The sequence below is a fragment of the Anas acuta genome, chromosome 9 (genome assembly GCF_963932015.1).
Source record: "Anas acuta chromosome 9, bAnaAcu1.1, whole genome shotgun sequence".
NCBI classification, from domain to species: Eukaryota; Metazoa; Chordata; class Aves; order Anseriformes; family Anatidae; genus Anas; species Anas acuta.
In genome coordinates this window covers 1915767-2037662 of record NC_088987.1, presented here as the reverse complement: position 1 = coordinate 2037662, position 121896 = coordinate 1915767, and the positions used below count along the sequence as shown (strand labels likewise).

The following is a 121896-nucleotide window of genomic DNA, read 5'->3' as shown; positions in this document are numbered from 1 at the left end:
TCAAAGGCAGCTCCTTTTCTCTCTTGCTGCTCTCAGATTCACAACGCCAGCCCTATAGACATGAGACACTGCTCTCCATAATAATGCTCCCTTCCCTTTTATGCCTATCTTTGTAAACACAAGGCATTGCTTGTTAGGATTGCACTTGCTTAAATAACTTGATATTCCCCTTCACCTCTGCTGTCTTCTCATCACTTCTACATGTGTAAAATGTGCTTCTGTAACCAGTTTCAGCATACGCCTGAGGAAAGTCACTGACTTCAGTTAGACGAGGAAATTCAGAATGATTTTTGGTTACTAATGTGGAACTCTAATTATGTCCATGTATTTATTAATGCACTACAGCGTACCCTCCTATTTATTTTTGAGCAGGATACAAGGGCAGGATTGGTGTGTATTGCTTAAGCAGATGGAAGGAACAGAACAGAAAAGACTCCACAGAAAAAACAATTAGGGGGAAAGCATCAGCTGAGGGTCACCATTTCAATCAAGAGGGAGAACTTGTGGTGAAAGGACTATTTAGTTCCTGTGCTATAGTTAAATTAAGATAGAAAACATTGAGTTTCACACAGAGGGAGGACGTAGCATGGGGTTACTGCACAGCTGTAGAAAACAGAGAATGAGGTAGGGAATAACAGAAAGGGAGGAAAAACGGGAGGTGGAGGAATGAGGTGTGGCTAAGAAAAGCAGTTACTTTCTGTAAATGTGGAAGAAAGTCCCAAAGACCAGATTTGATTAACCTGGCCTCCTTGTTGCACCATCTCCAGTCAGTTATTAGAGCAGAGCTTCAAAGCCTCCAAGGGACCCTAAGCTCAGGGGCCTGCACTGACCTATCTAGTAAGAGCTACAAAGCTCCATGATTTGTGTCGTCATGTCAGGGAACAAGTCCTGCATTGGAGCAGTAATTAAAATTCAGGAAGACACTAAGGAGCAGGATAACACAGCCACAGCTGTGCTGGACAACTAGGGGAGTCAGCGACAGAGCTGAGAGGACCATTCAGTTTGTGCAACATCTGTTAAGGCTTTTGTGCAAGCACATGGTGGCATCTGGGTTTGCCACTTCCCCCTTTTAAACTACTGTTTTAACTACAGTATGTTGCAAATTCCTTTCAGACGGGGTATAGCAGGACACATGCAAGTCTGCAACACACAGAAATATTTTTAGTTTCCAAAATGAGTGAAACGAACACTCAAGCAATCCACACTATAAATGGGAGCAATGAGACAATCTGTCTACAGGCCAGAGGGTCCAAACCCCATCAGAAAGTTCAGGGTAGAAATATCACTACTGCAAGTCCTTTCTTTTAAATCTCAAAAGCACTATTTTGATCGAAGGCAGCTTTCTTTTGAAAATGTCTTGTTTAAAATTATGTCAGACAGGATGATGTACGATTTTCCGTCAGCGTGAGAAAAAAGCATGAATTCATGAACTGAAATAATCTCTTCAATCTTGTATGTTAAATTCCAGAAGGATTTTGGTTTAAATATATATGCAATTTTAATGTAAAAAGATCCCAACATCCATCTTCCAGATACAGGCCCTGGGGGCTGGACTCTGGCTACGTTAAGTCAAGAGGAGTTTTAAGGCTGCTGCAAGTGGAGGCTAGGTTTTACTCTAGACCTTTTTCTTGCTTCTAAATAGCACTGCATTGCAGTATACAAAGCCAAGATCACTTTAGCTAAAGGTGACACGATTTATAAATCACGATTTATAAATATATGATGTTATAAATTGTTCAGGACACTTTTTTCCTAAGCCACAAGGGCGTCAACTTCTAAAAGAGTAAATTAAATTTGAAAACGCATGGCACTGTGCAAGACTTTTTTCTTTTTTCTTTCTATAAAACTTCATATTTCTGAACTCTCAGGCTACGCTGCAATCCCAGATCACCAGAGGTAACCAGTACTAAAACAAGGGAATATATATAATCCAAGTGAGACTCAGGTTTTAAACATGGCATGATAAAATAGCTAAAATAATAGGCTGATAAAATAGCTAAAAGGGAAGTTAACTGCTATTAAAGAGTTAAATAATTTTCAGTGATCAGCATGTGGTAACAGTCTAGCTGTTTTGTTTTTTCCTTTGTTCCATCTACAGAAGTTTGGAAGTTATGAAGAAAATGTTCTGAACTGCTGAATTTCTGGAGAGATACCCGCCCACACATTGTGAGTACTTGCACATTGTAAATTTTATGATTTAATGAAAAATAGTCTCTTAAATTCTGCCCACAGTAAGTAGTTACAGATTTTACTAGTAAATCTGCACAAAAAGTTTACTATTCCAAGTCTGTAGTATAGAAAATGATGTACGCACAAGATAAGTGGTAGAACCTAGCAAATCTGCACGTACACCAGTATTAAAATGATATTAACAAACTTTTATAGAGAAATCAAACACCTGTGTCTTTTTATTTTACAAACGATCCCTTACTCCTCCAATAGTAGGCTTAATAAATTATCTGCTAATTCTTACTAAGTGGAAATGTTTTTTTTTTTTTTTTTTATTACAGCCCAAATTCCCAAAGCTACAAGATAAGAAATTCAGACAGATAAGAAACTTAATTATGAATAAAATGAGTTGCAAACATTTGTTTGCAGTTGTATTATCTTTGATTCAATATTAGTCTGACTATTTCATTCCCATTATCTAACTGGCTCAGAATAGCTGAGGTTGGAAGGCACCTCTGTAAGTCACCTGGTCCCTCCCCACACTCAAACAGGGCTATGTGGGGCAGGTAGCCCAGGACCATGTCAGATGGTGTTTGAATATCTATACGATATGAATATATAAGACATGTGGATTTGTTTTATGTTGCATTTGCAGCTACTCTGGGGGGAGGGAGAAAAACCTTGGAAATTACTATCTGTGACTTCAACCTGTGGAGAAAGCCTAGAAAAATAATCATATGGTCACATTTGGAAAAGCAAGTTTCACGTGCTTATACCTCTAAGACAATTTCGTAATACACAGCAGCCTACAAAAGCACTGTGCTCTGGTAAGAAATAACCATTCTACAGAATCTATAATTTCCATCCTCGGGAATGTCTTTAGGAACGTGGCATGGGAGGGCGAGCTCGGGGATGGAAGGGACGGGGCCGCTGTCCGTGGTGCTGAGTGAAGAATTAAGAAAAAAAATCTTCATCTCACAGCAACTCCCTAAGAAGTCCCAAAGAATTAAGAAAAAAATCTTCATCTCACAGCAACCCCCTAAGAAGTCTGGATGCAGGTATGTCTCACACCAGCTTTCACTCGTCTGTTGAGGATTATCAGGTTTTCTGTGGCTTTCACAGATTATGTCTTTGAGACCGTAGCGTTTGAAGAGACACGATGATATCACAAAAACAGATCATAACCACAGCCACATGCTCATGGAGACATATCTGGCATCATCATTTTTTCTTAGTAACTATATATACAGTTTATTTTTGTGGGGAAAAAAGCAGAAACATAGCCACACACCACACAGGAAGGTAAGTTTTGCTTCCTTTCTACACAGTAATAAGAAATAAAGAAATAAAGAACATTATTTTCAAATCTATTAGTTTTGTTACTTCTATTTATTTTATTAAAAATAAAATGCAAAAGGGAAACAGAAGCAACTAAGATTGTACAGTTACTTCTTTTGTACTCCTGATACAATAATCTAACAAGTGATTGACAACAGATCTTTTCCAACAGTAAGAAAACTGCCTGCACTGTTTGCCATACACATCGTTGGCAAATCCCTTCTTTGTGGCCTACAAAGCAGGAGCCTAACAGGAAAAGTGTTTCCCTTCTCACCGCTCAAGCTGTGTCCTTTCTCTGTCATTCTGCCCATTATATCTGTTCTCTGCTGGGCGGCAGGCCCAAGGGAACACCGTGTACCACAGCACAAACACTCTGAGTTGGCCTCATCACTTTTTTTCCCCAATGTCAGGAATGATTTATCCATTTGTACACAGAAAGCATGACCCATTACCTGATAATTTGATCTACCTGAAAGGTTCTTGTATTAAGAGGTTAGTAAGCATTCTGGCAGGAGTCTAGGGAGCTAACAGTGCTTTCACTGAGCACATGAACATGTTTTAAGACAGTGACGGCCTTTGCAATAGTCCTGCTGTGGCTGGCCAATGTAGTTTATGACAAAGGAGCAAGCCAAATGGAAAGAAAAAAAAAAAGAGAGAGAGAGAGAGATCTGTTCTTGTATCAGGTAGGACTTTACTAATATATAATTGGTATAAATTATGGGTGAAATCAGCAGAGTCAAAGCCACATAAGAGCAGGTTAGCAGACACTTAGGTAATTTGGCCTGACATTTAAAAAGAGAATCAATTTATGTGAAACATGAGATGAAATCACACAGTGAATGCTCACAGATCTTTATCCTCTTAGGTTTATCTCCAAAATACTAAAAAGTGAAATTCTAGACTTCATAAACTCTACAATGGCTATAAAAATGTTGTAGTGGCAGTTATAAGCAATGACACAGAAGGCATTCGTTTGTCTTTCAGTGGTTTATGGTAGCTTGCATGACCAAATAGTAGAAAATTGTCTATGCTTTGATATTTAAGTTCACCATTTCCTGCCCAGTCTCAGCCACACGTAAGTACTGATACTTTTGGGTTAGAATCATTTTACCAGTTGTAGGTTTGATCACTAAGTACACTGTTTTATTCTTTTTTCTACATATCTGATAGGGGATTGTTACTGCCTTTCATTGTGCCCTGTTTTATTATGTCTTGCATTATGTCCCTGAGTCATGGCAGATGAACGCATGTTAAATTTTAACAGACATACGTGTAGACTGGATTTGAGTCTCAAAGAAAAATTATTTTAGTGACAAATTATTAGATCATATCTAGTGTACTTAAGCTAAAAAAATGACATATATATATACTGCCAAAGTAATTTTTCATAATAGTAATCATTCATTTTGCTCTTTCAGTCACTACATCCCAGAAAAGTAGTACTAATCTTCCTGTTTCTTAAACTATTTCATCTGTAAATACGTTTACTGCACTTGTGGAGGCAGCTAGCTGAACCAAAACAAGTTCAAGCACATCAATTCAATGATATCATAATTAATGATTTATCAAGCTTCTGAATCTTAGATACACACAATTAGGTTGTCTGCCTGGGCTGAAATGTGGTAACCACAGCCAGCAGGGCTAAGCTACAACTTTTTGAAGCCACATACATTAGCGATTGATGAATCAGTCCATACATAATGGATTGATTACAGGGCTGGCAACTCACAGTGGCAAGAGACAAAGCCCACTTGCCAGCTATTTCCCATCATATGAAAACTGTTAACATGGAAGGTGTGGTATATCACAGAGTTTTAATGATTATAAATGCTCAGGCCAGCGTTGCAAGTTCTACCTCGCCACAACTTCTGGTCCCACGTTCTGATACAAACAGACATTTGGCGTGCACAGCTTTGATACCCACCCTGCTGCAGTAATTTGCATTTGTTAGCCCATAGGATAACAATTTCTTATTTTATGGACACGAGATCCTTCCTGGCTTTCATTATTCAAGTAGATGACTACTTTTTTTGCCATTGAAAATACAGCTGAGGACCCAGCAAACAGAGCACTGGGAGGCTTGTGGTGAGAATAGAAATGGAAAACCAGGATTAGATTTCAGCTGAATTAAGTGGCTCTGTTGTGACAGTGGTTTCTCAAAATACTTCATAAATTTCTCTCTCCCATCTGTATAACTGCTTATTGCTAACATATTTTGGCATGTTAGTTTTGGCATAGTTGCTTTCTGCCTTTCTAGAAAAGAGAAGGAAAACCTCCCCAGAGGGTCCAGGTTTCATGTAGACTTTCTACCTCCTCCCAATATTTGCTTAGGAGACTCCATACTGCTCAGCACAGTGCACTTTTACACAAAAAAACTAACCATAAGAATATTTCTTAGTGCACCAGCAACACTGCTTATGCAAAAGAAATGGAGCCGTAATGAGTTTGCCCCATTTCTCAAAGTCCTGGTTCTGGAATGTAGGCCAAATTGAGGACTTGGCAAATGGATTGGTAATTTCCTCACTCTGCTCACCTGCTTCCAGCTTGGATTTTCTAAACATGAAACTTCAAGAGAGTGCAGAATTACAGATGGGTCCAGCAGTGTTTTTTCTGCTCAGAAGTTTCTTTCTCCTTCCTCGGTTTACCTTATGCTAGAGCAGAAAACATAGCTCACAGTCCAAATGGAGCATTTAATTCAGGCCAAGTCTTTTTATTTGGGTAAGACAATCAATTACTCTCCCATCCACATTTCAACAGCTCAAGGTTAGTTGTCCCTGCTTTGTTCTGGCCTTATGCCTGCCCTGCCCGAAACCTGACAGTGTCAATACCTGGGCTGACAAAAAGCCTCGGGAATTACAATAGCCAAGGACACGCTAAATGGACTGGGTTTCCTTGGCCTTCAGCAATGGTCCCTGATTTTTCAAAGGTTATTGGCACTCAGTGCTGGAAAAGTGTAAAACAATATCGCCGTCTTCCTTTGCATTGAGCGGGTGTGATGCAGTGATGGTAGTGTTCCAGCTGCGTTTTTCAGACAAATATCTAACTTCCTGATGTACTCATTTTCCTGAAAGATCCCAAAGCATCGAAAACGCAGCTCGCCAAAGGCGGCTGCGGATGGAGAAACCCTGAAAGCTTCCACGAGGCTCCTGCGCTGGGTTTGAGGGACCTCTTGTGGTGGCCGAGCCGCTCCAGCAGCAGATAAAAGCAAAACCCACATCTATTTCTCTCATTGCAGCAGCTCAGCCCGCTTAATACAAGAGACATCAGCGCGTAGCCCAATATTGAGACATAGTTCATCATCCCCGCCTCCAGCTATGAACACGAGGCATCTAAAAATAAAGCAATGCTCAGTAAGATTTCAGTAAATATTTTCAAATCCAGCGCAGCCCACCCAACTGCGGCATCACGAAAACAACGGCAGCTGGAAACAGTTCGCCTAGCTTCAGTTTTAAACTGGGAAACTCAGAAAGTGGAGGCAGAGTTAAACTACCAATGACCACCTCCTTGTGCAGAGGCTTCGGCTTCTCTCAGAACCCCGCTAGCAATGGTTTCTAGACTTTTTGTGAATTTGGAAGCCACCAAGCACTGCCCTGTGACTGCCAACAAAGCTTCACGTAACTGACCGCCACGCACTCGTAGCAAGGACCCAAAGCACCCCCGCTCACATCCATCCTGCACAGCCTGTCCAAATGGTGCCATCTATCTTCGTTTATTTATTTGTCTAACACACACCGCGGCGAATTTTATCTCCGGTGTTTTTATGAAATTATTGAATTATTTTCTGCACTCTGGTCCACAGCTTCCTCAAAACTGATGTATTCTGTCTCAAAGCTGAAAGCAACATTTATAGAGTCTGTATCTCTCTGCTGATTTATTGACTTGAAAATCCCCCTCCTGGGACAGTCACAAAGCCACATAATATGTTCAAAAATTGGCTTTATATTTTTATTTCCAGTTTAGAGTCGCTGTAATAAGAGAACTACAGCCTGCAGCCAGTTGCCACCCAATATGCTAGGTGGTGTATTTCTTCCAAAAACAAGGTTAATTTTTAACCCCTAGAGCAACTTCTCTACATCTCTTTTAGTAAAAACAAAACAATGTCAGAAACTATGTTGATCTGCTGGAAAAACATCACAACTTGCCACATATTGCTGAGATCTATCTCCCAGTTACACAAGCCCAAAGCATGGTCACAAATTCAACTGTGCCTGAAAGAGTCACATCACCTGCACGTTCATTTGAGACACTACTATTGCTGTAAAGGTCCCTTCTTAATGCTTAGCCAACAATTCAGCTTTCATTTACCCAAAGCCCAGGAGCCCAGGAAAAAGGAGCAAATAGGAAGACGTGCCCAGACGCGGCACTCACCGGTGTGCTGCTGTCGGAAAAGGTGTTCATGCTGATGGACCTGCTCATCTTGTCCGAGGACAGGGAGGGCGGCGAGGGGCTGCGCTTGTCCAGCTGCTCGTGGTGCAGGTCCTGGCGCTGCAGGTATTCACGCCATGCTCGCTGGATGCTGGGGCGAGCACCAAGCACAGCGTTAGGGGGGACGCAGCAGCGAGATCAATTTAAAATACATATTCTCAACCCAAGAGGTGGTTTTGTTTTTGTGCACTTTGTTTTCGTATTTGGGAAATTATGACACACAGCTGCCCTTTGTTAGCCACTACTAGCAGATCTTGAGATACTCGTTAAGTGGAAGCAAGTCTTTATTTCAAATCCTTAAACTCACAGAAGTGATTTGAATCTGAGTCTATGCTTAGCTCAGCAATTCTCTTACACCTTGCAAACAAAGAAAAAGGAAACGATTTGCTTAAAAGAGTGAACAGCTTTCAGAATCTTTTATTTACACCAGCTTTCAGCACTGCAACACAGACCTGGTTGGAACTTCAGCATCCTTCACAACCCACTCCCTCCTGCTGGAGCTGGGGACCCCAAACCTGCCCCGTTCACTGCCCTGGCCACCTTCTGAATGCCTGGGCCAGCGGGGAGCCGCAGCCAGGCTCAGCAGGTGGCAGTGCGGGATCACAGAATCACATCCACAGCGTCATTAGGGTTGGAAAAGCCCTCCAGGATCATCTGGTCCAACCGTCCCCCTACCACCAATGTCTCCCACTAAACCCTGTCCCCAAGCACCACGTCCAGCCTCTCCTTGAACACCCCAAGGGACTGTTACTCTACCACCTCCCTGGGCAACCAGCCAAAGCTTTTTAAAGAAACCACATCTCCACACCTCAAGCATTTATACTTTGCATTGTCTCAGCTCCATGTTCCACTGCAAAATATAATCAAGTAGTATTTACGTGCACTTTCCATTTTAAAGCATGAGAATAAGGTGTAGCTACCCCTCCCAAAAGCTCTTTGAAAATCTGTTCTTTCATCAACCTTAAAATTTGCATGACTAAAAGACACTGGCTGGATTTTAATTTGAAACTCCTTGTCCTTTAAATATTTTAACACAACATTAATATTTTAACCACCTTTACAGCGAGTTAGCTGTAGTTTTCAACTGGAAGTGAATTTCGGCATGCGCTGCAGCAAGGCGTGCAGCTCTGTGCAGCACTACACCTGGGCCTGATGTCTCAGGATTTTGCCACAATACTTTGGGGTTTCAGCATAAAGGCATTCATATTTTTGAGGCAAGTGCAGCCTGGTTTCCAGCTTTCTGCTGGGAAGACCAGCAGCAGAAGCAGAGAGCTCTGATGAATACCTGGGTACGTGCTAATTTATATCCCTGGTATTGCCACCTGTCCTGACCCAGCACAGACAAGCCTTTTAGAATAACTGACCCTATGATAAACTATCAAAAATTCAGGGAATGTTTTACAGAGGATAAAATGATGGCACTTGGGAAGCTGGAGGAGTTTCTTAGTGCCAGGTGTGTGCCATGGCTGAGTGCTAGCTGCTGCCTTGCTTTACTGGCAGGAGCTCAACCACCTTCCTGAACTGATGCTTTTATATACTTAGATTTACACAGAAATCTGGGATGGACACAGTCTGGGTTCTGAGGTTTAGGAATCTGACAAACCCAGCTGCATTTAAATGCAGAAACCCCACTCTTGGTCACTTACATTTTCACTTTTGATTCCAAGGGCTGTAAGTTGATGTGATACTTTTCAATATTATTTTCTTCATCCATGGCAAGCTGATGGCTATGAAAAAGAAAAGAAAATGGGTTTAATGCATCTCAGCATGACACTTTTGCAATCACTGTGAATTAATTCAGAAAATTTGACAAGCCCATACAAGAGCTGCTTATTTTAAAGTGTTGCTGTCTTTGGGGAAAGGCATCTGGGTCCCCAAGTCCAGCTCCACTTGGTTATTAACAAAAAGTAGGAATTTGGACCCACTTTCCAGACTGAAGCCTCCCTGAGTCCTTGCAGATTCAACTAAACCCTCCAGATGCCAGCTCCAGAGACAGGCACACCCAGCAAAGAAGCTGCTGCAAATAAAAACACTGGCAAATATAGTAGATATTCTTGCTAAATTAACTTGTATCCCTTGGGCTACATTCAGAAAGCTGGAGAGTAAAATGGAAGGTAACAATGGTAACGCTGGTAGCAAATGAATTACATCAGCAAAAGCCATACAAGAATATGAAGAAAAAATTCTTTGTAATAAATGATGACCAAGGAATCGGTGCTGCGAACTGATTGTTTTGAGAAAGCAATTTTAAAATGCTAGGAGATAAAAATCAAACACCTTGGGGCGCTGCTTTGGATGGGACTGGCAACATGAATGAAAGGCCTCTGCATGGAAATTTGTAAGATTAGACCCCAACCTGTGGAGTGTTTTTGAGACTTTACTGGACACTTAATTACATCACTCAATCAGCAACAGTTTTCAGAAATTATCCTCCTGTAACTAAAAATAAGAATTGTTTATGGAATAGATGCAAAATCTTGAATATTCAGTATATTACCTAGTGAAAAATAATTACAGCAAACAGACCTCAGAGAGGGCGTGTTGCCTTATGGAAATCATTTCACTTTACCACATGCGAGGTATGGCAGAAATCACACAGTTACCTTTGAAGCAAGTATTTGCCATCGTTGACCTGTTCCAGGGTGTTCTGGAGCCTTTTGAGTTCTTCCTACAAGAAGAGAAAAAAAGGTTTCAATGTGCCTGTGGGGTGCCCTTGGCTGACACCAGAGATTCTCCCACGGCCGTGTTCCCTCAGGTGATGTCTGCAGGGCGAGCTCCCCAAGCCACGCATCCAAACCAGCTACGCAGAAACCAAGGCATTTATCAGCACATCCAGCACTAACTTTGAAAGAAAATATCAGACCTAAAAAGACAGCAGGCAGGGAGAAAGAGGAAAGTGTTCTTCCACGTGTTAGGTGTGTGGCTGCTCTGATTTGGGAGGAGATGGTCTTGGTACGAGGCAAGCAAGCACCAGCTTACTGACAGGCACTTCTCTTTGTTCTGCAATCAAACTGGATTCAATTGCATAATTAAGAGTGTCACCAGCTGAGATTTACAGCCTGATATCTTTACCAGGCTATTTGCATCAGATCCTGTTTCTACGGAAGAGCTGCCACTGACTGAGCTGCATAGCTGGGGTTCCCTGCGTCCAGGCTGTGGGGCCAGCACAAATCCCCACATGAATTTCAGCACAGATGTAGGGCTCAACAAACTAAGTTGTGTCTGTCTGGCAGGGCTTTGCTGTTCAGAAGGGGTAGGAGTTGAGGGGTGGGGGAGATCTGTAATTGACCTAAAATTGAAAAAAATTTGGTAATTACTGATGAAATGCAATAAAAATAATTACAAATAAATAACAATGTTTTTTAAAGAAAGCAGGCACAAATACAGAATTCTAAAAGCAGACTCTATTCCATATTAAATTGTTTTCCTGTTACTGAAACACACCTGTGGGCCACCAAGGTGGCTCATAGCAGGACGGGGAATGCCAGGCCACGTGGCAGAGCTGCTTTCTTGGCTCGCCCCCAAAGCCACCGGTGGAGGGGGCTGCCTGCTCCATTCCCACCCAATTCACTCATAAAGGTGCATCTCTGCCCTGATCATAATACATAAAAGAAATGTATCGCTCAAGAATTTCCAAGGGACAGCACTGTGGTTTTTTAGCTGTGTTAAAATGATGCCAGGAGACCAACAGCTTGCAGGCAGAAGTGGGATTCTTAGGGAGGCTGGGTGTATGAAAAGGAAAAAAATGAGCGTATTTTCACCTTGTATAGCTCATCTGACCCGGGGATGAATCCAACATTTTTGCTTCCAATGAGACCATCGCTGTCTCTAGGGGCCCAGCAGATCAGCCAGCACTACTGCCTGCTTTCTCAAATACAGCTGATTTTGTGAAACAGAGAAATTTTACCTGGTGCTTTTTAATCTTGTACAAGGTTCTGCGCCATTCGACATGAAACGAGATCACAGTTGGTAGCTGATTTACTCCTAATGCAACTTTCATTCCCTCAGCCTTGGACGGGCTATTACTGCAAAATATGTTTTATGCATAACCTAGATTTGTCAAGCTGACAAGTCGGATTTCTCCTCCGTCTTTGCCCCAGTCTTTGGCCCTCTGGGCCTCTAATTGCAGCGCCGTCCTGTTGACACGCCGAAGCTGATAAAGCACCACGCGTGGTTCAGGGGGCCTGGCTGCTTCCCGATAATCCACCACTGGAAATGATCCAGATGTGAAACTTTTTATTTTTGCCTTCCTTTTTTTTAAAAAATATATATATATATATTTTTTTTTTTGCCTGCTCTGAGGAACTTCCTCTTCTGACATATTAAAAATAAACAACTTCCAAAATTATTTTCTTTGACGCAGAGTTCAGTTCAGAAGATAACCTTTTACTCTCCCTTATTATTCCACTGGTCATTTTTTTCAGTGTATCCCAGAGCTATGGAAGGTAATTTAGAATGTGAAAACAATTTGCAATTGACTTTATATATAGCCCTGGGTGACGAAACCTGCACGACTTACATAAATCATTTCTTGTGTTTGACATCATTTTCTATTAACCTAAGGGTGAAGACTGAACAAAAAAAGTAAAAACTAAAATTGGTTGTGACATTTTTGACTATTCAGCCTTTCAATTAAACATCACCAGACAGTCTGTATAAAAGCCGTAGCATAAGGCAGCGACAAAAGAGGCACGGTAGCGTTTGCATAATTGGGAAGAGAAGGAGACATAAAATCCATACTAATTTCAGTTTTGCGTCATTAAACACGAAGTATTGATTATTGCTCCTCGCAGCCAAGTTTACCAAGCCAGTCCGCACAGAGCGGGGCCAGTGCCGTGCCCTGGGGCCCGGTGTGGCACCCGGTGGCTGTGGGGATGGCGGCTGCTGCTGGGGGCTCCTCACAGCCCCGAATTGGCACCGCACACGTTTCGCCAGGAGCGACCCAGCTGCAAGCTCGGACTTCGGAAAATTGAACTGGAAGAGATCCATACTGCTGTTGGAGCACGCCATGAATTACAGTGCCTCTATAAAACTTGTTAAAATGTAAACATACTGTAAAATTTACTGCGGCTTTCGTTTTCCCACTCCGGTTGGATGCAGACATTAGTGGCACTCGGGGAGCTGCAGACAGACGTGGGCACCTCAGGAGGAGAAAGCAGTGAAAGCCCGAAGTGCAAAGCTGGTTTGGAGAGCAAACTAAAACAGCTCTGCCACACTTTGCTCCTTGTCGAGCTTCACACGGTGAAGTCATCCCACGTTTGACTGGCCATGGAGACAGTGGATGCGGGGTGCTTGGGGCCAGACCAGATGCCAAGGAGCACAAAAGTGGGTTTGGGAGGTGCTGAACCCATAAAGCCCAGGAGCCCACAGACAACAGGTACCACGGAGGCCCCCCAGTGCTGGCAGTTTGCAAATCCTGCTGCTGCCGTGCTCGGGGCTCCCCTTTCCTGCTCGGCCGAGGCAAAGAGCGGTGACTGGTGCGCAGGGCCGCCGAGGAAGGAACGCGTTTCCTGGATGTTTCTAGGCCACGGGCTCCTTTGGGAAATAAATATTCAAACAATCTAAATGCACCAGTCCCTAAATTCCTTTTGGAGAAGTATGCTTCACAAAAGCTGTTATGTTAGCGTAACGTCTAAGGAAATAAATGTGCAGACGTTAAATCACGCCTGGATACATATTTACCTCGAACAGCAGGCAACGAGGCTTTGTTGTTGCTGTGCCCCCAAAATATCCATTCAGATCAGTGGAGCTATTTATACTCATGGGTTTATACTAGCGCAGAGAAATCAGGGCAGAGGCCACATATTAAAAATTAATTTTCAAAATCCTTTTTGGACACGCGTGCTATCGTTTGCCTAAGAGGTCTGCCCATCGTTGCCGAGCCAAGGTGCAGTGGTGCTTCCCGAGAGGTCAGAGAGATGGAGATTGGAGCAGAAAGCTCCCATTTTAGTAGAACCACAGCCCAAAAATAGCAGCAGAAAAGGTTTGTTTTTCCTTTTTATAATTAAGGGCAAGTACAGCAATTATTCAAACATGTCAGCTTTGCGTAGCTCTCTATTTCACTGATGTGCTTCCAAATTTTAATTGAAATTTCATCCAATGGTTATTTTAGACTGAGGTTATTCAGACACATTCCCCAGGAGGCACAGTACCCACCAGGCACAGCCCAACCAGGACCACAAAGGAGAACGTGTCACCAGCCTGCCTCGCTACGCAGAGACCTTAATTCACAAATACCAGCGAGGAGCATCAGTGCTCTCACGGCTGCTCCTGCCAGCGAGCTCAGCACCCCATCCCATTGCTCCACAGCATTTTAAAGCACGTCTGTGACTTCCCCACAGCACTCACCCACTGGTAGTTCCTCTCCCAGCACGACAAGGCTGGTAGGAGAGAGCTAAATGCTGGCAGGTGCCAACACCAGAAGCTGGGCAGCATCTGTCCCCCGAGCAAGGCCACCTGGTGCCCCTTCCCCTCACCTATCAGGAAGCCAGTTTATAGGTTTAAATACTGTCACCTCCTGCCATTTCCCTCTCCCGTGGTCATCAGAGGCAGGTACAGAACAAAGAAATCCCCTCTGCTGCTGCCCCTCACCCTGGCATGGGGAGCTGGGAGCCAAGGCAGCCGCTCCACCTGCTCCTGCATCCCAGGAGCATCCCTGGCTCTCTGCTCCTTTCTCTCCATGAAATACCCATGTGCTGCTCATCTGTGCTGCTCCCCATGCTCAGGTGAGAAGCTGGGTTAGACCTGAGCTAATAGCCAAAAAGAAAAACCCACATGTTATTTGCTTCCTTCCTGCAGAATCTCCATACAACCTCACCAAAGCTGTGCTCAGCACCAGCTCCGATCCCTTTGCTGTTCACAGCCCAGCCCAGCCCAGAAGCAGCAGCCTCAGCTGCTTCTCTAACACCCCAGAAAAAAAAATCCAGAAATATGTTTTGTGTTTTGCTCACTTTTCCCGTGGAAGATGATGACCCCTGCTTTAAATGATGCGGACTCCATGTTTCAGTCTGACAGGGTCTGTCAAACAGCATCTTAATTAAGCCTCTAAGCCTGATACAAGTGTAAAGAGGACAGGAAGATCAGGATCCTTTGTGGTGAAGGCTTTTACTCAACTTTTCTCTGGGCTGGTGTGGAGGAGCTGCTCCCACGGGAAATGTGCTGGATTTCATGAGCAGCCACCTAAAGCTGCTGCTGCCTCTCAGCACACATCGGGGTGCTTGTCCCCAAAGCAGCATCTCTGGTGGCACCCATGTGCCAGAGTGGGGCTGTATCAGAGGCACAAAGAGCCCCCGTTTGGGCACACACCAGAGATCTGCGTTAATGCCCACGTTTCGGGGACATGTGGAGCCTTCTGCATCCCATCTAGAGGCTGGAGCATAAAAGCTAATGCAATGCCCTGAGTACGCTGAGCATCTGGTGAAGTCAGTAATTAAATGTCAGATGGTGGCAACAGCTCCATACCTCAGAACAAAAGACACATCAGATGATAGGGGCTTTTGTATGGCGGGGCTGGGAGGGGGAAACCCTACTAGGCAACCTAATAGGGACCTTGAACATTTTAGCTATGAATATGCAAGAAAAGTACATTAACTGCACGAGATTAACATAGCTACAGGGGCCCTGCGATCCACAGCTGTCAGAGCAATTTACCAGACCCCATTAAAAAAATCATGCCATTAACAGAGTTACCTAAACCCACTTAAACAAGTTGTGCATTCAGATTTTGAAAGAAAATGTGAATTAGCCTTGCTGAAGTGGGTTAGCTGGTACAGAGAGCTGCAGCATGGGTGACCAGGTCGGATCCCATACCCTCGCCATCATATATATGATGTCTCCACACATACAGCAGTGGGGCATTGCCTACAATGCCGGTACCGAGAAACCTTCTGCCTCAGGGACTTCTTGTCCGAGGACTCTGCAAGCACCATGCTGATCTGAGCTGCTCCCAGACCGGCTTCTGAGGTTACCCACAGGGCTTCAGGATGGAGCTAGGGGTGCAAGTCTGGGATCCTTTCAATTAGGAATTCTTGTAAGACTGTCCCACAGAGAAAAATATAAAATCACAACCAAAATTCCCCACCATTTCTGATTATTCCCAGACTGCTCCTTACAGGATTTCACTGAAAACCCAACGAGGCAGAGTTGGAAAAGTTTTACCTTTGGCAGAACGGTAACCTGGCTGCTCCAGTAAGCTCCACACTGCATCATTTGTCAGTTTTACTCGTTGCTGTTTAGAGTTCCCATGGGATGTGATTGCCTCATATTCCACAGGACACTTCCATCACATAATACACGAATCAGTGATATTTTCATTTTCTTCATGCAACCCCTCTTCCTCCTTTTTACACCCCATGGGCATGCTACCTAATTGTTTCTCTTCCCTGTCTTGTAAGTCACGATGCTCTCTCCTCACTGTCATCTAATCAAGATAGGGCTTGAAAGGAAACTGCATCAACTAAATGTAAACCCAGCACAGAGAACAAACTGCTGAAAGTCTTGGCCTTCAGACATTTGAACTAAGCTGGTGCCTAGTCCTTTTGCTATGATCCTGGCTGTACAAGGATGCCCAGGCCAGCTGATAAATTAATTCCTCTGATGGTAAAAGGCCAGAAGGGAAACGCAGTGAAGCTGGTGATATGTCCCAGGGGACAGGAGCACTCACAGGATGACCTGTGGAGCTCTTCTCCACTTTCTGCGATATCAATAAATTGTTGTGTGTTTTTTTTTTTTTTATTATTATTTTTTTTTCCCTCCTTCAGATCTGCCCTCAGGAAGAGTAATCTATTGAATCATGGCTACAGAGCATTATTTCATAGTTGCAGCAGCTCTGGAAACCTTGCACAGGGATGAACACCATTAAGAAGCCAGGTTAGATTCCTTTTAAAAAAGCCTCTTCTTTCTGATGCAGTCACTGTGGTCAAGGCTTTCAACGGCACCACTTCTGCCTCAAAATACACAAGCTTTTAACTTTTGCAGGCAGAACCACCTAACGAGAAGGAAGCCTCTTGACATCCTGGCTTTTCTGCAGCCGCAGCGCTTCTGAAACTGCAGCCAGGCTGAAGAGCGAGGGAAACGTCGGGAACAACACGACTGCTACAGGAGACCCTGCAAGGAAGGCATCTGAGAGGCCATGTGTCAAGCCAAAAATATAAGTATATATAATATATATGTATTATATACATGCACACAAATATACACGCTGGGATTCCAGTTGCATGGTGACAAAGCTGATTTCTTACTCAAGTCCAGAAAGCTTTGGACTCAGACATGGCAGCCGCCCTGCCAGCAGCAGCATGCACTGCATCGTTCATTTGTGGAAGGAGGAGATGCTATATCCCCTTCTGGGATTTTAATCCCATTTTAGGAGACCTGATGTGGCAGTGCAAAGCCTCATCAGCTGCAGTTATTCTTAAGCAAATAACCTGTGCATATGTTGTCCACTATTCTTCGCCTTTGCTACCGTGACAACCTCCACGGAGCTGGAGCTGGTCAAGACAGCAAGTGGTGTGCTATAGGAAGGGGATTTTTCAAAGTGAGTTACTTTACAAATGAAGAACACCAATCTGCAGCCCACCCCCTGGAAGAAGTCCCCACCATCCAGCACCCTGTCACCTGTGAAGATTTTCATCACAAGCTACAGCTGGTCCAGCCTAATTTTGAGAGACGTGTGATGAGACTGCAAGCAGGGCGGGGTGGATTTGAGCATGCCAGGAAGGGGAAGGCAGGGGGAAAATCTGACATGACAGATCCATCTCCCGAACTCCCAGCGGAGGTTTCGTTTCCCCCAGAAAAAGCAAGCAGCTCTTTTTATAGCTCGTGAGCCTATTACTTCTAATGACAACAACAGATGACTGTTTTAAAACTGAGGGGAAAGATATTAATCCAATTTTCAGCTTTTCAGCATGTGGTTCTGTCTACTAATTTCCACAAAAGTGAAGACTGATGAACTAGGTTAGCAATCAGGAGGTTGCTGTGCAAAAACCACATGTCTATTGCTGAAATGCCTTTTTACACTACTCACAGCTCTGAAAGTCTCGTTTAGGCCAAGCAGGATGCATTTGGTCCATAACCAAAGGCGATGCTTTTAGGAAAGGGCGCGCCGATACCTGTGACACTGCGCTGTGGCAGCACCTACCAATGGCCCCCACACCACCACCCTCACAGCCTGTGCTTGTAGGACATGTCTGTGGGGTTTCACATATAGGGTTTAATGCCAGGAAGCTTTTCCCTGTGACATGGCACACATAGGGACACACATCCCTGGCCAGGAGGAGGCCACCTGAAGCCTCTAATTGAGGACCCAGAGAAGAGCAGCTGGAGCTACAGATTTTAGGTTCACAGAGGACCCTGTGCACCCACAGAAACACTATGTCCTCCCCCATGATGAACTACAGAGCAAGCAGTTTTGATGAGGGTCTTAATCTTTATGTGTATTGTAATTTCCACCACACACACTCCTGTTTGTCTTCAACATGAGAAATAGCTTTTCCACGCTGATAATAATGAAACTACTCACTCATTCTGATGCTTATAACTCTGCAAACGTGCTAAGAAGGCAGCAATGCACGTATTAATTTGCCAGCTGAGCTGTGCTCGCTAGAGGCAGCAGACACAAGTTATGTCAGCCTCCATCCCTGCACTACCCTCCTGTCCATTCCCAGCACCTCTGGATCATACAAGACAGTATTTTCTATCACAAGTAGAAAGTGTTTTATATTTAATATCCAGAAACTGCTCAGGCGTAAAGATCATCACAACTTCAACAGGAAAGAAGTCCTCCAAAGGCAAATATCTCCAGCAGGACAGCACCCACATCAGCCCAACCATCCCCCAGACCTTACATCCCAGCAGACAGGCGGTAACAAAGATCCACGTTTTTCTGAGCAGATCTAACTGCAAGTTCCTTAAAGCTTTCTCAGCGCTCTCAAGAAGTAAATCCGCACCATATTCATTTTTAAGGATGGGCGTAATTATGCTAAGAGAGATGCACAGGTCAATTAAATCAGGAAGAAGATTAGCAAAAGGGCTGTCTGGGCTAACACGAACCCCGTGGTCCTTCTTGGATCCCAGCACTAACAGCATTTTAGAGTTGAGCTAAAAGCCAACTTCTCAAACTGATCATGTTGATTTAGCAGAGATTATATTTCTCCCCTTTTGCATCCAGCTTGCTGTATGCCGTACATTTTGCTCTGGGTGGCAAATTCATCAAGGTAGGAGCCCCACTCTGATAAAACAGTCACCACCTGTACGAGGCTTCATGTACACAGAGCACCTTGCTAAGTGATTCTTTTAAGCTCCTCCAAAAGATTTTTTATTTTTCATGCCCCAGCATTTCACCCCAGCGTGCCTGAAATGGCCGCACTGCGATTTCAGAAAGGGATGGCAGCAGAAATCCCTCTAACTTTTGCAGCACTACTGGGAGCCACTGTAAAATGGTACCAAGCTAATTAGACAAGTAATAAAGATGCTCCCCTGGCAGTCTCACAGGTGAAATAATCTAATCTTCTACACCCTGCCTTCCCAGTTAATCACTTGATAAGAGTCATTAACACAATTGTTCAGTCTACTGTAGTCCCCTTACAAAGTGCATATAATTTACAATCCCATTAAAAAGATAGCCACAGAGAAGTCTCAGAGGCAAATTACAGAACTCCTCAGCTGTGTTTTCAGCACGCTGGCTATAGCTAAATGAATCCTGAAAAAAGTCACTGAACATAGCAGGTTTCAGAGCAAGGATACCCATCAAAATCAGCCTGATTTCCTGCAATTATGTTTAATTTATATTTACATTTAATTTTTATTATGTTAAATATAGCTGCAAATTGTGGGGTACTCTGGTCAGCAGCTGAGAAAACCACAGGGCCCTTTTTCTTCTCTGAATAGCAACACAGAACAAGTACCAAGAGCAGGCAAAAGGTGTATAAACTTCATTCATTTAAAAAGCTGGGATTTAGTTACTTCACTGCTTATGCTAAATTTCTTCTGCTATGAAGCATTCAAATTATATTCTGTCATGGTGCAGGATGATTGCAAGCATTTGGTGTTTCAAAATAATGGAAAAGGTGAAAGCACTGGACCTTGTAAACATATAATGAAACAAATGTGTGCCTGTTTCTGTACTTAGGCTTCCTAGTATCAGTCTCTAAAATCCAGCATGCAGAAGCATGAAACATCAGCTCCTTTTTGGAGACTGCTTTAACCCAGGTATCACACAAACACCGTGAAACATTTCCCACAACAGTCCCACGGTCCTGCCTGGGATCTTCAGGCAGCTCAGGTAAGATTTTCATGGGCTACAAGAAAAAACACTCAGATCCTGTTAGCTTTCAAAACAATTTAGGTATCTGAGCATTTTGGAGATCAGAAAACTGGACTTCCAGAGTTTACAATTGTTGAGTTTCCCCATGTAAAAGGCCTCTCGCCCTTGTGTTTCCCCCCCTCCTCACCATGCAGCAGCACATCACCTTCCCAAGTGCTTTCCATTGTTTTGTCTTCCACAAACAAGAAACCAGCTGGGGAATTTCAGCCACCACAAAAGCAGGCAGCAAGTGTCCCTAGCTTGTAACAGAAACCCTCTCGTATTTCTGCTCCAGCTTTAGGGAGGCACACTAAAACTGCCAGGGCTTCCCAACAAATGGCCAAGTGCTGCTTTTAGGAGGAAGCCCCAGGAGTCTGTGGCCTGCAGGAGGCTGTGATTCCAAGATTTTAGGTGAAGGGATGTATCAGCGAATGCTGGAGCACCAAAGCAGCCTGTCTGTGTGAGTTTGTCATCATTTGGCTGTGACAATACATCACATTCCCACTGCGGCACAGGAGGTGTCAGGGAGCCTGGCAGCTCCAGCCCTGACCCACAGCAATGGGCTCCACGTGGGAGCAGCTCGCACAAACACCTGTCAAAATCCAGGCTTGAATCTGTTTTTAAAAGTTCATCTATTCAGAGCCTATTTAAAATGAGCACTCTTGGATTTGAGCCCTGCTTTGAGGTTGGGGATGAGCCTGCTGATAGCCATGCTCCCCAGGACAAAACAAGTCCTAAAGTTAGAGGTTGGCTCCAGCACCTCTCCCTCTTCAGAGCCATCTGATTTTAGACAGGTGCCTGCAACTCTGAAAATACTTAATGATAAGTATGTGCAGGAGCCACACTGTTAGCCTGGGGATAAATAAAATACTCCCAAGCTCTGCATTATTGGTGATATAACAGCCACCGCCGGCGTAAAGGAGGAGGGATCCATGACAGTTCCTTCTAGGTTCAGGGGTTGTTCCTGCCTGAGCTCCTGAGGAGTTAAATCTAATTTCTTGTATACTGCAGATATCTACAAAGATGTTTTAATTGAAGGCAGTTGCTTAGCAACTGCATCCCGTGTGCTGCAGCAATGCCTTTCACCTGGAGCAGATAAACATCAGGATGGCACTTTACAAATCTGATTAGTGGCAATGAAATAGCTGGCTACCATAAACTGCAAGTGCTTTTGCAGAAGTTATGCTTCTAACCTGATACCCATCAACAGGGAGAAGCCAATGAAACTCATTCTCAGGTTAGAGGAGCCCCCTTCTCTTCCCGCCCAGCAAAATGCTTCCCTCTGCTTCTTACAACTGGAGCTTATCGAGAGGGAGATAGCATCGGCAGGATTTTTCTCACTCCAAAGATTTTATTGCAGTTACACGCAATGATAAAATACTTGAGTAGTTGCAATCATGCACAGATGTTTTTCTCAACAGGCCTATGATTCTTTGAAAAGCATCAAAAAAGGGCATTTCCTAGAACCGAGAGAAGAAGATTTCCTCATAACTTTTGTAACCGGACATTACTGTTTAAAGACTTTGCTATACTCGCATTTACAAGCTGTTTAAGAGCTGGTTGTTGTGCTGCTGCTGTGTTTCTAACAAAGGATATTAAGCCCTTGGATAGTTCACTTCCAACATCCTTGCGTCATGATGTTAGGATAAATGTCAACATTTTATCTTGACTCAGCTGTGTTCAGTGATTTGTTATACTGGGGTCCAGTGCACGGTGACCAATTAATCCTCTGAGGTTCAGAAAAGGATTCATGTGCTTTTTCCCCATCCACTACAAGCCAGGTACGTGTCCCAGCCACGACAAGAATGTCACTTATAACAGCACTCCAAAGTAGCAAGCCCAGGACATCCCTACCAGCTCAGCAGCAGTTTGAGCTGTTTGCTGAGGTCCACCTTCTAGAGGATGCTGCTGTAACATGTACCTGTCAGCCTGGACCACAGAGATTTTGTCCGAGATGCAGTCTTCACCTGCAGGGTGAATTGTGGCTGTACACCACATGAATCCAACTATAGGCAAGAGTTTTCTTTTTCTCATTTATTCTTCTGAGATCTCTTAGAGATGGTAACACCTTATCCTTTGTTATTATTCCTTGGTTTATTTTTCCATTCTCATCTCAACAACTGGCAGAGTTTGCAGACAGTTGAAAATTGAAAGGCAGGACAGATTTCTGTGCGCCTGACACCAGGCAAGTGAAGTGCAGATGAGTAGCTTCAGCTTGCTGCCAGTTTTGAATACTTCTCGTCTCATGACAATAAGGCCGTAATGCTTCACACAGGATGCTATTTGATGGTTAATGGGAAGTTAAAGAAGCATTTGGAAAACTCTTTTTTTTGAACTACTGATGATAAAAGAGAATCAAAGGCAATTTTTTCCCTTCTGAAAAATAACACCCCATAGATCAGCCTTGTTTTTGACCTGACCAGCAAGATATTCGGACACCGAAATTTTCAGTTTTATTAGAACAAGGAGAAGAAAGCCTTCCACCTAAGATGCAGGAAGAAAAATGTACAGCTTTGTATAGTCATCTAGACCAGACAGCTACCTCCAAAGTATGCCATTCTAATTACGAAGAGAGCAATCAGCACCTGTATTTCAGGATCTAAGGAGCTCTGATAGGTCCAGAAAGACATTCCTTTCCCTCTTTGCAACCCTCAGACTTGATTAGCTGCGTGCAGGGGTAGGAAAGTTAAAGCCCTGCATCCCTGTAGTGTCAATCTAATGCCCGTTTAGCCCTATGTAGGTCTATGGCATCGAGATGCAGAAGATTTGTAAAGTCAACACAGCATTTGGAACAAAAATAATAAATACTTTTTTCTTGGTGGTAGCAGTCCAAAGTCAAAGCAGAACTATGGCATCGGTTATTATTATTTCCATTATAATAATTTCCATTGGTTATTATTATTATCCATTATTTCCAAGGTTTATTAGCTCTTCAGTTATTACATTCCCTTGTTTCCTTGGCTCACCCTCCCACCAGATGCCTTATTTGCTGTGTGAAACCCTCAGTATTAACCACAATGCAGGCTCTTAATGTTTAATGCGTGGCTGATAGAATCCTGCAGCATCCAGCAGAGCCTTTGTATAAAGGGCACCCTATAAAAAACTTAAATGCAAACAAAAAAGCAGCATGTGAAACCATATGATAGAAGCCAGTCGCATTCAATCTCTGAAAGCAAAGAGCCACAGTTTATATGAATAATTCAAAAACAGCCTCAGACAAATGATCCCAGGTCTATGAGGAAATAGTAAAACCTCTGGAGTCTGCAGCTCTTTTTATTACAGCCTGGTTCATGCTGAATACTGTTTTCTCTGGGGTTATTTTTCACTCTTTTTTTGTATAAACGAACAGTCAGATAGGATGTTCAGATAACATATACAGCAGACCCCAGAGAAATAGTTTAATTTTATATTCATTTCTGATTTGTAAATTATTCATTAACATGGATCATGCAATTGGGTAAAAATTAAAAATTGGCAAATTAGTTTTCATTTGTTTATGTTAATTATTTAGTGTTCTTCCTTTTTATTAGAAAAAAAAACACAGAGTGAGATTAGTCTTGTTCTGACGATCTGTGTTTGCTCCCTAGACAACCCACAAATTAGCATTGCTATGGCTACTTTTATGTAATGTCTATAGAAATAGGATTCTACTGCCCAGATCCGTTGCCGAGACATTGTGGCATATGCTGGGTTTCTAAATTGCAGATACGCCTTTGGATATTTTTCAGCTATGCTTTGGAAAAGAGGCTGTTGAGTCTTTATTTACAGATGAAGTCAAGGATCATTTCCATACCCCTTCTAGAATTCAGCTGCTGCTCCCCAGTGCTGCTGTGCCCAGACTGCTGCCCTTAACCTCCCGAGGAACTTCCAGCCTGCGGGACTTTTACCTCCAAATTAAGACAGTCGTTCCTCTTTGATGCTAGGTTTCACAGACAGCAGATCTCCTCCATTTTAATATCTGTTGTTGGATTTAGCCACATAGAGAAAAACCTAAGCACTAAGTGTCACCACGTTACCCAGAGCAAGAACCCACACTGCACAGCAAGAACCACTGTGGGTTTCCTAGGCAATGCTCAATATTCACATACTCGGGACCCTTTATCTATTATGACTTTTAAATGTTTGTTACATTTTTCTGCAAGCTCTCTCTCTTTGGGGAACAAGACCTGTGCCTCACCCTCCACACCAGCACAGCAGGACCAAGGTTTTACAGCTAGCTGTGGGCCTGGCACTACCCAGCTCCCACACCACCACAGCCTGGGCACCCAGCTTTATTCAGCCCTGCTGCACTTGCTGCCAGCCCCAGATCCTGGGAAGGAGAACCAAATGCACTCATCAAGTAATTTTTCCACGATACATCATTTACTTGCAATAAAACCAATATTCACCTGGTTCTAGGGGGTTTGGGTAGGCATCAACCAGTGACAGCCCATTCTGTGGGTGCTGAGGTTGTGTGTCACATCAGCACATGTTGGAAACGGAGGGACATGCCCTTCATGGTCAGTCTTCAGCTATGCTGTTTGATTAGCTATACAGCCAATTTTTAAACACAATAAGAGATGAGAATCAAGCAAAAATGGGCTAGATAGGCTGCCCTTGATAGGAAAGCAAGTAACCATGAACTTAGTGCAATTCCGGTACCTAAAAGGTCATCTTAGGTTAGAAAAATAAATCCACAACATTCCCCCCCACATTCCTAATTACTTTGGATGTAAAAATCAGTGCTATGGACTACATGACAGCTACAGAGGGCTGCAGATAATTAATGATATCAGCAAATTAAGAAGAAAAATAATACATGGAAACCATAACCACGTTTGTAATGCCAGTCCCTCTTTTCCCAAATATTTAAAGCTGTTTGCAAGATAGCGTCTCCTAAGGTGTGAGGACAAGAACAAAGAAAGAAAACCCCAAAGGCCAACACACCACAGAGAAAGTTACATCAAAAAGAATTTCTGGCATTTAATTTGAATGTGACACATAAGGATATTGTGTTTTTTTGTTGTTTTTGTTTTTGTTTTTTTTCCCCTGAGTCTCTGACATTGGTACCAGCACCAAATTTTGAGGTTGATCCTCAAAATAAACAACACCAGTACTGCTTTTCAAAAGAAATGCCACATGTTCCTTCCTCCAGGTGCACTAGATAGGCTGGGTTTGGAGAAATAAAGAGCAGCAAGGGCTACCTGAGTCCTTCCAGCAGCTGGTACCACCCACACACGTGGCTGCCCGGGAGGAGATGGCACCCTGCTGCAGGCACAAGGGTGCTGAGCAGCCAGGGAGGTTTGCTGGAGCTGGCAGCAGAATTGGCCCTTGCATTAAGAGTACTTACAAGACAGCAAGGCAGCCTAATTTCATCCATTTATCTGCGTTCATTTTGCCGCATAATAAGTATTAATATAAATAGCCCTCCAAAATACACTGCAATTCTGAATTAAAATTTAGTTCATGGCAGAAAGCAGAAGCCCTTTTTTATTAAGCAGTTCATTAAAAGCACGTTTCCTCCCTTGACCTGTGCTTTACGCAAATACAGCAGATTAAAATCATCATCAGAAATAACACCCAAGTGTGAGCTTAAACCAATGATTCATGCTCCATGTTACACAGTGCTATGCCTCTCCGTGGGACCCCCAGGGCCCTGCTGGTTGGGTAGAAAAAAAACAGGGCTGCTCACAAGTAAATCCTGAACTTCACATTATGTCTATTGTGACAAATTGCATGTCCTCCTCTGAACCTTAATAAAACAAAAAGAGAGGAAAGGAAAGGAAAAGATTATACCCACGTATTTTCAAGCGCAGTTTGGTAGCCAGGGCATGTGCACCTGTATATGTAGAAAATCTTGTATTGAAAAAACATATGAAAAACAACTGTTGAACAATAATTTTTTGTTGCTGCTTTTTTTTTTTTTTTTTTTTTAAGGGAGTATCACTGCTATAATGACCACACTGTCTGTGTTCATGCACCTGTGCATCAGTCCAGTCCACAGCCCTATAACTCCTGAACCCATTGGCCAAACACCAAATGATGGACTTGGATATCAAGCACTCTGGCCACTTTGGCCATGAGCTGAAGAGCCCACAAATGTCCTTCTGGCTGGAAACCCAGCCCATCTCTGTCCACTTTTAAATAATGAAACTAATCAAGGTCCAAAGCGCTTCTAATGGAAAAGAGGATTTCTCTCATATGGCAAAAATAGACCCAAGAACATTTAAGGCCAGCACATGGTAAAGGTTGTAAAAGCAGATTGGAAAAAGAATTTTTCCTCCCCCCTCTTCTTTTGCAACTTAATGAGGAAGGAGAGCTTCCATCTAACTAGAAATATCTTCATACAAATTAAGTTTTGTGTTAATTTAGACTTTGCCACCAGGAAGCAGATGCATTCAGAAGACAGAAGTAATTTATGAACTCTAGCAGCCTTCATTGCAAAGTGAAAAAAATACAGATTTAAATAGTTCCAAGCATTGTTCTGGCATCACATGGACTGCTTGCCCTTTGGACTTGTGTGAATACAGTACCTTAAAGAAATTTAATGTGGACCAAGTGTGCTCATAAACAAGAATCCCAAATGCAGGTAACTATTAAATAGAATTTCACCTTTAGAAAGACCAGTTATCAAGGTCTGCTCTCTAACACCATGGAAAAAGAAGGATACCAATTTACTCACTTTGTGTTTCTCAGATCAGATCTTTGGGAAAAAATAATAATAATAAAAAAAAAATATTAATTTTGATAACAATTTACCCTGTTAAAAGTGGCACTTGGTCAGTGTTAGCAGAAACCCTTCGCTTCTCTTGGCTGGCGTAACTGGTACTGTGTAAGGACAAGACACAAATAACCAGCATCAGAATTCTGTAGAAGTTATTTACATATTTGGGCCCCAAACTGAAATTATAATAACCAACACTAATTCCCAAAATGAATTCACAGTTTCTTGTAACTCTAGAAACTGGGTTGTCATGGTGAATATTTATGAGGTTGATAAATCTGAACAACCTTATGGGATGTGTTCTCATTCAGATGCGTATGATGTGCAATAGGAATTTCTGATTTTTCGTACAAAAGGGTCTGTTAAAAAGGAAGGTTTCCATAGCCCATCAGTTCCCGCACAGCTCCACATCCTCTGTGTGCCCACAAAAACAATTTGCAATGGTTTAAGGTATTCTTTTCTGGGACTTGCTGCTTATCTTAGAGGTCGGATCTTCAGGAGGGCAGAGGATGGGGGCCATAGGTAGCCTCTACTTCTGCTAAGCTGCCTAACACAATGGGGGCAGCTCAGTGGCCAGGCCACATTAGGACTCCACTAAACCAAACAATACTTCCCAACAGTTAAATTCACAAACTGGGATGAGTACCATAGAGGTGATGGTTGCTTGTGCCATGGCTTGTGAACTTGAAGATCCTTGGCTTCAAGAGTTTGGTTGACTTGCCTTTGCTTCTACACATGCCTGAGACAGCTTGACTGCACTGAAGGATGTTTTGCAAGGGGAGTTTCCCTAGCACACTAGTGTAACTCCAAACACCGATTCCTTGTTTTCAAATGGGAATTTTAATAATTTATCATTTGGATTACCAGAGCCGCCTTATCTCCACTTCCCTATTAATAAGTCTTAATGCTGAGCAAACTGACACCGCACAAATCATCCAAACAATTTCATTCTTCATATTTACAGTTATAATTGCTAACAGGAAAAACTTGTTCTCTGAATGTTTTATTGACTGATTTCATTTAAATAAAGTAACACCTTCACATGGGCCCAGAATGTCTCACCTCCAAAAATCTGAACCTTCATCGGTGCCCAGAAAGAGTCAGGCTCTGAGCTATGGAGCTGACTGCCTCCTTTTGGGGATTTCTGGGGAAAGTGTGACTGGCACACACATGGTTATCTTTGGTCAAAAGTTATTCTTTATTAATTTGGAGGAAGATGAATGTATTCACAATGGGATCGTGTTTGCTGCCTTCTTCTAAAGTGTTTCTGGTTCTGCCCTGTCCTGTTGGGACACGGGCACCACTGCATACATCAACATCACGACATCATGTTTTCTCCTCTGTTATTTTCCTAATAATTACTAGTATTAGCTTTGCCTTTCTTGCTCCTCCCAAGCATTGAGTTAACATTTCAGAGAGCTATCTACTACAACACTAGTGTCGTTTCACTAATCATTTTATTCACTAATCTTAGTGCTAAACATTTCATATGTGAAGTAGATTTTCCCCCAAGGCATGCAGCTATCTACATTCTCCATAACAGACTTTGTCTGCAAATTTAATGCCCAGCCAGTCAGGTTCACAGAGTCATTTGGCCACTCCTCACAATCAAACACATTTACTAACCTGAATAACACAGCACCCTTGGGAACCTTTGTCACCTCTTTTTTTTTCAGAAAGTCATGGAAAGATGTTAAAAGTTCAGGTAAAATAGGTAGTGCATTGACAGGTGATAAGGCAGTAAATAAATTTTCAGATAACAGCAACTTATTTTTCAAAGCTTATTGTCACTTTATCACCCAATGCTGAAACTTCAAAGTGGTAATTAGGCCTACTTATTGACCTAATCTTGAAGTAAAAGCCCATTTCTCAGGACAGACTTGCAGAGAAATTAGATTCCAATTAGACATGTACATTTTTATGAAAGAGGTTCAAAGGAAAGAAGAATATCTAGTTTGTCACCTAGTACCATTTAATACGCTGATACTTCCTAATTGCAGGTTTACAAAAAGATAATCATGCTTATTTTAATTCAGAACTCCAAAGGGAGATAGGCTATCTTGCTTCATTATTCATCATTCATTGATCTGAGTATCTGTTCCACTCAGCATTTAAGAGAAATGTTTGAAGAATAACAGAAATGTAGACTTCAAACACCTGGGTAAAAGTATTTCTTAATCATTTGGACCTTAAATAGTAAGCATATTCCAGTTTTATATATTACACTTCAAGCCTGGGCAAAAAAAAAAAAAAAAAACAACACAAACCCCAAAACTCTCCATTTTTAAAAGGAGAATGAATTTGATTTTGCCTATGAAAATGGAAATTCTATGCAGTCAGAAGATGAGAGGTATGCACAGCAAACAGAAAGGAAAGCTACACTTGAGATCCCAGTATCATAACTCAAGATTCAAGACCAGGCTAAGCATGATAGGAAAACACATCCTGTCACTTATCACCAAATCGATATCAACCTGGTTGATCCACTATCACAACAACTTTTTACTAGTGTTATCACATCGTATTGCAGGGTTATTTTCCCCCCCTCAGAGAGGGAAAGAGCCTGGTAAGAAACGTCCTGTTATTGTCTTTCAGTTTCTGGATTTTATGCCCAAATATAACACACATTTGTACCATATCTGTGCATGTGTTTGTACCGTACATAATATCCAGACCTGCACCTAGATCTGTAAGCGCAAGCCAAAATTCTTACTGAAAAGCTCTTGTTCTGGTCTGAATCCCCTCTCCTCCCCCCTCACCCTCCCCAAATTATTATTCTTCATATTGCAATAAACTGTTCTAGAAACTTATAATGTTGTCTAAGGATTTGTACTTTTCCTACAGTTCTAACATCAGGAAACAGACTTGTACCTACAGAACAGCCCCAAAAGAAACTAAAAACCAATATTTAAAAACAAGTTTTGAGCTTAATCTTGCAGCTTGCTTGAGGCAGGAGTTGAAGTGCACTTGGAAGTTGTTGATATCTTGCAACGCAATTCTTCATTTTGGTGTTGATATTTTATCCTGACTTAGAGCAAAAACGATTTTTTTGTTTTGACTTCTAATATCCTGTTTTGCTTCAGTGCTTACTGAGAAACATGTACTGATAATATTGCAATGTTTTGCCTGTCCCCAGAGAAAAGGAGCCCAAGCTCTGAGGGACGAGCAGCTGCAGAGGGAAGCAGCAAGAAGCACCATGGGTCTGCAGGAGGCCCTGGGGCAGAGGGAGGCACGGAGAGAAAAACCTCAGGGCACAACGGGGAGAGGCTGAGTCTAGACATGAACCGGCTCAACTGCTCGGTCATGTTGGAGGATAAATTACACCCAAAAGGGGCTGCAGATCTTGTCAGCCTCTGGGCTCAGAGAAAAATCCACAGGCCATGAGGAAGCATACAGACTTTCTTTCCCCTGGAGATGTCTTCCTTTTGTACGTTCCTACACACCACCCTGGACAAGAGTATCGGGGTTTTAATAATCTAAGACCCTGCACTGCTAAGTCAGGGTCACGGCACGCAGTTTGTGCCATATCAAACTGCAACATGCTATAATGCACCATTTGTCATCACACATTTGGAAACAATATCAAAATAGAGCAGTGGCTCGAGAAGGACTGCTATTTGTGCTGCAATTATTTTCCTAGCTACGTAGGTGTACAGTACTAAGAAGATTCCAGCGAATCTTTTAACACATCTTGTATAAATCAGCATGCTTAGCAGATTAGCCAGCACCCAGTGTGTGTGCGTGTGTGTAAGCAATAATAAAAAATCAACTCTTCTGTGGCCTTCTTGAAATAAATCCACCCATCCAGACCTCATTTTAGGTGAGAGCAGCAGGGAGAGGAGGGGGGTGGAAATAAACCCTCCGGCACAAAGCAAGTCTTTAGGCCATCATTTGGCTGGCGTAAGGGTTAGCACCCCTGCAGTGCTGAAATGCAGCTTGGGGCCTGAAAAGCACCTACTGGAAAGCAGCAGGTGATGGAGCTGTAGATATTTATGGCTTTAGACAATGTCAATCTGATAGAGCCACAGGGGTTTTGTTCGTTTTGCTCTGCTTGATTAAAAAGAAAAAAATCACTTGGCTTTCTGTTGCACGTTGTACAAAGATTTTTTTTCCATTTCAGCTCAGTTTCCAGTCAAAAAAGGAAAAAAAAAAAAAAAAAAAAAAAAGGAAGAAAAACTCATAACAGCAAGACACTGAATCCTTTCTCCAAAGCCCTGATTCACCATGGGGCTCCAGCCACCCAACCCATTCCCCAGCACCCAGGGCTGGTGCAGGGCTTCCTGCAGCAGCGCAGCTCCTTTTGGACTTTTCTGTCCATGTTGTTTTTTGAGGTAGGATTCACTAAGATTTTGAAATGACAGGGCCAGAGGCACTGTGAATTGTCTGGATTTAAGAAAACTCCAGAACAACTTGTCTAACATCACCCCAGTCCTGGTATTAGCATGAAGCAGCTTCCTTCCTGTACAGATCCCTAAGCCTTGGCCACACGTGTTAAGAATTCATACCAACCCTTAATTGTTCATGTGTTTTCAAGTAATACAAAAACATGTACTGATGTTTAATGGGATGTTGAAATAGGATTGTCTTCATAGCAATTTTGTTTTGACTTTGCAGACTTATCACTCTGAAGAACAAGAGTGAGGTTAAACAGGTCACGATCACTGGAGGCAGACTAAAATAGTCTTCTCTTCAAAAGTCTCTAGGCCCCCTAACCCTGCTCCTCAGCTTGTAGGAGTTTTATCTATCTTCACTTGGACTGACCCAGAGCTGGCAGGAATACTCCTTCAGCATCTCATTAAATTTATATAGCTGCTCCATCCTCAGGAAAAGCTCTTCCTCAAGGTCTTTCTACCCTGACAAGCACAGAGCTTGGAGCCTCGATGTTGTATTTCTGTACAAGTGCATCAATGAAACCTGTCTGGGGCTCTCTTGTGCCCCTGCCCTAGCCAGAAGTTGCAATGCCAGCAGAGCTACAAAAGCCTGCCTTTGTGGGAGTCCCCAGCACAACGAGTTTATAACTGCTTCAAGTTTTTAAGCAGGTGAAAGCTCTCCCTGAGAGATAAAACTGCCCTTGCTGCTGCTTGGCCAAGAAGCTAATAGCAAATAATCCCAGCTGAGACATACCAGGGAACTTTGGTTCTGCAGTTGCAGAGCAAAAAGCCTGTCCTTCAGGCCTGCTGCCTCAGTATCCCATCTTGGTCCACTGAATTTACTTAGTGGGGAATCCAAAGGTGACTTCATGACCTGCAGTACCTTCAGCTAATTCAGGAAAATGTGGTCAGTCTATACTGACCCCATTATACAATATTATCTTGATTTAATTAGTTGATTCTGCACTCCTTATTTGAGGGCTTGCATTTTTTTGTGGCTGCATTTTTGCAGCTGGAATGTACATAAGGGCCCTTCTCATACTCTCAGTTTTCTGCAAACATACATTCCCAGGAAGCTTTGGAATGCAGATTAAGCAGGACAGGAAATTAATAACCCATCTCTCAAACATCGCTAAATCAGATTAAAAGAAGGAGAAAAAAAAAAAAAAAAGGAGGGAAAAAATCAAATCACAGTGTTAACAAACAAAAAACTACACATATTAAACAGCCCCAGAGGGCATCAGCTAGGAAAGGTAAGAACAGCCCATCCATTTTAACATTGAATTTAACATTAATATTGCAGGGAAGAGAATTGACACCTAAGCCATAGGTCTGTTACAGCCCCAAGAAAAAGGCACGGGAGCTGTTCTGAGACTAAAACTGCCCTGAGACTAAAACTCAAGCACCTTCTGGAGCTGCTGGTGGGCATCCAGGCCTTCCTCATCCTTCCCCAGGCCCCACCGCTGCTCCGAGCAACACTTCCCTCATGGCAAGCAGAAGACCACAGTGAACATACTTTCTGAGAAAGTGCAAAGACAAAAAGAAACATGCCCCAATTTAATATCCTTGTAAATACTTTCCATCTCTTTCACTAAGTGATGAGCATCAGCAGAAAGACACCTGAGCATCATTAGCATGTCAGGCAGGCAGGACACGTAGTCTCCATTTCCACTAATGAGCCTATTAATTTGTACTCTAAAAGAAGCCTAGGTGGTCAATGAGAAGAAGAGAGACTGGAGTCTTTGATGCGGCGTGCAAAGCCAGATAGTCCAGGGGACATTCATAAGGGTTTGCTTTGAGACACTGTGCAGCTGGGACTGCCATTTCACTCTGCTGTGAAAGACGCAATACAGCTGCAGCTTGCACACTGCGATAACGGTAATTTCAGGTTTTGGATGGCTTCAAAAAAAAAAAAAAGCCAACAAAAACAACCCTACAAACCTCCAAAAATACCTCCTCACCTCTCTTCTCTCACTGAAAACCCCCAGGGACAGTATCACCAGTGCTAGCTCTTACTTAGCTGTATTGGAAAATACCAGTGTCGCCTTGCTCCAGAGCCACCCTTTCTCCAAACCAAACAAATGTGCTGCAATAATTCTTCCAGGTGAAAGAAAAGCCAAATACTTACTGACAACACAGAAATCTGTTTGCCCACTTTCCAGCATCGCTGCACAGGTCTCTGCCAGGTAGGACATGGTAGCCTCTGCTTTGGGTTCCCAGTAGCAGAACTGCATGACTGAACTTCAGCCAGGCAGAGCACAGCAAGAAACTTTGCTTTTAAATGCCTGCACCTTTCCCCCAGCTAAGTGACAGAAAGGACAAAAAATCAATTCACCAGAAGTTTGAAATTTCCTGTCATCAGAAAGCAAGATAGAGCCCTTCAGTTCACACATGAAAGAACCCGCCTGATTATATATCTTCTTTTCAAGGTGCTTTTATACTGCCTCCAATTTTTGAAGTTAGCCTATTACACCAAAGATCTTTCACAGCTGAACCTACAAGTGAAATGTCCCATTTGCGCCAAGTTTAATGCTACGAGGCTGTAAGAAATACCACTATCATAACAAAGAACCACTGCCAAGCTACAATAAGGTCACAGAAGTGAACTTTATTGACTCAAAAGCTGCAGAAAAGTTCAAACGGTCAGGAGGAGTTGCATCCCTCCAGATTCAGCCTGTGCATGTGTGAGTATGGTGGGGTGAGGGTGGAAGCTATAGTGAAATGTTATATAAATGTTAAGTTGAAGATGCTGCCTTAATGCTACGGTTATCTCTCTGGAAACTGCGGTATTAACAGGATATATCTGTCAAAACTGGGAGATTCAGGTTTTAAAAAAAGCAAATGTTGGCACTGGGTGTTCATCTGCTCCATTTATCGTGGATTGTGGAAAGCGGTAAAGGTCAAATCACTACTTCTGCAGAAAACTCCTTACAAGTGGATAAACTTTTGCGATGGGAAAGAAAGGTCAGATCAATAATGCCATGTAATCTCTCAGAGCCAGCCAATGCTCACCATCTGAAAGGCTGCAAACATTGCTTCGGTGCTGGGGCAGTTCTGCACATACAAGGGGACCGGCTGCGCAAAGGATGCCACCCCTGCTGAGCTCTTGGTGTGAAAGGGATAAACACCAGGTGAATTTTAAACATGTAGGTCTCCATCAGGCTCTTTGGTAAAGCATTACAGGCAACCGCAAGCCAGAAAACCTAAGCCTAGGACTTAAGGAGAGCTGTATCAAATGGCTCTCAGAGCTAAGGGTTCCCTGGATCTTAGAGCACTCCCTTGGTAGGCAATCCATCTTTATAGGCAGAGGAAGGCAACATCCAAAATACAACTGTGACCCCAAAGCTGAACAAACGCAACCCAAATAAATTCAGCCAAGCCTTGCCAGCACCCTCCAGGGCTGGGAAGGTAACAGGGAGATGCTCCCACCCCAACCCCTCCCGAGGAGCCAGGAACAGCCCCTGAGCCAGCCTGATGCTCCCTTACAAGGGGGCTCTTGGCCTCCTAAGGGCTAAATAAAAACTGCTGTGCTCATCTATGAGCAGAGCCAAGCCCTTTTCTGCCCCAAAAGGGCCAACCGCAATGGAGAAGAGGAGATTTACTTAGTGGTGCAATTACATTTTAAGTGTGAAATGCCAAAAGGAAGCCTGGCTGCCATCAGTCAAGGTTCCTGTCCAAATCAGTATGGATCCCTTATAATTTAAAGAATTCTGCTTTCAGGGCAGAATACAAAGAGCTATACAAATATTTGAATTTGCATTATAAATATTACATCCAAAATAATGTTGGGTACTTAGAAGAAAATGAAGCTTTTCTTGCCTACTTGAGAAATCTAAGGCTTCAAAAAATAAAAAGAAGAGGTTTCACTCGGATCATATATTCCAGACTCTAGTCCCCATACTGCAGAATAACATGAACTATTGCCTGTTACAGTGCTACGCGGTGCTGAGAAACACTTGTGCTTCAGCAGAAGAACTGACCACTGGGAAAGAGCTACCAGGAGAAGGAAGTGCGTTGTTACAAGCACAGAGAACTTAATTATCACTAAATTTAGCACAGAGGCAGTAAAACCTATTGAGAAAGTAAATGGATTTCTATTTAAATCTTATGTTTTCCTTTTCTAATTTCACCAGACAGAGAAGCAGTGTGATATATTTAATCAATACTTATTGTATCTACGGTAGAGCCATCACTTTCCTTGCCATCATAATTCGGCTGTTGCACATTTTCAGAACCTGAAGGTTTGTAGCACAGGCGCTGTGCGACACCCTGGAGTGACAGCCCTGCCCACGGTGCAGATGGAGGAGCTTTCTGCTGGCCCTGATTCTTCCCACCGGTAGAACAAGCTTTTCTACCCTTATATTTAAATAGAAGGACCTGGTGGGATAAGGCTGGAAAATGCATTCATAAATCCAGCAAAGCACCTCTGAGACCCTCGCCTGGCTAGGATCCAGACGCTGACCCAGCTGGAAGAACAGGCTGCTGGGTCTTACACCAAATCACCAGGTTTATTTTGATTGTTTATTTTCATCTCCTATTTGGCAGAACATACAGAAATGACATTTCCAGGTCGGCAGTGGAGAACACAACCCCTTAAAGAAGCCACTGGTAGGATGGCACCAAAGCTTAACGAGGTGGCTCCAAGACTGAGAGGACCCACCGCATCCATCCATCCAGCTCTGGACACTGGTTATCCTTACAGCTCTCATTATTTTGACCTCGTTTTCTATTTCATTGACCTCCAGCAGCTGTGATAGGAGTGTCTGGGTGAGCCACCCCAATGGGGAGAGCAGAGCTATGAGCGGGGTGGTGTGCCCTGCGAGGGGGATGCGCTGCAGCAGCCCTCCCAGCCGGGCTCTCCCAAATGGGAGATCAGGTGCAGGCACAGCCAGCCTCCTTCTAGGGCTGCCTGCAAGGACTACGAACCTCCCTGCATGGAGTTGTTGGGATGGGATCCAGTAGGGAATGCCCCATTGTAAGCACAAAACGCACGGTGGAGAGTAATTAGCAGCAGAGTGTGCTGCTGCTGCTCTCTTCAAAGGATCAGAGATGAACCAGGGAATCCAAGCCACATTATCAGCCAGGCCACCTCCCCACAAGACTGATTTATCCTTCCAGTCCTTCCCTGTCCAGCTACGCCGTGCCCAGGATCTGGAGGAGCTGGGAGTGACTCTCAGCATGCGGCACAGGGCGACGCGTGCCCTCCCTTCTTATCCCTGCCACTGTCGCTCTGCCGACACGCTCTTCAAAGCCCTCCTCACAGTGCTGGCCTCAGAAGACAGACCCAACTTTGCCAGTCCATTAGCTCGGCAGCATACAAGCTAATCCTCAAAGAAGTGAGCCTGCTAAAGCACCGAGCTGCCACAGCCCTCCTCCGAGCTTTGAAGCCCTCAATTTAACCCAGCATCACTGCCTGAAAAGTGCTGCTGCTGCTCGGCCGTCCGCAGCTATCAACACAGACTTGGCAGCCCAAGGTAAAAGCTCGATGTCTCACAAATATCGCTGACCCATTTCATTAAAAAGCAGTTTAATAAACGGCAATGGGACGAAGCAAAGCGCTCAGTGCTGCTCTGCAAGTTTGAGAGCGGTAAGCAAAAAACAGCGCTAGGAAGCATTTATCCCTTCATCTTCCAAATAATTAGAAATACATGAGATCGCGTTATGCTTTTTAAATAGGCTGTGGTAATGGCTTGTGGGAATACAACCCAATGACAATAGTTTATCATGGTAAAGCCAGCTCTGTAGGGTTACGGTATGCCAAGTCTAAATGGGAACCATTTGTTTCCCTTCTGCATTGCAGCAGAAGCTGGCGCACTTTTTATGGGCGCATCGCTGACAGCCTCCAACTGTTATTTTTTTAAATTAAACGCCGTGCCTACCGAGCTAACAGGCGTGCAGCCACGGAGGAGCCTCTCTAAGTTCCTGTAACCGTGCACACCGCACTTTGTAGTAGAAGATAATAAAATTTGACAAAGCATCCTGTAATTACTGCTCTGCTTTACGGAATATTACTAATACACGTGCTGTGCTGCTCTTGTAATGAATGACACATCACCGAGAGCCTGCTGCTGCCTCACACTGAAGTCACACAAAAGTAGCCCGGTTGAAACGTATTAGTGGGTTTGCTGAGAAAAACAAGAGGCTTTGCTATTTGTGCCTATGTTAAGAACAAAAACTCTCCCTCAGCAGGCGGCCTTACAAGTCCTTATTCCCCCACCAGCACTGATTTCTGTGACATGCTCTCATACCTGGGACCATGCTCTTACCCTGGGACCTGCTGGGAGCGAAGATAAGGCAATAACTGCTCATAAAGGGATGTATTGCCCAGAAAACGTATTACATATGCCACTGGGTGATGCAAGCCCATGATGCATGCTCCTCCAGCTCATTGGAGCTCTTGTGACTGGATTCTTCTGACCCAAAGCATCTGCTCTCACTTTCCAGATACCAGGATGGCTGATGTACCTGGAGAAAACAAATGCTGCAGCCTTCTATCCCTGTAATTCTATTTTATTTTATTTTAGGGAATTGTTATGCACAGAATGGCCACAGAACCCACCCTCAGCCTCATGCCCTCCCCCCAAATTTTTAAGCCAGCCCTCATTGCCCCAGCTATGCTATCAGCCCTCCTGGTACTGACCAGCCCTGTGCACCCCCAGCTCCAGCTACACCAGCTCGGCCCCTGCTGCTCTTTTGCATGCTAACCATCATCGCTCTGGTCCTGATAACAAGGAGGTCTTCAAACTGCAAAGTAGGTTTAAACAATCGTTTCAGTCCCACTAAATTAAACAGGCTATTACAGAAGAATAGCTTTACCACTGGACTGTAGCAGGTGAATAAATTTTCCTGGAGCAGGTTGGTTTTGTTTCATCAAACCCTCTCCCTTCCCAATGATACTCTGTCCCTTGCGTTGCCCCGACAGATTTTTGTATGCATAACTTTTTCCAGATGGCAGATTCAGTGCAGACAGTAATTTACATAATTTAAATCTGCTTACTAGCATAAATTACATGACAACACACCACAGGTTTTCCTTCCAGCTCCCCATGCTGCTCTCCCCGAGGTCTCGGCGGTGCCCAGGCGTGGGGATGGATCGCAGGTGGCCTCGGGGAGCACACAGGGCAGCTCTGCAGGCGGAGGAGCTGAATCAGAAGGAGATCTCTTGGTGGCCATAATTCACATCCAAATGTGCTCCAAGCAGCAACGTTACGTGTTAAAGTGAACTCCATTAGCAGACATAGCTGCACGGCTGCTTGGGTGCAAGAAGGTCAAGGAGATCCTCTGGTTACACAGTTGGATTTCCTCCCAAGCAAAAATACAAACTAGGTAATGTTCCAAGCAGGCTGAAAAGAATACAGTTTAACACTGGTTATTTTCTTCCCTTCTATCCCAACCCAAAACGTAATTAATTCTTCATTATTTAAACAGCTTTACCATTTAGAGCTCTGTTTATTGGCTTTCAAGAAAATGCAATATACCTCCCTGTAAATATTTTGTCATTGAAACCTGTTTGTGGAAGGTTTTGAATAGCACTTCAGTCTTTATTTGGAAAATCATGCTCCTGCAGCTCCAAATAAACTAAGAAAAATCTCAGAGAGCCATTAGGATCTTCAGGAGGTCAGACTCCCATTGCAGATGGGGTTTGAAAGGAGATCTGTGTCAGGATCAACGTGTTTGCTCAGACTTGTGCAATGCACCCATGGGCACAGGTATGAAAATGTCCCTGTGACTGACAAGTCAAAACTCACAATGGTTTAGGTGCAAAATAAGTAAAAACAGAAATGTTTTGTCGAACACTAAAGGCAACTGGCTGCAAGAAAGCCCAATTGCTCACTCTGCAAGAAATTGTGGACAAAGTTATTGCAATTATTCCCACTGAGCCTAAAATGAGCAAAAAGGAAGTGCTAAACACATGATTCCAGACTTTTAGTAGGACAACTTAAGCTGCACAAAAGTGACATTAAAGCAGTGTAGAGCAAAGTGGCGACACTCTCATGTGGGTCTCCTTTTCTGAGCCCAGGGGCAGGGAGAAGTAGGAACCACTTCCCCATAGCAGAGGCAGGTCTATTTGGAAGAAATTACAAATATCCAGAGATATTTTTAATTAACTAGCAGAGATGTGACTTGCACACCTCCCTGGAAAACTGGGATAAGTTGAAAGTTCTCAGACCTTATACATACAGCACAAAACTGATGCCAGGCTAAATGTCAGAATTAAAAGGTATTGAAATTAAATGCCTGAATCTAAGTAGCCTAACCCAAATGCTCAGCCCCCTCACACATTCCTGATTTAAAAAAAAAAAACAACAAACAACAACAACAACAAAAAAAAAAACAAAAACAAAACAAACCACAAAACAAAAACACAAAACTACACAACAGAACCCAGTTCTTCCTCCCCACCCTATTTCATAGGATGGAGTCATTGAAAATAGGAAGTATTCCACAAAAAAAAAGAAGAAAAGAAGTTGTTTTGTTCCATTACAGACAAAACTATTCCACAGCTTGTTTTCTCCTCATTATTTGGTGAGGGAACCAACATCTTTGAACACACAGTTCAAACCTCGCTCTGAATCATTTCTCTTCTTTCTGATCTTTCCTATATGCTCATCGCAATATCATCAGTGCATTTCATTACCCATTCTGGGGAAGAAATTGCCTTTTCTCAGAGTCATTCAAAGGTGAGAGCAAGAGCAAAGTTTTCCCTTCATTTATGGTAAGCCATCTGTGTTGGGGAGGGAAGGAGGGAGAACTGGAGAACATTCAGGTGTACCTGTGGATTTCAGACTTGAGATGCAACTGGGAGTCCTCAGACCCCTGGGTCATGAACCGAGCATCCAGAAAAACACACATCACACTGGGATTTCCAAAACACACGACTGGAGTGACCTTCATACAAGTGCTGTCATTGAGACAAACTCGGAAGGCAAAATTCCCCTGGAGCATTCAGGTCCATTAGCTAGGATATTGCTCTTCATCTGTCTGCAGACCCTTGTCTCGCCTACACACTTTCCAAGATCTGCAACAAGTGAAATAGGGCCGTGCCAGCCGTAACCTCCAGCATATTATAGCCCTGTTTTATCTGCAGGACTTGTTCGTACTCTGCTTCCCCCATCAGCAGAAGCCAGACTGAGATCAGGGCAATCTCCTCTTTATAATTCAAAGCAACACATTGATCAGAAAAATGTGTGTCTGCATGGCCAGTTGGGATGAAATCACTCAAAACAGGAACTTACTGCCAAATATGAAGTTATTCACCTTCTAGAGAGCTCCGGTTTATAGAGAACATAAGTTTCTGTCCCGAAATATACCCAGTAGCAACTGAAACATGAAAGCACTCAAAACAGAAATGTGCTGGCAAACATGAAATGCAAAAGTACTCATTGCCAAAGAGCCCCACTATGTGCAGAACATAAGTCTGAATCCCAAAATAATACCCAGTACCAACTGAAACACACACATTTCCCCACATCTTGTCTTGCTTCCTTCAATTTAGCAGCACAATGAAGCAATTTCCATAGTTAACATATGCACTATACTAAGGGTAGCCAAGATTTAACATTCTTTTGTTAATTTGGCAGAGGGGAAAGACACAATAGGAGAGAGCCCTACAATTTGCAGCCATCTGTGATACTGAAAACAGTAATAAACTTGAAAAGTGCTGTTATTATACATGTTATCACTCCTAGGAAGCCAATGTCTTCAAACATTTATACTTTTTATGTCTAAATTAATGCTTCTTAATTTCTGTAGGAAGGAAGTGTTTTCAGACGTCTCTTCCCATTATATGACCATTAATCTTGTCCACTGGTTTGAGCTCCTGTAGTACAATACCATTTACACTGTCAGAGATCACTGGCTAAGTCATACTCAATTATAAATGTAAGATGCTAAATTACTTAATGCTGTTATTTTTGGGGTTGTGACAGGCTCCACTAGCACTCAGTGTCTTAGGCCACTTCATCTTCCCGCAGAGAACACCTCCCAGCCTGACGGGGCACATCTATCACTGAACTCACCGCTTCGCTTATGAAGTGAACCTGAAGTTTCACGACTGACAATAAAACCAATATTTTAAATTAAAATGTGTGTAAGAATATTCATAGGCTTCTTAGAGTGACAGGTCAATACGCGATTGCATCCCCCACCCCCGCCTGGATATGTTTGCTGTCCTGATGATGAATCTCCCATTTACCTTCTGCTGGGAAAAAAATCACACAGACTTCTCAGCGTGCAAGCGCCGCGGGTCACATCCATCATCCTCAGGCCTCTGTTTTACTTTTAATTACACCGCTCCACTCAGGAACACTACTTCACATCATAAACGTAAGGAGAATGTAGCTTTTAATTTGCAGAACAGCCATTAAATTCCCTGCTTCAGTGACATCAATTTGCTGGTGCTCCTCGTACTAAGCAAGAGATGATGTTACCTTTCTTTCAGGCTTCACAAGAGGATAAGTTTGCCCAAAGTCACAATCACTTTACAATTAGTCGTATCTCATGTCCACATGCTTCCTGCGATGCTGCATTTAACTCAGGCCTCCACAGAGAATCGTTTCCAATTAGCAGCAGGCAAAGTGATGGCTGCATGTTTTTAAACGGATAATTTAAGACCGATTGTTATGCCTGAGCCAGACATTTCAATTTGGACATCCCAGTTTAACATTACCCAGTGCGGCTTTTTGTTTACGTGTGCAGGCAGACCCCATTTTCCTGGGATCAGAGGGATGAGGAGTTTGACACCAAGCTAAAAGTTTGCTGAAACACAAACCAAAAAGTGGTCAGAGCAACGTCGTACTGGCTTCTCCTGAGCAGAAGCAGAATTTGAGGCCTCAGTGTTGCTCCCCTCATGATCCTGATGCCAGATAGGGCTTCTGCTACCCACCCATCCCCATGAGCAAGTCTCCAGTCTGGCTTTGGGGGCACACGCATCCCCCTCAAGGAGTGAAGGTGGTAAACAAGCAGTAACAAAGGCACCGTGGGCCATCCAAAAGCCTTTCTGAGCCAGACACAGCAACACAAGAGGATGGTTGGCTTCAGCTATTTGGGTTACATTTGAAAATCACCAACTTTGAAAATCACTTAAGCAGCAAAATCCCGCTGTCTACACAGGCAGCAAGGCTGACTTCCATCTCTGGGAGAGGAGCCGACCCGCATGGCCTGCCTTCAGCCTCACAAAGACAGGTGGGGAATGCCAGACAGACCTGATGGTCACATATGGATCTTAGAAAGCCAGAGGATCACTCAGCCACTGTGAGATTTATGACAGGATGTCACATTTACCACAAGAATTAAGCTCCAAAAAAGATATACTTAATTTTTCCTGTGACACTGACATCTTTCTTAGTGTTATATTAAGTACTCTGATGGGAATTTCCAATGCTCTCAGTGTTTGCCTTAGCCTGTTACTGGGAAGGTTAACAGAAAAATCAGCATTAACCTCAATGAGAACAGAGAGAATTAGAAGCTTTTGGGTTTCTGTTCATCACTTGACTTTTTTTTTTTTTTAAAGAAAAAAAATATCTTTTTTTTTTTTAAAAAAAAGCTTTCTTACACAGTGAGATCCCACACATTTTCTGCATCACATTTACACACCTAAAATCCGGATGAGCATTGCATAGACCAGACAGCAACAATAACATGTGTTTCCGACATGAAGCACAACTCCACAGCAACTCGAGCATTTGATTTGGTACAGAAGGGCCGGGATATCGGGGTTCTGAGCATTTCGGTGTCTGCAGCAAGAACCAGCAGGAGCAGCCTCATTCAGCACGAGGACAGAACGGCAGGGGAGATGCTTCCTAAGGCGGGAAATAACATTGCTCTGCCACTTTTATTTCCATATAAATCAAAACTTGTCCTTCCAGGAGTGCTGCTGGTACCAAATTATGCTCGCACAACAAGCTTTTGCTCAAGGAAAATAAATTCCTTGAGAGAAGATATGCCTAAAATCCAGTACCCTTTTACCAGAATCAAGACTATTTGCCACAGAGAGCAAATGCAGAATCACCTGGAATAACTCTCATCCTGCAACAATGTATTTCCATAGAAGCCCAAATTGCAGATTTGATCTTAAACAAAAGCTTGCTTAAAGAACTGTTCATTTATTCAGATACGAGCATGTAAAATACTTTAAAATAGGTTAAATTCAAATGGTTTAAAGTATTAATGGAAACTTTATCCAAAGTGCCTATATATGTCTGAAAGTAGCTGGTTAATGTTTTTCTCTCTTTTTTTTTTTCTCTTTTAAAGAAACTAGCTTAGAAAAACATAGTCCAGTAGGGTTTTAATAGATGTAAATAATATTCTGATAAAGGAATATAATGGAGGTAGTTAAGGGGTAGTTGAGCTGATGGCGTGAAAACGAATTCCCTGCTTGAATATCAGGACTTACATGTGCAGCATTCAGGAATAAAATGAGCAAAACTTTCACAGCTTGGTCTCACAGGATCCATGGTACTACTTCTATTATTGATATAGAGAAAGGGATGAACAACGGGGCAAGATCTGCAGATGGTAACAGCAATCAGTCAAACCTAATGGAGACCATAAAGAACACTGAAATTGAGTGAACTTCAGGCCAGATTAAACTCACTGTTAACAAATGAAACACAAAAGAAACTGGAGGATATAATCAGATTTATTTGAAAATCTTGTCTGATTTACACCAGCCCGTATCCCTCACGTGCCTGTTGCATCTGAAGGCAACACTCCTGCAGCAGGAATATTGGATCCAGGATGCCTCACAGAGATCCAGCACCCTGGGGATCACCGCAATAGCCAAGCTCTGGAGAGAGCTGCTCCTGCCAAGAGGAAACACTGGAGCTGCCCCCATCAGAAGGGGCATCACAGGGACTGTAGGTAAGTGACGGTCAGGGCAGGACACCGGCATTCACTGCAGCACAAGCAGCAAGTTCAAGTGCAAGCAGAAAGCACGCTCCCACCCAGCGGGCCTGGAGCTCCTCGTTGGGAGGAGGCAGGGCTCAGCAGTGGGCACAGGCTGCACAATGGCCATGCAGCACCCCAAGCCTGCAGCTCCAGCAAGAGCCAGACTCCTGGGATGCAACAAAAGGAAAATAAGAGAAATTTTTTTTTTTTTTTTTTTTGTGTGTGTGTTTTTAATTTCCTCCTGAAGACTGCACACTGCCAGTAAACTGTACCTAATATCTGGTAAATCTAGATGGTTAGACGATATAGCAGTTGTATAAAATGTAATAGATGGTGAGCTCGTTTTTAACTAAGGATGAGAAATGCCGTCCTCAGTAATTGCATGAAAATCTTGGAATGGTAAGGAGAGAAAAGAGCAAGGAGAAAGATAAAAATAGAGGAAAACTGACATCAAAAGATTCCAATTTTACTTTCTATTTCTTCGTTCCTTAACCTTCAAGTAATTTGAGATGGGAAGAAATCTCTCAAAACAGAAGATACAGTTTTATATTAGAAAAAGAAAATCAATGTTTTTCAAATGGCAGTTTATAAATTTATGATTAACTTATACAATCTTATACAGTTTTAGTAATTTGCAAGATACTTCAAAGACAATATATTATCATTTAAAACCTATAAAACAAAACACCAAATGTCATGAAACTCAATTAAAAAAAAAAAAAAAAAGATTCTAACCAGCAGTAAATATTGGTGTTTTATTTGGCTGTGGGCTTTTGAGCCTTTGGACTTCACGTTTGTAAGCTGTCCTCTGCAAACAAAGGACAGAAATATATTTTTCATTAAAAGTGTGAAGCAAGAAGTCACATCAACAATATCTAATCCAACCCTGTGAGCAAGTCTGAGGCACAAAGCCCTGCAGATCTGCAGAGTGTGGTTTTAGCCAAGCTTCCCTCTCCATCATTTGCTGCAATTTTTTGTTTGTTTGTTTTGAGATGGCATAAAGCTACTCTGAAACCTGCCTTTGAGATTCACACCAGAGACCTGGGAACAACCTCCTGGCTTGAAAAATAAGAGCTGTGGTTACATTATTTATTTTACTTACTTACTGTTGCATTCAAAATTTGTTTATTTGAACTGATAAGGGGAGCTTTATTTTATTAATGATGTACTAATTAGAAGTGTCACATGAAAGAATTGGACAAATTATGAATTTTGGATCCGGCTTTAAAATATCCTGAAAGTCCTCAGAAATGGGACCAAACTTTACTGGGTTATACCACTGCTGTGAGCAGCCAGGCTTATGCAAGAATTTATGTGAGATATGAATGCTGGGACATGTGAAATGGTGAGCAGTCCTTTCACCCAACCTCTCAAAGAAAGGAAAAAAAAATAAATCATAAAACAACGCTAACACACAAGCACCAAAAGTTGCTCCTCCTGACACCTCTGACAGGCACCTGCAGAGCATCCAGCACTCCCAACAACCTCTGCAAAACTGCCCCTGAAACCCAAACATTTTAATTTATTGCTTTCCACGAGGCTGAGAAATGTAAGGGAGGCTGCTTTGCCCGTCAGCTCCCACAGGCCCCCCCCAGCCTGAAAGTGGGAGCAGAGATTAGCTCACCCTCCCAGGCAGCAACTTCAGCGCCTCCTTGAGCAATGACTTTACATTAGCTGCTGCACAAACCTGCTTAATGAAATACTAAATGCGCGAGGGCTGGCGTTCGTGAGGGAAGGTCGCGCCTGTAGGGCCATTATTCAGCTACACTCGATTGTGCCTTGGGAAGCGGGTTAACAAAATCTCATTGCTCAAAAAGCCTTCGGAATGACTTCGCTTTCAAAGCTTTGCACTCCGTGTTCCTAGAGAGCCCAGGTATGCAATTTTTCAGAGGAGAAATGCCATTTGGTAATTAGCTTAAGTGATGCAATTTTCTTCCAAGGATAACAACGCTGACTCGTAGCGTCTGACGGCTGGTGACCTTTGCAGCTGCAGCTTCGTCCTGGAGAAGGACACGAGAACAAAAAGGGGAAGAGAAGCCCTACAGCTGGCGACACAGGCACACCCTCATACTCGCAGTGGGTACCAACAGGTTGGTAATGGGAACAGCCCACAAAGAAAATCGCCTTCATTATCTTTCACTGCTTTACACCTTATGATGCACCACCACCGTGTATTACCACTGAGCCAACATTCAAGATTTTCAAGATTTTTTTTTCCTTGATATTTTATGACAGTGATTTCTTTCCTGGGTTAAATAGTAAAGCCTGCAATGTCCCAGGTTGTGCGACCAGCAGAAAGCCAAGCGGTCAGCCCCCGAGCCCCTCCACAGGAGGGCCTGACTGGTGCTCAGGTGCCACCGCAGCAGCTGTTGGTTGTTCAGCAGTGGTCAATGCTGGTTATTTCAGAAGTGATCAACCCAGAGAACAGCGCACTGATGAGAAATGGAAACCACAGGAGCTGCTGGGCTTGCTGCACGCACACAAATAACCTGTTTCCAAACCTACACGAATTCAGACCACCAGGCCATTTGTCGAGGTGTGACCGTCACCCTCGCCACTTCCTGTTGAGGGCTGCATTGGCAGGCAGCGAGCGTAATCACCAGTCATTTCTGCTGAAAGATTTCCAAGCCTAATGTTTCTGGGATTATGCCCAGGATGGCAAGAGAAAGATCAATCTCAGCTACCTTCGGTGCGGCAGAAATTGATGCAGGGATATCTGCCAAGAGGCAACCTGAGGCAGCGCTGCAGTAGATGTTAACATGCCCTAATTTGTTTCATGCTCATCAAGAATAAGCAAGATGCACCAAATTAACATACCAGACTTAGGGCTCACTAATGTGGGTGAGCGTACAGCAGAACTTGTTGGGGGAAGGGAGGAGGGAACAGTCATTCCAAAAAGATTTTCTTCATCTCTGGTCATTCTGAGAGCTAACAGTTGGATGAATCTGCATTTTTGGACATATTTTATCATTTATTATTGTATAAAGGTGTTTGTGGTCTAGCTAGCAAAACAAGTACAGAAAAGGCTACAAAAGGAAAAAAATATCCTTAAAAGAAAAAAGTATCTTTCAGTCTCTTATGAACTGATTTTACTTTTCCTGAGGAGCTTATCAAAACACTCCTATCAGACTAGGAACAACTTCTGTTTTCAATAACCAGAAGCCTCCATCCTGACCAGCTGTAACCACAGATGCCTCTGCACATGAGCCGCACAGCCCTTGCCATTTACTTCCTAACAAGTATGAGCTGATTGCAAGCACCTGGAACAGGACGTATGCTTCGGTACAGCTTATCCAGCAGGAAAGCTGGGGCTTTGAAGGACAAGGACTAATATTCTACAGAGGGCATCCATCAAAAGCATATCCAAAGATTATTAAAAATTAATATCAGGCTTTACAGTGCTACACCATATCATATCTCACTCAAACATTACTGCAGAGCAGCTTACAAAAAGTATTAGTTTATCTGCAATTAAGTTGACTGCAGGTAACCCCTGCAGCTTTCTGCAAGGCACAGCACTACCAAGCACATCTTTGGTGCAAGAACTGAAAAAGAGCTTGCCCTGGAGCTACAGAGGGAACCAAATCAACTGCTTCAGCTCTCTGGTTTGCCTGGGCAGGTCCTGCCCAACCTCAACACTTTTCCCGTTCCCACCGCAGCCTGGGGAGGAAGGCTGCTCGCCAGAGAGCCATGGGGTAAATGCAGGAGCACACCAAGTCCTTGGACCCACACAGGCAGGGAGTGCTGGAAAAAAGCACTCATCTTCTCTCCTTTGCCCAGACACATTTTAAGGTACAAACTGGAAGAAACAGGAGACCCCCTCCCCAGCAATGCAGTGCAGCTCCCCCAGCCCCACCAAGAGCGAGTTCTTACCTCTTTTTCCCCCACCTCTACTCTGGTGCTGCAACAACAACACAGAAGACAAAGGACACCCTCAGCATCCAGCAGCAGCAGGAGAAAGCTGCCCAGCCCAGCTCCTGGAGCCACCAGCTCTCACCAGGGGCCAGGCAGGGAAGGAAGCAGCAGCAGGTCCCACCCCACTGCCAGGTTCCTGCAGCCCAGCTGGGGCTCGTTACAGCCAGGGCAGGTACAGCAGCAGTGATTACAACAAAAATCTCACTTAGTTCTGGCTCCATGCACTGAGGTAGGGGAGGGTATTTCATAAACCCTTGGGAGGTGAAGTCAGGATTGCTGCAAAACTAAACCTTGCTTTGATACACTGGATGGGTTTGGCTTCCTCTTGCTCCTGTGCTGTTTGTCTAGGAGAAAGTTCAGCACAATCTCTTCCTGGGGGGAGTGGTGGGCTCACACTGCTGTGACTTGTGCTGGTCATACAAAGTGTTTGCACAAATACATTCTGGTAACTCCCTGAAGTGACTGGCAACCATGTGGCCACCCCTCGGACAGGCAGAAGGCTTGGGAGCACTTTCCTGGGAACACGTCCACATTTAAGTAACTCAGCTGTGTTCAGATCTGTCAGTTAAAGTTGGGCATGGAGGGCTGATTGCATGGATCTCCACATCCAAATACAATATTTGCTGACCTGTGTGAGAATTACTGGAGAACTTCGCCATGTACTCCTGATTTTATCAGTCTGATTTCTTACCCGGAAGGTTGGATGGCATTGCTGGTGTTGAAATGCACCTCAGCTACGCTTTGCATTTAACAGTTCTGTTGAACGCCTACATTTTATAGGTGTTTTAAACACTTATAATTTAATAGCCCTATTTAAACACTTCATTGAATTCTGAAAATAACTTCAGGTTTTACTACAAATTTCTTTTGCCGTGGAATGGTAATAGAGATTTAAAAAATGAGTTGAGTTGCCTGATCCAATATGTGCCACATTCATTCGGGGACAGAGCTTGTCACAGCTCTTTTTCAGTGCTAAGGCAGTAAAGTTTCATTTGCCTCCCTGCAGAGGGTGTTTTGCATACCATAAAAAAAGACCCTACAGCAGGAAAGTTTTCCTCTGTTCAGCATAACTATGCCTTTATCATCTTTTTCATTATGTCTCTTCATAATATGATAAATAATTCTTCTCCCTTCCTCAAAAACTGAACAGTTTCAGACTGCTGAGTGGTTTTTGTTCCCTGCCCTTCCCTGTTTAGCTAAGCTGTATGTATTTCACTCTGTGTCTTCCCAAAAACCAGCTCCTCTGAGCTGTAGTTGCTGGCAGGAGGACTGCCTGCAGCTGAGGTGGATGCTGAAAGAGAAACACCGTCTCCAAAGGCAGCCACACCACCTTGAGGCCTGCTGCTTCAGGGTGTCTGTACACATGGGGCACAAACCACTTGGGCCCACGGCTGGGAACTTCTCTCCCTTTTGCCTCCCAACAGCTCTGTCTAGATGGGCCAGTCTGATTTAATGGCCCATTTTGGCTCCTCCGTACAAACCACATCACGTTAGCCTGGTTCCACCAACGCCATTTTATCACTGCTCACAGCTTTCCTGAGCACTGGTTTAGGTTACGTCTGCGTTCACTTACCTGACATACCTCTAAATGAAGTATCCTCTACGTCCAATTAACTCTGTCTTTCTTACAGAGATGTAGAAGGGACCTCATCATTGCTCCTGCCCAGCAGGTCTCTCCCCTAGCATTGCTTTGAAGAATCCAACCATACCAAGAGAAAACGTCCCCACATGTAACCTCTGCCGGATTCAGAGGCAGCAGGGCCCACCTCATCTGTCCCCCAGCCAAAGCCCGGTTAAACTCCTGACAGCGTTGTTCTGTGAGAAACGTGAACATTATGTCCGGCCGTGCAAACCTGTTGCACAGGAGCATATTTGAACTTGGATAAAAACATATGAAGCTGCCTTCAGGTGGGCACTGAGCCCTTAGGGGCTCTCAGACAAGGCCAGGAGATGATGGTGGTGGTGGGCAGCATCAGGCAGGGCCCCGGGGATGCACTGCTCTGCTCCACTGCCACACACACCGCTGCCAGCTACAGCCCAAGCTCTCCACATGTTGAATGCTGCTTTTACAGGGAAGTGTAGGCTCTGCTGCAGGTCTGTGTGGCAGCTACAGGCATTTTGAAACAATACGACGTCACCTTCAGAGAGCACACCAACAAACAGTGCCTTTTGTTTCCCTTGGCATCGAGGGAAATTGCTGCAAGTACACACACATTTTCCTTGAATTTGGCCACAGTTCTGTGTTTCAGGTCCACACAAACTTTTAAACACAAAGAGAGGATCTAACCCATGGGTTTATAGATTGTCCCCTGGGACTTACTAAGGTTACATGAATCCATGAACCACAGAAGTAAGAACCCGCAGGACCCTTAAGTGACATAAGCCTGGAGTTTTAGGAGGGTAGGGCTTTAAAACAAGTGAGGGTCACATATAACATCTGTACTTTAAAATGCATAGTGCAAGCAGGCAAAAAAAGTATTTGGCACCATATTTGAGGCTTTACAGTGTTGCTTTGTGAACATCAAGTGAATTCCAGCATCTTGCTACTAAGGTAAATTATTTATGTACTTTTGTCATTTGTAAGACTGCCTATAGAGCTCATCAAGCCTATCAAAAGGCTGAAAAACTTGAAGCAGGCAATAAAGGGAATCAAAATATATTCAGCTTCAGGTAAATTAGATATTCCTAATGCATTCTTTTTTCCTGTGCAATTTGGCAAATTAGTTTACATTGTCTGACAAGTTGTCCTGGAAAACATAAAAGCTCAGATTAATTTTAGCTTTGTAGGGATTATAATTCAATATTTGCTTATTTACATCCACCCACACTAGAGCTAAGAGCCATATCTTCTGTGCCATGTCAGATACATCAATACGAACATGCTAAACCTCCTCCTCCTCCTCCTTTCCCACTGAATTACGAGGAGCAGAGGATGCCACGCGGGGAGGTGGCCCCCAGGCAGGATGCAGCCTCACCTGCTGCCTCCGGGCCCCGCGATGAAATGCCTGTGCTACTACCCACAGGCAGCTTTAACTCCGATGGGTTGTCTCAGAAATCTCTCCATCTACTATCTCTCTGCAGAGTTAATAGCACCTTGTTTTATTTGTTACCCTGTGGTGTTTACATGTATTCGTTTCCATGCATTGCATTCTGATGGATAGCTTTTTAATGATGCATACAACATTTAAGTGGTCTGCTTGTAGAGAGGAGAAAATGAAAAAGCCTCATGGGCTATTTCTGCATTGTAGTGAAATGATGTATAGTTTTGCACCAGGTGTAAGCCGGTCTTGGGGGAAGTATTGCTAAAGGAAGAAAACCAGAATCTGATCTAAAAAGAGCTCTGATGCTAAATGCATAAACTAGCCCCCTTGAAATAAATCTTTGCCTATTACAACTACTGTCTTAGGAATGCCAAAAAAAAAAAAAAATCAATCAAAGATTAATTACTTCATTTCTTTGACCACTGTCATAGCCAGGATTGGTCCGCGCAGCGTTTCCTGGATGACTTCATACGAATCCAGCAGTCTGTCTGTACTGCACACGGCAAAATCCGTGAGGTTTTACATGTTGACAAACAGCTGAACTCTGGGCTACAGGAGCCCTACATTGATCTGCTTACTATTCCAGGGCTCGTAGTTAGAATAGCTGAAATGCCTGCTGAATACCGAGGCTTAAAAGCCCTGTAGGGTTACCCCATGAACCATAGCCACATTTTTTTCCAATAATTGCAGAGCAAAAATAAAAGGGCAGTTAAACCTAGAGGAATTCTGCAACAGCAGCATGACCACTGCCCTCCAAAACCCCCGGCATTTTTCCGAGCACCGTTATAAATCGTTATCACATGAAGATGATGCTCTCATTTCTGAGCTTACAACATAATACAGTCTTAAATTTCAGTTTCCCTCATAAACTTACTGCAGCTCCGTGCACGTTATGAACTGCATCTGCTAATCTGTATTTGTGCAAGCCACCTTATCTAAAGGAAAAAGTGCTGCTTGATTTAAGATTCCTCGAGGAAATCTGTCTGTACATCTCCGGCTGGCAAGTAAAACAAACAGCATCCATGTCCCAGTAGGCATCCGCCACCCCCCGACATCGCTTCATTTAATTAGTTCTAAGGAAACTCGTCTATGCGAAAGCTCACAAAGCTGCACAAGAGAAATGCTTCGGTATTTATTTAGAAAATGAAATACATTACCAGACGCATTGTGAAGTTTCTGAGTCACCTGCAGGGAAATGAGAGAGAAATCTGACGTTCACGCAGTACTCCCGACTGTAGCAGCGCCCAGGCTGGCTTGTACAGAATAGCAGACGAGAGCGAAGCTGCAAACCTTGGAGTTGAGCTCACTCTATAGGCATCAGAAAACCTCAAAGAAAAAAAAAAAAAAAGAGCCAGAGCGCGAGCAAGCGAGCAGCCCACAGACAGCGAGATGAGAAACTTCTGGCAACTCTCCAGCGCAGGAATGAATTCGCTGTCATTCAGAGACGTATAGCCATGGAAATGAAGGGAAACTCGGATTTACAGATGGGTCTGGATCCTGCTCTAATCGTTCTGCAAAGATGTGCAGGTTGCAGCTCAGCTCGTTTTATAGTGCTCATCCAGGAACAATGCTGGATCAGGAATTAACCAGCATGCTAGGTGCACGTGCACACACAAATATATATAATATATACATATTATATATTATATATCTACAAGCCAGGATGCCAGCACAAACTTCAAACAGGCAATTCCGTCAGCTATTTGCTGTGAAGGTGATTACATCTGGCACAGAGGTAACTCAAATTCCTTTTCTGTCTCCAGGTGGATTCACAGTGGTTCATAGTGCTGTTTAGGCACTGAAGCAAATTTGTTTTCAGGGTTTTCAGTAGTACCAGGAAGCTAAAATCCATTTTATAAAGATAATTCACATGTTTTCAAGCACATGGCAAAAAGTGTCAGCACATTGAAACTGAGCTTGTCCAAATATTTATGCTTTTTAAGCCAATAAAACCAGAACACCCAAGTCCATAGCTGAAATAACAAGAAATGCTGCTAGTCACAAGTTTTTCATACACAAGTCAGAAGACTCCATAAGACAGAGGTAACCAAGATCACCTGATGTGAACATCTGGACCTGTAGAAAATGTAAAAAACTGTATTATTCATGAAAATGGGTAAGTTTGGTGTTTCTCTCTGAACCCCAGCCTCTGAACGTCTCAGGAATGCACAGCCTGCTGTGTTTAGAGATTTTGCAGGCATGTATGCAAAATGAATGTCAACTCATAAAAAAATTGTAAATAAACACTTCCTTGGCATGAAAAGGGAAAAGAGGCGCCACGCAGTGTGGGTTAAACTGCATAGCCAAATTCAGCTTCTTTTATTCCCTGCACTGATAATGCACTAATTTAAAATCTGGTTACAAGTTCAGACAGTGTCTTGGTAAATATAGCTACTAATAATTACAGCTCTCAAAATTAGAAGTAAGGTTCCTGTAGATTTGGATTGCCTTTAATTTAGCTAACAAAGAAGAGTAAGAAGTCAAGCTAGGCTAAATAACTGGAGGGATTCTCTATTGCTTGTTTTCTTCCTATTAATAAATCAGTCCTCTGTGGGAAGAAAATCAAACAGTAACAAACAAACATGAATTCATTAGTGACACAGAAGGCAGTAGCGAGGAAAACAGAAGATCTCAAAGACAAAGAGCAAAGTATTTGCCTCCTATTTTTGGATACACAGAAGCAGCGACATCCTTCATGTCAGTGTGGTGCGACGTTGGGCTCATCTCTGCCAGATAAGCTCCCCCAAAGCTTGCTGTCTGGCTTGCGTTGCCCATGGGCACTTTTCCCCAGGGAATAAGGGCGCTTCTGCGGGTGGATAGGCTGGTGCTAATAGCATCATTAGCCTAACGAGGTAGGGATGATCAGGCATTTCAGAATGTGAAGCACTTGGTCCAGCCACGTGGCCAAAGCGGTGATTTGGACAGTCCATGTACCACCACGGCCAGTTTGGTGCTGGGTGCTCTGTCTAAAACCATTGGCAAATTCCACTTTGAAGATGGGTCTCGTGGGTTTTTCTACGCAGTGCAGGAAATGAGTACGGAGCATCGATGGGAGGAAGGGATGGCTGAAACCTGGGAAACGTTGCACCTCCAGCTCCCATCAGAGCACAGGGCAGAGCTGAGAGAGGGTAGCTGGGCTGTCTGCTCCCCTGGGCACAGGCATGTGGGTACCTTGCAGATGCTGGGAGTAAAGCAGGACTTTCAGCCCTGATTGATTTGCACCACTCTAACGACCAACACGACAACCGAGGAGCCAGCGCCACCATCTGCAAGTAACCTCAGCCAAAACTAAGACAAAGCATCAGGGCTGCAAAGATGGATGAAAGCTCTGATTGCACAGAGGAAGCGGTGCCTGGGAGACCCGGGAAGGGAAGGATCATACATCTTATTTTGCCAGCTCCCTGCCTCTGCAGATGCCTTGTGCTGCCGTGGCACAGCGAGGCCCCACGAGGCCTTTCCACACGCAGTGCCTGATGCGCACTGACCTCCAGCCCTGCTAACCCAGCACCGCCTCGCGACGAGCAGGAGGAAGAAATATTTTGCAAATATCCTGTCCTCAGCACTGCTCCCTGTTGCAGTGTTTGTGCATTAGCACGCCTAGTTCTGACAACTATTTTGGTGTGTGAAAGGAAACACGGACTTTTCCGATGGGGAGGATGCTGAAGCTGTCACAACCCATCAGGGCTGCACACTCCGTGGTGTTGTGCCAGCAGAGAGGTGTGGGTGCATTAACTACACAAGCGATTTTCATGATCTGGAGTCTGTATGAATTACATATAGCACTGAAAGTCTGAAATGTGTAACGTGTTTTATATATATATATATATATATATATATATATATATATATATTAATTTCTCCTTTGTCTCCATGGGACCAAAGAGAGATCATTACCAATAGATAATGAAAGTTGCCAGGCTGATGAAGCATGTTTTGCTCCAAACTAATGCCATGTGAGTATTATTTTTTGTTGTTTCTGTTGTATTTGCTGCCTGGCAGTGCGCTGTGCACATTGCTTATCTTTGCCGGTGTCCCCCCACAACCACACCACCCCAGCTCACAGCTCCAGCACGTCATTTAGCTGGACACACAATTATTTTCCTCACAGCAAAGACAGAACTCAAAGCACCTTGGACTCAAACTGCGTTAAGGTCTGTGTTACACATTCTTCATGTGAGATTTCTTCCCTGGGCTTTGGATTTCTGCCCCCAGACCCTTCACGAAGTGCCCTTCCTTCCCTCACAGCCGACTGACAGCCTCCACCTCCCCGCTCCGAGCAGTCTCACTAATGACTAAAGCAGAGAGCAATATCACTGAGAGAAACAAGGAAAATGTCTTTTGCACTTCTCCCATGCTGTCAAAAACTGGGCAAGACAGCTTTGCCTAGCATTATGCACTCTGTCACAAGGATTTGCATTTCACCAGTTTCCTGAGCTTTTGTTCATAATCACCTTTCTGCGTTTTGAAACAGAAACAAAAAAATAAAAACAATTCAGAAGAAGAAAGAAAGAACAAAGTAGTTCCTCCTCACGTGCCAGTACATGGACAGAGAAGGCAAGTGACTTCCTCATGGCCCCACCATGACAAACCTGGGCAACTGGGGCTCCGTGTGGAAGTGAGCTTGTCCCTGGGCCCCAGCCCCAAACATCTTTAGGCACCTGATGTCGCCTGTTGCTTCTCCTTCCACCCATGAGACCTGAACTGGGCAAAACACAGCTACACGGCACCCACGGTGGCAACTTGTACAAAATCTTTCCCAGACACGATTGCAGAGGAAAGGATAAGAGGACTTTCTTCTTCTCAAAGGAAAGAAGCTTTGGGTGCCTTCAAATAATTAATAAGCTGAATTGCTCTATCTGTAAGATAGTAATACCTCAATAGAAAAAAAGATCTGATTTTTATTATCCAATTTTTATCAGATATTAAAGTTAACTGCCAGTTCATATAGGTTAAAGAAGGCTAGGTACGATCAGGGAAGGAGGACCTCTTTGTATGAAGATACCAGGTCCATCAGAGGCAGAACCTGCTCCCTTCCCTCTTCCTGGCATCCCTGTCCCCTGTAAATCCCAAGGGACCACCGTGTGCCCACAGTCTCTAGGCCTCGGGCAGGAGCTGGACACATCTCACCCCGCTTTGCTGGGCCACCCACAGGATCTACAGCTCCTCCTGGGCCCCTGGTTCCCTGCTGGTGAATGGGGACCTGTGGGGTCCGTCCCTGCCACCAGAAAGCAGGAGGAGAGTGGACTCGTGTCCCGTGTCGATGCGTCTCCCCAAGGCTGTAAGGCTACGTGGGGAATTGCTCCATGGTTTTAGCCAGCACAGGACCTAACAAGCAGACTTTCAATGTAATCTGGTTTTAAAAGCCTTGAAAGGCTGGCTAAAATGTGCTTATTGTGTACTAAAGAAAACGTATCCTATAAATAGCATATTAATCTTTTATGGAGATCAGCTATGGCTGGAGATTTTCAGCTACACACTCCTAGAATGCCAATGGAAAAGAAGAGCAAAGCTGGCTCTGTCCGCTCCAATCCCATCCCTCTGGGGAGCTAATTAGCCAGGAAGCACTTGCTGAAAATTTTCAGCAATCTCTTATTACCGTATCTGTTTGTGATTTCAACTCCTGGATAACACAGCCAAACAAAAGCTACTGGACGGCTCCAACAGCCTTCATCAGGTTTCAAGGAACAGGCTTTAATATAGTTAAAAATGCAATTACTGAACTGCCTCTCTAATTCAAATATTTTGCTAAGCAGAAGTTCTCTCATCCCGCCCGCGCTCAGTCGCTTCCAGACATATTTATCCAACAAAAAGGGCCCTGCATCTGGCTCGCTTTGGCAGCACCACACCGGGGGATCGGTCTGAATCTGCAATTCCTTTCAGAACTGCAGGTTTCATTTTAAGCCTGGAGAATGTGGATTCCTAGAGTGCACAGAGACCCACAGAAGACACCGGTGTCATCGTGGCACATCATCATTTCCTGGTGTTACGCATGGGTTTCCATGCCCTCTTCTGTTACCGCACCATCCAGCTTTGCTTCTCGGAGACATCCCCGGGGTCAGGCATTCATTTCAGCAGACAGGAGGAGGATGTTTGAGGAAGGTGCTGCTCTGGCAGCCATGGGGATCACCCTTTGTCCTGGGGCACATGCAGTGAAACTCCTCTTCTGGTATGCAGAGCCCCAACTCTCCTACTCGTTGCTTTCAAACCCTAGGTTTTGCCTCAGGTTGCCTTGCCTGGATGAAAAAAGGTTTCTCCTGTGTCATGTATGAATGCATGAAATAGAAGTATTGTGTATTTGAATAAGCTTTTATGATTAAACGGTTAATTTGAAATGAAACAATTTCACATAGAAACACCTGGCAAATACAGGTTTTGGAGAGGGGAGTACCTGGAAAGGACTTTGCGTGCTCCCATCTCCATCATCAGCTACCTTCAGTGCCTGCATTTTGGTGGCATGAAATCCCCCTCCATCCTCCCTTCAGCTTACTGAACCCCAATGTTCTGAAAGACTCTCTTGCCTAAAGCAGGAAGGGGCATTATTTTCTGAAAAACCACAGCTGGTAACACAGAGCTAGAATTTAGTTTCTAAAAGCAAAGGTAAGCAGCTCCAGCCCTAATTTGCAGCTCCCCGTGGCTCGGTTTGGGAGCTCGGGCTGATTGATGCACACGTAAAGATTTACAATGCAAAGCAAAGAATTACCGATTAAAAGGAATCCACAGCATTTCAGGACCTTAATGAGTTGCTGGAGAAAATTAATTTCCATCTGTAATATATGCAGAGACTATGAGGAAATCTTAGAATTTAATTAATCACAGCATTAAAAAGTTATTGGATATAATTGTAAGTAAATACTGCTTAATTATTCTTCTAACACCACAACTAATTTAGAAGTCATTTCCCATGGCACTATTGCTGGTTCAGTTTGCTACGTATTTGTTGGTTCAACCACAGTTTAACCAATTTTTGAAATAATGGTACTTTTTCAACATCTCCATTGCAAAACCAACACATTTGTAGCACAAAAGCCCCTTGCAGCCTCAGGGCAGTATGGTGCAAAGCCCAGCCTGGCTAGGAAAAGCAGCAGAAATAATAGAGTCGCAGTAATTTCTCTTTAAAGTCAGCACTGTCATTCCCATCTCTTTTATTAGTGGCCATTTATAATTAAGTCGCCTGCCCAGGACCCATTTCAGTGACGCTTCCATCCCTCCGATTTGCTTGTGAATCCTGCTCTATCTAAAGCTTTACGGTGCTCTTTCATTTGAGAGGCTTCTCAGAGCAGCGCGTAACGCTACATTGAGTGAGCGATGCGTTTTACAAGCTCATTTATCTCAAAAATATTTATTTTGAAAGCCCTTGCACTGTGCAAGGAAACAAGTGGAAGCGCTCTGCAAGCATTTGTCTTCCCGCCGGCCGCTCGGCGAGATGCCCTTGCTCGTTTTAAGTGCCATCCCTGCTGATTCCCACAGAGCTTACATCAAATCCAGACACTGCATTTGTCAGTCCCAAGAATGAATGGAAGACTTCAAAATGCCCTCCTGGTTCCTACTGACACCGGTTAAATTCTCTAAAATGCCTGCACCAGGCCCTTGCAAGGGAACCTGAAGCCTCAAGCCCATAGGCAGCAGCCACTGGAGCATTACTGGAGGGCTTCTGGCTGCTGCTGGGACACAAAACCCTTAAATAACTGAGAGTAGACATCTCTGTACACTTCTGTAACTATCCTGCATGAGGAACACCAGCCCATCAGCTCTATTGCTATAGCACTCTGAACTAAGTCCACCATCCTTGCTGAATTTTGAGCCAAAATCGATCTGGAAAAAAAATAATTGTCTTACTTTGGTACTAAAACTTCATGCTGGAGAGCAAACAGCCAACAGAGGTCACGGTGCTGACTGTATTTATTAGCCCCTCCTCGAAGAGCCCCCAGGTGCCCTTCCCTGCGGCTGGGAGCAGCCCCCCCTCTGCCTCACATCTTCTGGTGGCTTCACTCCTGTTAATTATGGTTTTTAATTAGTTGTTAGCGGTGCCTGGGGAATAAGATAAGCGGTCTCTCCTGATTTATAAAATTTAAAAGATTGCATCGGTCTAAACAACATAAAACCTTAGCTCGCCACTAATTGCCCTGCCTGGAGCAGCTCCGGGATGCTGCAGCCCTGCAGCAGGGAGCTCCACTGCTTTTAGCAGCGAGAAACATTTCACACAGAATCCATGGGACTTCACAGGACTGTGTGATGTCCCAGCAAGCCTCCAGATTTAAACAATTTAACTTTCAGAGCCCTTGGCCTGAAGAGAGATAGTCTTATTTGTATTGAATTATTATTATTTTTTTTTTTTTTTTTTGAAACGAACTTTGCTGAAAGAAAGGCTTCTCTGATAAAGGACACCAACCACTATATAAATATAAATTACCCAGTTTTAAACGCTGTCTTTCAGCTCAAAGAAATGCCACGACTGCTGGGCAATTCCCCGGGGTGAGGCCAGGCACACAGCGTGCGGGCTGACACACAATAGCTGCCTCGCTGGTGAGGAGTGAAGGGCCATTTGTGGGATTTCAGCACGCGGGAAGACTAACATGTCTATTAAAAGAAAAATGTGAACTCCGGGTCTCTCATCAGGGACTCATTTAAATGCAATTTTGCTAAATTAGCTGCACTAAGGAGCCAGTGGAGGAAGGCTAACTGTAAACCCAGATAAAATAGCACTTCTTTGATAATAGCAATCCATATTAAAGGACTCCAGTGGATAACAGGTCATTAATTGGTAAACATTTTTTTAACCCAGTGTATCCTAAAACAAGCCCAGAACTCAGCACCTGGTTCTGCATCTGGCAAACTGAGGATTTCCCATATTTCAGTGAGGAATTCTGAATGCATCGCGTGTATTTAGACATGCAGGGAAAGAGCTTGGGCCCCGTTTGACCTCAAACACTCGTGAGACTTCCCAATAGGGGATTGGGAAGGGGGAAGAATGCCTGGACAAGGGGATATGAGGCAGCACAGGGTTACCAAACAATAGGCACAATACTTATTTGTGATGAATTGTCGGTTCCATAGAGGTGTCTGTCAGATTTTGGCAAGGCGTTCACTACATGGTGAGCCAGGTAAATGGGAGAGCAGGGAAAAGGGCTGCTGTGTGCAGTCCAGCCTTGCTCAATACTTGTTAAGGCTAGGTGGGATGGAAACCTTTTTTCTCAGAATCCTTACCAAAGATGATAATTTGCCGTGCTCCACCTGTTTGTGGAGCACCAGACCTGGAAGCCTTCCCTGTCGAGCAGCCCTCGGGCCTACAGCGATGGTTATCAGCAACTGCATACCCCTAGTGCCTCCAAAATGATCACAGTGTATGAGGAGCAACTGGTGGTGAGACTGTCTGATCCACAACGCTGCCATGGGAAGTCCCCTGTGAGCCACCCAGAGGGGGTCTCAGGGGAGAAGGAGCTGGTGCTGGCACCATGAGATGCTCAGAGATGCTTTGGGAAGCACAGCCAGCCCTTACAACAAAAGTGATATGCCCTAATGCCCACCTGAATATAATTATTTTAATTGGCTTACACTCCAGAATGCTGGCACAACATCCATAATTAACGGCAAGCGTAAGGAGGAACTCTCCACGGGATGTCAAACCATCAGCGCCAGTGGAGCGAGCAGGGAAGTGGAGCTGTCCCATGGTGACCCCGGCAGGGTCCTGGAGGCTGAGGACAGAGCCCACTACACTGGGTAGGCAGCTTCCCTTCACCAAGAGCTGAAGCTGGAAGCAGGACCTCTCCCAGGCACAGAAAGCACCCACCCCACTCCCACTGCCCCCATATTTTTATGGGGAAGTGCAGCAGGTCCAGGCCCTTCACGTGGCAGCCGTGCTAGGCTCTAAAACCAGACCTCCACATTTCCTCACTGCTGTGCATCTCAATTATACATGAAACCTATTGGATTTCACTCTGAAGAGGACATTTCCTCTAATTTCCTAAAAACATTCCTCTCATTACTTTTTGAAATTTAGACGGCAACACTTGAAGACAAAAAAGTTTTTGTCAAAGCACCAGGCAGCTATTAATGATAATCATAAAAGATTAAGTTTTCAACATAATTAGCCAGTGACAGGTCAATAAAATCCCTAGGCCAGATGGCTTCTTAACTCAGTTTTCAAAGAAATTTGGTAATTATAGGAACCACCCTCAGAGATACTCAACTTTTCTTTTTAATGAAATCACATAATGCCGGATTATGCAAGAAAGCCCAAGATGAGTTTCAGCAAACCGCACAAAGACCTCTGCACCAGCCATTTCTGCGCACCTCTTCACACCCCTCACCCCTGCAAGAGGCTCTCCTTTATCTAAGGCTGGAATCAATATGTTAATCCATATAGATCAGCCTGGATTAGCGCGAGAGACAGCTTTCACATCACAGCACCGATGGTTTTTCCTAGAGGCAGTCTGTTACTACACGCTACGTGACGGGCTAAAAAATAAATCATCATTTCAGCACGCAGGTATTCTGCTCTGCACCTGCCTCAGGACGCAGGTATTTTGCTGCCCTCCTCTAGCCCCATGAGGTTGGGGTCCTGCAGCGTATGGCAGAGCACAAACCATGGCGCCAGCCCCTTCCCCATCCTTCCCCCCTTAACCCCATACCCTGAGCAGTGCAAGTCCAGAGGTGTTAAGTCAAAAACCCAAAGAGCTCAGAGCACCTCGACCAAGGTGTTCATGAAGGTCTCATCCTTGTTCTCCTCCATCAAAGCCCAGGGCCGCAGCCTCACAAGGTGCAGGTGAGGCTCACCACCGTGCTTACTATTTACTAATGAGTTCATTAATAAAATCAGAGCGAAGCCAAACCTAATGCATGACACCTTGTGTTATGGAGTAACAGGTGTGCAAACTTTGGATTCATTATAGTTTGTGTGAATTAAATGTCACCTGGGGAAAGCTCACCCTACCAGTTCTAATTTAGAAAAATACTGATGTTTTTTTTGAGCCATGATAACATCTTTTCTGATTCAATTTCAATGCCGTGTTTGGGGAAAAGCCACCACCTCCACCGCCATCTGCAGCAAGCCACACTCAGCATCTGCTCCTGGGCACACCAGGGAAAATGACACAGTGGGGAACAGGAGCTCCCAGCAGGACACTTCAACCACAGCAGCAGATAGCTACAGGCCCCCAGAGAAGCCCCTAATTAATCCTATTGCTATTTGAGATGGTAATAACCCCCATCAGTAGTTAAAGCTGGTAGCCCAAAACACAAGTGTGCCGTTGCACATCATGTGGGCAGGGTATGGGGCTGTGCAGCCAGGCTGAGCTTGCAGACCCCGAGGAAACATCGCAGAGAGCTGAAGGCGATGCCAGTGCTGTTGAGGTGGATGGGAATCTGCAGCTGCGCCTTCTTCAGCCTCACCCTCGTCAGGATTTGGGCCACTTTATTGAACAAACTCTCCACTCAGCAGCAGTGTGAATAAAACCTGTCCCTAAAGTGTAACCCATAGGTTTCCGTGTTTGTTTTAAAATGCTAACTGTATTCCACTGGGTTCTTGTTTTTCTACCAGCTCCCGTGAAGAATCTGCCCTTTCTCTGCACAACCACTTGTTCTTTACAGAGCTCTGGGTTTTATTTTATTTTTTAATTTTCACTGTTTTATCATCTCTCCATCAGACTTGCCTCCTGTGCCTGTATTATCGAACAACCCCTCACAAAATTATGTATGAAACAGTCTGTTCTAATGGTTTGGATGCAAGCCATGTACAATACCATGAAGTCTCTCCAAAGTCAAACTCAGAAGACCAACATCACCCAACAGCTATGGCAATACTTGCTTGTTTTCATAATTTGCTGCATGATTCAAGTACCATAGAGAATAGAATGTTATCAGCCAAATAAGGGGCAATTTATAGTTACACCAGATATTGATAGAAGTTAAATGGAAGACTCAGTATTTAAAAAATAGCCACTTGTAGGAGAAGATAGCTGGGGACTGGAGAGAGCTTGAATAACTGTGCTTGTGGATGCTTCAGAGCATAAATCACCGTGGGTGATAATGTACAGAAGCAATGTTAAATAACACGTTAATTCATGTATCAAAGAAAATTGTGATAGCTTCTTTATTACATTTGTATCTTAGCTCATTAGGGAAACGAGCTCTCCTCCACCGTGAAGCAAGCAAGGCATTTATTGCTGCTGACATTTCATCAATGCCAAGGTGAACCAGTCCTCACTCCTGCAAACCCTCGCAGCCCTCGTTACGGGGACCGATAAAGATTCATGCACAGACCTGGAAGTGTCTGGAAGGAAGTAAGACGTGTGATGAACTGAGGTTTGAACAATAAATCTGTGGCTGACTGACGACAGCTTGACTGTAGTGTGCTAAATAGGGCTTTATAAACTGAAATGCAAAAGACCTGAACTGCAGCATGTGTCAGCAGTAGGCTGAGGTAGAATCAAATTTGTTTAAATTCACGATTCTTAAGCCAGCAGTGAAGATGCAAAGAGACTTCCCAAACCCACTTGTTAAAAACACCTCCGTGGCCATCTCCTCCTGCTTCTCTCGTGAGCCTGGCTGTGCCTCGTGCTCCGCAGAAGGGAAGGGGGGGAGGCCCCCTTTGTAATCAGCACCCAAAGTCAAGCTATGATCTCTAATGCCCTCATCATAGCAAATCTACTGATCCGCCTTTGTCTTCTGAACAATGGGCATTAATTCTCCCCTGGGGATACAAAAAGCTGCCTTTTCCCTTGATTTTCACCTGCAGACGGAGTCCTGTGCAGCTGCTGATCACCCAGCCCCAAGCACAGCGCTACGGCAGGGGAAGGGCTGAGTGGGGGAATGGGACAGGAGGGGAGAAGAAGGAACACAAGACTGTCAAAGTCATTTTCAAGAATTACTTTATTTTATATTTATCTATAATCACACATATACATATGTACACAGTCTTTGTCTTGGTTTCTAGGTGTGTGTGTACGATATATAGGATACAGTGTGTATCTCACCAACTTTCTCACTCTCTCGTTAGGAAAGCTTCAGCTCAGAGCTGGGAGGACGTCCGAAGCTTGGGTGCCCTGGTGCCATCTCCTTCCCTCTGCACTGAGTCACAGGAGCCCATTCAGTTGTGGCCCAAACCTATGGAGGAGGAGATGTGCTGTCAGGCACAAGGACACGCTCCAAGGCAGCGAGTTTTTACATCAAGTTCTTAAACTGCAGAGGCAAAATGTCTAAAGAGATCTACCTTCAAACAGGATCTTCGCAGGAAAAGACGATAAGCGTTGGAAGCTCTGCATTTGGGGCTGTACCTGGGGGAAAAACTGGTGGCACTGAGGAAGTGCCATTTCAAAGAATAATGTGGTTGGACCTGGTCTTTCCCAAGCTGCATCTCCACGAACTATCGTGGGCCAGGGGGTGCCTGGCACCGTGCCCCCACGTGTGACTGGAGGGATCCTGCGTTACCTGGCTATAGGATAAAGCACAGGTTTTTGGAGTAGCTAAATGTCTAAATGACTTATTCCAGCGACAAAACAGACAGGATCTTCCCCCTAATTAATACTTTTCCTCAAGTCTCATAATTCTACCCACTGTTTTAAGTCAAGCATTCGTGTCAAGTTCTTTTGATCTTCCCCCTCAATTACAGTGAGCAATTACCCCCTCCGCCAGGCTCCTCAGCCACCTAATCGCTCTTATCTCGTCTTTCTCCCCGAATCTAATCCTTTCGGCTTTTCGGCAGCTCTCTGCCAAGACAGTGCTGCACGTTTCCCAGGAATTCAGCAACCATGTGTCACACCAAGGACTCCACCGCCATTAGCGTTCCCTCTCGTTTGCCCATCAATTAATTTCGGAGGCGAGGTGTGCCCTATCGTGACTCGGATCTCTCGCCTCCAAGGGGCCTTAAAGCGTCTCTCATCAGAAACGTGTTTGCTCTGATAGCTGTATTTATAATTTTTCCTCCCAGCTGAGGAGCGTTCAATCTTTCCTCCCGAAGCGATTAGCGCTGCAGAGCCTCCCTTCAGAGAACCCCCGCGGAGCCGAGGCGTTTCCAGCCCGACACCCAACGGAGCCGTCCCTCCCCTTCCCACGGCAGCTCAACAGCAGCTGACAAGGTGCCGAAGCAAGAAGCTAAAAAACATGCATTTTTAATAGGGTAAAACTCATGCAGTCCCGGGTTTCTTCGCTAAAGATGGGACGTGTAACAGGATCTTATTTTTACACATAATTAATGACCCAATCGTCATAAAGAGAAATTTTGCAGTAGGTCAGGAGTCAGTGAGGGAAATGGAATAATATTTATTCAAAAGCAGCACTCTTCATCCCTCATTTCTTCTTCTCAGCTACTAAATGAGCGCGTACCTAAAATACAGCATGCTGCCTCATTGCACACATCAGGTTCATAACTTTCAGCATCCACAAAATTTGGGGTTATTTCTGCTGGAAAAAATAGTCGCAAGCATGTTAGCTTCTGCAGATTGCCATTATTTAGGTAACTACTCAGAATGTATTTAATACACTTGAGATGACTGGAAAAATATTACTTACAGAAAAAAAAATCTGCATTATCTAAAAAGACAAAAAAAAATCTTTATTTAGTGAAAATGTAGACTGAACAATTGCCTTCTGCTGTTTTCTGTTCAAATGTTTACTGCTTTTTCCCTTTTTATTCCATTTATTTATCGGAAGATGAAGAAGAGGGGAAAGACAGCGACATGGCATAGACCACAAGGAGAGCCCATGTCAAGTGTTTTCCCTTTCCTGTAGGCACACAGTTCAGAAGCCAACAGCTCTGAAATTTTAAAAGCAAATGTTGTTGACTCCAAACACACAAGTTTTGGCATTATCGCCAACACAAAAATTAATTTATGTTCTTAATCACACAGTAATTCTGCTCTCACAATAATAATTCATTGAATCAATTTAATTACGGACTCCGGGCCCAGCAATTACAGAAATTATTGCTACTGCGAATTTTCTAATTGTAAGAAGAATTTCAGCTAAATAAGATGTGCAGAGGCAGCGGCACGCGTGTTACTCGCATGTAGGCCAGTTAATAACCCATGCTGCTATCTCATTAAAAGCATTCCATTTTTCACACCACATAAAACCACGTAGCTTAGGACATGCCAGCCAGTCCTGGGTGTGACAAAAGCAGTTTTGCCTCAGGTGTGGATGCAGTCGGATGATCCCTTTCTCAGCGGTCACATCGATCCCGTGGTTCTGTTTGGGTACTACAGGAAAAGCTTTGAATCCACCCAGAAAAAGCCTCCTCCTTCCCCCTGCCCAGGTTCTCACAACGTAGGGCAGGTCCTGCTCCTTGGGTGGAGGTGGGAAATGGGTGGGAACCACCTGAAGGGGCTCCTTCCCCTCTGTTATTTATGCTTTGTACCCCAAATCGCCTTTATTTAATACTGCTTCTACAGGTTTCCTTCGGTTTTAACCCGTGTGCGGGGCCGTCAGCTGGTCCAACTGTTCTGCCATTAAATACAATTTTATTTTACAGCGCACAGATGTACTCCAGTTGAGTTGCTGCCAGATTTTAATGATAATCTCTCTTAAGAGCCATTTAGCGAGGTAGAGGTGAAGTCTCGCACTGCAGCAGAGAGCAAACCAGATGCTGTGCTCACGTCCTAGTTTTCAATTACACGGCTCTGACCTTCACCTGTTACTTGATGTCAGCCTCCTGAAAAAGCCGCGACGATCCCAGTGTTTGCTGGAAAACTGTTCATTAATATCAGAGTGACCAGCTTCATGGGCATCTTATTTTAAAAACACCCCGGTGCCACCCCATGTCCTACATATCAAAGGGAAGAAGCTCCAAAGAAGCCAACAAATGAGGCACGAGTGCATGTAGATGAAAATATTCAGCCTCTGCAGAGCGCTCTGGATAAACCCTAAATTTTCAGGGAAACCACAGAAGGAAAAATGAACTTAAACTAAATCAGATCCATTTCTGCCCTAGCACATGCCCTTGGGTTCGGTCAACAGCCCCCCAGCTGGGCCCTGAATGAGGTCCTTTCCTTCAGCCTCTGACAGGCTGTGGATTTCCCAGCACAGGACCCGGGTTTCCAAGGGGCAGCCGAAGCTCCGATGCGGTGGCGCTTGCAGCTCCTCATGGCACGTGAACATCTTCTTCCTTACAGCCCCACACTGCCGAATTAATTTAATACTTACAAACCCTTGCAGGGAAATAACACAGCGAGCGCAGGAATTTACAGGAGATGTACAAGGCAGCTGTAATCAGAGCCATCTCAGCAGCAACACCACGTAATTTGTGTGTCATCTTTCAATCACAGCTCCCTTAATGCATCCTTGAAAAATGAGGACGGCATCAGTCACGGCAGATTTAATAGCCAGGTAGATTTATACTGGAACAAAGCCAGAGGCAACTTCACACGTTAAATAGCAGTGTTGGGATTATTTTAAATGCTATTATCCTGCTCAGTTTTGTTTTTAAACTGCATTAAAAACCCCCAGGAGATTCTGCAGTATTACAGACCCTTACAAGAAAAAAAAAAAAAAAAAAGAAAAAGAAAGAAAGAAAGAAAAAAATAAAAAGAAAGAAAAACCACACAGCATTACCAGAAACATTTACTGAACTGTGTTTGTTAAAATAAATCTGACAATTCCCACCTTGCTCATGCTTAGCAGGTGGCAGGTGGCAGGGAGGGAGGCAGGCACGAGGAGCTGCCACCCTCGGTGGTCCCAAGGAGTGGAAGTGGGGAGCAGGGCAGGAGAAAGTCCCGGCTAAAGCTGGAGACCAGATTTCCTGCTGCAGATCACTCAGATCAGAAGCAAGGAAACCCTATCTTGCTCCACAGAAGGAGATGTGTGGAAAATCTCTGCCTCCTGGCATTTCCCCGGGAGTGCCCACACACCTTCGTGATGTCTCCTCCCTGGGAAGCTCAGAAATTGGCCACAAGCATCTGTCCTCACACCACAGTCCTAGAAAACTGAACCTTGTTAATGCAACTTTTTACTAAGTTTTCAAACCAATGTGTGCAAATGGAAGGAATTTACCCCAAAACAGTGCAAATAGCAGGGGGGCAGATGGGGCACCTCTCCTGCACAGGGAATCCCCTCCAGAAGGGAGTTTGCACACCTATACACTCAGCTCGTTTGCCACCAGGGACAACTCATCAGGAAACCTCTGGTGTGGCAGTTGTGAACCCCCTTTACATGGGTCTGGGGGCTGCGACCAGACCTCTTTGGGTCGCCAGGAGCAGAGGCAGTCAGCGGCTGGCCCCCAGCAGGGAGCCTGCGGGGACGGCTTCCACTTAAGGCAAATGATGGCTGTGTGCTCTTCAGAGAAAAAAAAAATCCCAAGCAAATAAAATGCATGTCACCTGCAATCTTAAACCTGACATCCACTCTATTTATTTTTCCCTCGGGATTTATCCCCCTTTAAATCAATGCCCTGAAATTACAGCCTTCCCATGGGCGCGCAGATCCCATAAATCTCCGACTTTTAATACTACTTTATTTCACGACTGACGAGCGGCAAGCCCTGTCAGAGGGGATAATTAAGGAAGTTATGCTCGGTGTCACCGGACAGTGCTGAGCAGTGCTCTCCTGGTGCCTCTGCTCGCCTCTCGCTCCCCAGGAGGCCCCAGCTGGATTTAGGGTGCAGCAGGCAATGCTGTCTGGAGCCACCCCACCTCCCTCCTGCCCCTGCTCAAGACCTCCCGTTTGGGCAGTGTCCTGCATACACGATGCACAGACCCACAGGAACCCCCGTGGACCTCGCCCTGGCTCTCCTCCAGCTCCTCCTGTCTGCATTTCACCCAGGAGCGGAGTTTAATGGGATGGCACAACTGGAATTTCGAAACCCGAGCTGTATGCATCAGGAGATTTAATTCTGATCTGCACAGATTTGCCTACAGAGGGACTTGGTGTTGGGGTAAGGCACATTGTCCCCAAATTCCTGCTCAGCAGCCTCTCTCCCCATGGAAGCCCTGACACAGCCCCGCAGCCCCTTCCCTCCCCAGGACTGCTCTCAGGACCTGCTCTGTGACTCCAGGCACATTTGGCCAGGTGCTGGCTGAGCCAGGCAGAACTGAGAAGCCATCCAAGCTCAGAACCTGTTGCCCTCATCCTCTGCTGCCCACCCAAGTCCCTGGGTGGGATTTTCTGGGGGATTTCTGGCTTTTTCCCCCAAAACAAGCACCAGCGGCCAGACGCGGAGCTCAGCTCTCAGCTTGCACTTTGCCAAAAGCCCGGCGAGCTCAGCTCGCGCAGCAGCTGGGGCTTTCTTTAAATGTCATTTTTAATATTTAATCACACCGGATGGCCTCAATATTTACAGCATAAGCCACTTCATTGGGAAGTTAAATATATAGCCGAGATATTTAAGGAAACTGATTCAGAGCCACATAAATGTAATTGCACTTAACGTGACCTGGGAATGAAATCACACCCAGTTCACTTTCCTGCAGGATCCTTAAACCCCATTTTGAATGCGTTATGCTAAGTCCATTTCTCTCAGTGTGTTTCTGAGGCAGAACTCACTAACGCAAGAAACCCAGAGCACTGGGATGAAAAAAAAAATAATAATAAAATAAAGAAAAAGGAAAAAAAGAAAAAAAAAAGAAAAAGAAAAGAAGTAGGATGTTTTTCTGTGATTTTTGGGCTGGTGTCGAGTCATTCCTACCTGGCCCAGGGGCTTGCTGTGGCAGGGGCTGGCTCTGCCCACGCGGGCAGCCCTGGCCTGGTCTCAGCACCCAGCAGGAATCGGTGCCAGCTGCTGCGGGAGGAGAGGATTTTCACAGCTGCTCCCCACGAGGAGCAGGGCAGGATCAGATCTGCCGCTGATTAATCAGGAGCCGAAGCAAAACCGCCAGCTGTGCCAACGTCAGCTCTGCAGACGGGCTCCTAACAGTTCAGGGCTCACGGCTGCCAGTAGCTTTTTCTGCATAGGACAGGAAAGTTTCAAGTCCAACGCAGCCCAGAGAACTGCTTTGGTTTCTTCTCGCCTGCCCATCACCGAGAGATTTGGGCTGAGCACCCCGCTACCCCACGGGATTTACCATTCTGCAGCTTTATTTAACAGGGAAGAGGAAAACTGTCAAACATTTTATCGCCTGTGGCAGTCAGGGCACGATACGTGCTGATAGCAACCCAAGATGATAACGCAACAGCATAAAGTCGTGCTGGAAAGAGAAAGGAAGGCAGAGATCTTGGCTGGTGATCCTGCCTCCCTTTGTAATGAGCTCCTGCACCAGCAGGGGTGAAATTGCTTGCCAAAATCACATGTAATTTATCCCATGTTTAAACACACACTGGCAACCCAATTACTGTTTTCAGGCTCGCAGAGTTTAACATATCCCTGAGTTATTGAACAGAAGCTCGCTCTCATCTCCCATAACGGGTGCCTTAATGGGTGGTGCCACCCTGCAGCGCCCCAAACACCCAAATCCCACCCAGAACATGTGGATTTTCTAGGGAACTCAATTCCTCCATCTCTTTGAAAGAAATGGGAGGAAAACAAGGCTACCTTCAAAGACACCATCTAGATGGACAACTGCTTCTTGCTGCACCCACACCCACGGAAAAACCACAGCTGTGCCAAACCAGGGGCACGACCTGCTGGGGCCTCCGGGGGTCTTGGAGATGAAACGGGGGGAAAAAGAAGACAAATATCAGCCAGCCCGGATATTTCAGCACAGGACGGAGCTCTCAGGCACACGGCTTCCCCTGCCATGTTACTATGGTGATTTCGCGACGGACAAAACCCCACGATGTGGCCGTGAGCCCCAGCTCCCAAGCAAGATGCTCATCTGCCCATTAAACAATACCAGGGTTTGTGAGTAATAATCAAAAAGCAATTACACCACACACAGACCATCGGAGCTCACCCCACCGAGCGTGAAGGTCAAACACATTATATTAACTAGGTATCTGCCCGCTGGAAACCCGCAGCTTGGTGGACTGAATCAATACTTCTGGCGTTAATAATAATGACAAGGATCGCCAGCACTACTTCAGTTACCTACACCAACGAGAAATGCCATAAATATTGCACTAAATCACGTGCAAACAGCCTGCATGCAGGAGATCGAACTGTATGAAGCTACCATGCCGTAGAAAAATATGTATATACACTTTAAATATACTTCCCATACTTTATAGAGACGTGGTGAATTTTGCTAACTGTTCAGGGACCCAGATTACTGAGTATTTAGGACCCAAAAGTACACGTTTTGGCAGTTAGTGCTGTACTGAAAATCACTCCTTCATCACAAGGTGCTGGTGATGCTGAGAGATGCTGGGGTGGTGTGACGGTCTTTTTGTGCTGGGGTCTTCCTCGTTTTCTTTCTGCCAAAGGGTAAAGCTCTCTGCAAGGCTCCCAGAAGAGTTTGTAGGATTTCCAAACCTGTTTCCCACCGGGAGCAATGTGCTTGTACAGGCAGGGCTCCGTAAGGGGAACACCAAAGAGGAGCAACAGCAGGAGGCAGGCAGCAAAAAGGCAACAGATGGCTGAGACTTGTTGGAATTACAGCCTGTGGTACAAGCAAGAGCTCGCCATCATCCTGCCCAACAGAAGCAGCTGCCCTGGTGTCCTAAATCATTTGTTTGCCCAGCCTCTGCCCCCATCTCCCCTCAATCCTCTTCTCCCAGGAGATGCACGCAGCATCCTCGGGCCGGGCAGCAGGGTAAATTCCTTCAGCAGCACGTGTAATTTCATTACTTGAGTGACAGCAACCCATTCACTGCCTACACCGGGGCCACTATTAAAGCAATTACCTGGGATCGATGCAGGACGGCAGCAGATTTAAATCCTGCCTCGCAGCAAGGCGCTGGAACTGCTGCTCCAGACAGGTCGAACTCGTAACACCGTGTTCCCTCTGAGGCACCCAGCCGAGTGCAGCCTCTGCAAGGTCCTCGCTCACGGATCTATACAAAAACGCCCTTAAAAAACCCAGTGAGGTCGTGTTGCTGCTGTTTATTCCTGCCGAGCCCTCATGCAGGCAGTGTGCATGATGCCAGGGTGAATGCCAGCTCTGGGCTCAGCCATGTCCCCCCAACAGCAAGCTGTGCACCCCAAAAAACAGCTGGTGGGCTTCAGGGTAGTGTAGAGATTGTGAATTTTCTTTTATGGGAACTGTCAGATTTCAGGTATTTGCAGAAATCCCTGGGTGAAGACGAGCTGCACTATTAGTGTTTGAGATGTCCCGTGTTCCACGCATGCTGTGACCTGTTTGCCCCACGGCCCCAAGCCGTGCAAACACTGTGGCACCTGCATGAGCTGCCCAACTTTTTGGCTTTTTACCACTGACTCAATGCTCTCAATGGGGTTCTGGCTTTCCAAGAGTACTTGGGTTCACCAAGGCACCATCCAGGTGAGTTCAGGATGCTTTGTAATGCCTGGGGAGCTGTTGGGCACTGGTTATTTTTGCAGCTTCCCACTTTACGACATTCTCAGGTTCTTCAAACTGTTATTCAGCATTTCTAGCCTTATTTGCAGACTAAATCCCTGCCTGGTGATGGCTGCCACGGGGCTCAGGGTTCTCTTTCCTCCTCCCTCCCCTCCCCTCCCTGAGCCCTGCAGATACCAGCAGCCTCTTGCAGGCACCGTATCTGCGCATCTCAGGCGCGTTACGACGGCGGCGAATTGCTTCCATGTGCAAAGATCAAGGCAGCTTTAAAGGGGAGGCCGCAGACCGCAGCTGATCCCATCGCAAGCTTTTGCTAGGCTACAGCTTATTTTATGGTAGGCCTTAAAACATCCCAGCACCTTACAGCGAGGGACCTTCACTCAGTGGTGTGAGGTTTGTGGATGGAGAGTACCAGCAGAGTACGGTGGCAGAGGAAACCCCAAATGAGCAGAGAACCCCAAACCCAGCAGAGAAAAGGAGGCAGAGGAAACCCCAAACGAGGAAGCCCCAGCGGGAAGCAAAGTGTTTCGCAGAAGGCCCTGGGAGCCCGGCGATGATGGGAGGGAAGGAAGGACATCATCCAAAACAACAGCTAGGCGGCGAGGTGAGGGGCTGAAAGGCAGCTCTCCCTGCAGCAGATGGTGCAGATGTTCCCCTTCATCCACCCTCCATATGTTCAGACGAAACCCAACAGCTCTGCAGCTTTACTCTGGTGGAAACGGCGCTCTACGGGTGCACCAGGTGCCACGCGAGAGGCACAAACACACGGCACACATCACATCTCCTCCCCACCCATCACCACAGCTCATCTTGCCAGGCAAGGAATCCTCCTGGGGCACCTGTCCGTGCAGAGATGTGATGGGAGGCTCAACCCAAAGGCCTGGGAGGAAAGGAAAACGTGATCTGATGCGGACCAGGCGAGGAGTGTGACCGCCAGCCCCCTCCAGCAGGTCCCCACGCCAGGGGAATGTCAGACGCAGCACCTCTGCTCATCCCTCCCAGCAGCCAGTCTCTCATGCCTGCCAGGAACCCGAATGCCAAACTGGACATAAAACGCAAGGCTGCAGCCTGCTGCTCATCACAAGGCAGCCGGTGACGGAGCCTCGCAGCGCTGTAATCTGGTTTAATGGATGGCGAGAAGGGTGAGCTGGGCTCCGGCCAATTCGGTGCACTGAGCACCTTGTGCCTCCTCCGCACGGATCGATTTTCGCATTGGGTTTACAGGCGTAATTAATATTCATTCAGGATTAAGCCGAATAAGATTCCCAATGCATGAAGATGTTTATTATTTATTCATATTTAAGGCTTGTTAGATTAATCTATTTTAAATTACTGCATGCTGCCAGGCACAATTATTATAATTTATTAGGATAATTTCGGTGCTTTATTTCCATCTGAGACAACCTTGCAGAAGGTGCGTGCTGCTCCTCGCCTGCTCCGTAAAGCAACCCAAGCTGCTGCTAACCGAGCAGTTCCCTTCCAGCAGCAGTAGCTCAAGGCTTATCCCAGCTGAACACCGTAAAGCAACGGGCATCGCTTGGCAGCTCCAGGAAACCCTGAGGATCCTTCCTGCCTCTGCTTCCTGGGTGTAAACAGCTCCGCCTGACCTTTTGCTGAAGTGGTGCTCAGAGCAAGGGGTTAAGAATGTGGAAATCAAGTCTTCAGCTCCACGCTGTGCAAAAGACTTCATCTCATTTCTTTTTTCTTTCTTTAAAAAAAAAAAATACATATTTGCTTAAAAGCTGCAGAAACCATTATTACATTTAATTGATGCCCTCAGGGGCTCGAAGCTTTCATGAAATTTAATTATTTTCCACTAGGGCTTGCAAGGTAAAGGTGCAATTACAGCAGAAAAGACCGCATGGAGGGAGGGATGGCTGCCACGAAAGCCCCACAGCAGTGCCGCCACCGCTAAGCATGGATCCAGGCTGCACCATCATCTGCTGCAGCCACCGCAGGTCCCCTCCGCTCATTTTGGCCTTTAAAAATGAATTAAAAATAAGGCAGACCAACGTGACTCAATAAAGGACATATGAAGCTGCCATAATTACAGCGAGCATTGCTTCGTTCAGCAGTGTCCTCCCAGCAGAGCTGAAGACAGCGAGCACCCAGCAGGGTGCAGAAATGGGAACCCCCTGCTCCTGAGGTGGGTTTGGGGCAAGCCCTTGCCACATCGATAAAATGAGGGAAATCTCGAGACTCAACTGGCTGCTAACCAGTCGGTCCATGCTTGTACATCACCGTAAAAAACATCTCACCTTTGGAAAGCCATGAGTTTTCCCTGAGAGCACTCGGCGTGCCAGCACAGGAGGACAGACAGATGAGAGCTGCTTTGTGGTGCCACCAGCACCCCCGTGACTTCTCCCCCAGAAGGGCCATGCAGTGCACACTCTTCTGAAGCCAGCTGCTTAATCAGAGTCTCCCAGGAGTAAATGCAGCCAGCAGGAAAAAGAAAAAAAGACCAACTTTTTAACATAAAAGAGAAAAAGGCCTCCTTTGAGTTAAACAAATGATTTTCTGACAAAGAACGTCCTGGGGACAGGAAGACAATGTCTTGCTTTTGATGCTGCAGTGCTGTTCGTGAGATTAATGGTTGCACAGTTAAGATTTTACCCCAATTATAAATCTCCCTTAGCAAGTAACAAAATATAATTTAGTCTTATCTAATGGCAGACTAAATTTTAGCTATGCTTTGACTGGTAGTTTTCAGGCAGAGAATTTAAGAGCATTCACACAATTATTTCAGTGTGCCCTTCCTGGAATGCCTCCGACTTCAATATTAGGCTTTTGACATCCAGGGTCATGTCCCATCAGCAATAAGCAAACAATATTGGGGTGTTTGCCTTCTTCTCCCATGTGGGGCAGCCTCCAGTTTCCTCTACATTGATGAACAGTGGAGGAAAATCCGCCTCTCACTGTTGCCAAACTCCCAAGAGGGAAAAAGCTTCCCATTAAACTTCAATCCAACCAAAGACCCAGAGCAGATTCAGCCCCAAGTTCTAAATGAAATGACCAAAACCCAAACAAAGTAAATGCTACAGCCCTCATGCTCCTTTAGGTCCCCAGACTGAACTGCAATGTTCGCTGGGTTATCAAAACCACCATTTTCAAAGCCATGGCTTTTCCCCCCAGGGTGTTGGACCAAGCAAATACAAAACACATCCAATATTTTTGACACCCCGTAAGCTGTTATTTTAAACACAGTTTCAATAAACTACAAAAGTTGATACTGTTAGAGGCTTGAAAATATACGATCTCATTAAAAAACGCTGGCACTTAGAAAGATCTCTAGTGGCCAATCACAGCTTGGGGAGTGCTGTAATTTATAACTTTGATCCCCACAGCTAAACCATTTAATCTGATAATAAACATCAATCACTGATTTTTATTGCACCATTTTGCAGCCTGAGCAAAAAACCTTGCTCTCGCGGACAAATTAGGCACCCCAAAGTGACTCTTGCAAATAAATACCGACTTTAATATTCAGCAATATAATTCCATGGGATCAATTTTTTTATTTAAGCACTACTGGAGCTAGGAAAAAGTTTGTAACTACAGAAGTATCTACAAAGGCAATTCAGTCCAGTGTAATAGCACCTGGCAAGCAGGAGCCTGCCTCTCCAGCAGCTCAGTGACAACACATACTTACCATTACGTCTGTTACAGTTGTCGTCAGAAAGTTATTAAGTGTGTCCAGATATTCTGTGTGACAGCCCATAACTCACCATTAAAAACGATGCAAGATCCTATTACGTTCCCATGCAGACTGGCGTTGGCTCGAGGTACTAATCCACAATCTACCACTCAATAGCAGGGGAAATGGATCGGTCAGGCATAATACATTGTGCAAATGGATAACTGCCAGAAAAAATAAATCAGTTGGAGCCCATTAATATATAATGATGTCCAAGCTACCATTAATTCAGATACTCTTTCCCAACCAGAGAGCTATTTAAGAAGTAACTGAAATAATGATTTTCTTTTGGGCACATCAAACGTCCATCACTGCTTCATGCTGGATTCTCGGAGTCAGTGGAACAAGGCAGCTCTTCAGTATGCTTTCTGTCATGTTTTCCTGTAAACTGATATTTTCCAGGATAGAAAGATACGTAATAATTAAGTTAAATTATTTATAAAAGTTCCAGTCCAGGTAGAAATGGAAAATTAAGAAGAGCATAAAGGCCACCCCAGTCTTCCCCATGAATGCCTGCATGAGTCAAGCAGTCAGCAGCGAGAACATCGAAGGCTGCCAGTTACTCTTTTTTTAGCAGGATTACCCAGGGTTTTGCTCCAGAGGAGGAAAGTTAAACTTAAATGCCACTGTCCCAGAATGCACTTAGTAGACGTGATGGCCTTTTGAGAAAAAAAATTTTAAAAAAATATTGTTTCTCCCCCAAAAGAATAGAAAGAATAAAGTAAGGAATATTTGTCTTGAGACAAGCAACAGGAGAGGCTAAAATGGGCTTTTATATGTCATGACATGCCGACAGTGTGTGCTCGGGCCCCAGCTCCATCAGCCAGCACATCTCCATCCTCCTTAATCACCTCCCCAGAGCACCCTCTGCTCCAAGGAGCTTTGCTTACATGAAAAATGTATCACCTTTGTGCCGAGCACGGAAAATAGATGAAGGCACTTAAATTCGTGCCTTTTAGTCTTGCAACTCCACGAATGTATTTTAGTTACTGATTACAAATGTTGGAGCTCCTCAAAGTGAACTTTCCAGTTGTCTCCCGTACGCTCTCCAGTGTGTATATAAAATAGCTTTAACTGAGACTCACATCAGCAATTTCGTAAGTGTTGCATTAAATCTAGACAGTGTTTTTCATCTCAAGACAGAGAAATGCATATTAATCCAGCAGCAAAGCAATGCAATGAGAATTTTAAACATTTCTGTCAGTATCAGAAAAACCATAATACATTCTTTGCTAGACGAGATACTGAGTCATTTTGGTTCATTTGGAGGCCATTTGCTAACTTTATTAGGCAATATTCAGATGATGGATTTCAAAAGGATATTCACTGTAGAAACAGGCTTTGTTTCTGAAGACAGTAATTAGGTTAACCTCATGAATAAACTCTTTATATCAGCAGCCTGTACAAAACGAAAGTAGAAAAATGCAGAAGAAAATGAGAAAGTAAAAAAAAAAAATCATACAAATGGAAAAACTTAAATCTATCTACAGCACCCTCCATCTCACACTTCAAAAACATTTCATACATGAACAGAAATGTCACTGGACCAGGTGTACCAAAATGTACAGCGTTACGGGAGTGACACTGATGTTATTGTGCTCATGGTGGTGGTCGTATATGTGTTATTACCAACGCGTTGTTTAAAGGTTGATGCAGACCTATCCCACCACGAGGGCTCCCTGCACAGCCAGGGCCTGGGGCAGCAGCGGGGAGCAGGCCACCCCAAAGCCCCCTTAGGCACACACAGAGGTGAATTCGCCTCATGGCGACCCACAAAAGTGTTTGTTGGTCAAGTGGGGCCTTCACTGGCCGCTCCTGGAGCCGCTGGTGTGCGATGGGGCCTGGAGGCCACCTCAGACAAGCCCAGTGCCACCAGGCCATGGGGACAACAACAGGGCTGTGGGGACAGGCCCTGCCTCTTGCTCACCGCTGAGCAAGGAGCCACGGACACTTCAGACATTACACATGCTCGTTTGTTACAGGAGAGATGCTTAGTGGTGTGAAAAGGGGTGAAAGCTTGTAAAAATTGCAAAGGGAGACTTGAGTTAACAAGGTGCGGTTCGGCATAACTTCTGCAGACTAACGTAAGCTAAGGAACAGAGGATACTCAACATGAGGAACACCTTCAGAACAGATAAAGGACGTGGAAGCATTGGATCTAACTCTGAAGTGAGCAGGAAAGTTCATGCTGGGGCTGACAGAGAGGGAAAGGCAGCCCTGCTGCAAGGCTGCAGTGTCCACTGACTTCCAATGGCCACAGCCAACATCAATTACCCTGGGTCCCAAAGGTCACGTTACTTCACTAAACATCCAGAGATTTGACCTACAGAATTCATAACAGAAGGTGAAGGACAGAAGCATTGAAGAAAAAGGGTGAATCCCATTTTCATTAGACTGTTCACTCAGTGAATAGCTGTCTTTCACCCCAAAACATCCAGTAATTGTTCCATCCTTAGCAAGGTTAGTTCCAAAACAAGTTTAAAAAAAAAAAAAAAAGAAAAAAAAAAAAAAGAAAAAAAGAAAAAGAGCATACAGGCCTCAATTCAAATTTCAAATAAGGTCATTTGACATTTTAGTATGGGCTTAGGGCAAGAGCACACAGCCCACAGGCTTGTAACCCATTAGTTTAACCAGTACAAAGTGCACAGTGCTCATTACAAAGCTGGGACGAGCATTAAATACTAATGACCAACCTAACGGCCAACATGCCGTGAAGTGCGGATGCAAGGACTAGCAAAACCTGAGGTCATTTTAAGAGGCATTACAAAGGGTCTTAAGAAAGAGGTTGTTTTGATCATACTTCTATAGGCCTTCCCCTTCAGCAGAACAAAGCATTATATTACAGCACTAACAATGAGATATTTTTCCTTGAGTCAGCTTTAGAATAATGTTGACATTATAGTCAATACATTATATATCACTATATTTATGTCAGAACCTATTGGCATAAAAATAAATCAATCTAAATGCATAGCTTTTGTATTTAAATGAAGCCTGGCAATGCCATATCTTTACTTCAATTTTCACTCAGCCTCTTATGTGTGTATCAATCATTTCTGACAGATTTCATACACTGGGATATCACCTCTAGTCTCACTAAAAACTATTTTAAGTGAATTTTATATACAGAGACTGGAAAATCTGCTTTTGGGAGCTCTTTTTATAAGCAATACAGTTTTTGATAACTCAAGTTTTATTCTCGACCTCATTCAAGGTAATTCTGAATTGCAGGCCAGCACACTGGTAAATGAGGGGCACCCCGAGTCAGCCAGGCTGCACTGAAGCATCAGCAGAGACGAACAAGCTGGTTTCCAGCTCTGGCTAGCAGGTTGTTTCACCCCAAAATAGTGGCCAGAAGAGATCGCCCAGTAACCATACAAACCAGTCCAGTATAGAAGAGGCACCATGTAAGCATTTTAAGAGAGATTTCCCCAACAGACTTCATCTTGAGTAACAGACATAAGCTGATATGGTTTCATTGCTAGTCCGTTAAAAAAAAAATGCATCTAAAAATATAAAATATCCCCCAAAAATGTAAAGACAATCTGTAAGACGTTGACTAGCTCTGTGACTAAAGTAGAATATAAAAATGGCCGTAAGTCTTCAGTATTAAGTAAGTTAACCAATTTCCCATAAGTGACATCTGAGATTTTTTCAGCAATTTGCAATGGCCATATGTGACCCATTTCACCCAGGATGCCATAAGGCAGTTACTTCACTTACCTTAATTTGAAGTGGCCAGTTATGTTCAATCATCATTCCAGCTGACAAGAGAAATGCAGGATGCCAACTCCACTCTCTCTGAATTATTGACATTAACAGCTGTTTCATATCTACAGACAGAGCTTTGCAAACATGTAAACAAGTCAATTAATTATGATACTATAGTAAAATTGATTTTAATAATTTGAGGAACATCCTGATATTTTCAGATCTGCAGACACTATATAAAAATTAAAGATACCAGAAAGAGTAAAATTTGCTTGTTTGGAGGAAACAGAACAGGAACTATTTTCTTCCGTTTGCTGCAAGGCCCCACCTTCTGCGTGCAGAACAAAAAGACTCAATCCTAAATGCACGGATGACCTCAGATGGGTAAGCAGGCTTTCCATTGCAGGTCAGGTCTGCTTTCACAGCCCAGCTGGAACCTCTCCAGCAGCACTCTTCCAGCTCAATGTGACAATATGCACCCCAGAACCACTCAGAAACCCCTAAACTACTGCAATCCAACAAGCCTGTGCCACCAAAATGAGCTCTTAATAATGGGAAATTAGAGAAGTCAAGAGACCTTTGTGATGGGTACACCACGTCCTGACTGGAAAAGGGATTAGAAGTGCTCACCCTGCTCAAACGTACATCCATATAGGAAATCACCAAGTTTGCAGCACTGTTCTCTATGGAGGACACGATTTAGGTCTTAACCTGTAGAATACGGGGACTTTTTTGATCACTCCTTCCTTTTGGGGGCTTTTTGGATATAGTTGTTTTAAATAAGTTTATGTATATAGCAGAAAATAAGGCAGGGATCACTTCAGCTAGAGACTTAAATCTATGTTGTTTTACGCAACATTCAGGTTACACAAAACACATCAGGTTGGGGTCAAAAGGATTTTTGCTGAGGATGCTAACGTTGCCAGTCAAGAGCTCCAGTTTGTGGATGAAGACCATGGTTCAGCCCATCCACCAAACAGAAAACACAACAGCCACCACACTCACTGCGTTCATGTCTGGAGGAATGGCAGCAACTTCAGTCATTTGCATCCTGGGCAGAAACTCAACCAAAGACAGTTGTAATGGAGTCAGGGCAGCAAACTACAACAGTCTGAGGCAGGGGCCTTAAACATGCAAGTATTTCAGGAAATTAAGTATACACAGTTATAAATGCAGGGGTTGGACTAGATGATTTCCAGAGGTGCCTCCCAACCTCAGTCATTCTGCAATTCAGCTTAAATATTTATATATATATAATATGCATATGTGGGTGCATGCACGTGTGTATAGTTTGGTCACTTTATTACCCTACCCTATTTTACTTGCATGAGAAGAAATGAGTGACCTCTTCCTGCTGAAGACTATTGGTATTAGCATTTGCCTTTTGAAAGCAGCCTCCAGAATCAGGTAAATAAGTCACAGAAAAGCAGCAATTGCAGCCTTGAAATAAGACTTTTTTTTTCCTAGTGCAGAAAACCTTCCTTGCATGTTGATGTTGCAGCAGTGACCTCTAGTGACAAGTACCCCAGAAGAGGGAAGAGTTTGTTGGGATAAACTACACTGCTCACATCTTCCCTCCCTTCTCCTGGTCCAGCTCCATCTCCCCTATGCTCGGAGGATGAGCAAACCCCATCCACAGCCTGCTCCACCATCCACCTGGTGAACCTGCCCGTGGCAGACCTGCTCTGCCTCTTCTCTTTGCCCTTGTTCATCATCAGCTACATGCAGCAGGACGCTGCTGAGAGTTTATTTTACAAAATCTGGAGGCCACTAGTGAGCCTAAAAATTTGTCTGAACTCCCTCCTCTACTTTCTTTCTGGTCAAACTAACCGAGCCAGGCTCATCTTGAAGCTGAGGCTGCAACGGGCTGGTCCCCTTGCCAGGCCTGCCATGAACACAAAGGGGACAGGCACCCCAGTAAGACTCACCCCTTACTGAAGAAGCACATCCCAGCTGCAGATGGCTTGGAAAAGTCACCCAGCACTAGAACTGTACAGAAGACAAAAAAAGAAACTTCACTTCAGATTTCAAAAATCCATTTTCCCCTTTTCTGTTTGATGGTCAACCTGAATCCAAAATTATGCATCAGAAATTTGAAGCACCAACACTGCAGTGAGAAGAAGGCTTCATTTATTAGGGGAATGGGTGACAAAGGAACAAAAGTCAGACAGCTCCCATGCTCCACAGCCACAAATGGAAAAACAAGGTAAAAAAAAGTAATAAAAAATCAGTGAGCTGAAAAACCCTCAGGAAGGAAAGGCTGGGGTGTTTGGAGCTGAGCTGACACGGGTGTTACACCACATATAGAAGTGCACCGCAGTACTTCAGCAAGATGCTCAAGAGTACAGAGAATTTAGGAACTGAAAGTCTCAACAAGACATTAAGTTCCTCATTGCTGTCCTGCATGAAATGCTGATCCATGGGGAACAGCAGAAGTTGTCTATAATCATAATGTGTCAGTGCTAGACCAGGAGCAGAGATCTGTGACTGGCAGAAGCAGCTAGCTGAAGGAAGTGAGGAAGAGCAGTAGAACAGTATCTAATTTCTTCCCTTCCCGAGAAGGACAAATGCATCAACCCAACAGCAAAGGAACCCGGGGGGAAATTTTTCCCTTGGATCCTCAAAGAGACGCTTCATCTAAGTATTTCTCAGGGGAAAGCAGAAATTGTACTTGTTTAAAAAAAAAAAAAAAAGTAAGTAAGTCTTAACTACCTCCAAGGGCAACAACACATCACAAAACAGTAAGAACAATACAAGAGCCAACATCCATTTAAAGCTTTTATTAAAATAGACCCATAATTCACAAGTCTACAAACAAAAATCAACCAAGATAGTGTTTGGTTCTCTAAGGGAGCACAGAAAGCACCAATAAGAGTTCTCACAGGTCAGCGTACTGCTCCAGTTCAGAAGTAAGCTCAATCTACCACTTTGTTTTCCTAGATTGCTCTTCAGAATACATTAATAGTAATCAAAATAGTCCTGGCTTAGTCTTTCACAAACCTGTTAGCCTTTTCAGAACATGAAAGAAATCTCCACTTAGTCATATCTTTAAAAAATAAAATAAAATCAAAACAATGAGTTGCAGAAGGGTTAAGTTACTGCAGGCAAAGTAATATAAATATAAATTTTTATTCTAACAAAATATTTTCTCTCCAGTCAAGCAACTTGTATAAATTTCTTAAGCACTGGGGCACACAAGAACTGCCTGAAGTCAGCCAAGAAAAGCTCACTCACTTCTGTGCACCTCCATCATCTACTCATACAGCAGCTCTTCGCTCAGTGCAGCCAGTGCTCAAGAAAGCCAGATGCTCTTCCCTTTTAGAGTACAATTAGTTTAGTGTAAGAACTTATGTCCAATTACATAAGTGAGGCTTTATGGCTAACAAAAACAAAAGAATCTGATAAAGCACTCCGCAGGAGTTACTAGAAACTAGCTCTGTTCAGGAACAAGCCTTCCACAGAAATTACGGAAAAAGTGTAATTTTCATGATGAAATGTAACAACATTTTTCCAGAGTGCCAGAACTCTTTCCACAGCTTTCAGTGGCAAGCTCTTAAATACATCAATTTTCATGTTAATCATGACTTACATGAGGTTATTGCTAAGTCTTTGATCTAATATTAAATTCCAGGGCTCGTACTTTTTGAATAAAAGCATTAGAATTGTATAGTTCAGACTCTTCAGAAATAGTTGCTTAGACCAAAAATAAGAGGTAGTCTTCCCTCACATTTTCTACAATAAAAATGAAACAGATTGTTTTCAATATGGCAATAAAGTTGTCCAACTTGAGAAGTTAAATATTCCATGACTGCATCGACTCATTTCACAGCAACTTGGTTACCGCAGCAAAGCTTCCACACTTCAGCCATGGTTGTATACTGAGAGGAGATCAAGTCTTAGCTGTTGAGTTGAGCTACTCACTGAGTATTTTAGGGTGGTGTAGCACATGCTCACGGGTTCAAATAAACAGCCAGGTGACTCTTCCTCAGTATCTGTGTTATTTACCTCAAGGTGCAGAGGGGAGTTTAAGCCAAATACTTTAAAAATAGGGTCTATGCTTGCAGAAAAATGTGGTGCATGATTCTGCTTCTGCAGCGTTAGTTCTCAGTACTGGAAACAAAGTTGTGTGTGCAGGAACTTCAATGTGTTTCTGCTTTTGCAAGTAGGGCAAGATGTTATTTCAACACGCTTCTGTGTGCCATTGTCGATAAATAGGAAGAATAATTGTCTGGTAGCTGCAAAAAATAAGATTAAAAACATGCATCATGAGAGGCATGCTCCTCTGCTTATTTGGTCTGATTCAATTCCATTTTCCTCATTACATTTTTAACTACCATTAGTGAGACTGTTTCTGAGAACAAGCATACATTAAGCATTCTACTCAGAGGTTAACGTGCTGGCTATTTGAAACAATAAACCAAGGTTTTGAAACAGCCATTTTAGACTTTTACTCATTACTATTAAAAACCCTACTTTGTTACTAATACCTGAGCGCCTAGTTTGGAGAGGTATTTATTCCTGAAACTAAAGTCATCAGCTTTTGGCCGTAATTTAGCCAAGTCATCTTCATTTTGACGTCTGAGTCTCTCTTGTTCTTCAGCTCTGGAAAAGAAAATTCATTTAAGAGACTTGCACTAAGGAGTGCAAACCCAGCAACTACCTTGCGTACAGTGGTTTTATTTCTTATAAATAAAAATGCTTCTAATGTTTGTAGATGAATTTTGGATATTAGATTAAAATAAAGCTGTGAATGAATTACACTAAGTGTAAAGAAAGAGAGAGGCTATTTTCTGCAGTTTCCTTTTATTTAGATTGCAAGACTTCAGTAGAAAGATAAATCTTTTGATTTCCACAGATTACAACATGCTCAATGAGCTTTTGTAAGAACAATTTAATATCCCTTTATTAAACAGGTCTTCTTCACTCCTTAAAATATAAGATTACAATACAAAAAGAATCAATTGTCAAAAACGCAAGTAAAAGACCGCTCAGCAGTCTTCAGAATTGACAGCAGTCACCTACAAAAGAGTCGATACTTGACCAGACCATTGTCGGTCAGTCATTTCCTACACAACCTGAAAGGGAAACAGGACTGAACAAAGCTCTGAACATGTTTAGCTTAAGACAGTGGTTTGCATTAAGACAGTGACAAAGGCAGTAACAGTGACCCACTTCTAAGGAAGGCAGTGAACCTTATTCCAGTACATAAAACGCTGTTAAGAAGTCTCCACCCACACCAACATGGTACAGTGCTGTACATAGACACTTTATGCTAGTCTTTATTTTAAAGATGAACGTGTTTGTCCTGGGCTGCAGAGTGCCCTCTCCAATGACACAGCTGAAACAGTGTAAAACACTGTAAACCAATTTTGTTCAAGTGTTAAGAGATGAGTTGGCATTAGTTAAAATTAGTTACAAAGCATAAAACTTAACCATTTCCTGTAAAATTCTCAGTGTTAATCTTTTGAAAGAGAACTATTGTCCAGTGCTGACCACCAAACTAAGCAACATAAATTCTTCAAGTTGACATGATGCTGATCAAATGCTCCCCACTTCTGGATGATATTTGCTAATCAACTTTCTTTTCTGCAAAAAACATTGTAATAAAAATTACTGAAAATATTACTCTAAGGCACTATATCCCACAGCATACTCTAAGACATCTTTCACAGTAAGTTCTGGCAGTGTTATGCACATGGTCCGGGCAAACTGAGAAGCAGCTCTATTTGGACACAGGTCTCCTTTGATCCCGAGCACAATGTAGGTTCTTTTGTTCTTTCATTTGTTTTAAAAAATGGCTGTGATGTTTTGCCTCAAGGATGATACTCATCACAGTTAAGTCTGCCTGCTCACCAGCTCTGGAAAGCTTTTGTTTCCTTCAGTGTTCCTCATGACTGATATATAACAAACCAGGACAACAATCAAGAAAATGTTACATGCCACCACAAGTCACCTGGCAAGAGTTGGTTGACAGGCTGTTGTGTTTTTTTGTGTTTTTTTTTGTTTTGTTTTGTTTTTAATATATATTAAGTATCATCATATGCAAAATTTTATAAAAGTCCATGAAGTACACATGTAAAGTGTCTTTATTATCAAGGTATTTATCTGGAAAGAACTTAGATACAAGCTGTGAGAAGCACAGTACCTGCAAGTAAAGTGTAGTTACCTATTAAAAAAGGTAAAGCATTTCAACAACGTTACATGGAAACAAACTTCAGGATCTGAAGGGACTCACTGAGCTGAATTAGGTCAGAACAGGACATATATCAAAGAAATTCCACGTTGTTCATATGTAAGCAGCTCAAATTGCACAGAAGTTATCCTGAAAGCTGTGACTGGGTTCCATATTAACATTTGTCACGGAAAAGCTTTTCACTGCAGCCAGCATTTATGGCACAGATGTGACCACAAACTGAGCTTGACACTACAGTTTTCAGAGACATTTGGGTTAAGACTTCTAAATAAGACAGCAAAAGGAGCAAGCTGAACAGGAAGGGACCAGAGTAGGGTTTCTCCTGAAGAGGGATCTAGTTTTTAATGCGACTATTAAAAAATTAGTTCATGCATCACTTGACATTAAACCTGAGTAATGTTTGTTTGTTGCTGACTCTGTCAAGAACACATCATGTAAAATGGCAAGTTTTAAAATAAATGATACAAACTTTTAAAAACTACACCTCTATTCTGCTGAGTTGGAAGGTTACTGAAGTTAATGAGGAGAAATAATAAGCAGGAGTGCCAGGAAGGGAGACCTGGTTAATTGTTACTTCCTTTAATTATTCACAAGAGGTAAGAGTATGAAACCCTACTACCTTGAAGAAAAGAGTGGTTTTCAATACAAATGTCTGAACTTAGTCTCTTGTAGGTCTGCCAGTAATCTACTTAATTACTTGAGGTTCAACATTTTGTAAGGACACCGTTCTTTATACTTACTCAGATGCAGCTACTTTTTGCAGTTTTTCCCTTTTCCTTGCAGACCAGTTAAGATCACCACCTGCAACAGATGACGTAACTACTTTGAAGCTTTAATAATCAATGTGTTTTTTTTTTTAATTCTGTATCTTTGATATTATACCTCATTACAGAAATTCTCAGAGCATTTGACAGAAGAGATCAGTCATTTTTACAAAAAACGATGTAAATAGAAGAAAGCAACTTCCTCATAATCAAATACGCAAGCAAAATCAGGAACTACACTAAGCTCTCAAGCCTGACTCAGGTTTTTGCTGAGTAACAATGAAGTTTCTCTACAACTCATCACACTTCCCCATAAAATTAGAGAAAGCAAAAGCAACTTGGAAAGAAACAAATGAAGGTAACCCCTCTAGATCTTCCAGTGGTTACAGCTTCAAGAAGTAGCTGAGAAAGACCACTATTTGAAGGAAAGTCTACCAAGTTTTAGTATTTGCAGATACATACAATCAAGCAGTTTACACACAAAAATAGCTTTTTCTAAACTGCTTATCTGCGTGATATCCTACACATTTGTTCAAGTTAGCTGGAGGGGTAGGTACTTCACCCTGCTAATCAGCAAGGTTCACACTACAGCACCAAGGAAAAACGTTTGATGAGGACAAGCCTTATCCAAGGGATAGCACCAAGTCCATGTGTTATAGCGTTTGACACCAAGCTGTATACCGCCAACTGTAAACACTTCATCTTAGTAACTTCATGAATTACTACGAAAAACAAGCATCAAGAGACACTAAAAGCACTTAACTTACCTGTGAGATGATTCACAAAATACAGCATGACTACAGCTATCAGTGACACTAAAAAATAAAATAAAAAGCAGTTTTAGCTGACAGAAAGTTTACTACAATAACATAAAAGCAGCTTTAACATCTGACTGAGCAACAATTAAGATTTTTTTTTCATGACAATTGTAATGAAAGGAAGCTTTTTGCAGCAGCATTTTTATCACTTTTGAAAATTCTGCTATGCTCACAAGCAGCATGGTAACTCAGAGAAAGTTTTTTTCTTCATACTAATAGAGACCCCTGATACAAACACAGCTTTTAAGAGCATCATTCACCTACCCTTTCACTCACTCTGCATTTTTTCCAAACATCCACGCTATTCACAAAGTCACTTCAGAATAAAACACAAAATACTTCACTAGGTAAAAGTCTCTTTCAACATTGCTTCATCTGAAAATGTCTATCCAACTGCACAGACACAAAGGAGTCACTTAGCATGTTACAGAAAATATGTAGAGAAGCCAAAGCCTCCTCAATGCACAGGATGTATTTTCAGTGTTTTCACTACTTACAGCAAACACAAGCACTGAAGAAGACTTCAAGAAACAAGTATCCTCTTGTGTCCAGAATCATTCCAGCTGCTATAGAAATAATCGCCAGACCGAGATTCTGGATAGACTGCATGCTAACAAAAACAAAGGATTACCACTGTGTAGAGGCTTTTTAAAGAACAATCAATATTTTATTTTTAATCGAACAGCAAGATTAACTTCTCTCCATATGTTAGGCAGAGACACAACTCTGTTTTTGCAGAAGCTACTGTGCATCTGCTGCAACCACCCACTGAAACTACAGGAGACTTCTTCCCATACTGAACTTGAACAGAACCAGCAACCTTTAACTTGTTACAACTACTTGGTATTAAGTGGTTCCACAGTACAGGGATGTCATCACTGTAGAGCAGCATAACAGATCTCAGTACTTACAAGCCATAAGCAGTTCCCAGCTGATGTTCTGGAACAACAAAGGCCACCATGGGCCACAGGGCACAGGCAAGCAAAGAGTAGGCCACTCCTAGTAAACACTGGTGAAATAAATAAATGACAAGATGCTGGATGAAATGTGTTTTTGCTGTACAGTTCTAATAAATGCATGTATTAGTTTTCCCCTTCTCCGAAAACAGAAAAGAAGAGCAAAAGTATCTTGTTTTTGCTATGCTCTTCTAAATAAATATGCATATTTAGAAGAAGAGAGAACTTTTCCCAGAAGTGGAAACACTGGTGGGCACTGCATTCAAATTTGTAAACCTAATTTCATGATCTATTTCGCAAGCCCTAGGAAGAGGAAGCTCACAACAAAAGCTTTTATTCAAGTTTACAGTTATCAAATATAGCATGCTAGAGACAGTTTAAAACCATTAGAAGTGGCCTAATTATGATATTAATAGCTTCATAACTACACCAACATAACAAGAGAATATTTAAATAGGTTTTAACACTATGTAGTCAGAAGACACAAAACTTATACAGAATAATTAATCAACAGCAAAAATTCTTATTTTGTCAGATTTAGCTATCAAAGTCTTTTTGAGACACTGGTTACCATTGCTATCCAGGGGTTCCAGAAGGTGAATGCCAACATAATATGAGCAGCAAGCGTAGTTACTACAGCACATAGAACCCAGATGATATTCTTTCCAATTTTATCCACCAGGAATCCAAAGACAGGGGACATGGGTGCTGATATAATATACACAATGCTATAAAAGAGTGAAAAAAGAAAAAAAATTCCCTTGTAACTTCAAACCATAAAATCCACACACACAAAGAAAAATAGATTCCAGAACTCAAAACTCATCAAAAGTCTGAGGATGTGAAGACATTCATCATCCAAGAAGGAAACAGCAATATACTTAGAGCTTTTGGAATCACACACCATCAAGTGTTTTGTGTTTCACCAGATCCCAAATACTTCTTCAAAACAAGGAAAATTTATTTATCATTGCTATTAAACTGTTTCCATCTACTCTGAAGGAAATCACTAAATTCCACAGTAATACACTTCAGATAGAACTTTTTCTTTCAGATTCCTCAACCAGCATATCTAAGACATCTTTACTTAAGCTAATGTCTCCCAATTATTCCTCAGCCCATGCCAACTCTATCTATCCACTGAAGCAAAACACAGATACACATATACTCCTACAGCACAGCCGTACGGCATCTACTCATTAAACTAACCAAAATATACCTGTCAATTGCACTTGCTTCTTGAGATGAAAATCGGAATTTCTCAATAAAGAAAACCCTAGAAATAAAGAAGTACAAATTTAGAACAATGCATACATGAATAATTATCAAACACCCCAAAAGAGATCTCATTTAGAAGACTATTAGAGTCTCAAGATTTTTGTCAAAGGACTATTTACATTGCATTTTGCAGAAAACATTCAAAATACAAAACCAATACATAACACAGTAATGAGACATTAGCAGTAAGAGGTTTTGGAATAAATGCACAAATGAAAAATAGGCACCTACATTGCTGGCCATTAAAATACCTCCAAGTAATCTCAAACTTTCCACTTTACAACATAAAACATGCACGAAGCTCACAAGGTCTGCTTCTAATTATATTCAAAATCTGATTGAGTTCTTGCACATGGTTCTTGAGTTCACACGGTTCAGGAAAAAAAAATCTACACACAAATGCTTCAAGCTTCAGCTTGATAGTATTAAAATTAGCAGCAAAAGAGCTTTAGTCCAAAGCTGTAACTGCATTTAAGCCCCCAACTCAAATTCAATGGTGTATGAGCATTGGAGGAATCCTATACGACAACTGTCCACAACTTTCTGCACCAAATCTTGTGGCATGGTTCAATCTAAATAGAGTTTTAATCTGGCAATGAAACACATGTTATGCTTTCGGGTTCTGACAACTCACCTACAAAAATGAATGGTATTTCCCACAAAGCTCAGCAGATAAGGAAAGTGTAAGAGTTGTGCGCAGCACAGACTTACTAGGAGACCAGCAGTCCCACAGCCATCTGCATTTTTTAAACATCAGCCGCACCTCCTACCTTATAAACCACATTACAACCTGGCCAAACTCAAGGGGAAAAAGAGCTGCACTACACAAGGTGCTTACTTCCCAAGTCCGATGAAAGGAAAGACCGCTCCGTAATAACAGACGCAGATTAAAAATATAAGCCACAGTGACAAAGAGAAGTCCTTCACATCAGTCAGCTTAATCACTTCACCTGGAACGGAGGCAAAAGACAATATTGTTTCAGTCAGCACAAACATATCTGAAATTCATCCACACTGAATAAACATTCAGGTGACCGAGAGTCACTACTGAAGTATTATGATCCTGCCACTATCTACATTCTTGTATAAAGTTCACACAGTGAGCAGAAGCTGAGAATACAGGTCCTAGATCAACAGCACCAAAGTGGAGAACTATCTCCTGCATTAAGCCAGATGTACAAGTTCTCCTACGTTTTTTTTTAAAGCTGCCTTGTGCATTAGAATTAAATATAAACACTTCCTTGAAAGAACAGCTTGATCAGTTTGTGAAATTAGTGCCTGAAACGTCACGCAATATACTCAAACAGAACTTGAGAACCAAGTGTATTTTCAATTGGGCTAAGTTCTCCCACACAGAGAACTCAAAACACCACACTGGTGGAAAAGAGCGGCATGTTTGTGCACGCCCACTGAAGGAAAGAAGACCGACTTCAACAAAACAGAGTACTGGTCCAAACTGGTGTGAACTGGAAGGTTCTCTACAAGCTCCATAAATAAAACATTGAGCAAGCGGAAAGATCTGCTCTAGAATGAAAGAATCAAGTCCAAGGCACGTTTGCCCACACCACTCACCCGTTTTCCCTTGCTCTTTGCAAAGGAGTTTCTCTGCTCTCTTGTCCAGATAAGCGAGGATTAGCGCACAACCCAGTGAGAAGAGACACGTTATGCCACCTGCAAGAAGGTAACAACACAGTTAGCTGTTGAATCAAGCAGTAATTCAGCTTTTAGACACACAGGGTAACATATCTTCACATATCTAATGCCAGCTCAGTCAGGTTAACACCAGTTTATGTACAAGACTCAACAAGCTGTGCAGCTCAGAATAAGGTGTAAATATTGAAGTCTACCAGAGGAGGCACCTGTTTGGAACTGCAACACAAACAAAACCATATTTATTCCACAAATATTACCACCATTCCCACTCAGTACAGCTGAAGTCCTTATCTGAGCCTTGCAATAACAGAACCAAAGCCAAGGCCTCGTTAACATCACCAAGGCGTTAACACTAACACACGTGGCTCTGAAGAAAAGGAATGCTGATCCAAAGGGAAATGAAATTCTGCTTTTACACATCAGGCAGCTACACACAATCTGTAACTTGATGCCCTTCAGATTTTTTTTTTTTTTTGAAGTCTGCCCTTTACTCAGAGTACATTGAATGTTTCACTGCTGTAAGACACAAAATAGAGTTCTGCAGCCAGAAAAATCACACAGCATTTTACTAACTGCATAGTTAGTAGAAAATCAGTAATGTATACGCATTACCACTCAAATTCAGAAACCCAAAATATCAAGTGACATCAATTCAAAAATATTACTAACCTATCATGAGAGTTACGCCAAGAGTACTGTGACCACTGTGCCCCAGAAGATGTTGAACTCTGGAGTAAATCCATCCCATGATATTCATGTTCACTGTGCTCCCCTAGGCAGAACAGACTTACGTAAAGAATAATGCCTGCCACAATTACATGAATTCAAAAGGAACATTAGTCAAACTGCTTACTGAACATGTAAGGACAGATAAACTGTCTTTATTTATAAATATCTGTTAAAAACAGATAAAACAACACCTGGAACATCAGCCACCAGCAACACAGACAAGCCACCCCCGTTAAAGTCCATGAATTAGAGCTACACAGCTTGAAACTTACAACTCTGGCCATGCTGAGTTGTAATCCAAACACGAGATTTAGCTCTTTGCCTTTAAACCAACTGACTGCATACGTGTTCTGTGCCACCGCTAAGGACTCTCCACCTATTCTAAAAAAGGAAGGCATAAAACAAAACATGTTAAAACATGTGGGAAATAATAAGACACAGCCCAACACTTGCTATCAATACCAATATGAGAGTATTTCAGAGGAGTTTCTCGTGGCACAGCTGCTGACCCCAACAACACCAAAAGCAGCATCTTATCAGAACCCAAAGAACTATCCACCCCCCATAGAGTTAGTCAGACTTTCTAGCATTTTCATTCTGTGGAACATTCCAAAATAGAAGGCGATATGACATTTGCTCTCATTTTTGCCACTATTGCAGCCCTTTTGTATTTGTTGTTGCTAAGAATTCCCTTTATTCAAGAAAGGGAAAATTAGAGAAAGACTAACCCAGTTTTGTCAGACTACTGAGTGCCAAGTCTTTATTTGGGGAGTTCTGTAATTTCTGAAATCAGTAGGTGGATGTTCCAAACGAAGAACAACTGAGAAGCTGCACTTATTTTCTAATTTTACATTAGAAAGGGAACACGACTGAAGCTTTTTACACGTCTCAACTTCAAAGATGCCTCAACAGCCAATGATTTTGTTGGAGTGCAAACACAGCCGCAGCTTTCTAGGACACAGAAAGCTGATCCTACATCATAGGGCACACAGCACGCTCCTCTAGACTTACCCAAATACCAATCTGCCTGCTTCCATCAGCCAAAAAGCATTAAACAGTGCTCCCAAGGCAAAGATCACCTGTCAAATAAACATTTAAGAAGAATTATCATCTCAAATTTGGAGCGCGAATCAAACTAGAACCATCTCAAGGCAAGATGATTTTCCCTTTCTGGACCTAGAGAACTATTCCACATCCACTTCCTGCTCGTTTCTTTTTATTTTTACTTCTCTGCCTTATGCATTAACCTGCTGGCTACACAAAATCCATCCTGACCCACCCTGAGTACACACTACTATCAGTGAAGCCATCCGAGCTTTTTTCTCCATCCCACTTCCAGCAAAGATGCTTCTGGTGTCATCCTTCGCCCTCTCACTTGCACTTACCTGCCCAACACAAACAAAGATGCTAAATATAATAGTGCCCAACCTGTAAGAAAAATAGAACAACTTAATGAATAGATTCAATTCCTTTTCCAACCTGTAAGAAAAATAGAACAACTTAATAGATTCAATTCCTTTTCTCCCCTGTAAAACACAGTATTAGACATACAATAAGGAAAAAGGGAAGGCTGATGTACAATGAAAGTTCTGTGTAATACATGTGATAGCTTGACAATTTCATTAAAAAGAAAAAGATGCAGACTGGTATTTTTGAAGCTATTTTACTGAAGACATAAAAGGAACAGAAACTGGTTGTACCAGCAGAAGTTCCTAGGTGGTATGAAAGAAAAAGAAAGAACTCTGCTGCGTTAAATTCTGCATGCACTTTACCTCTACCATCCGCTAAACACGAATGACAGTGGGATCACACCTACCGTATTCCAAATACTCTGTCTATCAGAAAGCCTCCAAAGAAGCAAAGAACCACATTGGGCCAGGAATACCAGGCATAGAGCGCCATGAACTGTGCCGTGTTCACCTTCATATCCTACAGCAACAGGAGGAAAATTTGAAAATCGGTAAGGAAATAACTTGCTCCTAAGGTAACTACAAAGCCACAGAATACGCATATATGTAAGGGTACTTAGAAATAAGCACGCTTTCTGATCAGAAAGTGCGAGGGGATGTTTGGTGATGATTTCTGGGGAAAATGGCTATTTTAGAATGAACTGATGCATGCTGTTTTAACGCATAGAGATTAAGACATTCTCGGGGGCACCTAAAAGAAGATCACCCACCTCTTCTCAACCAGAACGCGGCAAACAAACGCCGCCAGCACCTCTGAGGGGCCCAGCGCTGCTATTTTAACCCCGCAACCCCACGCACCAGGCCGGGCACCTCCCAGCAGCACCCCACGGAGCACCACCCGGGGCCTGCACAGCCCCCAAGGGACTCACCGCCTGGACCTGCGTCTGCAGGGCGGCCGGGTTGTCGTAGCAGAAGTAGCTGCCTGCGGGGAGAAGGGGAGGGAGGCCTCAGGAGGAGGGGGAGGCCTCAGGGGAAAGGGGACGCCTCAGGAGGGGAGGCCCCGACCCACACCGGCCCTGCCCGGGGGCTTCCCCCCCACCCCCCCAGCCCCGCACCGAAGCCCAGGAAGCACATGAGCGCCAGGACGAGCAGGCGGTGCGCCAGGCGCTGCGGGTGGCAGGGGGACAGGCGGCGGGCGGGCCCCGCGGCACCGCCGCCGCCATCGGAGCCCAGCAGCGCCCGCTCCTCCTCCGCCATCGCGCCGCCGTCATGTGACCGCGCCGTCACGTGATCAGCCCCCACAAGGCGCCGCGCGGCGGTTGCCGTGGTAACGGAGCGCGGGCTCCTGCGCGGTTGCCATGGCAACGGGCAGGGCCCGCGCGGCCTCTGGTGGCTGAGGGCCGCGGGCTGCGCCTCAGGCGGGGATGGGGACGGGGATGGGGATGGCGACCCTAAAGCCATCAAGTCCAAGTGTTAACCAAGCAGCCGTGGCTACCACTAAACCGTGCCCCTAAGCACCACGTCTACCACGTCTCTTAAACACCCCCAGGGGTGGTGACCCACTGCGTCCTGGGCAGCCACTTACAACCCTTTACAAACCTTTCAGTAAAGAATGTTTTCCTAATATCCAACCCAAACCTCCCCTGCCACAACTTGAGGCCATTTCCTCTTGTCCTATTGCGTGTTGCTTGGGCTAAGAGACCGTTAAATTCATTAAATTCACATCTTCTCTGAGACCCTCTTTATTTTTCCACCTTTTCTGGCGTGTTTCCTCACAGCGTGTGTTACCTCCCTGCTGGGTGTTCTGTCCTGGGTCACTCACGCCACTGGACAGGGCCATGTGAGCCTGTATCAAAAAGGTTCATGTTAGAACATCAGAAAAGTCACCTGCACAAAACATAGCAGGATGTCAGCTGTATAAAAGTCCCTGATATCTCAGCAATGATAAAACTGTGTCTTAGGCACACTCTCGGAAGGATTTTCATTATTTTTTTTGCATATACATAGTCTACCTGCTATTTAAAAGGGTTTTAATGGCAGGCACATTAAATGTGAGCACATCAACAGCACACACATTTGTTGCGTTTTGCCTGACCTGCAGTGAGCCGAGGCCCACTTTCCATCTGCTCTGTCATTAATTTGAGCAGTAACCATTCAGGAAAACCTACATAAGTTTTCAAAACACATTGGTATAGCGTGCTTGTAGTGGCTCTACCGCAGACTACTATTGGGAATAAATTGCTTACATTTCACTTAGTATGTGCCTTCCAAAAGCTACACATCTGCCAAAAGACAACTATGTTATCGAATGCCTGTCCTCCTAGAAAAAAGAAATTACTGGGTCACATTTTCAGCCACCCTAAACTAGTCTAGATTACTCGAAATTAGTGTAGCTTTCTCAGCTTGCTCTTAAAAACCTGGTCTTAAACTGCACGGCCTCGTTGCGAAAGCATCGTCCAACAAACCCAATTTCAGGGCCGCTGGAGGGAGCTGGAGGGCAACGTGCGGCCATACAGGGGGCATAGTTAGCTGTAGGTAGGTCCTGTACAAGCATAAAAGGGCAGCAAAGTTATATCTAGTGAAAGTCTGTGTATGGAAGAAAAAAAAAAATTATTATTTCCTATCTAACTATCCCCATTATTCCAGGAGTCCGGTGTCATGTCACCCAGTACTTTTCTTGCTCTCTCTGATCCACAGAAAATATTTTTTTTGGTTATTCTCACACTCTATTTTCCCTCCAGAACACAAACATGGCTGTTGCAAAAGTCTGAAATTCCCAAACTGCCCTCCCACCACGATTCTCAGAAAGAAAATGCCGAGAAACCTCAGGAGACAGCTGGACCCATTGCCAGAGACGAGCAAGGGAGCCCCAGCCATGCTGATCGTGAAGTACAGAGCCAGAATCAACAGAACCAACTTCTTTATGGTTCATGTCTGCTTCCCCGAGAACTTCTGCCCCATTTAGAGCTTAATGTGAACCACAGGAATTTCTGAGGCATTATAGTGTTGGTCAAGGAAGAAAACCCTCAGAAATATTAAACAAACTGTAGTCTGTTCCACAAAATGATGGTTGCCAGTTCAAAGCCGATGTACCCTACAAAGTTAAACTTAAAATAAATAAATAAAAAAAAATTAAAGAGCCAGAATATTATCATCAAAAATATATTGCCCCTGTAACTATTTTTAAATGTTGGTTCAGAAGGCACAAGTAAATAGAAGTGGTGATTAAAGATGAAAGAGGCAACCAACACACACACAAAAGTGCCATTTTAATGTTTTATCATTGTTGTGTGATTTTGTTGTTTAAGCTATAATACTCTTAATTTCAAATCAACCCAATGTATAATGCATACTGGAAGGTCTCCCTGCCTGCATCAGGGGGTTGGAGTTCAGTGATCTCTAAGATCCCTTCCAACCCAAGCCATTCTGTGATTCTATAACTCACGGGCAGTGACATGATACCAGCACTCTGACTAAAGGATCCAACAGAAACTCTCCTGTAACTATTGATCAATTTTATCACCAAGGATATCCAGAGGAAGGTCTAGAAAAACAGGCTGTATCTCCTAAGTCTCAAAAAGGCTCTCCAGCCCCATAACCAAAGCAACAGGCAAAAACACAAAGCAAGTAAACATATTAAAGTGCAATTTGTGATTTAGGATGATGATATTACGGCCTGGATTCAGCTGTGTACGTCAATGTGAAGAACAGAAATGAAAAGCTTTCAGAGGCTCTGCAGATATCCTCACCACAGCTCTTGTTTATTTGACTTTGATTAATTAATCAACAAGCACACAAAAATCCTGCAATCTTTAAAGCTGAGTGTGGATCAGGATTTCTTCCTGGGTTCTTTGTTGCAGTGTTTTGTATGCTACAGACCAAAAAATACGCTCTGCAAAAGTGTTTTTAAGAGCTTCTGACAGCCGTGGCAATTGCCTCTGCCAAGTATGATGACAAAGTATTCCTGGAAAAATGAGTACTCAGCGAAGAACATCATTGTGACTTTCTGCTAACTGAGCAGTAGGATTTTACTGGTTTCCCATGTTCTTGTCCCATTTTAGTTTATGCAGCTCTCCGTAATATTACAGTCTGTTTTCCTTATCGTAAGAAATTCAGTATGCCACTGCTGATCCAATACGTAACAGAAACACGAAAAGACAGCAACATATCCCTCCTTTTCCTGATAAAACAGTGAGACAGAAGGCTATTTCAGAACGTCTCACGTCAAAGGTCAAATCTTTCTCTAATTTTATTATTTATACAAAGGCATCCTGGATTTGTCTTTTTTATTTAAGCTGTGTTATCCTGAAAACTTCATGATTTCATAATGTGGCTTGCTTCTTCCTGTCCTCTGTTCTGCCTGCTTTTGGACACAAGGAATCTATCTGAATTGCATTATTCTATGGTTTCCTATGAAAAAGGTGCAGGAGAGTTAAAGCCAATGAAGCCTTTGTCATTCATCCCTTACAATATCAATTGCAGTACTGCCACTCTCCCATGCTATTACTAGCATACAAAAATATGCAAAGATGGAAGGTTTAAGATAAGATACTTTAAAAGCTACCTAAATAATTTGAAAGTATTACTTAATTTGTTATTCTTAAACAGGATCCACCGAGTATAATTGATTTAATACCAAAATAGTAAATTTAATGGTGGGAAGATTCTTCCCGTGGAACACGGCCATGGCAGGCTCTAGTACAACAATGGGTTTCTGTGCTTTCATTCATCCTCGAGGGAATTTTTGCAAACCTGAAACACATTTAATTTTATGGTATTTATTTTCAAAGATGTCAGTGGGTTTCTCAGGTTATTTTCATGTCTGTGTGCTTAAATGTTTTCATATTAAACAAGACTGGATTTGTACTTTGTCTTGTTAGGTATAATATAGAGCCCTTTACAGTAGAGTAAGAAATTACATTAATGTATCTGGGATATTTAATAGGAGAAAAAGGGTGTTTTTCCATTAGCTATTACAAAACGTTTGCCATGCCACCCCTTTCTTCCCATTCACTTCAGTCTTCACCTTGGATGTGACCTTGCTGGAGCGCGGTGTGGCTGCAATGTGCAGTGTGAGTTAAGCCCAAGATGATTCTTAAAGGCATTGCTGGTGAGACTTTATGCCACAAATAAATACAGTAGATTACTCTTAACCTCATACTTTAGAATGTTTATTACAGATGCAATTTCTGTCTAACCATAAATCAAAGTACTTAAAGTGCCATATGATACCAAATGTTTAGTTTAACAGCATAAAATTGAGCAAAAACTGTGTACAGTACTTTATAGATGCTATAAAATCCTTGTGCTTGTGGCCTCACCTTTTTGCATTGCCCAGATCAATCAAGTTCACTGAACACCCTGGATAGTAAATACCCACGTGAAGCAACGATTAGCTTTCACAGTTTAGTTCTCCTAAGTTATTACTGTCCTCAGCAAAAATGCTTCAGAATACGACAACATTGCAAAGATGTAGGAAGTGTATTTAACATGATAAAATTTACCTCACCATCGTTAGCCTATTAGCCGTTCTTTGAAACAAAAATCTTGTGCTTTGCCTCCATTTTGCACTAGCAACCTATTATGAAAGATCTGTCATACACAGGCATACAAACATTTTTTAATCACCTCATGTGGTAAGGAATGTGTTATTATAAAGCTCGCTGCGTCCTGTGCTCTTCCTGTCTCACTCAAGTGCTATTGGACTTACATACAAACTCCTTAAGACGTGTCTAATTTCTGTAAACTATTTTACATCAGAGAAAGATGAAAAAAGGCTGAGGAAGCATTTTTGCACCATCAATCTATGTGAGACCAAAGATCTTGGCCTAGGAAACCTCCTGAAGTTCAGAAAGCAACACTGCCAAAGCAAACACCTCCTCCCCTCTCAGCCGAAGAGGCTCAGCTGAGTCAGACAACAGACCACAGAACCGAATGTCGTTGGTTTATTGCTCTTTTTTCTAAGCTCATCAAGAAAAACTGCTCTTCAGATTTCCCAAAATTATTCAAAGCCCCTAGATATTCCCCAAGGGAAGCAGCTATCAGGCCATACCTCCAAGAGCAAAATCTGCTCAGGTAATGCATAAGCAAAATGCCTGCAGTGAGAGCGTAAGAGCAGTCATCCACAAGGTGCAGCTTCTTCAGCACTTGCAGTAGGCTTTCTTTTAGTATTACTCTCTGGATACTTTAACCAAGGTGGATGACAAGAAACAAAGCCAAAAAAAAAAACAACAAACAGTCCATCAGAGGCTGCTTAGCACACCCATATGCACCTAGAGCCAAACAGTGTCCAGAGCTGGGGAGGGAAATATGAATTGGGGGACTATGCTTGAATTACTAGATAACACTTCTACTTTGCTCAACATATATTAACAGTGGTAACCCTTAAAAATCTCCTGGTTAGTTGGTTGAAATGCTGAACAAGCAGAGATGCCTGTGAAGTGCTCTAACACAAACACTGAGCCACAGCATTTATCGGATGCTCCGTCAGTGAAACGAGGCACTCACATAACATTTTAACTTTTTTTGAGAAGCGTACTCTTTCTCCTAACAGGATGGACACTACATGTTTTATAACTAAGCCCAGCGGCTTAGGAAGGAAGCTCTGGTGTTGACTGAAGCACTCAAAGGTTAGTGCAACACACCGCCACCGCGCTCTGCCCAGCCGCCCGGGGCTGGAGGAAGTCCGCACCCCTGCCAGGGACAGCGGTCACTGCCGCTGGCCACAGAGCAGCAGAAAGCAGCATACAGGCTCTCTGTCGCCGGGGCTTGACCACTCGTTTTTTGGAAACACAAGCATTTAGGGTAACAGAAGTGGTAGGAGGAAGGAGCTGGTTCCCACTGACTCCGTTGCAGGCCTTCCCGTCTGCCCTTCGTAGCCCTGTAGATGTGCAATGTGCAGAGCTCACCCCACAGACAGCATTCTTCAGTGGATGTGTATCAGTACCACCACCCAGTAACTTGGGTAGCAGGCTACGACACAGGCAAAGTACCCAGCAAGAACCTCCTCGTTCTAACTGCAGCATAAATCCTCGTAGTTTCCAAACCAAGGCCTTCAGTTATCAGCCTCCCTTAGTTACTTGTACTCCAAATACAGATCTCCTTTTAGCCCCCCGCCTTGTCCCCCATCCCCTGACCCCCACCGATGCTGAGTATTTTATGCACATCAAGCTGTTCCTCATCAGGCATTTCCTCTGCCCTCCAGTGACTGAACTTTTCTGGAGAGTTTCCAAGCCAAGGGCAAGGTGTTTTTTTCCTCCTCTCTCCAGACAGCAGCCCAGCCCCGAGCAGAGCTTCCCAAGCAAACAGCTTTACCCCGTGGCTCCATCATCTTCTGAACTTTGGGATTCGTTCCTCGTTGGTACATCTGACCCTGCGGCTTGCTTCCTTGCACATTGCTCTGAACCGAATCCTCTCGCCTTTATGCAATTTGTTCCTCACCATTCCCACTAGGCACCAGGCCCAAGGAGCTGCTTTCCATGTTGGAGCTGTAAGGCTGTTTGTTTGGAACATCTCTTCCCCTGTGCAACCTCCCACTTGGGATCTATTTATCTAGGTACAGCCTGCTTCACAGCAAGGGCTCTTTCCTGACAACACCCTGATAAGCAGTGCCCAGCTTTATGCACGAGCTTATCCAGCTGTTGTTATCCCAGGAGACTCCCTGCTAGCAATTTTTATTTTCCTGACTGGTGGACGCTTCCCTTTGCTCCAGTGCCCCAGCACTTAGAGGAGTTCTTCTTCCAGCTGCAACGCTTCTAGTAGGCAGCATAGTGTACATAGATACTTTATCCACTCCAGGTGTTCTCAAAATTCGGTGATCCTGCACAATTGTTTGCAGAGACCAACAAAAACAAGTGTGGTATAACTTCACCTAGCAGTTTATAAAAAAAAAAAAAAAAAATCTATACGTGTATTTGACAAGCATATATTAATTATTCTTACATGATTGAGACTTTTCAAAATAAAAACAAGAAATGCAGAATCAGTACCATGCCAATAATTCTGAGTCCTGTCCCCTTTATCCCTGAGGGCATGAGGCTTTGCTCTCTTTCGTCACCCCAGGAAAGTGATACCATGAGAAAAATCACAAAAAGCACTCAGGACAGTTAGACAAATAAAAAGAAAAAGCATAATTCCTTCCTTGTTGGCAAAGAACTGGAAGCCAGCAGTTTATCTACCTGGAGAGGGAAGGAGAAAATTTCACAAACAGATAATCAAAAATAAAATGAGGGCATGATATTCTGCCTAAGCATTTGTTAAAGTGAGGGGCTGGAGAAGGAGATGAAATACACAGCTTTCTTTTTTACTTTCCTTCAAAGAGTGAATGAAGAATTATTCTGCACAGCAAGAAAATCACATGCAATATCATTCAGAAAATATATTGTTTCCTTTAAAAGCATCTTGCTCAACACTTGATTTCACATTTTCATTCCTTAGAGATTACCGTTCTTTGCATTTTTATATCTCTGAGTTCACCACCTTGTGGTTTCAAAGTACAAACAACTTCATAAATATTACTCAGAGCATTAGGGAAAAAAAAAATCGGGCAGATTCACGTCCTTCCACATAAATGACAAGTGAATAAATACAAGTTGCATGGGTGACTAACTGAAATATAACAACAACCCCTTTTCCTGGCACTATGGAAATACCAGCAGTGCCACACGCAGAGGTAATCAACACTGAGCAAATGTAGGGTAAAGTTAACATGGTCCCAAAGCCTCAATGGCCAAAGTTTCAACGAAGAGGCATTCTAGCTTTGTTAAATTTTAAAATTTTTTACTTGAAGATATCCTTTTATATATACATATACCCACGACGGGTAATATGCATATATCACAAATGCTTCTGCCTGCAGTTCTTACGTGCTGTTGATCTACACTGGAGATGCGCTTGTGTGTCTGTGTGCCTGGAGAAAGCTGATGCCCCAGCCCAGACCCAGAGTGGGAACCCAAGCACCAGAGAGGGTGCTTCCGTTTGAAGGGGAAAAGGAGCAAAGGGTTTTTTGGAAATGATGGTGTGTGAGCATAAGTGTGTGGGGGAAGCAAAAGTTCTGAGAGGGTTCTCACCAGAAACTATGCTTTGCTTGTATCATCTTGCACTTATGACTTGTTTTATTTATGTTTAGACATCTGTTTAGGTGAACCCTAAATTATGGCATCCTCTTAGCACCGTGCAGAAGGGCAACACAACGCAAAACGAATCACGGTGACGTGGGAGGGCTGTGACCTTACCTCTCCCCCCATTGTCAGGAACAGAATTCCCAGCAATGTCAGTGCCTAAATTACCATAACTGGGCATATACATGTAAGCCATGACTGCACTGGGGTGAGGGAGGCAAATCGCACTACGCTGAGCTGCTCTGGGACATTTCTTTGGCCTTCACACATGCAGATCTATATCTATCAGATCTATAATGAGTCATTTGCTTTATTTTAACAGAACCAAAGTCTCTGAAGGGGAAGCTCATCTTGAGGAAGAGCTCCCACCACACAGACACCTGTACTGGAAACTCTGCTTTGTCTCTTGAACATTCCCACCCCAGGGCTTGTGCTGGCTTCTCTGACCCCAGGCTGCCAAAAGTCCTTCCTGCTCAGGTGCCCCAACAACTGCCGGCTCCCCAGAACCAGCTGCAGCTCCTTTCCTGCCCCGCCTGGGCAAACCACACCTGGCACAGAGGCTGGGCAAAACCCAGCTCACTCTTAGGGATTCCCCTGCACATCCACTGCTTCTTTTAGTTCCTCTTCCCCACCTGTTTCTGTGCCTCTAACTGCTTGCATTTCCCACAGATCTTCTCCAAGAGCCTCAGGGTTTGATAGCGCTGCCTTGCTAATTCATCCAACCCAAACATCTCCAAAGCACTGCAAGTTTCAAATAGGTTTACAGGCTCATAAATATTCTTATACACCCCCAGGAAATAAAGTTCTTAAGTTCCTCACAGAAGGGAAACTTCTTGGATAAATTCTGTTGCAGCAACACACGGGAGGGTTTTTTTAATATTGAGCTCCACTGCAAAAGGCTGGCAGTGATAACAGGACATCCCGCAGCACTGGGTGAGAGCTTGTCTTACAAATAGCAGTTATGAACCGAATCCTGCAAACACAATGCCAAGAGATGCAACCTTTTATTATGATTCTCAGTCAAAAGCCCAGGGTCTGCACTGTAACCATCAGATGAAGTCATAATGTAGAAGAAATTGAAGAGGAAAAAAATACAAATTTTTCTTCTTTTCCCTTATCTGGAAAGCAAAGAAGCAAAGGCTTTTTTTTTTTTTTTTTTTTTTTTTTCTTTTCTGGAAACTTGAGCAGTGAGTTCATGCGCCATATCTACAATGTGATCAACAACCACAACATATTCAAATAAAATACAACAACACGGTGAAGTGATGTGACACTTATTTCAAATACCTACCATCTACCAACAAATGCCAAGCATACTGCTTTATAAAATTATAGGGAAGTAACATGGAAAGAGAAAACTGAACTCAGGAAAGGGAACAGATAAAAATCTTGCTTTCAAGAATGATGCCAAGTCATAACATCCCATCCTGGCCCCTCTACAAGACCTGGCGAGTTTGCTTCCCTTGGCAAACCGTGCGAAATCACACTTCGTCCAGCTTATAGTTACACTCTTAACAATAAGAGCCTTGGGACAGACTTCGTCTCTGAGAGCTCCAGTCAACTTCCCTGACAACCAATTTACACACAACCCGCTGGTGAATGAGCTGACTCCTAATTTATTTGGGGCATGTGTCCCTTGGTGTCTTTCCAGGCACCGGTAACCACTGTGTTATTTTGGATGGCTTTCCCGCACTGCATGGGAGTGTTTACATCACTACGAGAAGAAAAGAAACAATCAGTGGTTTTATAACTTCTTAAAACCTGATTTTTCTAGGGAATAAGATGGCCAGTAGATTCATCAGAGGTGAGAGGGGTCAAACAAATGCTCTCACATCCCAGCCATGCTCTGGTATGTGCTGTGGAGGGCTGGGACCAGCAAACCCAAGGCGCTCATGCTTCCTTCTCCCCCTCTTGCAGCCAAGCTGCCAACAGACACAGGGCTAATCTCACAAAGCAGCCAGGATCTTTTTTTAAAGAAAGAAAAGGACATTTTGCCATGACATTTTTTGTGCCATAAAGTTTCATAGAAAGTGGCGCTGTCCTCATTGACTCCTCAGCCAGGAGCAGCCTGTACTGCCCAGGGTCACATTTTCTCCAGTAATTTAGTGCTGGATCCTGACAAGCACCTCTGTGGGACTGAGAGCGTAGACCTGCACGTCTGGGTAAGATTTAGCTAAAACAGTGAACAAATACACAGATATTTGTGAACAAATATCTACTGAACAACAACAAAAAATAATGAGCGAGTATTCACATAGAGCAAAAGTCTAGCTTTGATAGTAAGGTGTCCAAAATCTGCACCATGTAGGAGACAAACTTTTCCAGAGTTCACAGGCACCAAAGTCACACTGCAAACTACTCAGAATTCCTCATTTTTTGCCTGGAATCTGTATTTGCAAGTTTTCTCTTCCCTTTAAAAGCTGCCTGTTCCTGTGCCTTACACTACTCTCCTTGGTGAGCACAGATCAGATTGTTCTCGGTGTGTTAGCACGCTTGAGCAGCCCTGTCATGGTTATTAAAAATATTACATATGCCAAAATATTTTGACTGAGAATGTGAAAAACATTTACAGCATCCACAGATCCCTGTCTGCTGCAAGCCTTGTGAAGAACAGGCTCAAAATAAAACGACATTGGTGGTTATTACCACTGCCAGCCTGCTAATTAGCTAATTACCAAAGCAACCACCATGACGAGGAATGCGCAGATCAGCCCAGGCAGAGCCGTGGCATCAAAATGCCCAGGGTGAGCGGTGGGACAGAGGAGAGATGCAGGGGCAGCAGCTATGCATGGAACTGTTCCTGCCTACAGCCTGGGCGCAGGGAAGGGAGCCTTGGTTACTTGCCCCTACAAGATACTTTGTGCCACAGAAACGGAAAGCAGAGCTGGGAATCCCAAACTCATGACAACGATAACCCCTGCGAGCCTGCAGAAGAGGCTCAGCATACGGCGGAGCAGAAACACACTTTATTTAACACACTTCCAGGTGTAGGCTTCCACACTTTGCTTTTTCATGACTGCAAACAACAGCAGAACAGAACACCTCGATATAAGCTTGCTCCAAAGTGTGACTCTTTGTACAGATTTGCCAAAAAGGACCGTCCTGTCTCCATCCCTAATCGTCCCAGCATCATTTCAGCTTCTGCTCTCCCTTCTCCTAGCCCTGGCTCCCAACTTACTGCAATTTCTGCCTCACAAGCAAGGCCAAAGTTTCTTATAAAACCCAAAAGAGCAGAGCTCCTCTCAGCACGTTTCCGGCCATTATTCCCCTAAAATATTTCCCACCGGCAGCCTCACGCCCAGTGTCACTCTGCTACAAAGCCGAAGCGCCGGGCAGATAACGTCACAAGCGTTACGCCCGGGAGATAAGGTCCTGATAGCCAGCTCCGGCCGTGGAAGGCGTCCAGCAGCGGCGTGCAGCCCAGCAACCTGCCCCAAACACCGAGTGAGTGCTTCCAGGATGTGGGAGAGCAGCCCTGCGATCAAAACCAGCCTCCCAGAGGTCCTGGGGAGAACTGATGGCTGACTCACCGCTCACAGCACGTGCCTTCAAGGAAGCCAACAATAAAATAAACGGAGTGACAAATGGACTCAAAATTGGCTCCCCAGGGCCGGGGGCACCCTGAGCTGCAGCCTACAGCAGGTTTCAGACCCTCCCCACCCCAGCTGGATGCAGCAAGTGCTGCAGTGAGAGTTTGGGTAGGGGGTCTGTAGGAAAACAAACAGCATCCAGATGTAAATGACCTGCTGCCGCAGCCGATTTGTTGATTCTGTAAGAAAATCTTGGTGCTGTTGCAATGCTTTCCTCACTTGCGTCTGCACTGGATACTCAGCAAATAAGGATTTAGCAAGAAGGCATTGTTAAACTAGGAAACACTCCTCCTTCAGGACAGATTTTTTATACTCACTATTAATAATCTGCCACGACACTCCTGCAGTTCCTCTGAGTTAGCACTCAATATTGCCCCCAAAGTGACAATTTACTGCTGACATGGTAGTCTTAGGCTAAACCGTGAAGCCTGACAAACGGTGGTCAGATCTCTAACCCCCCCAAAAAGAAACAAACAAACAAAATAAAAAAAAATAAAAAATGCCAAGTACTCAAAATTTTAGTGTAACAGCTAGGGAAAGGGACTAAATGTGGAAATTCCATTCCTCAAATCCAAGCTGGTACATCTGAGAAGGAAGGTGGTTTCAGAAGCAGGCACTGTGCACAGCCATACTTAGCGTGTTCCCAAAACTGAGGCTGAGAAAATGTGAAACTGGCATCTGCCTGGTGCTGCAACCCTTGAGAGCATGGCTTTAGGGAACATAAAGATGTTAAAAAAAGAGCAGCAGAGATATTCCTCTTTCCAAATGCAGGCCCGAACACACAGAACTGTGGCAGTTGCTTCTTGTGTCTCCAGGCTAACCCTTAGCAAGAAATCATTCCTTGGGGGATGCTGAAAGGGTTGCTTTAGTGGTTTGTTGGGAGGTCGTGAGTTTCTTCCTTTGTTTGTTTGTTTTTTTTTTCTTTATACCCAACTCAGAGTCCAGCAAAAGCAAAAAAGAAAGATTCCTGCAGATATTTGGCCTTCAGTTCTGTCTTTCTGTGCACCCACGTTGGGGCCCTGGAGGACTGGGGAAATCCTATATAGCAAAGGTCAAATGATCCCCACCGGCAGACTTCACTTAACAAAGGTGGAGCCAAGAGACCTTGTGGAATAGGCTCATCTACCTGGCTTCAATGTTTTAAGGACAATTGCTCCTTACCACTAAGAGAAATAACCTGACGAGGGGGTTAGTGGTTAGAGTTGACCTAATGAATTAACTACAAAAGGTGCATAAGGGTCATATTTCTCTTAGTCATTTTATGAGGACAATTAGTACAGAGCCTGTTAAATTAAGATAAACAAACATAAATAAAAGAAATAAATAAAAGAAAAAAGAAAATGACCTTAAAGGCAAAATTGCTGTCATAGATTTTCATCTGTCTAGTCATGACAGATAAAGAATACAGCAATCAGAATGACTTTTCTTGACAATGTTATTTAAATTTGCTTTTCTGAGATCTCTTCTTTATGCAGGACTTTTCAAAATCTAGCGCCATGACCTCTGACTGCAGTATTTACTTTGGCTGCATATAAACTATCATGTATAAATGCCAGGATCTGGATCCTCACTCTCTATTCAGGTCAAGGACCGGGCTGAAAGTTTTCATCCTAATCCACAACATAGCACCCTACCAGCTCTTAGGAGGAAAATTAAGTCTATCCTAGCTGAAAGCAGGACAGCTGTTTTCTGACAGGTCATGGCAAGAAGATTGGTTGGCTTGGGGGAGCTTCTGTACACAGCTTTTAGGCTGCAGCCAAAGTGTTCCTCTAGATCTGGAAGTCTGAAGATGGTTGAGTGCTTCGAAAGCTGCCTGGCAGAGAAGGACCTTGGAGTATTTGCTGATAGTGGGCTGAATATGAGCCAGCGGTGTGCTCAGGTGGCCAAGAAGGTCAACAGCATCCTGGCTTGTGCCAGAAACGGTGTGGCCAGCTCTATACTCAGCTCTGGTGAGGCCGCACCTTGAGAACTGGGTTCAGTTTTGGGCCTCTCACTACAAGAAGGACGTGGAGGTGCTCAAGCAAGTCCAGAGAAAGGCTACGAAGCTGGTGAGGGGCCTGGAGAACAAGTCCTACGAGGAGCGGCTGAGGGAGCTGGGCTTGTTCAGCCTGGAGAAAAGGAGGCTCAGGGGCGACCTTATCGCTCTCTACAGATACCTTAAAGGAGGCTGTAGTGAGGTGGGGGTTGGTCTGTTCTCCCACGTGCCTGGTGACAGGACGAGGGGGAATGGGCTAAAGTTGCATCAGGGGATGTTAAGGTTGGATGTTAGGAAGAACTTCTTTACTGAAAGGGTTGTGAGGCATTGGGATGGGCTGCCCAGGGAAGTGGTGGAGTCACCATCCCTGAAGGTCTTTAGAAGACATTTAGATGTAAAGCTCAGTGATGTGGTTTAGTGGAGGACTGGTTAGTGTTAGGTCAGAGGTTGGACTAGGTGATCTTGGAGGTCTCTTCCAACCTAGATGATTCTGTGATTCAATGCTTTTAATACACAATTACTGCAGGCCCCGACCCGGCAGCTGACAGCACCAAGACGTGCTGGCATCCCTGACAAGTGCACAGGTGAAAAGTAAATCACTCAGCTTTAAGATTGGGTGCTAAATCACAGGTCCCAGTTTTATGATGTTTGCCCTGACAAAGCCATGGCTTTTCCTGAGGTAAACAATCGCCTTTGTTCTCAGGAGGTCACTCACCCAGGGACGGGCTGCATGACCTCCCCGGGTCCGCTCCCATCCCACTGTCCGTGACTTTCGGTGCTGATCTTCCATCTCCTCGTATCTTGTTGTTCAGAACAGCAGATTTCTGTTCCCTTCTCTACCTCATTTCAAATTAATTTAATTTCAGTGACCTCCCTTCCTGATATGGTCTTTGAATTGGGTCCTCTCTGGATCGATCTTCTGCTTTCAGAAGTGAAATATTTCTATTGAAGGCCCCTCCATTTTAGGTGGCCTAATTATTGCAATTAATTGCTTCAGGCCTAAGTAGCAAGTTTTCAAGCCAATGGCAAATTTTCTCTGCTCCTTCTAAACTGCTGCCTTCACTGCAAACACACAAGGTTCTCTGTTAGGATCCCGAAGGCCAGAAAATAAATCATTAAAAAGAAATACCTAAATCATAACAGCTGCATAATCTCAGCATAAAGTAATCTTTTCCAGTAGGTTTTTGTTCTTTTTACAATTTCAAGGTTTCATACAGAAAAATATTTTTATTTGTCTTCAACAGAAGTTAATAAGCGTGTCTGGTTTGCAACCTCACTTGTGAAAGCAAATGGGAGGCACTTCCTCCTACCTTTGCATGCACTATGTTCCTCTAAGTCTTTTTTTTTTTTCCCTAATTCCTCAGCTACAATTAAACACGTGCAGATTTGAGAATTCACTGTCACTACAGTCAGGTCCCCTGAGCAGCGCCAGTGTCACAATGAGGCGCTTGCACAACCGAGGCTTTTTTTTAAGCAAGGTCACACTTCATGGATTTAATATTACAAAACCACATAATTACATTGGGCTCCAACCTAGAAGGCCGCATGGAAGCCCTGCACAAGTTACACGAGGCTAAATCTGAAGTCTTCTGCACTGACAAATGGTCAGAATACAAAGTGGGGATTGCACGTATGCCCATGGGGGAATATGGCTAAAAAGTACCATCCTCCCCGTTTTGCTGTCTCCAGTGATGTATTACTAGGCAAAACTAAATTGCTCTCACAAGTGCTTTATAAAATCCTTTGCATTCTCCACTCTGTCCATTAACGCATTGTGCCTTGCCTGCATTTTATCTGTGCAAATTTGCAATTGCAATCTGCACAGGGCTGAGCACTGACTGCTGAAAGCACCCAGCTGCTGTGGGACCACTTTATTTTTCCCCATCTCTGTCTGCAGCTCATGCATTATGGCAAAGTTAGAACAGTTAAAAATACACGTTTAGCCTTCCAAAGACAGCCTGCAGAAAATAGCATAGCAGAATACACAGAAACAGGAGCAATGAAGGACCTGGCAGTCAGCTACCCGGCATAAACCACGGCTGTGTTACATCAAATTACTTTGGAAAATACTTTAACACGGTCAGTACAAAGGTCCAGTTATTAAAATTAAGATTTATCATTGTATAGAAGCCAAAAGCATACAGACTTCTTAAAACCTAATATCCTGCTTCTCAAAAATGTGGAGGAGAAATCCAGGAAGCATACACTCAGCGATGTTTTTATTCAAAGTGAGCGTTATTAGTACCTCACCAAGTGTTTGTTAGAAATTTATCTGGAAGATGTTACTGAGAGAAATCTGCTGTTTAAGACTGGACTGTGTCTCTCATAAGCAGCAACTTATGCACATGTGTAAAAGGTTTATTTTAGTCCTGCTGTGATGAGATACCATTGCGCCCTTAAGATGTCACCACTCAAATATAAATGTTTCCAATATTGATATCAATTACCTTACTGAAGGGGCTCACAGCACCAGGATCCAGTCGTGCAGTGACAGTGACACGCCATAATTTTTGCCAGGGGAAGGAAAAGGACTCAATGGAAATTGGAGGTCATCAGCACTTCCCATTATTGTGCTTTAAATATGCTCAGCACTCGCTCTCTTGCCATTGTTCTTCGCATTCACCTTTGGAAGCAGGGTCAGTCAGAACTGTTTAAAACAAAGGCAAAAGAAAGTTTCAGAATGTGCTTGAGCCATCTGCATGGAAAACACTGCAGTTGTAGTTGTATCTTACACAGAAGAAAGAAAAAGTTCTCCCTCTCTTTGTTCACTCATTAATTTTCTTCAAATCATTTTGAGTTTTTTGGGGACCAGACCAAGCACAGAATACCAGTCTCAGTTAAAAATTATTGGGGCAGGTGGGTGGGATAAGGGATTCAGGAAGGAAATCTTAAACACAGGATTCACAGCAGTGCTTCAGCTGCGTGTTACAGCTCTGTTTGTGCCATGTCCATGTGGTGGGGTTCTCTGCCCATGACCACCTTACAGCTCTGCAGCCCAGCCCCGTTCCCACCTGGCAGCACACCTGCTGCCCATTTCCAGTGGAATCACATCGGGCTATTAAATTAGCAGCAGGCCCTTTCGTCTGAGATGTTGATAGAAATTCCTCAGCACATTATAAAAACACCTGGTTAGTTGTACCAGGCAGAGCAAAATCCCCCAGCTGTGGATGTACCTTTTCTTAAAAATGATAACAGAAGCATCCTGAAGATAGCCTTACCTTGTAGCCCTAATTGCACCTCTGTAGTGACATTGATTCAGCACAGACACCGGCGTTAACCCCCTGCCCCCCGCGAAAACCAAACAGCAGAGGACTTTGTTTTATGTATCGCACGCTGATCAGAACTTCCCTCATCCCAGGCTTTCATTGCTAATGCTTCAGTGTCAGCAGGAGAACCAGAGCTCTTCCAACAGAAAATGTCAAATTTGCATCTGTGAAATATAAAATATTAATCTGGTTTCAGCCATAAATTGCATTTTCTTAAAGCCTTGGGAGGGTATCAAACCAAAAGCCCTGATGTTTCACTTTGATTTAGTGAAACAGCAGAATAATTTCCCCGATCACATTATAACCCCTGCTGGAAGGAGCTTAGCTAATGAATTAGTGGCTTTTAGTCAGTGGTAACAAACACGGGGCTAGAAGCACACTTCATCAGGTGACAAATAATGTGTTCAGCAAACTGCAGGAGAAACCTGGTGACTGCTCCGTGCCTTTATGGCTCAGCTCCGGGCATGCAAAAAGTGCAACGAGTGCCCAGTGACTTCACCTTTATGCGAGATGCCAGAGTGACTGCAGCTCTGTGGTTTGTCTGGGGCTGGGCATTAACATCCCCTGAGCTATGTTAACACCCTGATCGTTACTAGATAAACTGATTTAATGTCTCATTCCCCATCAGTAAAGTATCAGTAAAGATCCATAAAATTGTTAGAGCTTGACTTACCAATCTGCTGGTGTGTAAAATTAGAGACCGGGGTGTGGAATTCCAAAGCAATCTGATAAAATATGGAACATTTGAATATATCAAAGGCTCATTTTTCCAACAACTATTTAGACTATACTTGACATTAAACATTTCTCACTTTAATTTGCTCTGTTTCTCGTAGAAGCTCTTAATATAAAGGAAAAATACCAAACATTAATACCGATTTGAGCAGTTTTGACTGAATGCACAAGAACATTTTTTACAATGGCATGTGGTGAGAGCCGAGGATACAGATGGTCAGTTCGCTGTCTGTTGTGATAGGATGCAGGTCTGCAGCACTCAACTCATATCACTGGAGATTTGCCAGGTTACACACGTTTTCCTAAATTTAATGGCACTGAAAGTTGGAGGGCTTTCTCCTTGTAGTCTCTCCAACTGGCATTAATGTCTCTGAAAATTACTGGGTAGTGCTCCTCTACTGTTCTCCACACACTGTGTTTTTGTTGAGCCTTTTATTCAGTCTTATTATGGGATCAAAGCCACTGCTGAGATCATAGCTTTCAAATGTGACTTGGATTTTTTTCAGTATAAACAGTGTTTAAGTGACTATAATGCTCATGAGCAGTACCACATTGGCCACTCTGAAGTCTGTGCTCTGTAAGCGATGTTGTTTCTCCATATTTTCTTTAATCCTCAAACCTAACAGAGAGATTTCCATTTCAACTCCACTATCATCCTGCTGGTTAAACCCAGCGGCATGATGTGAAGAAATAAACACAAACAGTTTTTATACGTATACACGAGGAAATGAGCACACATTTGTCAAAACAGAATGACTAATCGAGTAAAAAGTTCATTTTCGTAGAAGTTCTGGGAACGCACAGTGATGCAGAAAGGAACAAAGAAGGAATTATTCCTAATCAGAACCAAGAAATGAGATTACTCTTAGATGGAGCAATGGGAAGGAAACTGCCATGGACCAATCGGAGAAGTGCTGAGAGAACAAACTGTTCGTTAGCACATAGAGTGATGTATATCTGAATTTCTCAAAGAAAAATATGTTTTTATTCCATATTTATCTAATGCTCAGAGTAAAAATGTAGCTCCAGTTTATTTTTTACACTGCATAAGTAGTATCTGTGATAACTACACGTGCCTCCTGGAGAAAAATCCCAAGTGTGAGATGAGTTTAGAAGGTCCTGATGAGAAACCTGCCTTTATTCAGGGTCTGCATCAGGACTGAATCACCTGGTGTTACAGGGAACACTGTAAGAACAGTAAAACTAGGGACGTGTCAATTGTCACCACGCCATTTCATAGGCGTGAGCTGAAAAATGGGTAGTAATCCTACTAACAGAAGTATAGATTAGAGTGTTTTCCTTTGAGTATATCTTAAAAAAAAAAAAAAAGTTCAAAATTCAGTATATGAATATAAGTTTCCACATATAAATCAAACGATCTTTGAAATGTCTCCCTGCAACAAAACTGTATCTTTCTTCTTACCAGAGAATTAAGGATAAAGTTTACTTCTTTTCAAGTGAAAACCACCAGCTGATCTGGGGAGCCTTTCAATGAGGAATGTTTAGTTGGGTGCTTCATCTTTGTTCTGAGAGATTTCAGAAACTTTGGAAAAGAAACAAAGAATGAGGGCAGGATTTTTGTCTGCCCAGCTGTTCAGGACGACTGTAGGGCTGTGCCTCCACCAGTGCTTTGCTCATTTTGCATTCTGACCGTACAGGTGCTGGACCTTCCATGTAGGCACCCCCTGCTCCTGGTGAGAGAGGACACCTGGAAATGCTCCCTGCCCAGAGAACAGCGGTCACAAACCTGAGGAGGAAAGGGAGGATAGAGTGAGCAAGACTATGAAAAATGCATTTCCTCTCACCTCCTACCTCTGCTGGATCTTTTTGAATACGTCACCTGCAAAAAGACAGTTTGTGATGCAGTGGTAAGGAATCCGGGGTAAGAATTCACTCATTTGTCCCCACCTTACTTAAAACACTAACTGAGCCGTTGTTCCCTTATTGTGCAAACATTTAATGCCTTGTTTAAACATTGAGCAACTAAACAATTCAAAAATGATTGTTCTGTTGCAATGCTTATTTAACAGTGACATACACTGATTCTTTAATAAAACAGTATCAGAAACGCCTGTGTTTCGAGGTGATTTTTATTGCTGTCAGCTATGAGGTAAACGTTAACCTCAAACAAAATAAAACCCTGTGTGTAAGGCGAGGGGTCATGACTTAGCATCCATCCAGATCTGCCAGGAGGAATTACATACGAGCAGTGCTTTTAGAAGCTTCGTTTTAGACTCCATCTTTCGGAGATCTGGGGTGCTGTCTCCACATCTCTGGAGAGGCAGGAAGGCCATGAGAGCTGCACAGAGGACAGAAAGAGCCACCAAGCATCCCGGCTCTGCCCAGCCTTTCGGCTGAGTTCCTCCCGTGGTGACCACCAGGAGCACAGAGTTCTCAGTCACCTTTGTTTTTCTATCAGCAACACTTCGGGCTTTAAATGGCTGCTTTAATTTCCATGTATTTTTGAACAGGCCTGAACATGTGCCCAAGATCCGTTTTGTTTTTAGAACTGTGATTAAGAAGCATTGTTCATTGTTTATGCTCACACTCGTCTCTGTAGTGACTGTATCTCATGGGGCATGTGTTTGCTGGGGCCAGTCTATAAACCGAGATTGCTCTGAAGTGTGTTAATGCCATGCAGAATCAAAAGAAAATCTAAACAGATTAGCAAAATGTACACCCTTTTAATGTTAGAATAATAGCAGTAATAAGCTGCAATCATTTACTCTCCCTTGTAACACATAGCCTTTCACTTTTCTTGGGTTTAGGTCATTTCATATTTATTCCCATTTTCTAGCACAAGATCATTTCTGATTCCATTATTTATGTCTTAGATTTAGCCATCTGCTGTAAGCTCCTCTCCTTTCTCAAGCCCAGCAACCCCTAGGCAATGTCTGTGCCAGGAAATACCCCGCAAACCTTTCCTGCTGACAGGCCGGGCAGCTTACCCCTCTCCCAGAGCAGCCTCTGCAGATGCTGGCAGTGCAAGGCATGTGGCATTGGTCTGCACACTTGATCCTTTATAAAGGTTAAGAAATTAAAAGTAGCTGTAAAAGCGGTACATCGTAGCTTTGGGACTATTCCCCAGCACAGATGAGTTTAGATGTGGCCCTATTATGAGATACACCCTCAAGAAAATCCCAAAGAATCAGTGATGGTATTGCCATAGCCAGTTGCAATAGTTAAGGATGCAGCCCAACGATAAGCAATTTTATGCTGCATTCCCCAGATACACAAGATACCACCATTAAATTAAGAGGAAAATGGATCCAAATTGTATGCACTTTCAGTTGCTAGAATTGATGCTAGCACATTTATACTGCTACCACTGTTCGTATTTTGGAAAAAAATGCTGCTCACCTGAGGGAAGAAAAAACAAATAGTGGGTAAAATCCACTGGCATCCACTGGCACAGTAAGATCCTATAGTGTGCTTGAGAATTTCTGTGTTCTTCTCTTTCACTAGGCTCACAAAGTTTTTCCTTATTTAAATGTTTGATGGGCTGTCAGAGGTATTGATCTGATACGCTGAAGCTACAGCAGATTGCAAGAAATGCCACATGGCTTCAAACATCTGGGGAGAAGAGAGTGCAGTGGGAGATTAAAGGTGATTTACACCTCCAGACATAGCCTCTGAACTAGAGGAGCCTCTGAGCAACAAGACCACAAATCCTGATGGATAATTCACCGGAGAAGTTTGCCAGCAGCACAGGAGCAGTTAAAGGTAAAACTCTGAAGCTTACTCATGACTCTGAATTTTAGATGGTATTGGCACACATTTTAAAGGCAATACACAAAATACACAAAACAATGCAAGCAGATGGCATCAATCAATTTGCATATTTTGGCTAGGAGGGATTATGGATTATTAGACCTTGACTGACACAGCTATCAAAACCCCTTACACTTCAAGTGTTATTCCCCTGTACTGTCCCAAACAACTTGCACTGAAGTAATGAGCAGCTTTCAAGTTCTTACACTTTCCTTCATATCCCAGCTCCAACAGTTCTGGTCAAAAACAATCCCATAAATTTAATGGGAGAACAAGTCAGAGTCCTTGAAGCCAATAAATATTTGTTGTGACATGAATTACCTTCAACCGCTGCCTCTCATCTTGTTTGTTTTTTGGTTTTTTTTTTAGTTCCCTATGGAACTATTACAGCTACACTGCAAACCTCCTCCTAGTCCAATCAACACAGGTTTTTAGAAGACTTTTTTACTATATGCTCACTCAAAGTATAGAAGGTGTCACTTTGGCTTTAACATGGCCTCCCTTTTTGGAAAAATACAACACACATATCAAGAATGTTAAGCACTAACATCTGCAGGAAAACAGTCTGAGCTGAGTCACAAATACACCAACCATTGCAAAAAGTCTGCTACCTGGATGTGCAAAAATGGAAACTGTTGTTTGGGACACAATGTATATGTTCATCTTTTTAAAAAAAATCTTATCTATGATCAGAAAGACCTACAAATAGTTAGAAGCCTTTAAAACCAAATTTCCCTGATAAAAATGAGCCACACTAAAAATGACATACATATTTTTAAATCTGAGCTTAACCATAGGCAAGGTCAATCCAGAAATGCATAAAATGATCAACTATTAAAAGCTTTATTTATCCAGGGGAAAAGGAAAAAAAAAAAAAAAAAAGACAAAAGAAAAAAAAAAGACATTACACAGAAAATAAGCTCTTGTGATTAATTATTGAGAGTAAAAATCGAGATGTAGTTATTGGTGGCATAAAAAAAAATGCTATGCATAATTCCCTTAAAATTAAATAAGAGGGCCATAAAGAGCTTGTTTTTAACTACAGCAAGACACTGAAGTTAGAACTAGAAAAGTTGCAAAACAAAATAAACTGAATTTTGTCCAAATTCAGTGTATTACATTACAGTCATCTGTTAGTGATTATGAGCCAGTGAGGTCTGTTGTAAAATGCTTACAAAGGATATAGAAATAGTCTTCAAATATGAAACAAATTAGGAATAACTGGCCTCTAAACAAGTATTTGATGTATGAAAAAGATGGTAAGAAAACGAAAACCTCAGAATGCTTTTTAGACCAGCTGTCCAAAACAACCCTCGCTTCCATTTCTGAAGGGCCCAAATCAGACGTGACATAAGAGTGATGTAAACTGCTGCACAGCGTTGATGCTGGGAAACCTGCCATAATGTACCATTCGTTACAGAAGAGAGAGCGAGAGGGGGGTTATTAACATGTAACTTACACCACCACCCTCCTCTCTAACATGGACCAAGTGAATCAGGATGAGAGGTATGAAGATACTATTGAGTAACAACTGCCTGTGCCACATTCCAGCTAACTCGAGTACGTGTACCCCTTCGAGCTGGATCACTAGCTTCTGTTCTCTCTGTTCAGACATTGCACACTCCATTTTTACTGTAACCAAAAAGCCTGAAGCAAATGAGCAGAGCAGGGCTTGAGGCCTGACTCTTACAGGATGCACTTTCTGCCTTTAAGGACCCCAGAATTTCCCTTACAGTAAGGACTTAAAATAAATACACTTTCAAAATTTTGTGAAAGCAGCAAATGCCTGTGTTTATACATATTTAGGAGCATGTCCCCAACCCTGACCTAGACCTACTCAGCATCTGAGCTTTTATTTTTCCAAGTAAAAATGTTTTAAAATGTGGAGTCATGTTAGATCAACAGTAAATTATAGCAACATAATCTCTACGGCAATTTAGGAAATTGCCATGGAAATTCCTTTTTGTCCCTGCTCTGCGATACAGGTTTTCTACCCATATTGACCCCAGATCTCAGTTACTCACAGTCTTTGTTGTGCTCTGGAGGAAGGAAACAACCGTATCACTGACAGGGATGCTGACAGAGAGAGCAGGAAAAGGAGGAGAACATATGAGGGAAAAGGAAGCACACAGAAAGTTAAGGATGGGGTCAAAGCTTCAAGGCTCAGCACTGAGACATCAGGGATTTGCAGGTTTTCCAGAGTTAGTGACAAAGGGCCAGATTTACAAAAGGTATTTTAAACTTTTACCTCTTCTTTAGGACTCTGAACTTCCACAAAATCCAGTTGTGAATGTGAAGCCTCTGCACAGGGTGGTTCTAACTTCTTCCCTTGAATGGGAACAGCTGTGGCACATGAGCGTACTAATGCTGCGTGCTGGAAAAGCAGGCACCTAGCAGTCCTAACCTCCTCCCTGCCCACCCTGTTATGCCTCTTGCACCACAGCATTTCTCACCAGATACCCCTGCTTCACTCCGTGGCTTGCCAAGGCCTGTCAGCAGCCTGCAGTCCCTTTGCCCAAGTGATTTCTCCACTGCTTGTCCTACCTCGGGAGCGCTGCTGTGAGGAACGAAGTGCGTGAAGCGAGCTGGCAGCATCAGGAAGCAATTGGCACTGCTCAGGCTCCCAGTGTCAGCTAAGGAGAATGATGCTTTGTATTTCATTTTAAAAGTAACATCTGAGTTGTCATCGCAGTGAAGATAAATGAGGAAAGGCTGGAATGTGGTGGTTTCCTCTCGCTAAACAGAGAATATTGGAGACAAACATGGCAAGTGTCCGCGTAAGGAAATAATTTGCCTGTTCCCTCGGCAAATTTCTATAAACATTTCCCCACCCAAAATATATGGAAAATGCTACTTTTCTCTGAAAAGCGGCCGTATCACACCAGATATGACATTAAGCAGTGCGTTGTGAAACCAGGAGAGGTGGCAAGTTAACCAAAAGTCAACCTTTCGATATGGGATACAATTCCGGTGTGGATGAGAAATCTGCAGGACATCAAGCACACAAAATACCTCTCACACCTCAGGAAACCCCAGAGTTGTTAGCGGTGGGAAGCTGGGACAGTATTCCTGGCAAGTGTCACCTCATCTTCCTTCTTTCTCCGGGTAGTCACTGCCAAAGGCTACTGGGCTGGGTGAACTGGGCTGAGCCTGCCAGGATGGCGATGTGTGTAACTGCTTCTTGTGTGTCATTCCCAAAACTTTCCAGCTGTGCCTCGGAGAGACGCCTTCAGGGTGTCTCTGAGAGAGCAGGTTTAGTTTTGGGGGGGTTGTAGGGTAAAAACGGTGAGGAGACAACAGCTGCTTGTAGCGCAATGGTCTATATTGGCTCTGCTATCTGTCATTAGAAGCGTTTCACGCATGGTACTTGAGAATCACAGAATCACAGAATTTTCTAGGTTGGAAGAGACCTCAAGATCATCGAGTCCAACCTCTGACCTAAAACTAACAGTCCCCACTAAACCATATCCCTAAGCTCTACATCTAAACGTCTTTTGAAGACTTCCAGGGATGGTGACTCCACCACCTCCCTGGGCAGCCCGTTCCAATGCCTCACAACCCTTTCAGTAAAGAAATTCTTCCTAACATCTAACCTAAAACTCCCCTGGCGTAACTTTAGCCCATTCCCCCTCGTCCTGTCACCAGGCACATGGGAGAACAGGCCAACCCCCACCTCGCTACAGCCTCCTTTAATGTACTTATACAGAGCAATAAGGTCACCCCTGAGCCTCCTTTTCTCCAGGCTGAACAAGCCCAGCTCCTTCAGCCGCTCCTCATAGGACTTGCTCTCCAGGCCCCTCACCAGCTTCGTCGCCCTTCTTTGGACCCGCTCAAGCACCTCCATGTCCTTCTTGTAGCGAGGGGCCCAAAACTGAACACAGTACTCGAGGTGCGGCCTCACCAGAGCCGAGTACAGGGGGACGATCACCTCCCTAGCCCTGCTGGTCACAGTGTTTCTGATACAAGCCAGGATGCCGTTGGCCTTCTTGGCCACCAGAGCACACTGCTGGAAGAGGGATGTCCCCCCGCCTTGAGGGGACATTCGGGCAGGGGGAGCCTGAGGGGAACCCAGGGGGGCTGAGGGGAGCCCTATGGCCCCCCGGCTGCCCTCAGCCCCCTCAGCCCTGCAGCAGGTGGGAGGGCTGAGGCGAAGGGGAGTCGCCGCCGAGCCAGGACCTTCCCCAGCGCTTCCCGGGCGGGGAATGGAGGGCGGGAGGCGGCGGCCCGGGCCCCGCTATTAGTACCGGCCCCTCCGGGAGCCCGCCTCAGTGCTCAGCCGCCGCCTGCCGGCATCATGCAGGGGCTCGGCGCCTCTCTGCCCGTCCTCCTCCTCCTTCTTCTCCTCAGCGCCCAGCTCCCGCCGCCGGCTGTGGCGGACCAGCTGCTCTGGGCGCCGGGTGTGGAGCAGGCGCTGGACCCCAGCAGCCGCCTGGCCGTGGGGGCGGCTCGGGTGGCGCTGCACAAATACAACTTCCAGGCGGCGTCCCCCAGCGGGCTGCGGGCTCTGGGGCAGGTCCGCAAGGCCACCATGAAGGTACCGGCACCCCGCGGGGCGGTGGAAGGAGCGGGGGGGTGAGGGATGGCTGCGGCTCCTGAGGAGAGCGGGGCGGGCAGGCGGGAGGCGCCCTGCAGTGGGGCGCTTGGAGGGCTGCGAGGGCAGAAAGCGGCGCTGGGAAACGAAAAATTAAATCATGTTAATAATTATAATAGAACGGGGCGGTGGGCAGCAGCCGAGGCGCTCTCCCGCCTCCCCTTCCCCTCAGGGGGCTCGGCGCGGCCACATCCCCTCAGGCGCTGCTGCTCCCCTCAGGGCACCTGGTTCCCCCAGCAGGGAGGGAGGAGCTGCCCCGAAAGGTCATTAATTAGCTGCCTAATGATTTAACTATCCCCTAAATGCTAGTCGTGATAGGTCTGAGTAGCCCAAGCTGGGACCCAAAGCATCACAGCGCAGATAGGAGAGGGGAAACTGAGGCATGGGGTTTGTGCCTGAGGCAGAGAGAGTAAAGTCAACGTTTCCACCTTTTTTATCCTTCATGGTTTTCAGCACAACTCTGACAAAATACGAACTGCTGCATAACGGTTCAGATTTTGTGTATTACCTTGTGTAAGACGAGGCTGAATGATAGCATTAGTCGTCTTATCTGGCTGGGAACGCCAGTGAGGTGCCCTGGTATAGATTTACCTGAAACCATAGCGTGTAGGGAGCTTACTGTGCTTATCGTCATTCCCAAATGCTTTGGTAAACAGAGAGCTTAGCAGATGCTGAAGATGGATGTGCTGGTGTGACATCTCGTTCTCCCTCTGAGCTTGCTGCAGAAATCAGTGACAGAGCTTGACTACAATATTTGACATTTTTCTTGAAACGTACCGGTGGCCTTTTTGTATTTACTGGGCACTTTACAAGGTACCGTGCATACATGGATGCATACATATTTACATTTACAGGTGCTTGTGCCTCTTTTAAGCATGACAGCACTGCCTCTGGGAGCAGTGTGTGCTGCTGGAGCACTGCACTTCTCTCCTAAGCCGACAGGTATCAGGAGGTGGTTGGTGCAGATCCTCTTTCCAACCTCAGTGTAACTGGGTATTTGTGAGGTACTTTCAGCTGGAATGAGGGAAAAGGAGTTTCTTCATCCAGTATTGCCCACCTGCCTTTTAATACAGGAAAGAAGAAATTGGTTCGTTATGGAGAAATGAAATGCCTCATTATTTCCTCACAGCACTTGATGCTGTAGGAGCTTGCTGTAACCAAT

General features: G+C 43.9%; 3 protein-coding genes and 4 long non-coding RNA genes across 13 annotated transcripts in view; 1 reads left to right on the top strand and 6 right to left on the bottom strand.

Moving 5' to 3' along the window:
- Nucleotides 1–3552: 3552 nt before the first annotated feature.
- IQCJ (IQ motif containing J) lies at nucleotides 3553–62126 on the bottom strand. 3 transcript variants are annotated; one of them, XM_068692247.1, is made up of 5 exons: nucleotides 61832–61993; nucleotides 10536–10600; nucleotides 9579–9659; nucleotides 7876–8023; nucleotides 3553–6152 (listed from the first exon to the last, which is right to left on the bottom strand). In XM_068692247.1, exons 1-5 carry the CDS (start codon nucleotides 61949–61951, stop codon nucleotides 6075–6077), a joined length of 492 nt encoding a protein of 163 aa, XP_068548348.1. In that variant the 5' UTR covers nucleotides 61952–61993; the 3' UTR covers nucleotides 3553–6074. The 3 variants fall into 3 exon arrangements, 2 of the variants coding, with proteins under 2 accessions (XP_068548348.1, XP_068548349.1); XM_068692248.1 differs by lacking the exon at nucleotides 3553–6152 and adding an exon at nucleotides 6197–6836 and having other exon boundaries at nucleotides 61832–61979; XR_011099412.1 differs by lacking the exons at nucleotides 3553–6152; nucleotides 7876–8023; nucleotides 9579–9659; nucleotides 10536–10600 and adding an exon at nucleotides 56818–57380 and having other exon boundaries at nucleotides 61832–62126.
- On the bottom strand, nucleotides 44085–48315 carry LOC137861151 (uncharacterized). Its single transcript, XR_011099421.1, has 2 exons — nucleotides 48065–48315; nucleotides 44085–44358 (listed from the first exon to the last, which is right to left on the bottom strand). It is a non-coding gene; the product is annotated as an uncharacterized lncRNA (long non-coding RNA).
- An 11703-nt stretch (nucleotides 62127–73829) lies between the features above and the next one.
- Nucleotides 73830–81805, bottom strand: LOC137861146 (uncharacterized). Of its 3 annotated transcripts, XR_011099414.1 has the most exons (4): nucleotides 79900–81805; nucleotides 76208–76340; nucleotides 74741–74901; nucleotides 73830–74190 (listed from the first exon to the last, which is right to left on the bottom strand). It is a non-coding gene; the product is annotated as an uncharacterized lncRNA (long non-coding RNA). The 3 variants fall into 3 exon arrangements; XR_011099413.1 differs by having other exon boundaries at nucleotides 74741–76340; XR_011099415.1 differs by having other exon boundaries at nucleotides 73830–74154; nucleotides 74741–76340.
- An 847-nt stretch (nucleotides 81806–82652) lies between these two features.
- MFSD1 (major facilitator superfamily domain containing 1) lies at nucleotides 82653–94972 on the bottom strand. Of its 3 annotated transcripts, XM_068692237.1 has the most exons (17): nucleotides 94803–94972; nucleotides 94617–94669; nucleotides 94095–94207; nucleotides 93664–93706; nucleotides 93290–93357; nucleotides 92551–92659; nucleotides 92219–92321; nucleotides 91469–91567; nucleotides 90735–90846; nucleotides 89838–89894; nucleotides 89190–89346; nucleotides 88574–88671; nucleotides 88160–88272; nucleotides 87612–87659; nucleotides 86821–86881; nucleotides 84375–84489; nucleotides 82653–84122 (listed from the first exon to the last, which is right to left on the bottom strand). In XM_068692237.1, the coding sequence occupies exons 1-17, from the start codon at nucleotides 94942–94944 to the stop codon at nucleotides 84063–84065; spliced, it is 1551 nt and encodes a 516-aa protein (XP_068548338.1). In that variant the 5' UTR covers nucleotides 94945–94972; the 3' UTR covers nucleotides 82653–84062. The 3 variants fall into 3 exon arrangements, with proteins under 3 accessions (XP_068548338.1, XP_068548339.1, XP_068548340.1); XM_068692238.1 differs by lacking the exons at nucleotides 82653–84122; nucleotides 84375–84489 and adding an exon at nucleotides 84674–85473 and having other exon boundaries at nucleotides 94803–94971; XM_068692239.1 differs by lacking the exons at nucleotides 82653–84122; nucleotides 84375–84489 and having other exon boundaries at nucleotides 86817–86881; nucleotides 94803–94971.
- On the bottom strand, nucleotides 85480–86814 carry LOC137861148 (uncharacterized). Its single transcript, XR_011099419.1, has 2 exons — nucleotides 86028–86814; nucleotides 85480–85625 (listed from the first exon to the last, which is right to left on the bottom strand). It is a non-coding gene; the product is annotated as an uncharacterized lncRNA (long non-coding RNA).
- Nucleotides 94973–98836: 3864 nt separating the features above from the next.
- On the bottom strand, nucleotides 98837–118799 carry LOC137861150 (uncharacterized). The gene is made up of 7 exons (XR_011099420.1): nucleotides 118688–118799; nucleotides 113796–114119; nucleotides 112311–112362; nucleotides 111104–111801; nucleotides 110819–111018; nucleotides 103439–103547; nucleotides 98837–101557 (listed from the first exon to the last, which is right to left on the bottom strand). It is a non-coding gene; the product is annotated as an uncharacterized lncRNA (long non-coding RNA).
- Nucleotides 118800–120396: 1597 nt separating this feature from the next.
- The window catches only part of RARRES1 (retinoic acid receptor responder 1), an 8316-nt gene continuing 6816 nt past the window's right edge, over nucleotides 120397–121896 (top strand). The window contains exon 1 of the mRNA XM_068692234.1: nucleotides 120397–120677. Within this exon, the coding sequence (XP_068548335.1) occupies nucleotides 120438–120677 (240 nt within the window). The 5' untranslated portion in view covers nucleotides 120397–120437. The remainder of the gene's footprint in view (nucleotides 120678–121896) is intronic.

Bases quoted from the DNA above. Each gene is read 5' to 3' on its own strand.
- IQCJ (XM_068692247.1), bottom strand. From the start codon at position 61,951: ATGAACTCATTAGTAAATAGTAAGCACGGTGGTGAGCCTCACCTGCAC. The intron at 10,601-61,831 runs GTGCTCTGAGCT...CTCTTCTTGTAG, and splicing joins TCATGAACACCTTGGTCGAG to GAAGAACTCAAAAGGCTCCA. The intron at 9,660-10,535 runs GTAACTGTGTGA...TCTTTTTCATAG, and splicing joins GGCAAATACTTGCTTCAAAG to CCATCAGCTTGCCATGGATG.
- MFSD1 (XM_068692237.1), bottom strand. From the start codon at position 94,944: ATGGCGGAGGAGGAGCGGGCGCTGCTGGGCTCCGATGGCGGCGGCGGT. The intron at 91,568-92,218 runs GTTAGTAATATT...ACCTTCTTGCAG, and splicing joins TGGCGTAACTCTCATGATAG to GTGGCATAACGTGTCTCTTC. The intron at 90,847-91,468 runs GTGAGTGGTGTG...CCTCCGTTCCAG, and splicing joins CAAAGAGCAAGGGAAAACGG to GTGAAGTGATTAAGCTGACT.